Source organism: Nerophis ophidion, linkage group LG10 (assembly GCF_033978795.1).
Source record: "Nerophis ophidion isolate RoL-2023_Sa linkage group LG10, RoL_Noph_v1.0, whole genome shotgun sequence".
In the NCBI taxonomy this organism is placed as follows: domain Eukaryota; kingdom Metazoa; phylum Chordata; class Actinopteri; order Syngnathiformes; family Syngnathidae; genus Nerophis; species Nerophis ophidion.
The window spans coordinates 42,475,970-42,620,148 of NC_084620.1; the positions used below are offsets into that span (position 1 = coordinate 42,475,970).

Consider the following 144,179-nt stretch of genomic DNA (forward strand, 5'->3'; position numbering starts at 1 on the left):
ACCAAGTGATACCGCGAGTCGTCGCCGGTGATTCCTTGCAGGTTGAAAAGGGACTCGATGTGCTGCAACCATGATGCCGGGTCGCTCTGCCAGAACTCCGGAAGCATGCAGGTTGCTGGATTCGCAGGTTGCTGGAGCTGGGGCTCTTCTGAGTGAAACACTGTCAGGGTCACCAATGTGGCAAATGTGAGAAACACAGTGTTGTTTCTTTTAGGTCTTTATTGCAAGACTGCAAACATAAGAATAACACAACACAACACAACATGCACATTTAAAGTGTTTCCCAGAAGAGCAAACCACACCCCTTCTGCTGGGTGTGAGCAAGGTCCTAGTGCCCGCCACAGTATTTCGTTTACTAAAAAAGCATGATTGATAAGTAGCTTGTACATTGTAGGTAAACTATGTAAGTAAATTAGCAAACTAGCTAGTGTTACCATATCTGAGTTATTGTGTAGAAATAAGGATATGTAACTACAAAAGTAATCACTAAACATGATTAAAAAATGATCAGTTAGAATCAAGAATCTTGATAAACATCTTGAACTTTGTTGAAAATGAGATATTAATCATCTCATATGTGCATCAAGGCTGACTTTACACTCAAGACAACTGTTGTATTCATTGGTGTAAATGTTACAATTACAAGGTCAGAACAGGAAGAGAGCAAGCGTAAGCAATTGCTGTGAATTGGAGAAGGGGTAAGATTAAATAAGCTTTGCTTCTTCCTACTCCTTTCAAACCTGTAAAGAGAAATTAACATATTGTATGTAAATATTATATGATTTATCACATTGTACATGTTCAAAATAAATTAAACCATAACTATGTAAGCAAACTATGTAGGTAAACTATGTAGGTAAACTAAATAAACTATGTAACTAAACTATGTATGGGGACGGCGTGGCGCGGTTGGGAGAGTGGCTGTTCCAGCAACCTGAGGGTTCCTGGTTCAATCCCCACCTTCTACCATCCTACTCACGTCCGTTGTGTCCTTGAGCAAGACACTTCACCCTTGCTCCTGATGGGTCCTGGTTAGCGTCTTGTGTGTGAATGGGTGAACGTGGAAATAGTGTCAAAGCGCTTTAAGTTCCTTAAAAAGGTATAAAGGCGCCATACAACTATAACCCATTTACTATGTAGGTAAACTAAGTAAGCTACCTGTATGTAAGTTAATATGTAGGTTAACTATGTAGGTCAATTAAGTAAGTAAACTATGTAAGTAAACTAAGCAAGCTATGTAGGTAAACTAGGTAAGTAAGCTAAGTAGGTAAACAATGTTAGTAAACTAAGTAAGTAAACTATATCGGTAAACTAAGTGAACTTTGTAAGTAAACTATGTAGGTGAACAAAATATGTAAATTAGGTAAGTAAACTATGTAGGTAAACTAAGGGAACAATGTAAGTAACTATGTATGTAAACTATGTAGGTAAAGTAGAAAGTAAACTAGATAAGTAAATTATGTAAGTAAACTTCCTGTTCATGAGAAAGGACGCAAAGTAAAAGGCTCCGCTTTTGCTACCGGAGTTTTTGTTGAGTCTGAAGATTTTGACCACTGAGTTGCGATCACAGCCACAGGAGAGTCACCTGGCATCTTCGACCTGATTTTGGTCAGTTGAGAAGCACTGATACGCTGAAATAAGGCAAGTTGGAAGAACCATTAGGCTCAAGCCATCGGCGCCTTACCGCAGTTCAAAGCGGTTGCCTAGCAACCAAAATCTACGGCGAGTTTACAGCTGTTTTAAAGTGCTTCCAACGTCGCAGAGCGACATAAGTTGACAGACCTCAAACTGATCTGTGAACAACGCAAGGCACAACTTTGTTGAAATAAACAAGTTAAAAGTGCTGCAAGTCGCTAAAGTAACTGTCGTTTAGGACACAAGAGGCATTGACGTCATTGACCTGCCGCGATGCCAAAAGCTAAATGGAAGACTGAAATCCTGAAACGCTTGGTGTCAGCCGACACAGGACACAACTGGGACCAAGATTTGAGACTGGACACAGGACATGATGGGAATCAAGAAGGGGTACTACTAAAAATACTCCATGAAATGAAAGAAGAAATGAAAGAAATAAAAAAAGATCTGAAAAAAGCAATGACAGATCACAATTAAGATGTGAAAAGTCTGCAGCAAAATATAGAAAGTTTGCAAACTCAAATCATCACCAGAAAAAATTAAGTCTCTGATATGTGCCAACAAATTAAGATCTTTCACGAAGATATGCGCCAACAAATGAAGACCATTCTAGAAGACATGATGTGGAATATCACAGATGAAATGGAGCAGGATAAACAAATGAATTATATCATCGTGACAGGGCACCGAATTAAACCAAGCTCCTATGCTAAAGCTGTAAATAATGAAGGTTAACCAGATGAAATGGATCTTGTCTCAGCAGAACAGCAAGTGGTCGACTTCCTGCAATCAAAGGAAATTGAAATCGACATTAATTCCATTGAAACATGCATCCCACTGGAAAAAAACTTCTGCAACAAAGATCACAAAAACCAGGATTTGGAAAACGATATAGATCCAGATACAATTTTTTTTCCCCACATCAGTAACAAATGTTTTTATTACACAGATGAGCAATACAATAGCATCATTAAAAGTGATAACAAATTGTCAATTATTCATTTTAACAGCAGAAGCTTGTATGCAAACTACAACAACATTAAGAACTTTTTGGAACACATCAACAAAGCCCTTCAAAGTGATCGCCGTCACAGAAACATGGATTGATGATAAAAAAAAGGAATAGATTTTGATCTGGAAGGATATGAACTAAACTACATCAACAGAACCAACAAAAATGGAGTAGGAGTAGCTGTGTATGTGATGAAGAACCTGAACTACAAGGTGGTAAAAAACATGTCATTTGCTATAGATAATATCTTACAATGTATTACCATTGAAATATGTCGGGAAAAAAGCAAAAACATAGTCATCAGTTGTATATACCGATCACCTAAGTCAAGTATAGAAACATTTGAAGAATGGATTAAGGCAACTTACATGGACAACGTTAAAAAAAATATTTTCCTTATGCGGCGACTTTAATATTGACTTATGGAACCCTAACAAGCAAAAGTCTATTGATGACTTCATTGATACAATGTACAGCATCAGTTTATATCCTAAAATCACAAAGCCAAGCAGAATCACAGGACACTGTGCCACGCTTATTGATAATATTTATACCAATGATTTTGATAATAACACTACAAGTGGTCTACTTATAACCAACGTTAGTGATCATCTGCCAGTTTTTACAATATATGATGGAAACTGCAAAAAGAACATGGAAGACAAAAGGACATTTCGAAGACTGTGCACAGAGAAGAGGATGATTGCTTTTAAAATTGAGCTACAAAAGCAAGATTGGGACAATGTGTATAATGAAGAAGAGGTTGATGACGCATATGAACATTTCTTAAACAAGTTCATAATACTTTACGACAAACTTTGTCCATGGAGACAGCTCAGTAGTAAGCAGAGAAAGAATAATCAACCATGGATGACAAAAGGATTAAAAAATCCTTGTAAGAAGAAGAATACACTATATAGAAAATTTATAGCACAAAGAACTACAGAGGCAGAAAAAGCTTTAATAATTACTTTGTAAATATCGGACCAAAACTGGAAGAAAGGATTCCAGACCCAGTTTCAATTGAGGACTATAATGATATCATAGAGCAAAATCCCAACTCCATGTTCCTCAGTAATGTGACACAGGAGGAAATAGTAACAATCATGAAAAAATGTAAATCTAAGACTTCAACTGATTGTAATGGAATTGATATGGAAACGATAAAAAAGGTTATTGAAGAGATCTCAGGACCATTAATTTATATCAGTAACCTATCATTTCAAACAGGTACATTTCCAAACAAAATGAAAATAGCTAAAGTTGCACAAATGTATAAGACTGGAGACAAACACCAATTTCCAAATTATAGACCTATTTCTTTACTTCCACAATTTTCTGAAAAACTGTTCAATAACAGATTAGAGAGTTTCATACATAAAAATATAATACTCGTAGAGAACCAATATGGATACAGAGTTAATGTTTCAACTTCAATGGCTTTAATTGAAATTACAGAAGAAATTACCAATGCAATAGATGGTAAAAAATGTGCGGCAGCAGTGTTTATAGATTTAACTAAAGCATTTGACACAATTAATCACAATATTTTAATCAAAAAACTAGAACGATATGGCATCAGAGGGTTAGTCTTAAACTGGATAAGAAGTTATCTAACGAACCTGAAACAATACGTGAAGCTAGGCGAACACACTTCTACTACGCTAAATATATCATGTGGTGTACCTCAGGGATCAATACTAGGACCTAAATTATTCAATCTCTATATAAATGACATTTGTAAAGTCACAAAAGATTTAAAGTTAGTATTATTTGCAGATGATACAACAGCGTTTTGTTCAGGAGAGAACATACAGAAGATAATACAAATAATAACAGAAGAAATTAACAAATTTAAAAAATGGTTTGACAAAAACAGACTATCATTGAATCTCAGTAAAACTAAAATACTGCTCACTAGTGTTACCATATTTGAGTTACTGTGTAGAAATATGGGGAAATAATTACAAAAGTACACTTCATTCACTGACAGTGTTACAAAAAAGAACAGTTAGAATAATACATAATGTTGGATATAGAGAACATACAAATCCTTTATTTATTGAATCAAAGATACTGAAATTCCACGACATGGTGAATGTGCAAACAGCTAAAATTATACACAAAGCAAACTATAACCTGCTACCCAAGAATATACAACAATTCTTCTCAACAAAAGAGGAGAAATATAATCTTAGAGAAAAATGTATTTTAAAACATTTGTATGCACGTACAACACTTAAGACCTTCAGTATATCAGTATGTAGAATTAAACTATGGAATGGATTAAGCAAAGCAATCAAACAATGTACTATTATGATCCACTTCAAGAAACTCTTCAAACTTAAAGTGTTTACAAAGTACGAAAAATAAGAACCATGATAAACATTCTGAATTTATTAATTCTTTCATTCTCAAAATAATCTTACTTATCTCATCGTATGGAATAAAACTTACAGTAAGTAAACTATGTAGGTGAACTAAGAAACTATGTAAGTAACTATAAGTAAATTAAGTAAGTAAACTAGGTATGTATGTAGGTAAACTATGTTAGTAAACTAGATGAGTAAACTATGTAAGTAATCTAAGTAAGTAAACTATGTAGGTGAACTAAGAAACTATGTAAGTAACTATAAGTAAACTTAGTAAGTAAACTAGTTAAGTAAACTATGTAGGTAAACTAGGCAAGTAAAATATGTAAGTAAACAATTTAGGTAAACTACTGGAAGTAAACTAGTTAAGTAAACTATGTAGACACACTAAGTAAACTAGGTACATAAACCATATAGGTAATTGAAGGATGGCATGGCGAAGTTGGTAGAGTGGCTGTGCCAGCAATCTGAGGGTTACTGGTTCAATCCCCACCTTCTACCATCCTAGTCACGTCCGCTGTGTCCTGATGGGTCCTGGTGAGCGCCTTGCATGGCAGCTCCTGCCGTCAGTGTGTGAATGTGTGTGTGAATGGGTGAATGTGGAAATACTGTCAAAGCGCTTTGGGCTCCTTAAAAAGGTGTAGAAAAGCGCTATACAAGTCCAACCATTTACCATCTATGTAAGCAAACTACGGTAAGTAAATTATGTAGGAAAATGTTGTAAGTAAACAAACTATAGACACACTTTGAAAATCCATGTGGCGAGAAGACTGTATTATGCAATCCATTAGGTGATTAATTTGTCACAAAAAACCCCCCAAAATAGTTAAAATCCAATCCAAGAAATCCAATGAGCTTTGTCAACAGAAACACACAGGAATGCAATATTAAAGCAGGGAAGGAAGTTCACAGGATGTACATCTTAATCAAAACAAAATAAAATGCCAACATAGCTGGAAAAGAAGAAAACAAACGCTTGTATGTGACACTACTTACAGGTTGTTAGGGACAGGACACTGGGATGCACAACATCCAATATATCCATAGAACATTGCTTGAATTTAATACAACTAAAATAATTTTATTTGGGCAAACAACAATAATAGATACTCCAACACAAATACAAATAAGGTAAAACAAAACAAATTCTTAGGAGTTATAAGTCATTTAAAAAAAGCTGTAACCCCCACATCAGGTACTGTATGTACAACATAAAGTGTCAATAAATATTTTAATATTGAATAAGGCAAACTATATTTTGAATCAAAAGTCACTCCGTTCTCTGACGTTAGCATGTCAGAGTTACTGTGAAGAGATATGGGGAAATAAATATTATATTACCTTTTGTTCTATAACACTCGGCAGCAGAGTGTTATAGAACACGCGAACAGATCAAATCTTTTAAAAAGGCAAATGTAGGTGCAAACTGAGAACCGATTCGCAGTTGCAAGCCGTTGAATCGGGAGACATTTTTCTTGCACATGCATGTGCTACAATGTTTTCTATGTGAGGGGAAAAATTAAAGAGGTCTCAAAGCACTTTCCCCACATTTTATGTTACAGCCCTGTTCCAAAATCAAATACATTCATTTTTGTCCTGAAAGGTCTGCAGACAAAACCCATTTTATTTTTTCAATTTTTTGCATATTTACCAAAAATAAAAACTATTAAAAATTCACATGTACATTTGTATTCATAGGCTTTACTCAATACTATGTTGATGCAGCCTCAAGTCTTTTTGAATACGATGCCACCAATTGGGTACACCTATCTTTGGGAAGTTCGGCCCATTCCTCTTTGCAACACCTCTCAAGCTCCATCGGGTGGGACGGGAAGCATTGTTTTTCGTCCAGGAAGTCTCTGTACATTCATCTTTCCCTCTATGCTTGCTAGTCTCCCAGTTTCTGCCACTGAAAAACACCCCCAGACCATGATGCTGCCACCACCTTACTTCACTGTAGGGATGGTATTGGCCTGGTGATGAGAGGTGCCTGGTTTCCTCCAAACATGACGCCAGGCATTCACGCCAAAGACTTCAATCTTTGTCTCATCAGACCTGATCATTTTGTTTCTCATGGTCTGAGAGTCTTTCAGGTGCATTTTGGCAAACTTTTACTAAGAAATGCCTTTCGTCTGGCCACTCTACCATACAAGTCTTATTGGTGGATTGCTGCAGAGACGGTTGTCCTTCTGGACGGTTCTCCTCTCTCCACAGTTGTAGAGTTACCATCGGGTTCTCTGTCAACTCCTTGACCAAACTAAGATGGATGCAGCAACGTACAGAGACAACCTGCATGAAAACTGCAAAGAGAAATGGGCCAAACTGCCCAAAGATAGGTGTGCCAGATTTGTGGCATCGTATTCGAAAACAATTGAGGCTTTAATTGCTGCCAAAGGTGCATCAACAAAGTATAGAGCAAAGGCTGTGATGTTTTTTAAATTAAGAAAATTTATACATTTTCACATTGTCATTATGGGGTATTGTCTGTAGAAGTTCAAGGAATACTTCCCGGATGCACATTATGTCACCTTATGGAGTGTTTATTAAGAACTTGCTACAAAAATATAGTAAATATTTCAGACTAATTCAAATACAATAATATTGGTAAAAAAAATATTATTTTGATCCACACCTTATCTCATGACTACTACCTGAGATTATTTCCTTGATAGAAAAAAAAAGTGATAATATTGAAGTTAAGTTGACGTTCCAATGATTGTCATTTCAGATTGTAGGTGCTTTTTTTTTACCCTTTACGTTCTTCTTTTGCTGTGTTTGTTTACATGTTTATTGACTTTCGCTTAATTGGAAAATATATTGATGGAGGAGGTGGTCTGAATAGTAATAATAATAATAAAAGAGGAGTGACGTTATTATTCAGTATTTTATCGGTCATAGTTAATATTGTAAATCCTACAATCTTTATTGAAATGTACATTCTGGGTGTCTGATTCAGTAAAAAATTCCAAATTCCATTCCGCTTTTTGAGGTTGTCTGTCACAACGTTTTTAGCATTTTTTCTGACTATATTGATTGATTGATTGAAACATTTATTAGTAGACTGCACAGTTCAGTACACATTCCGTACAATTGACCACTGTGGAGAGGCGGAGCCGACAAGCCAAAAACGGGCCAGGGCAAACGGTGGTCCTGTCCAAGATGGCGGCCATGAGGCGGAGCATGCAGCAGAGCGGAGAGGCGGGGCACGGCTAGAGCGACACTACAGCCATCAGAGTCGTACACAACACACCTGTACTCAATCCCTGCATCTTCTGCTGCAGCATAAAAGGGGAGAGGGAGGAGCAATCGTGGCAGAAGTGGGAGAAGGAACAACCGGCAACAACGACCACGAGAGCGACGAGATCGACCCTGAGTGAGATGAGCCCCAGCAGCAGACGCAGCCACCGGCCACCGAAAGGTGCGCCGCGACGAGCAGAAAGAGCCGGCGAGATAGAAATTGGCTCGACCGACTGTCAAGACAATAAGTTTATTGAAATAATAAACCCGAGTCAAACCTGCTACGATGCGTCCTGTATCGATTGGCATTGCAACCCACACGAGGACGGCTGGAGACCTGTCACAACCACTAAATGGTAACACCCGAATAAGTTTTTCAACTTGTTTAAGTCTGGGTCCACGTTAACCAATTCATGGTACAAATATATACTATCGGCATAATACAGTCATCTCACAAGTTAATCATCATAGTATATACATTGAATTACTTACATTATTTACAATCGGGGGTTGGATGTGGAGGGGGGTAGGTTTGGTTGATATCAGTACTTCAGTCATCAACAATTGCATCATCTGAGAAATGGACATTGAAACAGTGTAAGTCTGACTTGGTAGGATATGTACAGGAAGTAGTGGACATAGAGAGATCAGAAAAGATAATAATACATTTGATTATTTACATTTGATTATATACAAACCGGGGAGGTGGGATGTGGTGGGGGAAGGGTGCTAGTTTAGGGTTGTAGTTGCCTGGAGGTGTTCTTTTAGTGCGGTTTTAAAGGAGGTTAGAGATGCACTTTCTTTTACAACTGTTGGGAGTGCATTCCATAATGATGTGGCATAGAAGGAGAATGAGTTAAGACCTTTGTTAGATCGGAATCTGGGTTTAACGTGGTTCGTGGAGCTCCCCCTGGTGTTGTGGTTATGGCGGTCATTTACTTTAAGGCAGTGGTTTGACATGTACTTCGGTATCAGGGAGGTGTAGCGGATTTTATAGACTAGGCTCAGTGCAAGTTGTTTTACTCTGTCCTCCACCCTGAGCCAGCCCACTTTGGAGAAGTGGGTTGGAGTGAAGTGTGATCTGGGTTGGAGGTCTAGAAGTAACCTGACTAGCTTGTTCTGGGATGTTTGGGGTCTAGATTTGAGGGTTTTGGAGGTGCTGGGGTACCAGGAGGTGGAAGCGTAATCGAAAAAGGGTTGAAGGAGAGTTAACCGCTAGAATCTTCAAGGTGCTTTTGTTGACCAGAGAGGAGATTCTGTCGAGAAATCTCGTTCTTTGGTTGACCTTTTTGACTTCGGTATCAGGGAGGTGTAGCAGATTTTATAAACTAGGCTCAGTGCAAGTTGTTTTACTCTGTCCTCCACCCTGAGCCAGCCCACTTTGGAGAAGTGGGTAGGAGTGAGGTGAAAGGTGTTCGGTTGTGAGGTTTTGTATTAGGGCAGTGGTTCTCAACCTTTTTTCAGTGATGTACCCCCATGAACATTTTTTTAATTCCAGTACCCCCTAATCAGAGCAAAATTTCGGATTTATTGAATTGTATAACAGTGCAAAATATTGCTCATTTGTCTATTTGTCTATGTGGAAAACATTATATAAAAATAACTAAAAACTTGTTGCAAAATAAACAAGTGATTCAATTATAAATAAAGATTTCTACACATAGAAGTAATCATCAATTTACAGTGCCCTCTTTGGGGGTTGTAATGGATTAGAGAAAAATATATCTGGATTCACCAACTTCATTCTAAACATTTCTTCACAAAAAAATAAAACTTTAACATCAATATTTATGGAACATGTTCACAAAAAATCTAGCTTTCAACACTGAAAATGCAACATTGTTGTATTTTTTTTTCACAGTTTATGAACTTACATTCATATTTTTTTGAAGTATTATTCAATAAATATATTTATAAAGGATTTTTGAATTGGTGCTATTTTTAGAATATTAAAAAAAAATCTCACGTACCCCTTGGCATACCTTCAAGTACCCCCAGGGGTACGCGTACCTCCATTTGAGAACCACTGTATTAGGGTTCCTCAAAAAAGGGACCCAAGCGCACAGACTCTACAGCATGTTTTATTTTTTTACAGGTATATACAGTCGCGATCAAAAGTTGACATACACTTGTAAAGAACATAATGTCATGGCTGTCTTGAGTTTCCAATCATTTCTACAACTCTTATTTTTTTTGTGATAGAGTGATTGGAGCACATACTTGTTGGTCACAAAAAACATTCAGGAAGTTTTTTTTTAATGAATTTATTATGGGTGTACTGAAAATGTGACCAAATCTGCTGGGTCAAAAGTATATATACAGCAATGTTAATATTTGGTTTCACTCCAATATGGCACTTTTGGTAGCCATCCACAAGCTTCTGGCAAGCTTCTGGTTTAATTTTTGACCACTCCTCTTGACAAAATTGGTGCAGTTCAGCTAAATATGTTGGTTTTCTGACATCAATTAATCAATAAAAGTTTACTTATATAGCCCTAAATCACGGGTGTCTCAAAGGGCTGCACAAGCCACAACGACATCCACGGCTCAGATCCCACATCAGATCAAGAAAAAACTCAACCCAATGGGATGACAATGAGAAATCTTAGAGGGGACCGCAGATGTCATCCCATTGTGTTGAGTTTTTTTTGCCCTGATGTGCTCCCCAGTATAGCATAATATTGTGAGAGTCCAGTCCATAGTGGATCTAGTTAATAGTATGAGAGTCCAGTCCATAGTGGGGCCAGATCAGCAGAACAGACACGTCCCCAACTGATGCACAGATGAGTGGTCCACCCTGGGTCCCAACTTTGGACAGCACGCGAGTCATCTGTGGTCACCAAATATTTGCCCCCTCTCCTTCGTGGCAGAGCAGGAAAGCAACATGGACTTGTTTCTTCAGCATTGCCCACACGTTTACAAACCCTATTTCCATATGAGTTGGGAAATTATGTTAGATGTAAATATAAACGGAGTACAATGATTTGCACATCCTTTTCAACTCATATTAAATTGAATGCACTACAGAGACAAGATATTTGATGTCCAAACTCATAAACTTTTTTTTTTTTTTTGCAAAAAATAATTAACTGAGAATTTCATGGCTGCAACACGTGCCAAAATATTTGGGAAAGGGCATGTTCACCACTGTGTTGCACCACCTTTTCTTTTAACAACACTCAATAAACCTTTGAGAACTGAGGAAACTAATTGTTGAAGCTTTGAAAGTGGAATTCTTTCCAATTCTTGTTTTATGTAGAGCTTCAGTCGTTCAACAGTCTGGGGTCTCCGCTGTCGTATTTTACGCTTCATAATGCGCCACACATTTTCGATGGAGACAGGTCTGGACTGCAAGCGGGCCAGGAATGTACCCGCACTCTTTTAAAGTAGTTTCTGGATGTTGTTGATAAATGGCTTTTGCTTTGCATAGTAGAGCTTTAACTTGCGCTTACAGATGTAGCGACGAACTGTTGTAAGTGACAGTAGTTTTCTGAAATGTTCCTGAGCCCATGTGGTGATATCCTTTAGAGATTAATGTCGGTTTTTGATACAGTTCCGTCTGAGGGATCGAAGGTCATGGTCATTCAATGTTGGTTTCCAGCCATGCCGCTTACGGGAGTGATTGCTCCAGATTCTCTGAACCTTTTGATGATATTATGGACCGTAGATGTTGAAATCCCTAAATTTCTTGCAATTGCACTTTGAGAAACGTTGTTCTTAAACTGTTTGACCATTTGTTCACGCAGTTGTGGACAAAGGGGTGTACCTCGCCCCGTCCTTTCTTGTGAAAGACTGAGCATTTTTTGGGAAGCTGTTTTTATACCCAATCATGGCACCCACCTGTTCCCAATTAGCCTGCACACCTGTGGGATGTTCCAAATAAGTGTTCGATAAGCATTCCTAAACTTTATCAGTATTTATTGCCACCTTTCTCAACTTCTATGTCACATGTTGCTGGCATCAAATTCTCAAGTGAATGATTATTCGCAAAAAAAATGTTTATGAGTTTGAACATCAAATATGTTGTGTTTGTAGTGCATTCAATTGAACATGGGTTGAAAAGGATTTGCAAATAATTGTACTTTGTTTATATTTACATTCAACACAATTTCCTAAGGGCTTCACGGTGGAAGAGGGGTTAGTGCATCTGCCTCACAATACGAAGGTCCTGCAGTCCTGGGTTCAAATCCAGGCTCGGGATTTTTCTGTGTGGAGTTTGCATGTTCTCCCCGTGAATGCGTGGGTTCCCTCCGGGTACTCCGGCTTCCTCCCACTTCCAAAGACATGCACCTGGGGATAGGTTGATTGGCAACACTAAATTGGCCCTAGTGTGTGGATGTGAGTGTGAATGTTGTCCGTGAATGTTGGCCCTGTGATGAGATGGCGACTTGTCCAGTGTGTACCCTGCCTTCCGCCCGACTGTAGCTGAGATAGGCGCCAGCGCCCCCCGCGACCCCAAAAGGGAATAAGCGGTAGAAAATGGATGGATGGACAATTTCCTAACTCATATGGAAACAGGGTTTGTAAGTCAGGACTTTGGGAAGGCCATTCTAAAACCTTAATTGTAGCCCAATGTAGACATTCCTTTACCACTTTTGACATGTGTTTGGGTTCATTGTCCTGTTGGAACACCCAAGTGCGCTCAAGACCCAATCTCCAGGTTGATGATTCAAGGTTGTCCTGAAGAATTTGGAGGTAATACTCCTTTTTCATTGTCCCATTTAAAGCACCAGTTCCATTGCCAGCAAAACAGGCCTCACCTTTTCTCCCCCAAACATTTTGCTGGGTATTGTGCCCAAACAGCTCAATTTTTGTTTTATCTGACATCACATGGACAAAGATAAGACCTTCTTGAGGAAAGTTCTGTGGTCAGATGAAACAAAAATTGAGCTGTTTGGCCACATTACCTAGCAAGCCTGCCGTCAAGCATGGTGGTGGTAGTAATATGCTCTGTTGTGCTACCAATGGAACTGGTGCTTCAAATGGGACAATGAAAAAGGAGGATTACCTCCAAATTCTACAGGACAACCTAAAATCATCAGCCCGGAGGTTGGGTTTTGGGCGCAGTCGGGTGTTCCAACAGGACAATGACCCCAATTCCACGTCAAAAGTGGTAAAGAAATGGCTAAATCAGCCTCGAATTAAGGTTTTAGAATGGCCTTACCAAAGTCTTGACTTTTAACCTGTGGACAATGTTGAAGAAACAAGTCTATGTCAGAAAACCAACTAATTTAGCTGAACTACACCAATTTTGTCAAGAGGAGTGGTCAAAAATTCAACCAGAAGCTTGCCAGAAGCTTGTGGATGGCTTCCAAAAGCGCCTTATTGTAGTGAAACTTGCCAAGAGACATGTAACCAAATATTAACATTGCTGTATGTATACTTTTGACCCAGCAGATTTGGTCACATGTTCAGTAGACCCATAATAAATTCATAAAAGAACCAAACTTCATGTTTTTTTTTTTTGTAAAAAAACAAGCATGTGCTCCAATCACTCTATCACAAAAAATTAAGAGTTGTAGAAAGTTTTAGAAATTCAAAGACAGCCATGACATTATGTTCTTTATAAGTGTATGTAAACTTTTGATCGCGACTGTACATACAATTATTTTTATATATATATTTTTTATACACATCTGCCCCCAGGCACATTTTTTCTCTCTCAATGTGGCCCCAAAGTCAAAATAATTGCCCTGCTCTGTCATAGAGTGTGCAGCATTGCTTCGTGATAGAAGGAGCACGCAACGGGAGATTTGGTTAGCCGTGTTAGCAGAAAACAGGATGTGGTTAAACTTTTTTTTCCATTCAGTTTTTAAAAAAAGTGCATTTTTCAATACGTTATCAACAGCTTTCTGTTTTTTCATACATTGATTTCATTGTAAATATTATTTATATGTATATATCTCTGCATATAATAATAGGCTTTCTCTTTATGTAAAATACAGAGGATTCCATGCATTGTATTTTATTCCCCGCCCCTCTTTGTGCTGGTGTGCTTGTGACCTCTTTGCAGCAATCGCATGTTGTGAATACTCCCCTGGGTCCTTGTGGTTTTATGATACTTTTCAAAACTGATCCTGAGAGAAGATTAGGTAAGTTTTTGTTTCTTACTTTTATACATAGTTTTTCATATAATTTGATGATATGCTGTTGTAGTTCACATGTTTTAAAGCCATATAGTGTAAAGTTAGTCTGATTTTGAGGAGGTGATACGCTATTTATTTAGTTGTTTGAGAGCTGCCTTTATCATCGTTTCGACCGGAAGCCAGCAATATCTGCAAATACCACTCACTTCCTGTGCATTTACACAATGTATTTTTACTCTTTAGAATAGTGAAATTAAAAAGTTAAAGATATATCATTATTATAAATGAAAATATCGTGAAAAAAATTGAAATACATATTTTTTTTTTAGAAAACTCTCTTATAAAGTGAATTATATTTATATAGCACTTTTCTCCATTGACTCTAAGTGCTTTACATAGTGAAACCCAATATCTAAGTTACATTTAAACCAGTGTGGCTGGCACTGGGAGCAGGTGGGCAAAGTGTCTAGCCCAAGGAAACAAAGGCAGTGACTAGGATGGCGGAAGCTGGGATTGAACCTGGAACCCTTAAGTTGCTGGCACGGCCACTCTACCAACCGAGCCATACCGCTATAAAAAACTATATAAAGCTACAAACCCCGTTTGTATATGAGTTGGGAAATTGTGCTGGATTTACATATAAACGGAATACAATGATTTGCAAATATTTTTCAACCCATATTCAATTGAATGCACAACAAAGACAAGATATGTGATGTTCAAACTCATAAACTTTATTTTTTTTTCGCAAAAAATAATTAACTTAGAATTTCATGGCTAGTTGTTGGGAAAAGGCATGTTCACCACTGTATTATATCACCTTTTCTTTTAACAACACTCAATAACAAACGTTTGGCAACTGAGGAAACTAATAGTTGAAGCTTTGAAAGTGGAATTCTTTCCCATTCTTGTTTAATGTAGCGCTTCAGTCATTCAACAGTCCGGGGTCTCAGCTGTTGTATTTTACGCTTCATAATGTGCCACACATTTTCAATGGGAGACAGGTCTGGACTGCAGGCGGGCCAGGAAAGTACCCGCACTCTTTTTTTTACGAAGCCACGCTGTTTGTAACACATGCTGAATGTGGCTTGGCATTGTCTTGCTGAAATATAAGACTGCGCTTAGATGGCAGCATATGTTGTTCCAAAACCTGTATGTACCTTTCAGCATTAATGCTGCCTTCACAGATGTGTAAGTTACCCATGCCTTGGGCACTAATGCACCCCCATACCATCACAGATGCTGGCTTTTGAACGTTGCGTCGATAACAGTCTGGATGGTTCGCAAATTTTCTTGTTTAAGTTTTTTTTTTTAACAGATCGTACAAAAATGATATTTAGTTTTACATAAAAAATACTTTTCTGAAAAATTCATAATCTCAGAAGAACAAATTCATATTTTTAGAGCTGTCAAATTTAACCCGATAATGAAATGTTAATATAAAGCACGGTGGAAGAGGGTAAGTGCATGTGCCTCACAATACGAAGGTCCTGAGTAGTCCTGGGTTCGATCCTGCGCTTGGGATCTTTTTGTGTGGAGTTTGCATGTTCTCCCCGTGAATGCGTGGGTTCCCTCCGAATACTCTGGCTTCCTCCCGCCTCCAAAAGACATGCACCTGGGGATAGGTTGATTGGCAACACTAAATTGGCCCTAGTGTGTGAATTTGAGTGTGAATGTTGTCTGTCTATCTGTGTTTGCCCTGCGATGAGGTGGAGACTTGTCCGGGGTGTATGCCACCTTCCTCCTAAATGCAGCTGAGATAGGCTCCAGCACCCCCCCGACCCCAAAAAGGGACAAGCGGTAGAAAAATGGATGGATGGATGACATGTTAACACTATTCTTCTTTCATGGCCCTATTTCTTGACACGTGATTAACACGTGCGAGTAATATGCAACCATCATGGGGAAAACTCACTTGCGCTGCGGCCACAAGCGTCAGTACTGAGCAGAAATGGACAAAGAAAAGGTCCCTAAATCCGCAGGTGGTGTCCACCACAAGCCGAGTCATCACCAGAGTAAGTCAAGTCCCAAACGCCCCCCAGCAGATGTAGAGCCCACAATCAATCAATCAATCAATGATTAGTTGTATAGCCCTAAATAGCTAGTGTCTCAAAGGGCTGCACTAGGATGGCGGAAGCGGCGATCGAACCTGGAACCCTCAAGTTGCTGGCTATACCGCTACATTCTGTTAGCATTTCAGTTCAACGTTAGCATTAGAGCATTCACACGTAATTCATTTAGGAATTGCCTAATCCAGTTCTATTTCATTTTTTATAAGAAAGGAATTAGGGGGAAAAAAATGTATGCCTATTTTTTTAGACAAATTTTCCCAAGTAGTTGTCGGAATCTTGGAGAAATGTATACTTTTACAAGAAATTTAATTTTTCCGGTAAAAAATTGTCAATTGCGAGGACAAAAAAGTTACATTTTTTTGGAAAAAAAAATAACAGGGAAAAGTTTTTAAAGGGGAAAAAAATTTAAATAAACAAAAATAGCAACCTTTGTATTCTTGGTGAAATTTTTTATTTTTTTTTTCCAGAATAAGGACTAACTTTTCTGGGAAAAAAAGTCATGTAATCAGAGTTATGCCTTTTTTTAAGACACATTTTCCCAGATAGTTGTCGGAATCTTGGAGGAATACATACTTTTACAAGATATGACATTTTTCGGGTAAAAAATTGTCAATTGCGAGGACAATTTTTTTTTACATTTTTAGAAAAAAAAGTAATGGGGAAAAGTTGTTTAAGGGAAAAATGTAAAAAAAATAAACAAAAATAGCAACATTTGTATTCTTGGTGAAATTGTTTTAATTTTTTCCAAAATAAAGTGACTTTTCTGAAAAAAAAATAAAAATAAATAAATAAATAAAAAGTCATGTAATCAGAGCAAAGTTGTATTCTTCGAAGAAAGTAATGTAGCTTCCTGAAGAAAATCATTAAAAAAAAAAAGTTACAGTCTTACATAAATACAATTTAAATTACACAAGAATTAGGCAATTTTATGAAAGCCACATTTTTATCTGGAAAAAAGTTGTATTTTTTTGTTCAAAAAAACTCTGACAAAAAGTTTTATGAGTACAAGGTCGGGTTGTACACTATACCGGTATTAGTAAAGTACCGCGATACTAATGAATCATATTCAGTACTATACTGCCTCTAAAACGTACCGGTCCTCGGTACAAGTATATAAAAAATTCATTTTCCACCACTAGTCCTTATAATTTTGACAAAATAATAGAATGATAAATGACACAATATGTTACTGCATATGTCAGCAGCTAAATTAGGAACCTTTGTTTGCTTACTTACTAATAAAAGACAAGTTGTCTTGTATGTTCACTATTTTATTTAAGGATACACTTATAAGAAATATATGTTTTATGTACCCTAAGATTTTTTTGTTAAAATAAAGCCAGTAATGCCATTTTTTGTGGTCCCCTTTATTTAGAAAAGTATCGAAATACATTTTCGGTACCGGTACCTAGGGCTGGGCGATATGGCCTTTTTTCACTATCTCGGTATTTTTAGGCCATATAAAAAATAAGCCAACAATAATAGTAAGCCAATAACAATAATAAGTCAATAATTAAATTTTTCGTGGTCCCATTTATATAGAATAGTATCGAAAAGTATCGAAATACATTTTGGTACCGCCACCGGTACCAAAATATTGGTATCAGGACAACACTAGTACAAGGTAATGCTAAGAAAAAAAAGTTGAAATTTAAGAAAAAAATCTATTGAGTGCCAAGATTTTGGCACTCAATAGATTTATTGCTTTTGCGATTCCTGACTCTAATTAATATTCAGTAGCAAACCTCAAATAACTAGCCATCTCTCCAAAGACTTAGGCAAAAATGTTTCTTGATGTTGTCTTATACTTTCAGGCATGTCTTACTCCACCACCACCATCTTCTTCCTCTTCCTCCTCCTGCTTGTCCTCGTCTTCTTGCTCGTCATGTCCTACAAGAAACTCAACCATGACACGGACGGTAAATACAAGATCCGGCACGTCATCTACAAGAAAGGAGGTATCCGGGACCAGCTGAGAAACACCGTGGCGGTCCTGCAGTCCCGCCTAGGAGTCAGACCGGGTCCTCACAGCGTTAGTTCTGACAAGGACGATCAGGAAATTCAGGTTTTCCCCGCATTTGAAAGACAGGAGGTGGAGGACCGAAGCAAAAACAGCCGTGAAGAAGCAGAGGACAAAGAATCGGTAAAAAGTGTTGGAAAAACTGAATGGTTCGTCAAATTGAATCAGTTCTCCGGGAGTGTTGTCTGTTCTGAAGAGGATGCTAGCCAGATATCTGTATTTTAGCCCTTGAAAATATCATATTCCTCCAAATACTAGATAGAAACATTCGCTTGACAAAATAAATGCCGCACCTGAAATAATGCCTCGGTAACTACATGCACTTCAGAAATGTGGTTTTCATTTGAAATATACAGTATATGCAATTTCTAAAGAATAAAAAAAATGGCACTGCTCAAATGAATGCATGAATAACAGTTTGTTACAAATATTGATAAAAGGGGCTGTTTGCAGTCCATCTTAGATGAGTTCGGGCCCAGGGAGGCCGGCAGCGTTTCTGGGTGTTGTTGATAAATGGCTTTCGCTTTGCATAGTACAGTTTTAGCTTGCACTTAAAGATGTCGCAATGAACTGTAGTTACTGACAGGGTTTTTCTTTAAGTGTTCCTGAGCCCATGTGGTGATATCCTTCACGCGCTGATGTCGCTTTTTGATGCAGTACCGCCTGAGGGGTCGAAGTTCACGGGCATTCAGTGTTGGTTTCTCCAGATTCTCTGAAACTTTTGATGATATTACAGACCATAGATTAGTGATTTCCCTAAATTCCTTTCTATAGCTCGTTGATAAATGTTGTTCTTAAACTTTTTGACAAATTGCTCAAGCATTTGTTTATAAAGTGGTGACCCTTGCCCCATACATGTTTTTGAATGACTGAGCATTTCATGGAAGCTGCTTTCATACCCAATCATTGCACCCACCTGTTCCCAATTAGCTTGTTCACTTGTGGGATGTTCCAAATAAGTGTTTGATGAGCATTCCTCATTTCTATTACTTGTGCCAGCTTTTTGGAAAAATATTGCAGGCATCAAATTCCAAATGAGCTAATATTTGCGAAAAATGACAATGTTTTCCTGTGCGAACGTTAAGTATCTTGTCTTTGCAGTCTATGCAATTGAATATAGGTCGAAAAGGATTTGCAAATCATTGTATTCTGTTTTTATTTACGATTTACACAACGTGCCAACTTCACTGTGGTTGGGTTTTGTAATTGTGCAATGCAAAAAGATCCCTGTACTTTATCAAAAAAAAAGATATGTCGAGAGATCTCCAGATTAACTGTTGGTCGCGTTCCCAGACATGTCAGACAATTTTGTTCTCCAGGCGTAATCTACACAACTAAACAGATGAAAACTTGGAAAAGGATGGAGGTCTACAACTTCTTTGTGTATGGCTGGGTCTAGGAAATTGGTATCAAGACTCTCCTGGATAAATATGCATAGTTTGTGCTCAGGTAAAGTTGTGTTTCATGGTTTAAGTTTGCATATTTTTTCTGTCTTAAGTCCAAAGCTTAACTCTTTGTTTTGCATGTGTAAGGAAGTTATGACAGTTCTAATATTTCACCCCAAGGTGCAATAGCAGGGTGTCAATATTCAAATATAGGCATGGTCGCACCCCGACGTTAACTCATGTCACTTTGGAGGAAGATGCGATCATCTAAAGTGAAGTAATGACAGTTTGATAATGGCGTGGGAAAGATTTTGCAGTCAAGCGTCATGGCTATGAAAAAGTTTCGACCCATCAGGCATTTCTGTTGCCATCAACGTAATTTCTACCAATTATGACCAAGATCTGACCCATTTGGTCAAAGTCCCTAGGAGGAGTTTGTTAAAGTACAACCCCAGGATGGCTGACTTTCTGTTTGTTTTAAGGGATGGGTTTTTGAGACTTTTATGTGCATCCCGTCATGATAGATGTCTCCTGCAATTTTCGTGTCGATACATGAAACTGGTAGGGGGGGCAGAATTTTTTCTCATTTTAAAGGTGGCGCTAGAGAGCCAATTTTGAAATATCGTTTTCAAGACTCCTGAAATATAAAATGTTGCAAAATTTGGGGAGTTTTCGTGGATATAAACTTTTTCAACATACCTGTCACGCTTGCAAAATTAGGGAGTTTTCATGATTATAAAATTTTTCGCCATGCCTGAAACGCTTGCAAAATTTAGGGAGTTTTCGTGAATATAAATGTTTTCGCCATAACTGACCAGTTTGCAAAATTTGGGGGGTTTTCGTGAATATAAACTTTTTCGACATACCTGACACACTTGCAAACTTTGGAGAGTTTTCGTGAATATAAAAATGTTCGCCATACCTGAAACGCTTGCAACATTTGGAGGGTTTTCATGACTATAACATTTCATGACTATAACATTTCTCGCCATACATGACACGCTTGCAAAATTTGGGGAGTTTTCGTGAACATAAAAGTTTCCGCCATAACTGACATGCTTACAAAATTTGGGGAGTTTTTGTGAATATAAATGTTTTTGGCATACAGTACCTGACACACTTGCAAACTTTGGGGCATTTTTGTGATATAAATGTTTTTGCCATACCTGACACGCTTGCAAAATCTGGGGGTTTTTGTGGATATAATAACATTTTTCACTAAACCTGACATACTTGCAAAATTTGGGGAGTTTTTGTGAGTATAAATGTTTTTGCCATAACTGACCAGTTTGCAAAATTTGGGGGGTTTTCGTGAATATAAACTTTTTCGACATACCTGACACACTTGCAAACTTTGGAGAGTTTTCATGAATATAAAAATGTTCGCCATACCTGAAACGCTTGCAACATTTGGAGGGTTTTCATGACTATAACATTTCTCGCCATACATGACACGCTTGCAAAATTTGGGGAGTTTTCGTGAACATAAAAGTTTCCGCCATAACTGACATGCTTACAAAATTTGGGGAGTTTTTGTGAATGTAAATGTTTTTGGCATACAGTACCTGACACACTTGCAAACTTTGGGGCATTTTTGTGATATAAATGTTTTCGCCATACTTGACACGCTTGCAAAATCTGGGATTTTTCGTGGATAGAATAACATTTTTCACTATACCTGACATACTTGCAAAATTTGGGGAGTTTTTGTGAGTAGAAATGTTTTTGCCATAACTGACCAGTTTGCAAAATTTGGGGGGTTTTCGTGAATATAAACTTTTTCAACATACCTGACACGCTTGCAAAATTAGGGAGTTTTCAGGATTATAAAATTTTTCGCCATGCCTGAAACGCTTGCAAAATTTAGGGAGTTTTCGTGAATATATAAGTTTTCGCCATAACTGACCAGTTTGCAAAATTTGGGGGGTTTTCGTGAATATAAACTTTTTCGACATATCTGACACACTTGCAAACTTTGGAGAGTTTTCGTGAATATAAAAATGTTCGCCATACCTGAAACGCTTGCAACATTTGGAGGGTTTTCATGACTATAACATTTCTCGCCATACATGACACGCTTGCAAAATTTGGGGAGTTTTCGTGAACATAAAAGTTTCCGCCATAACTGACATGCTTACAAAATTTGGGGAGTTTTTGTGAATATAAATGTTTTTGGCATACAGTACCTGACACACTTGCAAACTTTGGGGCATTTTTGTGGTATAAATGTTTTCGCCATACCTGACACGCTTGCAAAATCTGGGAGTTTTTGTGGATATAATAACATTTTTCACTATACCTGACATACTTGCAAAATTTGGGGAGTTTTTGTGGGTATAAATGTTTTTGCCATAACTGACCAGTTTGCAAAATTTGGAGGGTTTTCGTGAATATAAACTTTTTCAAAATACCTGACACGCTTGCAAAATTAGGGAGTTTTCATGATAATAAAATTTTTCGCCATGCTTGAAACGCTTGCAAAATTTAGGGAGTTTTTGTGAATATAATTTTTTTTGCCATACCTGAAACGCTCGCAAAATTTAGGGAATTTTCGTGAATATACAATTTTTTGCCATACATGACACGCTTGCTAAACTCTGGGAGTTTTTGTGAATATACATTTTTTTGCCATACCTGACATGCTTGCAAAATTAGGGGGTTTTCATGAGTATAAATTTTTTTGCCATACCTGAAACGCTTGCAAAATTTGGGGAGTTTTCATGAATATACAATTTTTCGCCATGCGTGACACGCTTGCAAAATTTGGGGAATTTTCGTGAATACAACATTTTTTGCCTTACCTGACAAAATGTGGGAAGTTTTTGTGAGTATAAACATTTTCGCCATAACTGAAAGTTTTGCAAAACTTGGGGAGTTTCTTTTCATATAACATTTTTCGCCATACCTCATCCTTGCAAAATTTGGATAATTTTCCTGAATATAACAATTTTTGCTTTACCTGAAATGTTTGCAAAATTTGGAGATTTTGTGCATGTTGAGGGCCCCAAAAAGGCGTCCAAACAGGCGGAGTAATAATAATAATATTATTAATAATAATAGAAATAATAATAATGATAATAATGATAAACAGAGCAATTTCAATTGGGCCCTTGCAGCGACTGCGGTGCTTGCTACGCTGCTCGGCCCCTAAATATTAAGATAATACCAAAATGGGAAAGATCCAAACGTTAAGAGTATATCAAACAAACGTTTAACAAAGTGATCACCACAAACTCATGCATTCGGGTGTGTGCGCCCTAGCCTTTTCTTGTCGTCTTTCGTAAAATCTTGTTGTCTTTCGTCCTTCTTGACAACCTCACGAGGAACTCTGAAGAAACGTTTATCTTTTGCACGATTTAAACGGTTCCAACAGTCTGAATCAACACAAGCTTAGGGCATTTTTCTTCGAGAAAGGCAAAAATGCCGTCCAGAAATGATATGGCGGCAGCATACTTGCCAACCCTCCCGGGACAAATTTTCTCCCGAAATTCTGGCGGAGCTGGAAGCCACGCCCCCTCACCCTGAGTGACGTGTCGACAGCCCGTTTTCACGTCCGCTTTCCCACAATATAAACAGCGTGCCTGCCCAATGACGTTATAACTGTAGAATGATTGAGGGCGAATTCTTGGTTTCTTATGTGGGTTTATTGTTAGGCAGTTTCATTAACGTCCTCCCAGCGCGGTAACAACACACAACAAAAGCAGTCATGTTTTCATCTACCGTAAAGCAGTTTGTCTGCCGTAAACAACAATGTTGTGACACTCTTAAACAGGACAATACTGCCATCTACTGTACATTCATATGTAACAATAATAGTGACAGAGAATAGAACAAGGATAGACAATCCAACCCTTAACTCAACAATGAGTAGATGCGTGTTATGTGTGTGAATATGTGTAAATAAATGAACACTGAAATTCAAGTGTTTCTCTTATATATGTGTGTGTATATATATATATATATATATATATATATATATATATATATATATATATATATATATATATATAATAAAATAAATATATATATATTTATAGCTAGAATTCACTGAAATGAAATACTTGACTTGGTGAATTCTAGCTGTAAATATACTCCTCCCCTCCTAACCACGCCCCCAACCACGCCCCTGCCCCAATCACGTCCCCTCAACCCCCACTTCCAGAAATCAGAGGTCTCAAGGTTGGCAAGTCAAGCCTCGCGCAGTTAATGAGCCTGACGTGACGTCAGGTGAATACAACCTCATGAAAGTGACGTGTCAAAACCTATTTCAGCTTTTTACCACATAATGACGTAACTATAGGCATGTCAAAAATATCTGTTAAATCACAAAAGCGTGTTTGTTCTAGTTTTTGGTTTGAAAAATCTACTTTTCAACAAGTGTCAAACAGCACCTTTAAAAAAAGCTTTATAATTGTTGTATTGACATTGTACTTTCCTCATGTATGCAATGATGAGAAAGCATGGGCTTATGGGGATGTAGCTCAGTGGTAGAGCGCATGCTTTGCATGTATGAGGTCCCGGCTTCAATCCCTGGCATCTCCAATTACTGATGTTATAATGCATTTAATGCAAGCAATAAGTCAAGTTTTCTGAGAGTTTTAAGTCACATACGTTTATGAGAGCATATTTTTGATTGGCTAGAACAAGGAAGGGTTTTGATTGGCTATTTTCGTAGGCAAAAAAACCCCCCAAAAGACCGGAACTACAAACATGGAAGATTTGCCTCCAAGTATGTTAATAACAACATGATTGCAAGATGGATGCAGCACAAGCAACTCTGTGCTTTCTGAAATTATAATAACCACTATTGTTAATACCAATCACCGCCATGTTGAAGGCTTTTGCATTGAGCGACGTTTTTTTTTGTTATTATCATGCCGCCGCCATCATTGCAGGAGGATGTTACTAGCCTCCGCCGTGGTCGTCTGGGAATGGCTGAACGAGCACGGCCGCTGGCGGCCATACAGCCCGGCCGTGTGTCACCACATCGAGGCGGTCATCCGGAGCGACCCTCGGTGTGCTAGTGTGGTCGTCCTCGGCCAAGTGGACTCTCGACTCTCGCCCTACATTATCGATTTGCAGTCCATGCACCAGTTCCGCCAAGACACAGGTAAAAAGACACCGCGGTGTTGTTAATATTGCTCAGCATTTTTTGAAAGGGGCTGTAAAAAACAAATGACGTCGTTTTGTGCAGTCGTTTTCATTGCAAGTCAGTGTCATTACATGCACAGTCACAATAGATGCACACTTAGTGCACTGAACACGCCCCTGTTTGGAATTACTAGTCAGGTTTTGCTCATGCAAAATCTCAATCCTCCCTAAAAACTGTTGTTTTACCTCTTAAAATTTTGCATCAATGGACAGGTTTGTTTGACCTATACAAACCATGATTGTTTCTATAGGCAGCAACCAAAGATGCAAGACAATACACTCCAATTATTTATGAATTATTTTAAATGTATAGATATTAATTTTTTATTTTCATTTTTTTTGCAGGAGAGCTTAAAATGTATTAAATAATAATAGGTTGCATTAAAATATAAAATCGTGTCCAAAATCCGGCCCGCGGCAAGTCCAAAGTTAAAAAAAAAAATTAAAATATAAAAGTTTTTTTTTTTTTACAAATCTGGCCTTTCTAATTTCATTTTCTACCGCTTGTTACACTTGGTGTCTCCTAGCCGCTCAGGCAAATCATATTGTCTATAAAAGCATTTTCCCATCGATAACGTGACGTCATCAGTAAGTGCGCGCTCTTTCAGTCAATTAGTGTGCGAGGAATGAGAATATATATATATATATATATATATATATATATATATATATATATATATATATATATATATATATATTAGGGGTGTGGGAAAAAATCGATTCGAATACGTTGTTGGATTCAGAATCAATTCTCATTTTGAAAAAAATTTATTTTTCTTTTTTCTTTTTCTTTTTTTTTTTTAAATATTTAAAAAAAATAAGTTTTATCAATCCAACAAACCACTACACAGCAATACTATAACAATGCAATCCAATTCCAAAACCAAACCTGACCCAGCAACACTCAGAACTGCAATAAACAGAGCAATTGAGAGGAGACACAAACACGACACAGAACAAACCAAAAGTAGTGAAAAAAAAAGAATATTATCAACAACAGTATCAATATTAGTTGTAATTTCAGCATAGCAGTGATTAAAATTCCCTCATTGAGATTATCATTAGACATTTATAAAAAAAAAAGAACAATCGTGTCACAGTGGCTTACACTTGTATCGCATCTCATAAGCTTGACAACACACTGTCCAATATTTTCACAAAGATAAAATAAGTCATATTTTTGGTTCGTTTAATAGTTACAACAAATTTACATTATCGCAATCAGTTGATAAAACATTGTCCTTTACAATTATAAAAGCGTTTTTTAAAACAAATTTACTACTCTGCTTGCATGTCTGCAGACTGTGGTAGATCCTGCTGAAATCCTATGTGTTGAATGAATACAGAATCATTATGATTTGGAAAAATATCGTTTTTGAATCGAGAATCAAATCGAATGGAATCGATATATTATCGAATCGTGACCCCAAGAATCGATATTGACACCCAAAGATTTGCAGTCTTAATATATATATATATATATATATATATATATATATATATATATCCATCCATCCATCCATCCATTTTCTACCGCTTATTCCCTTTTGGGGTCGCGGGGGGCGCTGGCGCCTATCTCAGCTACAATATATATATATATATATAGTTCCGGTTTAACATCACAGGCACAGCCATTCCAACCATCACAGAGAAGCCAGTCAAGAGCTTGGGCAAGGTTTTTGACAGCTCTCTGAGAGATACCACATCGATCCAGTCGACCTGCACTGAGTTGGATGGCTGGCTGAAATCCGTGGACAAGTCAGGCCTACCTGGAAAGTTCAAAGCCTGGGTCTACCAACATGGCATTCTTCCCAGGATCCTGTGGCTCCTCCTTGTCTATGCAGTCCCCATCTCAACAGTAGAGAGGAGGGTCAGTAGCCACCTCCGGAGATGGCTGGGATTACCAAAGAGCCTGAGCAGCCTCGCACTCTACAGGAACACCAACAAACTGCAACTGCCCTTCAAATCCTTGGAGAAAGAGTTCATGGTAGCAAGAGCCAGAGAAGTGGTTCAGCTCAGGGACTCACGAGATCCGAAGGTGGCTAAAGCAGGGATCCAAGTGAGGACTGGTAGGAAGTGGAGGGCTGAGGATGCAGTTCAAGAGGCAGAGGCAAGGCTGCGTCAAAGAAGCCTGGTGGGAGTGGTCACTCGAGGCAGAGCTGGGCTAGGCTCCTTTCCAATTCCCCAATTGAAAACCAGCGGGAAGGAAGGGCGCTGCCTTGTTCAGGAGGAGGTGAGAGCTGCAGTGGAGGAAATAAGAACTTGCAAGGCAGTGGGATTGAAGCAACAGGGAGCTTGGACAAGATGGGAGAATGCGGTTGAGAGGAAAGTGACCTGGGCCGAGCTGTGGAAAGCCGAGCCTCACCGCATTAAATTCCTCATCCAGGCAGTGTACGATGTGCTTCCAAGCCCATCAAACCTGCACACATGGGGCATAGCAGAGACACCAGCATGCCCATTGTGTTCCAAGCGAGGAACCCTGGAACACATCCTCAGCTGCTGCACCAGGGCACTTGGAGATGGACGGTACCGCTGGAGGCATGACCAAGTCCTTAAGACCTTTGCTGAAACCATCAGCGCAGGACTTGTGTGGGCGAAGCAGTTCCGACCCTCCAAGAAAACCATCGCCTTTGTCAGAGCTGGGGAGCAGCCAACCCCTGCCAGAAGAACTTCTGCGGGCATCCTAACCTCTGCAAGAGACTGGCAGCTGTTGGTGGACCTTGAACATCAGCTGAAGTTCCCCAGCCACATTGCAGTCACCACCCTGCGACCAGACATTGTCCTCGTGTCTGAGTCCACCAAGCAGGTTGTGCTGCTGGAGCTGACCGTCCCATGGGAAGACCGCCTGGAAGAAGCCTTTGAGAGGAAGCTCTCCAAGTACGCGGGACTGGTCAGTGACTGTCAGCAGGCTGGCTGGAGAGTGAGGTGTCTCCCAGTTGAGGTTGGATGCAGGGGTTTTGCAGCCCGCTCCTTGACCAGAGCCTTCAGAACATTGGGCATCGAGGGAGAGAGAAGGAGGAGAGCCATCCGCAGTACCACCGATGCGGCAGAGAGGGCCTCAAGATGGCTGTGACTCAAAAGGGGAGAGCCATGGAGTCATGGTAGCTAACTAGCCATCTAGACACAAGCTGGGGTCTGATCAGCCCCGGCTGGGTCACCTGGAGGAGGGTGTATGATGTTGAAAGACCCGAAACACCCGATGAGTCCAGGCACATCACTGAAGATGTGTCCAGAGGCATCAGTAGATGTATGTACACAGTATATATATATATATATATATATATATATATATATATATATATGTATATATATATATATATATATATATATATATATATATATATATATATATATATATATATATATATATATATATATCCATCCATCCATCCATTTTCTACCGCTTGTTCCCTTTTGGGGTCGCGGGGGGTGTATATATATATATATATATATATGTATATATATATATATATATATATATATGTAGATATATATATATGTATATGTATATGTATATGTGTGTGTGTTTGTATGAATACAGTTCGGCCCACGGCCAAATTGTTTTAAACCAATGGGACCCCTGTTATAATCCATTTTACTTGCCCAGTTGTCCTTGTAGGTGTGCTCCAAATGTGTCCGATGGCGAGAGCACTTCTCGTGCGCAGCCTCTCTTTAGGTCACCCCACAGTAGGACTGCAGCTATCGATCATTTTAGCAATTGAGTAATCAATCGATTAGTTTGTTCAATTAATCGAGTAATTGGATAAAACTGATTTTGTAGGTCAATGCTTAGTTTAGGGGAAACAGTTGGAATAGACAAAACATTTTCTGCTTGACGTAACAATTTATTATAACTTTTTTCCTAATAGATGCACACCATAAACATTGAATTTTCACTTTTAACATCTGTGCATTGATCAAAATAAATATAAAAAATGGAGACTACGCTATACTGTTCGCCACCAGACAGATCGCAGCCCCCCCGAAACTACGTCTACCTATTAAAAGTTCCCGGCGCTCCATGCGATCCTGATTTTATCCATTTTTATTAGTTAAAGTCATTAAAAGATTCATCTAAGCAATGGAATATAAATCAAAGCTTTTTTTCTAATCAAATAAATCTATTAATTGTTGCAGCTCTCCCCCCACAGATTGGATGTTTTGCAGTAATCAGTCCAATATAAAAGTTCAAACTTACTAATGAGAGAGAAAACATAAACCAATCACAATTTGTAATTTTGTAGCTAGACGGACCAAAAAAGAAGATGTTTAATTTCTTCATATTTTCACTCTACTGGTCACTTGTTGCTAGGCAGGCTTTATAATGTTCAGCAATTACAAGAAAGAAGAGCATACAGTAAAACTGTAATTTCACTATAATGTAGGGATGGAATGGGATCAAAATCTCACAATACGATATTATCACAGTATTAAGGCCACAGTACTTCATTATTGTGGTATACTGTATGTCCCAAAGAAGACTTAAACATGCCATAGTGTGTCAAATAAAGTGGCAGTCAAGTTAAGGGTCAACACACTTGCTGTAATTAAACACAAACATGATGCTCGAATGTTCTAGTCATATTCATTGCAATAAACTAGGGCTGCGTGATATGGCCTTTTATTAATATCTCAATATTTCTAGGCCATGTCACAATACACAATATATATCTCGATATTTTGCCTTAGCCTTGAAAGAACACTTGATACATATAATCACAGCAGTATGATGATTATATGTCTACATTAAAACCTTCTTGTTCATATTCATTAATATATGCTTATTTTAAACTTTGATGCAGAGAGGGAAATCACAACTAAGTCAATTGACCAAAAGTGTATTTATTAAACAGTTATTAAGCAGTGGCACAAACAATTATGTCATTTCAAAAACAGTGCAAGATTGTCAGAGACATTGTAAAACAAGCTATTAGTGCATTTTTGTGCGCGATGTCACTAAAATGACATATCAAAACAAAATAAAAGTGCACTTTTTGTACAGAACGCCACTACAAAAGTTTTAAACATATAAAGTGCACTTTTGTGCATTTTGTTACACAAGATATTTAAATAGGTGTCAAATAAAAATGAGCTGCATAATAGAAAATCTCCTTTGCTATGTGGTAGGTTACTGCGGACGTTATTTCCTTCTGTTGTTGACTATTTTTTTCATACAGTGTTGATCTGGAAATAGTTGCATCGGCATTTTGTTGGTGTGGGACCGAACGGAGATGTTGACATGCAGAGTTTCAAGCACTCCTTATTCTCTAGCAGGTGACTTTTCAAATGATGCTACATTAGCAGTGGTGCTACTTTTTGTAGCAACGCTTTTGCCGCATAATTGTTCAACATATTCCCGCTTGAAGCCAAACCACCGCCAGACGATGGATCCCATGCTGTTTTTCTTGGGATTGAATTCTTGCTTCATTTGTTACCAGATTCGCACCTTCTTTCTCTCTTATTACCACCCGCACCCCACCGTTAGCATCACAGCTAGCGTTACCATGTCGCGTGTCGTGTGACGTTGCACACGTGACGTATGTAAGAAGGTGTGCTTGTTTTAAGTCTCTGTGAGAAAGAGACAAGAAAGAGTGGGAAACGCATGCAATGTAATGTCCGCAACTAAAAGCAACTGCGTGAGAACGTATACTCGAGTATCACGATATAGTAATTTTCTATATCGCACAGAGACAAACCCACGATATATCGTGTATATTGTTGTGCTTGTAGCGTGAAAGCAAGACGACTTAGCATTTTGTCCATGAGTTCAGAGGGCTTGCAATCGCCAAGCCCCTGCAACGAAAAAAGGCGGCGAGCTCGCTCTGCGTCGGTAAGTCCAAATGTCTGTAACAGGTGAGCCTTCAACGTGAGGTACTTGTTCCTCTCCGGTGGGTGCGTAAGGACGCTAGCCACTCTGGACGCCGTCGCGCTCCCGAAGGAGGACACGACATAATGGAACTTAATGTCGTCTTCGGTGATACCTCGCAGGGTGAACTGTGACTCGGCCTGGGCAAACCATACAGTCGCGGAAGATTCCCAGAACTCGGGCAGCTTCAGAGAAACTGCATTCGCAGTCATGGTCGAAAAAAAAATCCACTGAATTCGTTCAGTGAAGCGTCGGGGTCACCAGTGTTGTGCTTGTAGCGTGAAAGCAAGACAACTTTGAGTATCGTTGACATACAAAAACGTGTGCGTCCTTTATTCTTTTAGAACAAACCAGACTGAAACTTAAACACTCAAAATGGCGGGAACAACAAACCCCCACGTTTGGGAGAATCTCCTGACGGCCACTTAAAGGGGCCGCACCGAATTACCTGCAACGGAACAACCTTGTCATGTGCCTAATTGAACAGTACAGTGAAACAGAACAACATTGTCATGTGCACAATCGAACAGTACAGTGAATAATAACAATAAGCACTAGGTGTGGCGAATTATGTCCGTAAATCAACCGCTACAATATCGATATATCGCCCAGCCCTACAATAAACAAATATTTTATGTACAGAGAATAGTCTGTCGGTAACTGCTACCCATCGATTTCTGCTGCCCAACGTTATTGAGTGTTCGCGCGAATGCGCACAACCGCAAATATTTCAATTATTTGCCCCCAGCAAAATATTCATCGAAACAGCTGCCGCGTGTGCCTCGTGTACTCGTTAGCAGTGGTCTTAAAGAATATTTAGTTATGTGCATCTTCTGACCAGCAAGCATATAGACCTTTACAGTGTGAGGAAGTTCACATTGACGCAAGCAATGCTAGCTTACATTTTTGTTTTAATCACCGTTTTTATGCCACTGCTAGCTTTTTTCGAGGAAGCAGCGAAATTCGACAGAACCCTAGAACATCCATTGTTTCAAGCATGTATTTAAAAAAATATATACTGTATTTACAGTTTAGGTGTCTTTAAAGTAACAATGTCAACATCCAGTGTAACAAGTGTGAAACAATAATGTACAGTTTAGTGTCTTTCAAATTTTACTTTCTGACAAGCACTGTCCTCTGCAGTGGACATTTTTACATCAGTTTATAAGATGTTGTTTCTCAAAAAAGTTTACAAACAATTAAGGCTGGGCGATATATCGATACACCGCGGGTTTTGTCTCAGTCCGATATTGAAAATGACTATATTGTGATATTCCAGTATACGTTCTCACGCAGTTGCTTTTAGCTGCGGGCATTACACTGCAGGCTCTTCTTCACTCTTTCTTGTCTCTTATTCTCACAGACAGCAAGCGCTCCTTCTTACATATGTCACATACGTATTCGCCCTCGCGGAGCAGAGAGGTAGCGGCATGGGTAACGTTAGCTGTGATGCTAGCGGAGCCGTGCGAGTGGTATTATGAGAGAATCTGGTAACAAATGAAGGAAGAATTAATTCCCAAGAAAACCAGCAGGGGTCCATCGTCTGGCGGTGGTTTGGCTTCAAGTGGGAATATGTCAAACAGACAACCGTAAAATGTCAAGTGTGCGGCAAAAGCATTGCTAGAAAAAGTTGCATTACTGCTAATTTGCAGCATCATTTGAAAAGTCACCCGCTATAGAATGAAGAGTGCTTACTCCGCATGTCAACATCTCCCACACCATCAAAATGGCGAGGCAAACATTTCCAGATCAACACCGAATGAAAAATATAGTCATTAGCAAAAGGAAATTAAGTCCTCAGTAACCTACCACATAGCGATTTGATTTCTTATTATGCAGCTCATTTTTATTCGACAGTTATTGAAATATCTTGTGTGACATCATGCACTAAAGTGCACTTTATTTGTTTTAAACTATTGTTGTGGCGTTCTGTACAAAAAGTGCACTTTAATTTAGTGTTGTTTTGATATGTAATTTTAGTGACATCATGCACATAAGTGCACTAATTGCTTGTTTTAAAATGTCTCTGACAATCTTCCACTTTCTGTTTTGGAAATGACTTGAATGTTTATGCCACTGCTTAATAACTGTTTAATAAATACAGTTTTGGTCAATTGACTTAGTTGTGACTTCCTTCTCTGCATGAAAGTTTAAAATAAGCATATATTAATGTAGATTGAACAAGAGTGTTTTAATGTAGACACATAGAATCATCATACTGCTGTGATTATATGCATCAAGTGTTCATTCAAGGCTAAGGCAAAATATCGAGATATACATCGTCTATTGCGATATTGCCTTAAAATATCGAGATATTAAAAAAAGGCCATATTGCCCAGCCCTAGAAACAATTTAACTTTTAATCATGTAAATACCTGACGGTTTATGAGGGTGTGACTTGTCCAGGGTGTACGCTGCCTTCTGCCCAAGTTCAGATGAGATGGGCTCCCGCCCCCTTCGCGACATCAAGAGAGACAAGCGGTAGAAATTGGATGGATGATTTTAGAATTCATCAAGTAGCTTTCAATTTGCTCTTATTTCCCGTTAATGTCAAAAAAAATAATTCCTTTTATCTAGGAAATGTTCCAAGCCCCCCCACCTTGACGATCCTGTGCTGGGCAGAGTATTCTGAGAGAAGTAGTTCTTTTTCAGACCCGGCTGCCGCTAGAGCACCAGAGGAAAAAAATACACACCAAGTTTTTGTTTGACATAGTCTTGTCCCGATACAAATATTTTGGTACCGGTACCAAAATGTATTTCGATACTTTTCTAAATAAAGGGGACCACAAAAATGGCATTGTTGGCTTTATTTCAACAAAAAATCTTACAGTACATTAAATATATGTTTCTTATTGCAATTGTGTCCTTAAATTAAACAGTAAACTTACAAGTCAATTTGTCTTTTATCAGTAAGTAAGCAAACGAAGGCTCCTAATTTAGCTGCTGACATATGCAGTAACATATCGTGTCATTTTCCATCCTATTATTTTGTCAAAATTACTAAGGACAAGTGGTAAAAAATGAATTATTAATCAACTTGTTCATTTACTTTTAATATCTGGTTATTTTCTGTTTCACCATGTTCTATCTACACTTCTGTTAATATGTAATAATTACTTATTCTTCTGTTGTTTGAATGCTTTACATTAGTTTTGGATGATACCACAATTTTGGGTATCAATCCGATACCAAGTCGTTAGAGGATCATACATTGGTCATATTAAAAGTTTATATGCATAATACAAATTAAATAAAAAAAAAACGATTTTGTGATGCTAAAATATCAATGTAATCATAGTAGTATCGACTAGATACGCTCTTGTACTTGATATCATTAAATAAATAAATTAATAAATGATAAATGGGTTGTACTTGTATAGCGCTTTTCTACCTTCAAGGTACTCAAAGCGCTTTGACACTACTTCCACATTTACCCATACAAACACACATTCACACACTGATGGAGGGAGCTGCCATGCAAGGCGCTAACCAGCACCCATCAGGAGCAAGGGTGAAGTGTCTTGCTCAGGACACAACGGACGTGACGAGGTTGGTACTAGGTGGGGATTGAACCAGGGACCCTCAGGTTACAGTGGATGTTAGGTGTAGATCAACCCATGGCATTTGTTTACATTGTGATGCCGGTGAGCCTGCATGTTTAGCTATTCCTCGTCCTGCAAGGATGATACTTATAAAAAACATACTTTATTTGTCGCCATGGAGACGAGGATTAGTCATTTAGAAGAAGCTAAAACACTGCAGACACTTTTATCATTAGTTTTTAAGCCAAAATGCGTCCATTCTCCCTTTTCTGTCCACACGCTGCATCTGCTTGTAAGTACTCCGTGATTGTGCGCTGCCGAACATGCTCCTCTGCTCGTAAAACCAGCAATGGTGTTGCGGGGGTTGATTTTTAGAGGCGGTATAGTACCGAATATGATTCATTACTATTGCGGTACTATACTAGTACCAGTGTACCGTACAACCCTAGTTTGATACCATCACACGCAACATTTTGAAGACTTCGAAAACCGCAATACCACGGTGTTTACAATATCGTTACATCCTTTATGTTTTCTGTAGGCCAATGTAAATGTGGTATCTGCAAGCCATGCCCACTAGGCAGAGTTAGAAGGGCAGGACTTGTAATATAACTTCTGTTTTTCCTCAGGTACTCTCCGACCGGTACGACGCAGCTTCTATGACCCAACGTCGGCTCCCGGTCAGGGTTGGCTGTGGGAGTGGGAAAACGACGTGGGTAGCTGGACAGCGTACGACACAGAGGTGGGGATCGCGATCCAGGCGGCACGTGACCGCCACCAACCCTGGCTGGACCTGGCGCCGCTGGGTTTCTGCTACCTCATCGACTTCGGAAGCATGACCCAAATCAACGAACAGACGCAACGCTGCAGGCGGATCCAGCGCCGCTCCGATCTGGCATACCCATTAGTATCTGGGCCCCTACCAAAGTCGCACCACCCGTGGGGGTCTGTGCATCAGAGTGGAGGACCAGTGGGGGTGGATGTACCCGGAGGGAGCGTGGGCATCAGGATGGGCAGTGCGGGCACAGGGAACGGGAGCGCCTACCCCAGTGGGGCACTCCCTGCTTCAGCGATCACCTCTTTGGGGCCGCCCTGTGCCTGTCAGCAATGCATGCTTCTCTTGAGTGTTAAAGCGGGTACCGTGTCAAATGCTCAAACTCTAGGCCGGAGACCAGCCCCACAGACTAAACCGCCCAGTCCCAAACTTAGCAGCCATTTACCCTACTCCCTGACCCTCCCACGGTTGCCGTCCCTCTCGCGGTCCCCACACAGGACTTCTATGGTTGGAGCAACAGGTGGCCCCAGTGTAGTGGGTGGTATGGCGGGTGGTAGTGGTCTCGGAAGTCTTGGCATGGGCGGAGGATTTGCTCACTCTTTGTCCCTGTTGGGCTCAGCCACTGCTGCCATGTCCCTTAACTCCTATCGCCCCCCACCCCCGACTTTACCCCCTCCGCCGCTTCCGCCCTTGCCTCCGCCACCCTCCACCACCGCTGCCTCAGGCCAGCCTCTCATCTCCACCTGTACGCCTTCACCTTCCGCCCGCGTCTTAGGGCCATTGTCTTTATCATCCGGCTCCGCCCCTGTGCCACCTCGGTCCAGCTTGGCAGGTTTGAGTCGACCAGCATTACAGCGTATCGCCATGGCACAGTCCCGGGCCCTCATTGCGTCAGGGTGAGTAGACCTTTACCCTCCAGTATGACCCTATCTGTCATTAGCTAGCAAGCTAACAGGTGTTTTGTGACATGTTCATTTACTATTCACGGTGACACCCTGCATCATTCTCCATGAACCATTCTCCATGCTAACTTACAAATGTGTTTCCTTTTTAGTAGTTTGAACTTATTAAGTTTTGACAGTGCAAGATAGATGGAGAGAAAGTTGTCTATTTATGCAATATATATATATATATATTGCATGGTAAATGGGTTATACAGTTGGGCAAAAAAGTATTTAGTCAACCACCGATTGTGCAAGTTCTCCCACTTAAAAGGATGACAGAGGTCTGTAATTTTCATCATAGGTACACTTCAACTGTGAGAAACAGAATGTGAAAAAAAAAATCCAGGAATTCACATTGTAAGAATTTTGAATAATTTATTTGTAAAATATGGTGGAAAATAAGTATTTGGTCAACCATTCAAAGCTCTCACTGATGGAAGGAGGTTTTGGCTCAAAATCTCACGATATCGCCCCATTCATTCTTTCCTTAACACGGATCAATCGTCCTGTCCCTTTAGCAGAAAAACAGCCCCAAAGCATGATGTTTCCACCCCCATGCTTCACAGTGGTTATGGTGTTCTTGGGATGCAACTCAGTAATCTTCTTCCTCCAAACACGAGGAATTGAGTTTATACCAAAAAGTTATATTTTGGTTTCATCTGACCACATGACATTCTCCCATGTGCTCTCTGGCAAACTTCAGACGGGCCTGGACATGCACTGGCTTAAGCATGGGGACACGTCTGGCACTGCAGGATTCGATTCCCTGTCGGCCTAGTGTGTTACTGATGATAACCATTTTTACTTTGGTCCCAGCTCTCTGCAGGTCATTCACCAAGTCCCCCGTGTGGTTCTGGGATTTTTGCTCACTGTTCTCATGATCATTTTGACCCCACGGGATGAGATCTTGCGTGGAGGCCCAGATCGAGGGAGCTTATCAGTGGTCTTGTATGTCTTCCATTTTCTGATAATTGCTCCCACAGTTGATTTTTTCACACCAAGATGCTTGCCTATTGTAGATTCACTCTTCCCAGTCTGGTGCAGGTCTACAATTCTTTTCCTGGTTTCCTTCGACAGCTCTTTGGTGTTGGCCATAGTGGAGTTTGGAGTCTGACTGTTTGAGGCTGTGGACAGGTGTCTTTTATACAGATAACAAGTTCAAACAAGTGCCATTAATACAGGTAATGAGTGGAGGACAGAAGAGCTTGTTAAAGAAGAAGTTACAGGTCTGTGAGAGCCAGAGATCTTCCTTGTTTGAAGTGACCAAATACTTAAAGTATTTTCCACCATAATTTAGAAATAAATTCTTTAAAATTCCTACAATGTGAATTCATGGATTTTTTTTTCCACATTCTGTCCCTCACAGTTGAATTGTACCTATGATGAAAATTACAAACCTCTGTCATCATTTTAAGTGAGAGAACTTGCACAATCGGTGGCTGACTAAATACTCTTTTGCCCCACTGTAATTTTATAGCGCTTTTCTACCTTCAAGGTACTCAAAACGCTTCGACACTATTTCCACATTCATCCATTCACACACACACACTTTTACGCACTGATAGTGGGAGCTGCCATGCAAGGCCCTAACCCAGACCCATCAGGAGCAAGGGTGACCTGTCTTGCTCAAGGACACAACGAACATGACGAAGTTGGTAGAAGGTGGAGATTGAACCAGGAACCCCCATATATATATATATATATATATATATATATATATATATATATGAGTGTTATGTATATTTATATACGATACACAATATACATCTCCATATTTTGCCTTAGCCTTGAATTAACACCTGATGCATGTACAGTAATCACAGCAGTATGATGATTTTATGTGTCTACATTAAAACATTGTTGTTCATACTGCATTGATATATGCTCTATTTAAACTTTCATGCAGAGAGGGAAACCACAATTACGTCAATTTACCAATACTGTAGTTATTAAACAGTTATTAAGCAGTGGCATAAACATTGATGTCATTTCAAAACAGAAAGTGCCAGATTGTCAGAGACATTATTAAAACAAGCTATTAGTGCACTTTTGTGCATGATGTCACTAAGATGATATATCAAAACAACACTAAATTAAAGTGCAGTTTTTGTACGGAACGAATTACAATAGTTTAAAAAAAATAAAGTGCACATTAGTGCATGATGTCACACAAGATATTTCAATAACTGTCAAATAAAAATGAGCTACATAATAGGAAATCAAATGGTTTATGTCCTTCGCTATGTGGTAGGTTCCTGCGGACGTTATCTCCCTCTGTTGTTGACTAATTTTTTCATAGGGTATTGATCTGGAAATGGTTGTTTTGGCATTTTGTGGGTGTGGCACCGGCCGGAAATGTTGACATGCGGAGTTTTAAGCACTCTTCATTCTCTAGCGGGTGACTTTTCAAATGATGCTACAAATTAGCAATGGTGCTACTTTTTGTAGCAACGCTTTTGCTGCATACTTGTTCAACATCTTCCCGCTTGGAGCCAAACTACTGCCAGACGATGGACCCCGTGATGTTTTTCTTGGGAATTGATTCTTCCTTCATTTGTTACCAGATTCGCACCTTTTCTCTCTCGTGTTACCACTCGCACCACTCCGCTAGCATCACAGCTAATGTTACCCATGCTGCTACCTCTGTGCTCCGCAAGGGTGTATACGTATGTGACGTATGTACAAAACCCGTTTCCATATGAGTTGGGTAATTGTGTTAGATGTAAATATAAACGGAATACAATGATTTGCAAATTCTTTTCAACCCATATTCAATTGAATTCACTACAAAGACAAGAAAGTTGATGTTCAAACTCATAAACTTTATTTTTTTTTTGCAAATAATAATTAACTTGGAATTTCATGGCTGCAACACGTGCCAAAGTAGTTGGGAAAGGGCATGTTCACCACTGTGTTGCATCACCTTTTCTTTTAACAACACTCAATAAATGTTTGGGAACTGAGGAGACACATTTTTGAAGCTTTTCAGGGGGAATTTTTTCCCATTCTTGCTTGATGTACAGCTTAAGTTGTTCAACAGTCTGGGGTGTCTGTTGTCGTATGTTAGGCTTAAAAATTTTCAATGGGAGACAGGTTTGGACTACAGGCAGGCCAGTGTAGTACCTGCACTTTTTTTACTACAAATCCACGCTGTTGTAACACGTGGTGTGACATTGTCTTGCTGAAATAAGCAGGGGCGTCCATGATAACGTTGCTTGAATGGCAGCATATGTTTCTCCAAAACCTGTATGTACCTTTCAGCATTAATGGTGCCTTCGCAGATGTGTAAGTTACCCATGCCTTGGGAACTAATGCACCCCCATACCATCACAGATGCTGGCTTTTGAACTTTGCGCCTATAACAATCCAGATGGTTCTTTTCCTCTTTGTTTCCGAGGACACAAATATCCACAGTTTCCAAAAAAAATTTGAAATGTGAACTCGTCAGACCACAGAACACTTTTCCACTTTGCATCAGTCCATCTTAGATGATCTCAGGCCCAGAGAAGCCGGCGGCATTTCTGGATGTTGTTGATAAATGGCTTTCGCTTTGCACAGTAGAGCTTTAACTTGCACTTACAGATGTAGCGACGAACTGTATTTAGTGACAGTGGTTTTTTGAAGTGTTCCTGAGCCCATGTGGTGAAATACTTTAGAGATTGATGTCGGTTTTTGATACAGTGCCGTCTGAGGGATCAAATGTCACCGTCATTCAATGTTGGTTTCCGGCCATGCCGCTTACGTGGCGTGATTTCTCCAGATTCTCTGAACCTTTTGATGATATTATGGACTGTAGATGTTGAAATCCCTAAATTTATTGCAACAGCACTTTGAGAAAAGTTGTTCTTAAACTTTGACTATTTGCTCACACTAGGGATGTCCCGATCCAGGTTTTTCCACTTCCGATCCGATACCGATATTGTTTTTGCACTTCCGATCCGATATCGATACTGGCCGATACTGGCCTATCCGAGCATTTATTAAAGTTTAAAGTTATTTAGCCTACTTAGTTGTCAGATTCATGCTGAAAAGGATTTTAGTAATCTTGATAACAACTAGCCAGCTGAATTTGGTGAGTTTGAATAATACACAATAGTTGGTATTCAAGGATAAACACAAAATATCAAAAATTATACATGACAAACAGATATGGCATCATTAAACAGTAAAAAAGTGAACGTACAGTATAAAGTGCAAATAATGCTGTAAACATTATTAAAAAAAGCAAAACACCCAACCTGAGTGGGATAAAATGTCTATAGCTCAGGATCAATACTTTCTCTTGAACAACAGTAAACTTAAAAAAAAATATCTACACACTCCTTTCAATTGTTTGCCCCAGTCAGGGGTGGCAAACAATTGAAGTCCAAGCATAATGGGGAGATTCTTTCTAACAAAGACAAGCACTTCAAGATGCTCAGGTGTCAGCCTGCTCCTGTGTTCATCTACGATGAGTGCTAAAAAGCCTCTCACTCGCAAGAGTCATTAGAATGTCTTACAACTTTACCACCACGCTTGACTTTATTGTGGCATGTTTTGCACTCCACCTCTTCATCTTTTTCATTTTGTAGGGTAAAATAATCCCACACAGCTGACATTTTTACCGTAATTTTTAATTCACACGGCCGTCTGAACGGTTAGAACACAGACCTGTGGATGATTTGAAGGTGTGCTGGAAAATGCGGAACGGAGTTTAGGGAGCAGCAGAAGAGTGGACTGTATTATTAAAATCGGTGCGTTGGAACACGGACCGGAGTTTTTTTAAAAACTGGATCTGGATTGGCATTTTCCCATGCCTTGCCGATACGCATTTTTTTGGGCAATATCGGCGGCCGAGCCGATCCACATATCGGATCGGGACAACCCTAGCTCACACAGTTGTGGACAAAGGGGTGTACCTCGCCCCATCCTTTTTTGTGAAAGACTGAGCATTTTTTGGGAAGCTGTTTTTATACCCAGTCATGGCACTCACCTGTTCCCAATTAGCCTGCACACCTGTGGGATGTTCCAAATAAGTGTTTGATGAGCATTCCTCAACTTTATCAGTATTTATTGCCACCTTTCCCAACTTCTTTGTCACGTGTTGCTGGCATCAAATTCTAAAGTTAATGATTATTAGCAAAAAAAAAAAAAAGTTTTTCATTTAATATGTTGTCTTTGTAGCGTATTCAACTGAATATGGGTTGAAAATGATTTGAAAATCATTGTATTCCGTTTATATTTACATCTAACACAACATCCCAACTCATATGGAAACGGGGTTTGTAAGAAGGTGCGCTCGTTTTAAGTCTCTGTGAGAAGGAGAGACAAAAAAGAGTGAAAAAAGCCTGTAGTGTAATGCCTGCAGTTAAAAGCAACTGCGTGAGAACGTATACTCGGATATCACAATATAGTCATTTTCTATATCGCACAGAGAAAAACCTGCGATATTTCGAGTATATTCGATATATTGCCCAGCCCTATTTCAAGCCATCTTTGACAATGCATGATCGTAATGTAAAACAATTTTTCATTCTGTTATGGTGGTAAACGGGATGCAGCGCGCTATTATTGTGAAGCCGGAAGTGTGTGATTGAAATGACAAGAGGTTTCTCAACATTTTTTTGACGAAGGTCTCCAATAAAAGTGACTCTAGACTTTCCCTTTACCATAATTTTTTGCTGAGCTTTTATTCCATCTTACTACAGCAGTTAGAGTAACAATCTTCCTTTTCTATTTTTCAATGCACTCAACTGTAACATAAACACAGACGTGAAACTCTCTCTCTTTCTCTACAAGCACGACTTTGCTCCAATTATGTCGTCTCACGGCGATCAAAGATAAAATGGTCTTGGCTTTTTTTTTTTTTTTTTTGCATTTGTTTCTTGGATTTTTGGTCTATACAGTCCAGAAATACCATCAAACGTATGTCAAAAGATTTATTTTCTCCCTCGATTAAGTAACCCACAGAAATTGTATATAAAATTAACTCGGAAAAAAAACATGCGTCAAGCAAATATTGACACCGAGCCACAGACAACTGCACTCCTAAGTGTCCCCAACACAGTGCAGCGACACACAAAAAGTAGACAAAAGACTCATCAAATATCTATCGTTCAATTACTTTTTAATCGGGGTTAAATTTGAGATCAGTCTCTTTTAAATATTTTAGGAAACCACCCCATACTTCCTGAATTTTCACACAACTGTTTATTGTCAGCCTAAATTGATCCATTTTGAGAAAATACAGAACATTTTTAATCCAGCGGGTGTGGCAAGGAGGCGCTTTTGCCTTCCCATTTAACACAATGAGTCTTCTCGCCAACAAAGTAGTGAATGCTACAAATTTATTTTTAGATTTGCTAAGAGTAGACGACTGAGGTGCTAGCCCAAATCGGCCACTTACAGAATTCGGCTCAATCTTTTTGCCAATTACCAAAGACAAAGTATTATAGGGGAATGGCACTTTTTTTATTTTTTTTATTTTGCCTATCGTTCACAATCATTATGGATTATGGATGTTATATTTTTTTAATGCATTTTAAATATTGACTAAATTCGATCAAAAGTCTGCTTACAATTTTGCTTACTATATACCAGTTAGGTTTTATATACATAATGTAGGTATATATGTAATGTAGTAAAGGGCACATTTATAATAACATTTATTTTTATGTATTTTGATCATTTTAAGCGTACGCAGCGCATTAATTTCAAAAACACATCACGATTGCTTTTTTTTCAACTACATCACTGATTATTACTCACTGCAGACTTCATGAGAGCAAACAAACATGATAAAACATAACTTACCATGCAAGGTCTGCTGGCATTCGGATATTCATATATTCCCATTTAGATAAAAAATGACGGATTACATTCTCAGCCATCTTCTATCCAGTTGAGAAGCATGATTTATGATCTACAAAAACAAAACCAGTAAAGTTGGCACCTTGTGTAAATTGTAAATAAAAACAGAATACAATGATTTGCAAATCCTTTTCAACTTATATTCAATGGAATAGACTGCAAAGACAAGATATTTAATGTTCAAAGTGAGAAACTTCTTTTTTTTTTTGCAAATAATCATTAACTTAGAATTTAATGGCAGCAACACATTGCATCAAGTTGGCAAAGGGGCATTTTACCACTGTGCTACATGGCCTTTCCTTTTAACAACACTCAGTAAACATTTGGTAACTGAGGAGACCAATTTTTGAAAATTTTCAGGTGGAATTCTTTCCCATCTTGCTTGGTGTACAGCTTAAGTTGTTTAACAGTCCAGGGTATCTGTTGCTTTATTTTACGCTTTGTTATGCGCCACACGTTTTCAATTGTAAACCGGTCTGGACTACAGGCAGGCCAGTCTAGTACCTGCACTCTTTTACTACAAAGCCACGCTGTTGTAACACGGGGCTTGGCATTGTCTTGCTGTAATGAGCAGGGGCATCTATGAAAAAGACGTTGCTCCTAAACCTGTATGTACCCTTTAGCATTAATGGTGCCTTCACAGATGTGTAAATTACCCATGCCTTGGGCACTAATACACCACCATACCATCACAGAAAGGTTTATAATTGTCCCAATAGGTTGAATTTCCCTCGCCCTGATGTGGGATCTGAGCCGAAGAATGTCTTTGTGGCTTGTGCAGCTCTTTGAGACACTCGTGACTTAGGGCTATATAAGAAAACATTGATTAATTGATTGATGCTGGCTTTTGAACTTTGCGCCTATAACAGTCTGGATGGTTCTTTCCCTCTGGTCCGGAGGACACAATGTCTATAGGTTTCAAAAACAAGTTGAATTGCAGAGACAGAACACTTTTCCACTTTACATCACTCCATCTTAGATGAGCTCGGGCCCAACGAAGCCGGCTGCGTTTGTGGGTGTTGTTGATAAATGGCTTTCACTTTGCATAGTAGAGTTTTAACTTACACTTACAGATGTAGCGACAAACTGTAGTTACTGTCAGTGCTTTTCTGAAGTGATATCCTTTACACACTGATGTCGCCTTTTGATGCAGTACCGCCTGAGATATTAAAGGTCCGTAATATCATCGCTTACGTGCAGTGATTTCTCCAGATTCTCTGAACCTTTTGATTATATTACAGACCGTAGATGGTGAAATCCCTAAATTCCTTGTAATAATAGCTTGTTGAGAAATGTTGTTCTTAAACTGTTTGACAATTTGTTCATGCATTTGTTCACAAAGTGGTGACCATCTCCCCATCTTTCTTTGTGTATGACTGAGCATTTCACGGAAGCTGCTTTTATACACAACCATGGCACCCATCTGTTCCCAATTAGCCTGTTCACCTGTGGGATGTTCCAAATAAGTGTTTTGATGAGCATACCTCAACTTTCTCCGTCTTTTTTGCCACTTGTGCCAGCTTTTTTGAAACATGTTGCATGCATCAAATTCCAAATGAGCTAATATTTGGAAATAAATAACAGTTTTCCAGTTCAAATGTTGGAAATAGATAACAGTTTTCCAGTTCAAATGTTAAGTATCTTGTCTTTGCAGTCTATTAAATTGAATGGAGGTTGAAAAGGATTTGCAAATCACTGTATTCTGTTTTTATTCACAATTTACATAACGAGCCAACTTCACTGGTTTTGGGTTTTGCATATAGTAGCTTAATCCATGAAATAAAACTGTATCCGAATCTCTCCACATTAAAACAAATAATTCCACTCCACTTGATCAAATGCCTTTTCAGCATCCATAGATATAACTTTCTCTTCAGTGTTAAGAGCAGGCACATCATACAATATATTGCAAAGACGTTGAAGATTCAAAAATAAGTGCCTATTCCGAGTGAACCCAGTTTGATCCACATTCATAATAGAAGGAAGTATAGTATTCAGACGTAAAGCCAGCAGTTTGGATATAATTTAAAGTCCACATTTAGTGGACGACAAAGGGAAAATGAAGCTTGGTTGAGTGTTTGCGGGAGCCGGCCAGATACAAGCAATTTATAGTACATGTCCAATAATTGGGGGTCTAGCTTTTTCCAACATGTTTTGAAAAATTTGGGAGGATAGCCATCGAGTCACGGGGATTTTCAGTTTTGTAGTGATAACGCTGCAACATTTAATTCCGCAACAGTAATTGGTCCCTCTAACCCTACCGCGGCGGACTGTTCAACCAAGGGCATCCCCCACATTGACAGCAAATTATCAAGCTCAGGAGTTGAACAATGAGAAGATGAGTAGAGGGACACATAGAAATTCTTGAATACATTATTCATCTCAAAATCTTCTTTAACTATAGCTGAATGGATTGAATCTGCAGAATAGAATGGGATGCTGATATCTGGTGTAGTTGATTAGCTGATAGTTTACAAGCTTTAATGCCGTTTTCATAAAACAGAGATCTTGAACGGAGCATTTATTCAGTAGCACAGTCTGTCATAAGGACATCAAGTTTTGCCTTTAGAGAGAGCCTTCCCCTGTAAGTTTCTGGGTTTTGAGAGGTGGAGTACAAATTGTCTAACAGAGAGAGATATGCGTTGTGTCAAACTAGTAAATTTATAGTTCCTGAGTTTTCTCTTATAATTTGTATAGGATGTTATCTCCCCCCTAATGTATGCCTTCAGCACTTCCTAGAGTACAGAGGTCGACATACTGGAAGTCTTGTTCAAAAGCCCCCCCAAAAAATCAATTTGACGCAAAGTACAAAAAAAGTTCTCAATTAAAAGTAATCCTATTTAGATGTCATGGCGCACCTGGCTGTCAGGTTTTTAAAGAGTAAATCCTTTGAAATTGGAGTATGATCAGAGATAACAATAGCATCATATTTGCATCTGAATATAAATAAAAGTAATTATAAACTAGAAAGTAGTCAATGTGGGTGAAAGTATGATAACCGTTCAGGAAGAAGGAGTATTGCGGGATTTAAAAAAATGCCAGACATCTGAAACAGAGGATTCCTCCATAAAAGACTAAATTACCTTAGCGGCTCTTGAAGGTGAGCAAATTTTTGGGGACGAACAATCAATCTGGGAGTAGAGCCAACAGTTAAAGTCTCCTCCTCGTATTAAACACATTGACAAGTCAGGGTAATTAAAAAAAACAGGGTAATTCAGAAAAAGATGTTTGAAAAAGGTGTCATCGTCACATTAACGAGGGCTACTGGGGTGTTGGAGATCTCGCCCGTGACAATTGGGATCAGAAATACTTATCGAGTGTTGCAACAGATTTTTGTTGAAAAAAAAATAACTCCCTTTGATTTGCCCAAAAAGTAAGTCTGCCCTATTCATCCTGTCCTCAGCCTCATGTGGTCAGAAGGTTTAAGACGAGTCTCCTGAAAGACTACCTGGGCGCCCGTGTGACGAAGATGATTTAATATATGAATTTGTTTTACTGGATTATCAATACCTTTAAAACAGGTAAACCTAATGCCATCACCCGTCAGACGTCGCTGTTAGATTAGGTTGCTAATAGATACAAACATCAAATAAACAGTGTACAAAAATGCAAGTCTGTGGTAAAACAAAACAAAAAGCTTGAGTGATGCAAAGAAAAGAAAAACAAAACAGTGGTCCCCAACCCAAAGCTCTTGCTGAAGCATCTCTCTAAACAGGGCAGAATCCCCCATCCACCCAACAAAAAAAACCCCAACCAGAATCATGCCTGTTCTACACTGACAAACAACACAGTAGGCGCCAATAATGTAACATCTGTCACAGCTGGGTTTTTGCAGATTACTGCGAGGTTTTTTCTCCCAGGATGCAAACGGACTATTCCGGACAAGGCGTGCAGGTAGGAACATATTTACTAATCTTCTCAAAACTTAAAGTACTACACAAAATAGAAAACAAGGCAGAGGCACAACACGCTGATCGCACTTGGAGCTAAATTAACACTTAGCATAAACTATGACAAGGAAAACGTACTAACTGTGGCATGAACAAACAAAAACTTACGTATACAAGGCATGAACACTTGGCATAAACTTGGAATCAGACATGAACCGTGAGGCCGACTCACTGGCAAAGGCAGGCTTAAATAGTGTCTATTGATTAGAGCCAGATGAGCGTCCCAAACACCAGCGGCAGGTGAAAATCGTATGCAACCATGGCAACCAAAAGAAAAAACAGTGCCCAAAAAACAGGAACTTATGGAGTCAAACTAACAGAACATAACGAAAACATGATCCAGACCACGGATCATGACAACATCTAGTTACCAAATAAATTGCACTATGGTATAAGTTAGAATAAGATGAAAAAGGCTGTTTAATTACAGCTTACTAGAAAGAAAGAAAGGCAAGGTATCTCACGCTTCTGGTAGTCCTTTAACTCCAAAATGGTGGTGGCCAGCTAGCATGCATCCTAGATTCAATCTGGGGCAACACCCATTTTAATTTTTTGTCCACAAAGTCCACTTCCTTTGTTGGATCACTAAAACCTGGGCGTCTGTTCGTTGGATAAAGTGATCCGCAACGTTGCCGGAAAGAAAAGTCCAAAGTATTTCACTTCAACGCAGCAAATCAAACCCTCATGCCCATATGGGATAGCCTCACCCTGCCTTTGTAGAAACTGGTTCCGGACTTGAAATAAATACACTTGAACAACCAGCAGCCAAGGAGGTTTGCTATCTTAGCCTAACGCAGAGGGTCCAGTGATCACGGTCCAGCATTGGCTTGACGTCAAATTTCAGCCGTGTGAAGTCAGTTGGACAGGGGCTCTCACAGACCTCAGGGAAGCCCACTACTTGGACATGATTCTACTGATCATTACATTTTTTAGAGACGAGATCCACAGTGGCAGTTATGTTGTTGACGCTAATACGTAATTCGGTCAGCGCATTACCATTAGCAACGAGCTCCAGGCTGATGATGGGACTAGAGATTGATCTCGGATGGTTCTATAACAGCCGCTATCTCTCCACTGACAGCGGATTTAAAATTCTCGAGGACGTCGGCTCACATTTTGTCCATCTTCCGACTTATCTTCTCATAAAAGCCAGGGTTCTCAACTGACTCTTCCATTATATCTGGATCCAAAGACGAAGCAGACTGGCTTGTCGGAATTTCCTCGGCCAGACATCGTGAACTATCAATCGACAAAAAAGGAGCTGCACATGACAGGCCAGTAAAAAGTATGGTAGAGTTGACGGCTGGTGTTTGTAGAAGTGCTATCCATTCATCCATCCTTTCATCTTCTTCCGCTTATCCAAGGTCGGGTCGTGGGACAGCAGCCTAAGCAGGGAAGCCCAGACGTCCCTCTCCCCAGCCACTTCGTCTAGCTCTTCCTGGGGGATCCCGAGGCGTTCCCGGGCCAGCCGGGAGACATAGTCTTCCCAACGTGTCCTGGGTCTCCCCCGTGGCCTCCTACCAGATGGACGTGCCCTAAACTTCTCCCAAGGGAGGCGTTCGGGTGGCATCCTGACCAGATTTTCGAACCACCTCATCTGGCTCCTCTCGATGTGGAGGAGCACCGGCTTTACTTTGAGTTCCTCCCGGATGACAGAACTTCTCACCCTATCTCTAAGGGAGAGCCCCGCCACCCGGCGGAGGAAACTCATTTTGGCTGCTTGTACCCGTGATCTTGTCCTTTTGGTCATGACCCAAAGCTCATGACAATAGGTGAGGATGGGAACATTGATCGACCGGTAAATTGAGAGCTTTGCCTTCCGGCTCAGCTCCTTCTTCACCACAACAGGTCGGTACAACGTCCGCATTGCTGAAGACACCGTACCGATCCGCCTGTCGATCTCACAATCCACTCTTCCCCCACTCGTGAACAAGACGCCTAGGTACTTGAACTCCTCTACTTGGGGCAGGGTCTCCTCCCCAACCCAGAGATGGCACTCCACCCTTTTCCGGGAGAGAACCATGGACTCGGACTTGGAGGTGCTGATTCTCATTCTGGTCCCTTTACACTTGGCTGCGAACCGATCCAGTGAGAGCTGAAGATCCCGGCCAGATGAAGCCATCAGGACCACATCATCTGCAAAAAGCAGAGACATAATCCTGCGGCCACCAAACCGGAACCCCTCAACGCCTTGACTGCGCCTAGAAATTCTGTCCATAAAAGTTATGAACAGAATCGGGGACAAAGGACAGCCTTGGAAATGAGTCTGACTTACTGAGTCCGACTTACTGCCGGCAATGCGGACCAAGCTCTGACACTGATCGTACAGGGAGCGGACCGCCACAATAAGACAGTCTGATACCCCATACTCTCTGAGCACTCCCCACAGGACTTCCCGAGGGACACGGTCGAATGCCTTCTCCAAGTCCACAAAGCACATGTAGACTGGTTGGGCAAACTCCCATGCACCCTCAAGAACCCTGCCAAGAGTATAGAGCTGGTCTACAGTTCCCCGACCAGGACAAAAACCACACTGTTCCTCCTGAATCCGAGGTTCAACTATCCGGCATAACCTTCTCTCCAGTACACCTGAATAAACATTACTGAGAAGACTGAGGAGTGTGATCCCACGATAGTTGGAACACACCCTCCGGTCCCCCTTCTTAAAGAGAGGGACCAATACCCCGGTCTGCCAATCCAGAGGTACCGCCCCCGATGTCCACACAATGCTGCAGAGTCTTGTCAACCAAAACAGCCCCACAGCATCCAAAGCCTTAAAGAACTCCGGGCGGATCTCATCCACCCCCGGGGCCTTGCCACCGAGGAGTTTTTTAACTACCTCAGCAACCTCAGCCCCAGAAATAGGAGAGTCCACCACAGATTCCCCAGGCACTGGTTCCTCATAGGTAGACGTGTTAGTGGGATTGAGGAGGTTCTCAAAGTATTCGTTCCACCTATCCACAACGCAAGCAGTAATCTGGGGCCTGCAGGCGGCCCTCTCAGAAAACTCTACGGCTGCTCAACTTTGGCGCCACGCACGCCCATCAATGTGGCCTTTTCGAGGTCGGTCGCCAAGACTTTCGCGGCAGCGGCGTTACATCCGCCGCTGCCACGTGACTTGTCCTCGGTGGATTCGGGGACACACGACCAGGCAACCCTCCACCATGGCCTCCCTCCGACCTCCCGTCGCTTGTGGACTTTCTTGTTGTGGGGGGGGTTTAAGTATTTTTGTTTTTGGGACATCTGGGATCCGTCATTTTTGGGGGGGATCCTGTTGCGATCCGCTGCTCGGATCGTTTTGTAGTTTTGATTCCTTCCTGTATCACATTTTGTAGTTTGACCTCCTTATTTCCTGTTTGCTTTGTCACCATGGTAGCTTATTAGTTCACCTGCCACTTGCTTTCGACGCACACCTGTTTCTATTTTGATTACTGCCTTATATAAGCCAGCCCTTTCTGATCACTCATCCTCGGACTGTAGTTTGCTTTTACGCAACTGTTGATGACTTACATTTCATGCTACTATTCGCTAGCTCTCGCGCGGCGGTTTATTTTATTCCTAGCTTTCATGCAAGTAGTTTTTGTTTTCCCTTTTTGTGCCTTTGTGCCAAGTTTAGTGTATCTGTTTGTATTCTTAACTTCCATGTTAGCGCTATTTGTTTACCTTTATGTTTAGCTCCAGTGTTTCTGTTTCTAGTCTGTTTTATTATTTTAATAAATACTTATATCTTACCTTACGCTGTGTTTTTGTCCGATGCATCCCCGGAGGAACAAATCCGGCATTGTTATGCCACACAAGCTTAAACACAGTCCACTCTTTACACAAAGACTAAAATAATGTAATTATTGTTTCCGGTTCCGGCACAGTCCAATCTAATTACCTGTCACTGACATTGGTTTGTTTACTAACAAACTAGGCTATGTAAGGGTTACAGCCTTAAGCTTTAGCTTTAGGCGTACGTGACAAGACAAAAAGGGCTTAAACGCGTGCGGGTGACGATTACAAACACAAGCTAGATCACGTTTCTCTTGGATTACGGTTAATCTGCTAAAATTAGAAAAGGCATCCATCTGCAAATGGAAATGGAAAAAGCACAACAGGTAAAGCATTTGAACACATTCTTAGATCTTGAATTCTGATTTTCTTTTAAAAGCAAAAAAAACCACATACTAAACATGTATTTTTCAGTTTGTGGGGAAGGGATACAGGTGGGCCCCTCTTGTCAGCGCTAATCTGTGACCTTTCTAGAGTTGAACTTTTCATCCTAGAAGCCATCTGCCGGATAATGCTGCCTTTACAGTCGCCTACGTGTTTAGCAATGACTTTGCAGCAGTCCAATGTTAATATTCGGGATATGTAGCAGCATATCACGCACTGTCATGACTATGGATTTGTTTTTCTTTACTTGGACTCAGACACAAACAAAACAAGTGATATACAATGTAAAAAATATGTATGTGCAGGAAAGGTTTCGAAGACTTGTAAAGTAACTTTCTCGAAAAATCACAATTATCACAGCACAGACGAATGCAAAACATATACAGTATACAACAAACATCCACATCATAATACATCTGTTTTTGAAAAAGACAGCTGGTGGTAATTTATTTTCTTTTGTATTTTAAGGATATTGCTTAGTTCATATTGGTACAATAGATAAAGGTCACAACAGTGACTTGAGTAAGAAAATTAAGAAAATGGGAAGTAAATGATGTGAAACTATGAATGCATGTACATGTATAAATACAGATACAATATATGTTCACAATACATATTGTCAAAATGTGGTCTTTTAGACAAAGGAGCAGATGAAGATATTTAGTCTTTGAAGACAGTCGAATCTTATCCGTCATAGTACTGCAAAATGCGAAGAAGAAGAATAGTTTTCAAATTTTTGAGTAAAAATAAATGAAATCAACCCATATTTGAGGCACAGCAGCATATATGACTCATGTATTATTACAACTATTATATCTTGAAATGGCTAACTGTGAAGAGAATAATGTATGTATATATATATATATATATATATATGCATATATATATATATATATATATATATATATATATATATATATATATATATATATATATATGTATGTAGGTGTGGGAAAAAAAATCACAAGACTACTTCATCTCTACAGAACTGTTTCATGAGGGGTTCCCTCAATCATCAGGAGATTTTAATCGAAGCATTCACATACAATGGTTTATATAGAGCACAGAGTGGGTGGGTACAGGCAGGCGTAGGGTGTGGTGATTGGCTCATGTGTTACCTAGGAGGTGTTTCCGTCTGTGACGACATGTTGAAATGATTTCACTGCGCTTGTTGAGGGATGATAGACCTGGATGATATATAATAAACAGTTTCTCTTTTAAGCATAGGTTGCATCTTTTATTACCACTGTTGTAAGGTGTGCTGGATGCAAGAATTTGCCATGTTATTGAATATTCAACATTATTGTCTTTGAGGTTCCAAATGTGTTTGCTGAGTTCTGTAGAATTCTGCAAAGTCTGGTTTCTAAAGGAGGCGTTGTGATTATTCCATCTTGTTTTGAACGCTCCTTCGCTTAATCCTACGTACGTGTCGGATGTGTTAATGTCCTTGCGTATTACCTTTGCTTGGTAAACGACTGATGTCTGTAAGCACCTTCCGTTGAGAGGGCAATCAGGTTTCTTGCGACAGTTAAATTCATTATTGGTTTCAGAGTCGTTTAGTCTGGGGGTAGGCAGTCCCTTTGCCTCCTTTAGAAACCAGACTTTGCAGAATTCTACAGAACTCAGCAAACACATTCGGAACCTCAAAGACAATAATGTTGAATATTCAATAATATGGCAAATTCTTGCATCCAGCACACCTTACAACAGTGGTAATAAAAGATGCAACCTATGCTTAAAAGAGAAAATGTTTATTATATATCATCCAGATCTATCATCCCTCAACAAGCGCAGTGAAATCATTTCAACATGTCGTCACAGACGGAAACACCTCCTAGGTAACACATGAGCCAATCACCACACCCTACGCCTGCCTGTACCCACCCACTCTGTGCTCTATATAAACCATTGTATGTGAATGCTTCCATTAAAATCTCCTGATGATTGAGGGAACCCCTCATGAAACAGTTCTGTAGAGATGAAGTAGTCTTGTGATTTTTTTTTTTCCCACACCTACATATTGCGCTCTACCACGGTATCGAGCACTATTCTCTGGATAATCCAATCAAGACATTATATATATATATATATATATATATATATATATATATATATATATATATATATATATATATATATATATATATATATATATATATATATATATATATATATATATTTATATATATATATATATATATATATATAGCGGGCTTCACGGTGGCAGAGGGGTTAGTGCGTCTGCCTCACAATACGAAGGTCCTGCAGTCCTGGGTTCAAATCCAGGCTCGGGATCTTTCTGTGTGGAGTTTGCATGTTCTCCCCGTGAATGCGTGGGTTCCCTCCGGGTACTCCGGCTTCCTCCCACTTCCAAAGACATGCACCTGGGGATAGGTTGATTGGCAACACTAAATTGGCCCTAGTGTGTGAATGTGAGTGTGAATGTTGTCTGTCTATCTGTGTTGGCCCTGCGATGAGGTGGCGACTTGTCCAGGGTGTACCCCGCCTTCCGCCCGATTGTAGCTGAGATAGGCGCCAGCTCCCCCCGCGACCCTGAAAGGGAATAAGCGGTAGAAATGGATGGATGGATGGATGGATATATATATATATATATATATATATATGTGTATATATATGTATATATATATATATATATATGTACATATATATTTATGTATATATGTATGTGTATATATACATCCATCCATCCATTTCCTACCGCTTATTTCCTTTGGGATCACGGGGGGCGCTGGTACCTACCTCAGCTACAATCAGGCGGAAGGCAGGTACACCCTGGACAAGTCGCAACCTCATCGCAGGGCCAACACAGATAGAAAGACAACATTCACACTCACATTCACACACTAGGGCCAATTTAGTGTTGCCAATCAACCTATCCCCAGGTGCATGTCTTTGGAGGTGGGAGGAACCCGAAATACCTGGAGGGAACCCATGCAAACTCCACACAGAAAGATCCCAAGCCCGAGATTGAACCCTGACTACTCAGGACCTTCGTATTGTGAGGCAGACGCACTAACCCCTCCGCCACCGTGAAGCCCATACATATACATAAATATATATAATATTAATTAATTAATGAGTAATAATAAACATTTATGAAATTCCAACCACATATTTTTTTCCACTTTATAACAAGCCGAAAATTTGCTGTTTATTTCAACTATTTCCCTTAAAATACACATTGAGGCTATAAAGTTAGATTAATACATATTTATACATACGGGACTATGTATACTGAATGAATACGTGTTAATTTAGGGATATACTAAACTAACCTATTACTAGGGCTGCCGGTATCGATTATTTTAGCAATCGAGTACGATTAGTTTGTTCGATTAATCAAGTAATCTGACTTTATAGCCTCAATGTGTATTTTAGGAGAAATAGTTGAAATAAACAGCAATTGTTCTGCTTGTTATAACTCTCGTTATTTTTTCCCCATGAATGATTGCACATCATTAACATTGAAATTGCACTTCTGACATTTGTGCTTTGATAAAAATTGGGAAAAAAAACAACGTTGATCAAATCTGATGCATTTTTATTAGTTACGCTCATGAAAGGTGCTCTTTGTTACATTTTTCAAACCGAAAATATAACAAGAACACCTCTAGCTAGTGTATGTTATCATTAGTGGTTTAACAGAACAGATTCGATAACAAAGGTCTATAGTTTCTACAATTAGAAGTTCAACTTTGTAAAATACTTGCGTGGTCCTAATGCAAGGTTGGCTTGGATTGGCTTTCAATTTTTTGTGTCCGTACACATGTGCATTGCCACCAACAGGAGAAATGTTCAGGTACGAAAATATTAAAAAGGGGATATTACGTAGGAAATGTGGACATTATGTGGTTGCAGTGCAGATAAAAAAAAGTCCACAAAATGAAGTAAAAACACAATAAAAAAAGTGAAACATCAAAGGGCATAAAAGACATTTAAAAGGAATAGAGCTGATGTAACCAGCTGACACTTCAGCGGACTCTTTTCTTCATACAGCTACAAAAGTAAAACAGAGCGGAAAACCCCCAAAATAGCTGTAAATATTACATATCGCGCACATACGATTGTGTTATACATAGAAAAACAACAAAGCAAATACATAATTCTAACACCCACATACTGTACACCGTAGTGGCCTCTGCCATGCTCCATGTTATTGTCTGCTTGGGTGAGGGGGTCAGCACAGCCAGAGACAGGAACTAAACCAACAAAGCAACCAAGAAAGCCCGTCAACCCCCAGCCTTAGTCCAGTCCGCACGGATGAGCGCGAAGCCGTCCAGAGAGACCGGAGTTTTTGATACGTGCTCATTGAAGCTTGTGAAGCTTATCCATCCCGACGCTCAACGCCAGCTCCGCAGCCCCCGTCTCTTCGTCAGCATCTCCTCCGGTCTCTCCACACGGTGACAGAGAGCCTGCAGTTGGTCTCCGGTCAATCATGGTCATGGCCAAAAGGCTCCCCGTGGCAAATCCATAAGCTGTTTTCTACTCGAATTAATTGATTTGAGTTACAGCCCAACTTAATACTCAAAACTGTGGAGACAGTCCTTATTTTTCCGCACTTTTCCACCAGTAAGACTGAGACCATCCTGATTTGTCACAACTATTCAAACCTAAAACAGCAAAGATGAAGAAGCATATTTTTCCAAGAGAACGCCACTATTTTGGGCGGCATGGCGTAGTGGTTAGAGGGTTGCAGGTTCACTTCCCACCTATTGACATCCAAATCGCTGCCGTTGTGTCCTTGGGCAGGACACTTCACCCTTGCCCCCGGTGCTGCTCACACTGTTGAATGAATGATGAATGAATGATTGGTGGTGGTCGGAGGGGCCGTAGGCGAAAACTGGCAGCCACGCTTCCGTCTGTCTACCCCAGAGCAGCTGTGGCTACAGATGTAGCTTACCACCACCAGATGTGAATGAATGATGGGTTCCCACTTCTTTGTGAGCGCTTTGAGTATCTAACAATAGAAAAGCGCGATATGAATCTAATCCATTATTATTATTATTATCTTTATTATTTTCTTTTAGTAATAATAATAGTAATGGATTAGCTTTATATAAAACATTTTCCCACATTTTGGGTAAGAATTGTTGAAAATAATCCTGATTTGAGGCACAGTAGAATATTGTTTAGTTTAGTATCCATGTATTACATGTTAAGTTTAAACAACATTTTATTTTATTCTTGAAATTTTGTTTAAAAAAAAAAGCTGTATATCACGTACAATTGTATGCTTAACTAGAGTAAGCTTGCTAGCATGCTAACGTTTGCATGCTAACCGTTAACAAGTGTCACATACCAAGTTATATGACTCTAAGGTGTATGGCCAAACATTGGACGTCAAAAACCTTTTAATTAGGGTTAAAGTAGACAAGTGTGTGAACAAAATGAGACGTTAAGCACTGAGCTCTGTGAAAGTATGGCTGAGCTACAAGAGGAGTAATCTTGCAGGTTTGTGCGTTCTGCTGGAGATATCGGCCATTATAACGGTTGCGTACCTATTCAATGGGCCCATAGCGATTAGTTTCCGGAATAGCGTCACCATGGTAACACGAAATGTTCCGACCTCAAAGTACCCTTGTCGGCATGAACGAGACCTTTCCGACGGTAAGTACAGGTATGTGGGGGTTCGTCTCGTATTAGACGTAAGAGAAACGTGCGGAACTATAAAAAGAAGAAAAATAATAAACTGTGAAGTATGAGCAATAATAATATGATTTGCTTGCAATGCGGCAGGCCCATAATTATTAAAAATTGTTACGGAAAATATAAAAATTAGAAGGTGTCTATGTTCTTGAAAAAATATGTTTTGCCATTTATTATTAATGCTTTTTTCTGCATATATTTTAGGAAAGTACATTATTACATTTAAAATACATTATTTAATTAAAAAATGTGTCAATGAAATATTTTTTTTAAGTAATGCATTTAAATATGAATAATAATTAAAACTAACAATTATACCAATAGCTTTCTCTGTTGTCGATGAAAGGAATTTATTGCACCAATTGTTATAATGATATGATGATAATAATTCAAGAGGATTTGGTCTACTTCTGTATGTCATTGTGTCAACCTTACGGCCGGCTGGCTAATCCCCGAGCCCTACAAGAGTTAAGTCAACAGATGGGAACCAGGTGGATTAGGCCTATAAAAGGTAGAGAGAAAGGCCACCCAGTCACACTGCTGTTAAAACCTGAATCAGGGGAGCCAAACGAGGAATTGCTGGAATATCTAGTTTGCGGCGATGACTGTCATCCGAAGTGGTCGACTGTAAGTACAGCACACATTTATCGACACAAATGTGTAGAGTACATTGTGAAAAACACACATGGACGGTGTATGATTTGCTGTATGTCGGCTTCTTTTGTGCAATGGTTTGGTCTTCCCCAAAATATGCCAAAATTTCTCCAAGTTTGCAGGACACTGTTGTGTTGGAATGTCAGGACAGTGCATCATAAGGAGATGTTTATCAGTGGTGATTCATTGACATATTATTGCTGTTCTTGTCGGAAAAAGGGAAGATAAATGTTCAGGTTAAACTTGCCCACTTGAATACTATGTTTCTATTGTTATATTCTTGAAGAAAAAGTCATGTTGGCACGGGCTATTAAATCAATTAACATTAAGGACAGAATACGCACGATAGATACTTTTGATGCACACATCAGCACACTGCGACGTTACGGCAATTAGTATATTTTATTGCGGTATAAAATCAGTGTCAACCTCACTGTTCCATAATCATAATCAGTGAATTTCATTTTGTTCATCAAATCTGTTAAAAATAAGTAATGTTATCGTAGTATGTTGTTTGCTTAACAATTACCATTTTCTGTTATAAAATCACATGAGTGTGAATGCTTAACTCTTCCATTATTTGCTTATTTGATATAAGGTAATATACCTTTTGTTTTTGATTCCAATACCCCGTAGCGTTTATATAATGTGTCGTTATGATACTTTCCATACAGACTATTTCATCCTGGAATAACACTTTTGGCATTCGCATTATAGAGCAGACCTGGGCAAATTAGTTAAGCTTTTCAATCTGGCCCGCCGGACATTCCCAAACTATTTTTTTAGATCTTTAAGACGGAAACTGTAGCTGCCATTATGATGTGCAGTGATTTTTTTGTAATTACCGTAACTCTTGAATTATTCAAAGTATAATGGTTGGAATCTGCGCTTTTGCATGACACAGTATACTAGTTACTATGGTAATATACATCACAGCAGCTCAGACGAGGCACCAAGCAGTGTGGGATGGGAGCATTTCCACAGTGTTACCAGAGCGACCAGCCTGTAATGCGGGTGTCAGTGTGTGTTGTGTTTTGCTTGATTGTAAAATGTCGACATTCATAAATGTGGGACGTTCATATGTTGTCATATTCATTGTTTTATCGTTCATAGATAATATTGTAAATCCCACATTTTTTATTTTCATGTACGTTCTGGGTGTAACATTCAGTAACAAAAATTTAAATTCCACTATGTTTTTTAAGGCGTTCTGTCATAACGTTTTTAGCATTCAATCAGACATTATTGTGAGGTTTTGTATCAGTGTTCCTAAAAATAAATATACCGACCCCCAGACACATTTTTTTATTTGGCCCCCCAAATCAAAATAATTGCCCAGGCCCGTTATAGACAAACTTCAGTGTCCAGACTTATCTTGTTCTTTCAGTCAGTAAAGATATTTAAAAAATGTAATTAAAACAAACAACATTATGGGGTCTTGAGAATGAGAATTTTCCATATTGGTATTTAGTCAATAAACAGTCAAGGGATGACGAAAACAGTGAAACTTAGAACGATTGAGAACATTCTGAAATCAAGCACATTGTTTATTAAAGACCTTGAGTATCACATTGTGTCTCATCTCACACTGATGGTCTTAGCTGTAATTGTTGTGCCAATATGTCCTTGTGTTGCTGTAAAACAGCAAAGTAAAACGTGTAAAATCAACAAAACATTCCTGTTCTTGCTCAAATCAAACTTCTGCAAACCACATTGTGTCACACCTCTTATTAACGGTCTTAATGAATGGCTTCCACGGGTTCAATTATTTTGTCAGCACCCCCTTATGTTTCGAGCACGTGTTTTGCATCTGAACCTTTCTGTCCATATGCTACAGTAAAGCTCCTCTTACCTCCTGACTTGGGTTGAACGTGACAGATGCAACTGCCACCTGTGCACGTCTCATCCTTATTGGATTAGGTTACTTTAACTCAGCCACGTGCCTGAAACAATTTTTTGTTTTGTAGAGTGCCTACGGTTCCAGTGAAGAATCTCAATGGTTCCAGTCCCGTGCACCCCGCCCTGGCAGGTAAATGTAGTATACCTATATTATCATGTGTTTTATAACAGTATATGAAACAAGTGAGATACAAATTTATTCTGTTTTATAGGTATTACTGGCATCCTAATGAGCGCCGCAGGACTTCCTGTCTGCTTGACCCGCCCCCCCAAGCTGGTGCTTCATCCACCGCCCGTCAGCAAAAGTGAGATCAAACCTGTGCCCGGTTTGGGCCAATGCTGTCGCAAAACAACTAAGAAGCAAGCTCGGAAAGGTAATGATAAAAAATAATGATGTAAGAACATTTAAAAAACAAAACAAAAAAAAGCATTTTTATCATGTCAATGCTAATGTTTTTTTTCCCCTCTAATAATAGGGAGGACCCCTGAGGAGGTGGTGAAGAGGTACCTTCAGAAAGTCCGTAACCCCCCAGAGGAGGTAACAATCCTTCATGCAATTATTAAATATGTATTGATTATAGTTATATAATTTTTCAATTATTCAATATTTAATTATGTATTTATTTATCAATTGTTCTAAGTTTCAGAAAGTATTGGAGCGAATAAAATTGTTCGAATTACATTTTACTTACTTTTTTAGTCAATAAAATTCTAGAAAATGTAATACTTGATATGTTATGCTCTATATATAAAGCTATATTTGTCTTAATTTTGTGTTTTTCCAAAATATTGTGTGTGTGTATATATGTATATGTATGTATGTACATGTGTATATGTGTGTGTGTACAATTAAATAAAGGATTATATTTATATAAATCAATTGAAATTCTAGAAAGCAAAAAAAAAAGTTTAGAAATGTGATTTCTACGTTTCCAAACGTCCATCCATCCATCCATTTCCTACCGCTTATTCCCTTTGGGGTTGCGGGGGGCGCTGGTGCCTATCTCAGCTACAATCGGACGGAAGGCGGGGTACACCCTGGACAAGTCGCCACCTCATTGCAGATATAATCAGTTAAATTGTCATTAATTAATTATATTTGGAAATAGAGACATACAAAATATATGTATATAACAATTTACATACTTATTTAACAATCATTTGATAAATTATATTTTTACGGAAAATATATTTAAAGAAAATTTGATTTTTGGGGGAATTTTCCCTATCATTCACAATCCCTATGTAAGACAATAACATTTTTTTTAAACTTTTTGTTATGCTTTTTAATTTGTACAAGGTGGCTAACAATGAAGCTCATGGGAATACACTATTGCGCCCATAAAGAACTCCAAAAAACATCCAACAAACCGCCAACAATACTCTATTTAGATGACTTGAATATTAACCAAATATTAGTGATGTAGTTATTGAAAGTGCAAGGCCGAGGATCTACTTTTAGCAGTGCCGTGATCATAGAGAGCTAACTAGCTTATACAGCTATTTACATACTGAGCCAGTGAGCTGCTGCATCGCCTCTGAGTTGGTGAAAGTCTAGGTCATAATCATGCCTCTCACTTTTATAGTAGAAGGTTGTGGCCATAAACCGCAAAGTTGTTCAACTTTGGCATCCAACTTAGAACCAGAGATGGCAAGAAAGAGACAAAAAGAGGCTTGTTTGCGTCACCTTTTTTTCCATGCATAATGAATAATTCTTCATCTAATCGGGAAGATAAAAACACCCCATCAGTGAGAGCAGACATTGAACATTAAGAGATTAGTTTATTATGTTTGTAGTTTGTACTGCTTGTTTATCACTTAGCAATACTGCTACTTGCACTCAGCTTTTAAAACCTGTAGATCATCCTCTGAATATTCAGGCTCAAAAATGTAAGGTTCAGAATCATTTGTCCCAAAGTAGTCGTTGTTGGCTCTCGTAAAGTCTGTGGTTATTAGCACTGTTGTTGTTGTTGAAGGAAATAAAGAACGTTGTGATGCATCTTAATATATGACATATACACTGACAAAACGTTGATGGGGGATTTTTTTAGAGCGCTTTTTTGGCTGAATAGTGTGACTTCCACTCGTTCCATTGTTTTCTGACTTTTGCATTTATTTATGTGTTAGAATCCATTAAAAAAAAGAAAAACATATGTCTTCCTGCCTCGCATAAGGATTATGAATGATAGGCAAAATCCCCCAAAAGTGCAGTTCCCCTTTAATATTGCTTATCAGAAAAAATATTTTTAATTTTATTTTCATAATTTTATGTCGACTTCAGGACTGCACAATTTGCATGGAGGTCCTGGCCGGTCCGTCAGGCTACAAAGGTCCTGGGGTGGGCGGCATCTCCAGGGCAGAGTCGGTGGGGCGCTTGGCCCAGTGTGGCCACCAGTACCACCTGCAATGCCTGGTGGCGATGTACAACAATGGCAACAAAGACGGAAGCCTGCAGTGTCCCACCTGTAAGACCATCTACGGCGTCAAGACTGGAAACCAGCCCCCCGGCAAGATGGAGTACCACGTCATACCGCACTCGCTACCCGGACACCCAGACTGCAAAACCATACGAATTATTTACAACATTCCGCCTGGCATTCAGGTACAGTTCCACCTATTTTGCTTGCATTAAAACAAAGCATTATAGTAAAAACATAAAAAACTAACCTCGTATTTGAGCACCACAATGTCTCTGAAATGCAAAATATACACACAAACATAATGTGGACAATTGAGAAAGACACTACCACTTTTGGTGCAGGGCTAATGTAACCCATATTTTGAACTGAAATGTGGACTGGTCCCGAAAAAGGAAGCAGGACTGTATCTTGTATTTTTGTCTTGGGCATTTTTTTTTTTTCTATTGTGTTATCTGTGGTATTTATGTTTTTGTGTCAATACATTTAATGCAGTCGAAACCAAGATAACTAGTTGTCGTCATCTTTCATACCTCAGGCTCCTAGACAAACCATCTTCTGTTACACAATTTACACTCTTAACCCACCTAGCCCATGCTAGCGTTACACTAAGAATGTCTATTACCTTTGAGCAACACTTTCATTGCAACCCACAAGACCATCAGATTGACAACGATCAACATAAGAAAACATAAAATGACAGCTTTACTCTTGTATAAAAATGATGGCAGTGCTGTGGTAGCAGCGTTTAGTAGCCAAGTTAATTAAGTTCTCATAAACATTTGCATATCAGGAATATTGTTCCTAGAATACATTTTACAATCATTACAACAGTAGTTGTCCATCCATCCATCATCTTCCGCTTATCCGAGGTCGGGTCGCGGGGGCAGCAGCCTAAGCAGGGAAGCCCAGACTTCCCTATCTCCAGCCACTTCGTCTAGCTCTTCCCGGGGGATCCCGAGGCGTTCCCAGGCCAGCCGGGAGACATAGTCTTCCCAACGTGTCCTGGGTCTTCCCCGTGGCCTCCTACCAGCTGGACGTGCCCTAAACACATCCCTAGGGAGACGTTCGGGTGGCATCCTGACCAGATGCCCGAACCACTTCATCTGGCTCCTCTCGATGTGGAGGAGCAGCGGCTTTACGTTGAGCTCCTCCCGGATGGCAGAGCTTCTCACCCTATCTCTAAGGGAGAGCCCCGCCACCCGGCGGAGGAAACTCATTTCGGCCGCTTGTACCCGTGATCTTATCCTTTCGGTCATGACCCAAAGCTCATGACCATAGGTGAGGATGGGAACGTAGATCGACCGGTAAATTGAGAGCTTTGCCTTCCGGCTCAGCTCCTTCTTCACCACAACGGATCGATACAAAGTCCGCATTACTGAATACGCCGCACCGATCCGCTTGTCGATCTCACGATCCACTCTTCCCCCACTCGTGAACAAGACTCCTAGGTACTTGAACTCCTCCACTTGGGGCAGGGTCTCCTCCCCAACCCGGAGATGGCACTCCACCCTTTTCCGGGCGAGAACCATGGACTCGGACTTGGAGATGCTGATTCTCATTCCGGTCGCTTCACACTCGGCTGCGAACCGATCCAGTGAGAGCTGAAGATCCCGGCCAGATGAAGCCATCAGGACTACATCATCTGCAAAAAGCAGAGACCTAATCCCGTGGCCACCAAACCGGAACCCCTCAACGCCTTGGCTGCGCCTAGAAATTCTGTCCATAAAAGTTATGAACAGAATCGGTGACAAAGGACAGCCTTGGCGGAGTCCAAACCTCACTGGAAACGTGTCCGACTTACTGCCAGCAATGCGGACCAAGCTCTGACACTGATCATACAGGGAGCGGACTGCCACAATAAGACAGTCCGATACCCCATACTCTCTGAGCACTCCCCACAGGACTTCCCGAGGGACACGGTCGAATGCCTTCTCCAAGTCCACAAAGCACATGTAGACTGGTTGGGCAAACTCCCATGCACCCTCAAGAACCCTGCCGAGAGTATAGAGCTGGTCCACAGTTCCACGACCAGGACGAAAACCACACTGTTCCTCCTGAATCCGAGGTTCGACTATCCGGCGAAGCCTCCTCTCCAGTACACCTGAATAAACCTTACCGGGAAGGCTGAGGAGTGTGATCCCACGATAGTTGGAACACACCCTCCGGTCCCCCTTCTTAAAGAGAGGGACCACCACCCCGGTCTGCCAATCCAGAGGTACCGCCCCCGATGTCCACGCGATGCTGCAGAGTCTTGTCAACCAAGACAGCTCCACAGCATCCAGGGCCTTAAGGAACTCCGGGCGGATCTCATCCACCCCCGGGGCCTTGCCGCCGAGGAGCTTTTTAACTACCTCAGCGACCTCAGCCCCAGAAATAGGAGAGTCCACTACAGATTCCCCAGGCACCGCTTCCTCAAAGAAAGACGTGTTGGTGGGATTGAGGAGTTCTTCGAAGTATTCCCTCCACCGATCCACAACATCCGCAGTCGAAGTCAGCAGAACACCATCCGCACCATACACGGTGTTGATAGTGCACTGCTTCCCCTTCCTGAGGCGCCGTATGGTGGTCCAGAATCGCTTCGAAGCCGTCCGGAAGTCGTTTTCCATGGCTTCCCCGAACTCTTCCCATGTCCGAGTTTTTGCCTCCGCGACCGCCAAAGCTGCACACCGCTTGGCCCGTCGGTACCCGTCCACTGCCTCCGGAGTCCTATGAGCCAAAAGAACCCGATAGGACTCCTTCTTCAGCTTGACGGCATCCCTCACTGCTGGTGTCCACCAACGGGTTCTGGGATTACCGCCTCGACAGGCACCAACAACCTTGCGGCCACAGCTCCAATCAGTCGCCTCGACAATAGAGGTTCGGAACATGGTCCACTCGGACTCAATGTCCCGCACCTTATTTACACAGTAGTTGTGTAAATAACTAAGTCACCAGTGCTAACAGTACAAATTAAAAACTTTGTAAAGGAAATCTTTAAAAACGCATTTTTGTCTCTGATTATGTGTGTTGGATGTAACATTTAACGATTAATTCAATAAGAAAAAAGCTGTGATTTATATTCTGTTGCTCCGATTAATCGTTCAATGAGTGCTACTAAGAGAAAAGTGTGTCGTTATGATACTTTGCATACAGACTATTTCATCTTGGAATAATACTTTCGGCATTCACTTTATTTACCAGATCTGAGCAAATAGCGATGAAATAGCCCCTGTGTGTTTTTTTTTAAGAAAGAAAGGTGAAATAACTGAAAACATGTTTTATATTTTAGATTCTTCAAAATTCTCTGATTACTGCTTTGCACACTCTTAGCATTCTCTCAAAGAGCTTCAAGCACACCTGTGAAGTGAAAACCATTTCAGGTGACTACCTCTCACCACTCACCGAGAGAATGCCAAGAGTGTGCAAGGCAGTAATCAGGGCAAAGGGTGGCTATTTCGAAGAAATTGCACAAAAGCGCTCTGTGAAAACCTACCATCAAGAATCGCTGACTTACATGAAGCTGGAAAGGGTTACACAAGTATCTCTAAAAGCCTTGATGTTCATGTGTATATGGTAAGAAAGATTGTCCACACATGGAAAAGCTGGTGTGGTCGTCCTGTAAAGATGGCCCCAAACCTAGAGTGTCAATTTAAGATTTAAAAAAATCTCTGGCACTTGCTAATACTTTTGTTGACCAATCAACAATAGGGAAAAAATTAAACAAGAATGGTTCATGAGGGGACACCAAGGAGGAAGCCCCCGCTGTCAGAGAAAAACATTGCAGCACGTTTGGAGTTCGCAAAAGAGCACCTAAATCTTCCACAGCACGAGTGGCAAAAAATATTCTGTGGACCAAGTAAACCAAAATTATGTTGTTTGGATAGTAGTGTAGATAAAAAAGGCATAGCAAACCAACATCAAAACTTCATCCCAACTGTGAAATGTGGTGGAGGTGGCATCAAGGTTTGGGGCGTCTTTGCTGTCTGAGGGCCTGGACGGATTGCTGCAATATACGTAAAAAATAATTCCCAATTGTATCAAGATATTTTACAGGAAAACTTAGGACCATATGTCCGCCAACTTAAGGTCAAGAGAGGATCGTTGCAACAGGACAGCGACTCAAAGCATAAAAGTAAATCAACAACAGAATGGCTGAAACAAAAGAAAATACACATTCTGGAGGGGCCCAGTCAGATTCCTGACCTCAATCCGATTGAGATAATGTGGCATGACCTCAAGAAAGCAATTCACACCAGATATCCCAAGAATATTGTTCAACTAAATAAAATAATATTACATTAAAAAAAACACAGGTCATTGTTGTTTGAGCTTTTGAGTTGGGATTGTGGGTTTTCATTCCCTATGGAGTCATGTAAACATGTTTTGACTTTATTGTTTGTACCTCCTAAAACCCCAAAAGCACACTGTGTTTCTTTAACCCTTTAACTGTTCATATCTTTTGGTCCAATTCAGACCAATAAATTATTTGTCAAAATAACTGCATTTTAATACAAATTGCTTCTGCTAGCTCACGATAGTGAAACTTTTGTTTTATCCAGGGTCTGGAACACCCAAACCCAGGCAAACCCTTCACCGCCCGTGGGTTCCCCAGACACTGCTACCTCCCAGACAGCGACAAAGGCCGAAAGGTACTTTCCAAAATGGGAAAAAAAAAAATATTGTGAAATAGTATTTGCTACGTAACATTGCCTTGCTTTGCTTTACTTTGTAGTTTTGATGTTAAAAATAATGATAGTGTTTTAATTATATTGTAATATTGGCTATGATGAGTGAATGTGTGTGAGATTGTTGTCTGTCTGTGTTGGCCCTGCGATGAGGTGGACACTTGTCCAGGGTGGGATGCAGCTGGGATAGGCCCCAGCCCCCCGTGTATCCGATAGGGACAAAGCGGTTGAAAAATGGATGGATGGAACTGAATAAATAAAAGTCAATACAAACACAATTCGATTAATACATCAAAATAATTGCAAATTAATGATTAAATGAAAGAAAAATGTTGTACTTCAAGGTGCTGAGGCTGCTTCTGGTGGCGTGGGACCGTCGTCTCATATTCTCTGTGGGAACGTCCAGCACCACAGGCGAGTCGGACACGGTCATTTGGAACGAGGTGCACCACAAGACCGAGTTTGGCTCCAACCTGACAGGACACGGATACCCGGATCCTGGACACTTGGACAATGTCCTGGAGGAGCTGAAGGCTCAGGGCATCACTGAGGAAGAATGTCTTCCCAGAGAATGAGAGAAAACAGGACTGCATGTGTCTGGAATTCTTGTTTTTTTTCTCTAAAAGTCATTCCGTGATTCCTACTGTGAGACTAGAATGTAAACACATTGGCCGCGATCATGGATAAGCATGGACGTTTGCTGCCTTCCAGTGTCATTTATGGGTAACTACATTAATTTATTTTTTAAATGTGCTGTAAAATCCTTAATCTTACAATATGATGTGCTAATATCGTTTATTATTTTTAATCTATTTGCATTCAACCCAGTACATTTTTACAAACTAATCTGTAATAAATGTAGCTCCCCCCCCATTATTATTATTGTTTTTGCCAATCAGTTTGCCTTCAGTTCCATATGGACTGTTTTTGTAGAGGCATTTCTTTTGTACTGTAAGTATGTGTTATATATGTGGGCACATTTGCATTAAACATTCGTTTTTTATCATTGGTTTTGTTTGTTCTTTTCAGTTTTGACCAATTTCTAACATTTGTTGACTTCCTGTGCTCAGTCTGTAAAGCAAACAATCAAATGCATGAATGAATGAGCAGTATATGTCATGAGGCCTGTCTGGACAGGTCAGACTTTGTATAATATTGACCCTGGAGAATGCTCTGGATGGTTGCTACACCAAGATGCTGCGTGCAGTGTATAACATCAACAAGAGTGTGCACGTAACCAACAGAATCCTCTACAAGGGAATAGCAAGGGTGAGCGAGAAGATTGCTGTAAGGAGAATGAAACTAGCAGGACACTGCCAAAGACATCAGGAGCTGCCAGCCAGCAAATTGGTGCTGTGGGAACCAAAACATGGGCATCGGTCAAGAGGACGTCCCACACTAACATACGTGGACGTACTCAAGAAGGATGCAGGAGTTCAGAGTACCAAGGAACTGGACAAATGTATGGAGAATCGGGATGACAGGAGTCAACGGTGGAAGGCTCGTCATAGGACGACCTAGAGAATAGTGCTATTTTTATTGGTATTTTAACTGCTCAATTTGTAGTGTAATAATGGTAAATTGTCATTTCTGTTAATATTTATGTTAACAATTTTTTTCAATGTAATTGTCAGCATAATTTGATGTAAAAAAAAAAAAAAAGGTCACCAAAGTCAAACACAAAACATTGTTATTAAAACATTTTATTATTAATAGGTTAATCTCCATTTATATAATTTTCCAATTCCAGACTTTTATGGTCAAAAAAGGATTTCAGCTCCATGATTTCCTGTTCACCAAACTTTTGTGTTGAACGTTCATAAGTGTAGATATATGTGCTCCTAAATCCAGGTCTCCCTGTTCAATGATCCTCTGGAACGCAGTAGTGTTGATGTTGTATGTGTATGTTTGTTTTTTAAGATGACTGCTTCATCTTTCGCTTGCAACTTGTTTCCTCCATTATTATCATCAAAACGTTTTTTTAAATATCTGTCCAAATCCTTGATGTCTTTGACGAGAAGTCATTTTGCTCAGGGAGATGTAGATTTTACAGTTGCCGCTCAAAGTTCCCTGAATTTACCACTGCTTCCTCAGCTTGCGTGCTTCCTTCCCTGTCTTTATCAATGTTGCGTTTTATTTTGTTAATAATAGTTATAACAATTTTTAAATAGTAATAGGATTATTTAAATAAAACTAGTTTTTGAATGTCCCATCCATCCATTTTCTACCGCTTATTCCCTTTCGGGGTCGCGGGGGGCTCTGGCGCCTATCTCAGCTACAATCGGGCGGAAGGCGGCGTACACCCTGGACAAGTCGTCACCTCATTGCAGGGCCAACACAGATAGACAGACAACATTCACACTCACATTCACACACTAGGGCCAATTTAGTGTTGCCAATCAACCTATCCCCAGGTGCATGTCTTTGGAAGTGGGAGGAAGCCCACGCATTCACGGGGAGAACATGCAAACTCCACACAGAAAGATCCTCAGCCTGGAATTGAAACGAGGACTGCAGGACCTTCGTGTTGTGAGGCGGACGCACTAACCCCTCTGTTACCGTGAAGCCCAGTTTTTGAATGTATTCATTTTTAATTTAAAAAAACATTTAATACAAATTGTTGAATAAAATAAAAATAAGATGATTGATTTTAAATACAGCATTATAAATCTAAAGTATCTTCTAATTTGGTGGTCTCTAATAACATGACTTCTTCTATTTTTAAACCTGATCTCTGCCTGACTACTATATCTGTGGATTAGTCTGTCTCCTGGATTACGGAGTATGGATTACCTCAACTCTAAAGAATGACCAATATCCAAAGGAAAAGCATGTATTATATGTCCAAAGTTTTTGTTCTGAGGGTCTTTTTTTTGTCAGGAACACTTTTTTTTTTTTTTTTTTAAAGGGAAGACACACACATACCTGCATTTTTTTCATCCAATTAAATAAAGTAGGTTTATCTCAAATGTGAGTTGCAAAAAATAACTACAATTTTTAGAGTGTCCCAACCTAAAACTGTTTTGAGATAAGACCTGTCTCTCAGCTAATTGTTATATTTTAAAGGGGACCTGTTATTCAAAACCAACTTTTTTTACCTATTGCAACATTTTTTTTTGTATTTGGAAACGGCATAAATCCCAGAAATCTGAAATGGAGGCATGGCGGCGATATTTATAAACATACTTGCTTTCTTTCATACTTCCTCCAAACGAGGTGTTTGAAATTTCACCAACTTGTGATGGTCTTTCAATTGGTGACGTCAGTGGATGTCTCTATATATCAGGGGTCGGCAATCCGCGGCTCCGGAGCCGCATGCGGCTCTTTGACCACTCTGATGTGGCTCAGCCGCATACTTGCCGACCGCCTGGAGAAGTCCGGTAGATTTCCAAGTTTCAGTGTCTCTTTCAGAAATCTCCCGGGTTAACATTTTTCGATTTTCACCCAGACTTCAACTTGGTGGACGTGCCGTGATGACAATGCCTCTAATACCCTTTCTACATTTCATCGTGCCAGGATTTTCACCATGCTGTCTGCGTGCCGGCCGGCCGGTCACACTTAGGATGCAACCTCTAACTGAGCGCATACCCTACTGCAAGGCATACTTGGTCAACAGCCATACAGGTCGCACTGAGTGTTGTTACATAAACAACTTTGACACTCTCACTAATATGCGCCACACTGTGAACCCACACGTAACAAGAATGACAAACACATTTCGGGAAAACATCCTCACTATAACACAACATAAACACGACAGAACAAATACCCAGAATCCCATGTATCCCTGACTCTTCCGGGCTACATTATAAACCCCCACACCCCCAACCACTGCCACCTCAACCGACGCACGTGGTTGGGGGTGCGGGGGTTTATAATGTAGCCCGGAAGACTCAGGGATACATGGGATTTTGGGTATTTTTCTGTCGTGTTTATGTTGTGTTATAGGGCGGATGTTCTCCTGAAATGTGTTTGTCATTCTTGTTTGGTGTGGGTTCACAGTGTAGCGCATTTTAGTAAGAGTGCTAAAGTTTTTTAAACGGCCACCTTCAGTGTGACCTGTATTGCTGTTGAATAAGGATGCCTTGCAGTCTCTTACGTGTGTCTGCAATAGCCACGTCTAACAATTCTTTGGGCTGTCGGGGTATTTGTACAAGCTGTAGAGGGCGCTAGCGGTAGTGCCATCATTGTACGCCCTTATTATTGTTCATTGGGTGACCACCAGCAAACTTTCGATAGAATATTTAACTCTGAAATTCGTGAGTCTCCCGGGAAAATTGGGAGGGTTGGCAGGTGTGATGCTGTCAAGCGCCATTCATATAAAACTCCCGGGCCGCACTAACATTACATTTTCATATTAAGGTGTGGGCCGCTTGTCTGATTTCCCTGGTTTATACATAGCACAAAGCAAAAAAAAAACTCTGTATGCAGTATTATTTCATTATACATTTCAAAAGAGTCATGTGGCTCCAATTGTTTTCTTTACTTTGTGAAACGGGTCAAAATGGCTCCTTGAGTGATAAAGGTTGCCGAGCCCTGCCATATATGGTCAAGTTTTACCCGAAGATCTTTGCACGAGTTCACTATTGCAGTCCGATCAGTCAATAGGTTCTCTGACTGGCTCTTACAAGCACATGCATTCTCCACTGTTGCCATTTCTAATACAAAAAGCATAGAGCTCTGACTGATCTGTCAGTAGAATCTACAAGCAAGTCGCTCCGTTGAAACAATTCTTCATATAGTAACCAGTCCATGGTCAACAAATCCTCACAAGGCTAGGCATGAGTCATGAACAGATCCGGCTGCAGAAAAATCTTTAAGGGGGGGCATCACATTTTTTCGAGGGGGCCCCTGCCAAAAATGTATTTCAGCTGCGCTAGTGCACACACTTGTTAAAGCTTTAAAGGCCTACTGAAACCCACAATCACCGACCACACAGTCTGATAGTTTATATATCAATGATGAAATATTAACATTGCAACACATGCCAACACGGCCGGTTTAGTTTACTAAATTACAATTTTAAAAATTTCCCGCGAGGTATCCTGTTAAAAATGTCGCGGAATGATGACGCTTATGAAGACGCATGCGCGTGATGCCACCGATGGTAGCGGACATGTTCTCCCAACAACGATCACGGCTAAAAGTAGTCTGTTTTTATCGCATAATTGCACAGTATTCTGGACATCTGCGTTGCCGAATCTTTTGCAATTTGTTCAACTAATAATGGAGACTACAAAGAAGAAAGATGTTGGTGGAAAGCGGTGTATTGCAGCCGGTTGTAGCAACACAGACACAGCCGGTGTTTCTTGGTTTGTTGTGAAGCTTTAATATGGAACAGAGAGGTCAAGCGAACATGGTTCTCTACCACATGTCAACCGGCAGGTTTCGGTGAGAAAATTGTGGTAATAAGTTGGCTCTTGCCGTAAACATGAGCGGAGCTTGTGTCGTTCTTCCTGCAGCCGTCAAAGAGGCAGCTGTGACTTTCTTGGCTCCTCCATGGCTTCCCTCAGAGACACTGGCGGTCACCACACACCTTCGACTTTCAGGTATTACTATATAATCCCACCAAAACACTTGTAACACAATAAGCAGATAAGGGATTTTACAGAATCATCCTAGTAAATGTGTCTAATAACATCTATATCGCTCCCACTGCCCTCGTCTTTTTTCTTCTTCTTCTAGTCCTTCACTCTCACTATTTTCATCCACGAATCTTTCATCCTCGCTCAAATTAATGGGGAAATTGTTGCTTTCTCTGTCCGAATCGCTCTAGCTGCTGGTGGCCATTATTGTAAGCAATGTGAAGATGTGAGGAGCTCTACAACCAGTGACGTCACGCGCACATCGTCTGCTACTTCCGGTACAGGCAAGGCATTTTTTATTAGCGACCAAAAGTTGCAAACTTTATGGTCTATGTTCTCTACTAAATCCTTTCAGCAAAAATATGGCAAAATATCACGAAATGATCAAGTATGACACATAGAATGGACCTGCTATCCCCGTTTAAATAAGAAAATCTCATTTCAGTGTGCCTCTAATGCAGGCCTATGTGCTTCCACAAATGATTACTACATGCAAGACAAACACTCTATATTTGTACTTATCATAAGGATATGTGTTAAAATTATTTCGGCCCAAAAAATTTGAGTTGTCAATTTGCCGATCCGATGTTGATGTGCTAAAACCTCTATCTTGTTTAGAAGCTACTTAGAATATTAACTGTTATTTGTTCAAGCACATAATAAATAATAGTGTTTGGATGTATTTAATTGAATCAATGTATTCTTGGTTGTCAAAAAGTGATGCAAAGTAATATTTTGATATAGACACATCTCATCTATACATACATTACTAGAATATCCCTAGTAGAAGTAAGGATGTCATGTGAAAATATCAAAATGTTATTTTGAATCATTAAGATGTTTAAGGTTGATTTTAGCTTCTTAAAGGGTACTTCAACACGTATACAGTACTGTAGGTACTTTATTATCATATGTGATATGGGTATAAAACATGTAAACAGTACAGTGGGTACTTAATTATTAAATATATAACTCTTATGGGTATATAGGGTACTTTTAAATGATAAACAGTAGAGTATATACCCTTCATTATCATACATGTCTTGAATGAATACATTCAAACACTTGATTAACATTTTTGACGTGCATGAACAAAGATCAGTTAATATTGCATGTAGCTTAAAAAAAAAAGAGGTTTTAGCACTTTGAAACGGAATCAATAACAATCTATTACCAACTCTGTCAGCTTTTGGACACGATAAAGGCTTAAATAATTTCAAACACATATCCTTATGATAACCAAAACTATAAGTGTTTGTCCTACATATAGTTAGTAATCAGTTGTGGACAGAAAGAGAGCGGTTCATGCTTTCGCAGCATTGCTGCAAGAATCCATTTTTGACACGGAATGAGTTTTTGGGCAAAACTGATAGCATCAAATAATAGATTTGACTTACAGTTGTGTTGATGTCAGAATCGATCACTTGCCTACAGATGAAATATTGTAACTGTACAGGGGGAAGAAGACGACCCGGAAGCAAGGCTCTATTAATGATTAAATAAAATAGGAAATGAGACGTGTAACTAATCCAAAATGTGTATGGTGTGCGAGTGAGTAAATGATTGTTACCGGAAGTTGTTGAAGGTGCGTGTTGAGTGCGAGGCGGAAGTCCAGGAAAGGCAAGGCGAGCTCGGAGGTCCGTGTCCAGGCGATAGGTTGAGATCCAGAAAGGCAGTAAGAAGACCAGAGAGAATCCAGGGAGACGAGACGCATGTAGAATCCGGGGAGCGAAGAGGGACTGCGGGAACTCGACACAGGACAACACACAATGTGCACTGAAGTGAAGAAACATGAAGAGAGAGTACGCATAGAGCTAGACATTTTGGCTTACAGTACGGAACAGGTATACGTTCTGGCCCGGAACGCAGGTTTGCTCTGGCTTAAAAAGCCCAGCATCTCATTATTCACAGGTGTGCAGATTGCTGATTGATAGGACCAGTGCAGCTGCTGCCGGAGGCACGCGCTTGGAGGTGCGCTCAGTGCAGCGCACAGATGAATGCATATTAGATCATTTTAATCATTTTAAACCATATTTAAAAACAATTATAATCTAATTAATTTCATTATGTGAATCAAAACTTAACTATTTATTCATTAAAAACGTTATTTATTGTTTTTATTTGTTTACTCATTTATCTATTTACTTTATCTATTCACTGTTGAGTACAAACAAATATGTTGGAAATTGCCATTGTTCGAAAAGGGGTAGGATTAAATGAGCTCTTATTCTTCCTGCTCCTTTTCGAACATGTATTGAGATACTGTAAAAATGTGATGGATCATATTGTAATGGTAATCATGTTCGGAATACACTAACATCATAACATAACAAAAGCAATCCTGAAATTGAAGGTACCTGTATTTATTCTGTCCAATTGAAAATGCATACAGTACTCCCAGATCTCATTCCAATGTTTTCTTTGCCTGGGTTGCAAATATTTTGCAATACTATTGATTAAAAATATTTCCATTTCCAAACAATGTTGGTTTTGTTTTGCTGATTTAAAAAAAAAATACAAAACTCATACACTGTATTCGTCACTGTTAGTCTTCCAGCGTTTCTTTTGTTGAACAGTCATAGGTAGGTACTTCTGGAAGTTTTGACAAGCATTTACGAAAACAGGTCACAGGTAAATGTTAATACGTTGGTCGTACTCCCACACAAGTCTATTGATTGAATAAGTAAATGGATGACTCAACAAGCAATTCTCTGCAAAAGTAAGCTCAGATCAATAATTATTCACTTCTTTTAAAATAGAAGACAAGTCCAATTGGTCAGAGAGTCTGTGTTTTTCCCCCCCCCAAGAGTGAGGGGGATCCCAAGGAAAGAATAAAAAAATACATGAAGGGGGGCAGTCCAAGACAGAGGAAATGTTGTCCAAAGTATGTGTAGCTAATTATAACTATTATTAAAATGTTAAAATATTCACATATGAGGCTACAGTTCTGCCTTTCTAAATATATTAATTTTTTCAATAATTTTTTAAAGGGGAACTGCACTTTTTTGGAGAATTTTGCCTATGGTTCACATGACGGATGGATTTTTTTTTTATGCATTCTGACATGTAAATAAAAGTAAATTAAAGTCTGCTTACATTGGAGCCAACGGGAGATCCTCTATTCCGGCCATAAAACCCAATAAATAACCCAATAAATAACCATCCGAAAACCGCCAACAGTAGACCATTTACATTTCATGACTTGAATATTCACCAAGTATTAGTGATATTGTTACTATAAGCTCTAATGCAGACAATGGGGCGGCATAGCTCGGTTGGTAGAGTGGCCGTGCCAGCAACTTGAGGGTTGCAGGTTCGATTCACGCTTGTGCCATCCTAGTTACTGCCGTTGTGTCCTTGGGCAAGACACTTTACCCACCTGCTCCCAGTGCCACCCACACTGGTTTAAATGTAACTTAGATATTGGGTGTCACTATGTAAAGCGCTTTGAGTCACTTGAGAAAAGCGCTATATAAATATAATTCACTTCACTTCACTTCACAAACTGTTTATAGCAGTGCTGTAATCCTGAGCTTGTGTGTCAATGTTGACATGATCGACTGATGAGCTGTTTCCTCGTTTCTTTGCTCGTCAAACTCTATAGTAGATCATAAATCATGCCTGTAACCCGGATAGTAGAAGGACGAAGACGTAATCCGACAAGTTGGTAGACTTTGACAGCCAATTTAGACCCGGTAATGGCGAGAACAACACAAAATGACGCTTGGTTCCATCCCCCATTTCTTCGCAAGGGTTATGAATCCTTCATCTAATTGATAGCTAGATAGATAGCTAGATAGATAGATAGCTAGATAGATAGATAGATAGCCAGATAGATAGATAGATAGATAGATAGATAGATAGATAGATAGATAGATAGATAGATAGATAGATAGATAGATAGATAGATAGATAGATAGATAGATAGATAGATAGATAGATAGATAGATAGGTAGATAGATATAGATAGATAATACAGTAGATAGTACTTTATTGATTCCTTCAGGAAAAATTGGGAATATATGAACATCTAGCAGTCGGCATCCTAATGAAAGCAGACATTGTACTGTAGTGGTGTTATGTTTGTTGGCTTTCATAAAGTCTGCAGTAAGTAATCAGTGAAGTAGCGAACGTTGTGTTGCGTTTTTTTAATTAATTGCGCCGCGTAAGCCTAAAATCATTAACATTTGGTAAATATTAAATTTTATTATAAATGTACCTGTTACGAAATGAAAGTGTATGGATGTATCATTAATGGATAGGAGTAGGACGAGGACATAATCCGACAAGTTGGTACACTCAGCCAATTTAGACCCGGTAATGGCGAGAACACAGAAAGACACTTGGTTCTATCGGGCAAAATGTATTCCCCCCTACAAAAACCATCTCGCCGGAAGACATTTGGCGTGACAGCCCCTGTAATGCCTGAAGGACCCCAATGAGGGTGGAAGGACCTTAAAGCAGCCCACACAGCTGCCTGTTTTAAAAGCATTATAATTGGCTGATTGTCATTGGTGAAAAATAACAGTGAGGAAAAAATATTAGCATTCCAGCATGCTAACCTTTCAAGCTATTTTTTCTTCGCTAATTTTGCAGCTGTAACCCTTAAGAGTCATATACCTTGGTATTATCACGCCCTCATTGGGGTCCTTCAGGCATTAGAGGGGCTGTCACGCCAAATGTCTTCCGGGGGGAAGGTTTTTGTAGGGGGGAAGAAATTTGGCGTGACAGTTCCATCCCCCATTTCTTCGCAATGGTTATGAGTCCTTCATCTAATTGGGAATATATGAACATCTAGCAGTCGGCATCCTAATGAAAGCAGATATTGTACAGTCAGTGGTGTTATGTTTTTTGGCTTTCATAAAGTCTGCAGTAAGTAATAATCAGTGAAGTAGCGAACGTTGTGTCGCGTTTTTTTTATTAATGGGCCGCGTAGGCTTAAAATTAATAACATTAGGTAAATATTAAATGTTATTATAAATTTACCTGTTACAAAATAAAAGTGTATGGATGTATCACCATATGGATAGGAGAAAGATGAGGACATAATCTGACAAATTGGTATGCATTGACAGCCAATTTAGACCCGGTAATGGCGAGAACGACACAAAAAGACACTTGGCATGGCAAAAAAGACTGAGAAAGATGAGGAACGCTCATCACTTATTTGGAAAATTCCACAGGTGAACAGACTAATTGAGAACAGGTGAGTGCACTGATTGTGTATAAAAATTGGCTGTATAAATCTAATCCATTATTATCATTATTATTATAAAAGCAGCTATCATGAAAGGCTTAGTTATTCACAAACAAGGATGGGGCGAGGGTCACCACTTTGTGAACTAATGCATGAGTAAATTGTCCTACAGTTTAAGAACAACCTTTCTCAACGAGTTATTGCAAGGAATTTATGGATTTCACCATCTACGGTCCGTAATATCATTAAAGGTTTAGAAAATCTGGAGAAATCACTGCACGTAACACTGAATAACCTTGACCTTGGATCTCTCAGGCGGTACTGCATCAAAAAACACATACGTGTGTAAATGATATCACCACATGGGCTCAGGAACACTTCAGAAAGCCACTGTCAGTAACTACAGTTTGTCACTACATCTGTAAGTCCATCCATTTTATACCGCTTGTCCCTATCTCAGCTGAATTTAGGCGGAAGTCGGGATACACCCTGGACACCTCATCACATGGCCAACACAGACAGACAACATTCACACTCACATTCATACACTACGGCCAATTTATTGTTGCCAATCAATTAAGGGTGTAACGGTACACAAAAATGTTGGTTTGGTACGAACCTCGGTTTAGAGGTCACGGTTCGGTTCACTTTCGGTACAGTAAGAAAACCACACAATTTAAATTTTTTGGTTATTTATTTACCAAATTTGCAAAATCTTCCACCAAAAATATTTTTCTTAGGGGAACATTTGATGTGAAGTAAATTTTTAATTCATAAAAACGTTGATTTTGATTCAATATTATAGAATAGAATATAATTGAATAGAATAGAATAGAATAGAAACTACTTTATTGATCCCTGGGGGAAATTCAGCACCACAGTTCGCTCACAATAGACACGAATAATAGTATATTATATATATATATATATATATATATATATATATATATATATATATATATATATATATATATATATATATATATAATATAAATATATTCTACATATACTACATATACTCTACATATGTTTATATTTTGAGCAATGACAGTTTGAAAGAAAAAAAACTGCTTTGTTTTATTAGTCAACATTGCACCTTTTTTTTAAATTACATTTAACCTTTAAGCTTTTTTATTTCACTTTTGTTATGTTTTTGTTTATTTTAATAGTATTTTTAGAATGTGCCGTGGGCCTTTAAAACATTAGCTGTGGGCTGCAAATGGCCTCCGGGGCACACTTTTGACACAAAAATTAAATCTGATAAATCTATAAATGAAAAGCAGACGCATGCGTTCTCTCTGTCTCTCCCCCTCCCACACGAATGCTACTGCGCGCGCAATTTGCTTTGTTTTTAACCTTCTTAACACTGAATGTACATTAAAAATACACGCAACCATAATTCGAGGTGCCGGACATTTGGGCCATTTTGGGGGGCTCCAGTAAGGAGAGGATGTGTGGTCAGGACCTAGCCCGGTCACTGCTAGCATGTTAGCAGCGACCGGGTTAGGTCATACAGTAGACTGACCATATGTCCTCTTTTCACAGGACATGTCCTGTTTTGCAGAGCTGTGAGGGCGGAGTTTTTTAAATGCCTCAAATGTCCGGCATTTTGAGTATTGTTTACACAACTTGCAGTACGCTACTTAATATGTCCGTGTGGAAACTTGTTCAGTACACCTCCGCACCGACTCGGAAACCCCGTACCAAAACGGTTCGATAAAATACCCGTGCTGTTACACCCCTACAATCAACCTATCACCAGGTGCATGTCTTTGGACGTGGGAGGAAGCCGGAGTACCCGGAAGGAACCCACACAGTCACAGGGAGAACATGCAAACTCCACACAGAAACTCAGGACTACTCAGGACCTTCGTATTGTGAGGCACATACACTAACCCTTGTTACACCGTGGTGCCCTACATCTGTAAGTCCAAGTTAAAACTCTACAATACAAATAGAAAGCCATTCATCAACAACACCCAAAAACACAGCCGGGCCTGAACTCATCTAAGATGGACTGATGCAGGTTTTGGAGCAACATATGTTGTCATCCAAGCAACGTTATCATAGACACCCCTGCTTATTTCAGCAAGACTATACCAAGCCACCAGTTAAAACAGCGTGGCTTCATAGTAAAACAGTGCGGGTACTATAATGGTCTGCCTGTACTGCAGACCTGTCTCCCATTGAAAATGTATAGAGCTTTATAATGCATCAAATACCACAACGGAGACCTCAGACTGTTGAACAACTTAAACTTTACATCAAGCAAGAATGGGAAATAATTCCACTTAAAAAGCTTCAAAAATTGGTCTCCTCAGTTCCCATATGTTAACTGAGTGTTGTTAAAAGGAAAGGCCACAGTAGTAAATATGCCCCTGTGCCAACCTGTTTGCAATGTGTTGCTGCCATTAAATTCTAAGTTAATAATTATTTGCAAAAAAAAAAAAACAAGTTTCTCAGTTCAAACATTATATATCTTTTCTTTGCAGTCTATTCAACTGAATATAAGTTGAAAAGGATTTGTAAATAATTATATTCTGTTTTTATTTACCACTCATACAACATACAAACTTCACTGGTTTTGGGTTTTGTATACGTGATTAGAAATATATAAAACAAGGATCAATGTTTTCAAAACAAAAGATAGTAATAGCAGTATAGGTGGAACATGCAAATGGCAAATTAATTCTAAGATGAAGGGTAAACTTAAGTGAACCCAAGCCAGACAGGTCTGAAAGGCCATACGACAGACATTTTAAAGTCATTAGAGTTTAAAACTACAAATAAATAGTTGAGTATATAGTTCTAGAACATTCTAACATCACTATCAAATGGCAAAACCTATTTATTGACTTATTTTCTTGTTTTAAATCCATTGTTTTGTCGTTACAGTAGCCTGGGCAAAAGGTTTTTTTAAAGAGGGCAGGTTCTGCTGCAAGTGGTCGGTTGTCACGGCAACAAAGCCCTCCCTCCCACGAGGCTCATATTTCAAATGGCAAAAAAAACAGAAGCTCTCACACTGCAGCCTTTCAGTTAAAAGCTTTTTGTAGCGCCAGTGATGGGGGAGGGAAGAGGGAGCCTCGCCTACCCTTTTTCATCCCCTCCCCCTGGTTGTCACGGCGACGATGACATCACCAGCAGCTAAAAGCTTTTAACCGGATTCCCTCCTCCATTTTGAGAGCTCTTTCCAGGGGGGGAGGGAAGAAAGTAGAAACCGTAAAAAGGCTTTTAAAAATGGCGGCGGTAGCCGGCGACGACACTTTCAGCTACTTGATAGCGACGCACGGCGAGAAGCACCGGCGGGCCCCCAACTGGACGGACGGCGAAATGAAAGCACTCCTCTACGTTTGGGAGGAGAACCACAATGAACTGAAGACCAGCAAGAGGAACGCAAAGATTTACGAGAGGATGTCTCAGCGCTTCTTCCAGCTGACCGGAGAGCAGCGTTTTAAGGAGGAGATCAAGATGAAGATTACCAACATGTCCTTCCAGTACAGGTACAATCAACTAAATGACTCTTTGTATTAAAGTTTGGAGTCTCACTCTTTTTTTGTCCTTTTAGTTGCTAAACTCAAGTGGTTCTGAGAAAAGAGGAGGCGGGGAGGGTAACATGTGAAGATACACAGTATGTTGTTTTACTGGATAAAGACATCAGGCAGGGAGGAATGGCAAAGAATCAAGATGAAAATATGTTGCATCATTTCCAACAAGATTTATGTCTGTCTGAGCTCCACGGGGTTTATTATGGTCTGGAAACTTGTAATATTTCAGTTTTTGTTTTTGAATTAATTTGCTAAAAGGTGCTGTGTGTGCACACACACATCAGTAATAAAAAATGGACTTATATAATTTTAACTGGCTGCTGAAATATTTAAAAAAAAGGTGATTTCAAGGGCTTGGTCCAAATTTTTTTAGATTTTTTTGTTGATTGCCGCAAAAAACAAAATATTTGCTCGAAATGCTTTTAACTGGTATTGATATAATTATGTACATGTTGCGATTATTGTTGTTGTTGTTGTTGCTTTTAGCCACAAAAAATATGTTTTGAGCTTTACAGATTTTGTGTTGCTTTCCGCAAAGACTACTAAAATTTTGATATAATAGCTTTTAACTTTATTTATTTGTCAGCTACTCGAGCAAATCATATTGATGATGTGGATGTCCATATTTGCTCTACTGATTTACTTTACATAAGAAAAGTGTGGGATACTTATCTTGTTGCCTCATTTGTATTTGACTTAATTTGCAAAATGTGTGCGCACATACAGGTGTGCATCAGAAAAAAATGGACTTAAATCTGAATGCTGAAATGAAACAAATGGTGATTTCAAGAGGTATGCCCAAATTTGGAGATTTTTTTTTTGTTACTTGCCGCAAAAACTAAAGTTTTGCTCAAAGCTTTTAACTGGTATTGATACACATATGTAAATTTTGTGATTTGTGTTATGTTACAAAACAGATGTTTTAGTTATGTCCACATATTGAGATTTTGTTGCTTTCCGCAAAAAATTCCTAAAATTTTGATATAAAAGCTTTTAACTTATTTTATGATTTGTGTTGTCCAGCTACTCAGGCAAATCATGTTGATGTAGATGTCCATATTCGCTGTACAGATTGACTTTACAAAAGAGAAGTAAGATATACTTCTCTGGTTGCCTAATTTGTATTTCCCTTAATTTTGAATTAATTTGCAAAAAGTGTGTGCACATACAAGTGTACATAAAAATAATACTTAAATAATTTTAACTGACAACGAACAAGCTTATTTACCTTTTTAGACAACAGTGTTAATCTCTATTTTGGTACTATGCAATTACCTGTGGTGATATGAATGACATCTTCTTGTGGAACTTTGTCTTCACCAACCACCAGCGTTGAAGTTTTTTTGTAATAAACTAGGTGTAACTAAGCTACATAGCTTAACTACATTTTCCAGTAGCTTGGCGGTAGCTTAGCTACTTTTTTAACAAAAATGTTCCTGTAGCTTAGCTACTTTAGGACACATGTAGCGAGGTAGCTCATATCGGGGCGGTATAGCTCGGTTGGTAGAGTGGCCGTGCTAGCAACTTGAGGGTTGCAGGTTCAATTCCCGCTTCCGCCATCCTAGTCACTGCCGTTGTGTCCTTGGGCAAGACACTTTACCCACCTGCTCCCAGTGCCACCCACACTGGTTTAGATGTAACTTAGATATTGGGTTTCACTGTGTAAAGAGCTTTGAGCCACTAGAGAAAAGCGCTATATAAATATGATTCACTTCACATCAAAGCTACAAAGAGAGAAAATGGACTGCATATCCAGGCCCCCCAAATATATGGAGAAAATCACATTACATGCATGTATGAGAACATCCATACATAGGGAAAAAATCCATATTGATCGGTTGGTGTTCCTATGTATGGCCAAGGATAGGGCGAAACATTATTTACTTTACCATTTATTAGTACCGGTATACCATTTACCATTACTGGCCAATCAGAGGCAAGAAAAGTCGGGTCATCGAAACTAATAAGCAAAATTATAAGTCACGCCCTCATGTCACATGACAATGAGGGAGTCAGAGACAGAGGGACGCTTCAAGCTGACCACTCAAAAAAAAATAAACATATTTGAAAATGGCAGAGGGACTCTCGTTCCCACAGATTAGATTTTGCCTTTAGTAATAAAGGTGTTGTATGTCTTTAGAGCAATGGTTCCCAAACTTTTGCAGGCTGGCGCCCCCTTGGCTCCCCAGTGAATTCCTAGCCCCCCCACATATGGAAACAAACACCTCTTTCTTGATATTTGGTATGCTGCAATTTGAAAAGAGAAAGGTTAAACACAAATGTGTATTTCACAAATAAAACCCAATTTAGTAAACCAATTTATTTTTTAGCAGTTTTAACTGTTCCAGCAACATAGAATGGTAAATAAACATTCCACTAGTAACCTTCATTGTCTCACACTTAATATTAATGGGATGGAGTCTATGCTGTCGGATCTGACTGGGCCAGAGCGGCGTGTGGTAACCGGACCCTGATGCGTCGTCCACTGACTCGTCCTGCTGCACGTGTTGTGTACAAATCGTCAAACAAACGTTCGAACTTCTGACTTCGACTTCGGACTGCCGCCCCCCTACCGCCCCCTTCTTCCTCACCGCCCCCCCAGATCTTTCCACCGCCTGGGGGCGGTACCGCCCACTTTGGGAACCACTGCTTTAGAGAAACGAATGTCCAAAATGGGTTCACTTAGTTTTTAGTTGTTTACTCTGTAAACCAAAATCATAATTGCTCTCTTAACCTAAGACAAATAAAGGAACACGCATTAAGGTGAGTTGAGTTCATGAAAAGTTTTACTGCACATAACCATTGCTAACATTCCTAAAAACAATTTATTTTTTATTTTTGGTCACGATACAGAAACATACTGTTTTTTTGTTTTTTTAACTGTAGGTAGAGAAAATGAATAACCATTATAGGTGTGGGCCAAATAAAAGGCTAACTACAATAAATACATATAGTAGGGTGTGGGAACCCCTGGAGGTAGTCGTAGGGTGTCCTCAGGTAAATGACAGGATTAACGTGTGGTCATAACAAATAAAGTGATGAATCTTGATCCATTTATGATAACGAGGTAATTTATAATAAAACATTTTTCACATGCTTTAAAGCGTCAACGTTGACAGCCCTAATAAATAATAATATTCTGTATATATATATATATATATATATATATATATATATATGCACAGGGCTTCACGGTGGCAGAGGGGTTAGTGCGTCTGCCTCACAATACGAAGGTCCTGCAGTCCTGGGTTCAAATCCAGGCTCGGGATCTTTCTGTGTGGAGTTTGTATGTTCTCCCCGTGAATGCGTGGGTTCCCTCCGGGTACTCCGGCTTCCTCCCACTTCCAAAAACATGCACCTGGGGATAGGTTGATTGGCAACACTAAATTGGCCCTAGTGTGTGAATGTGAGTGTGAATGTTGTCTGTCTATCTGTGTTGGCCCTGCGATGAGGTGGCGACTTGTCCAGGGTGTACCATGCCTTCCGCCCGATTGTAGCTGAGATAGGCACCAGCGCCCCCCGCGACCCCAAAAGGGAATAAGCGGTAGAAAATGGATGGATGGATATATATGCACATAAGAAATTCTGTGTGTGTGGTCCCGATACCAATAATTTAGTACCGGTACGAAGATGTATATCGATACTATTCCAAATAAAGGGAACTACGAAAAATGTCAATATTGGCTTTATATTAAAACAGAAAATCTTACACTACATTAAACACTCAGAGTCAAAAATATTTTACAAGGTTAAAATATAAATTAAAAAGCATTAAACACATTGGGCTTTTCTTGTTTCACTCAAAGAATAATTGACAATATTCCATATTACATAAAGTCTGCCATACTTATGGATTGGATTAGAATAGAAGAGAAAGTTTTACTAACATTTATATAATTTTTTTTTCATGATTTATGGTTTCCACTCCTGGTCTGTGCCTTAAGAAAAATACAATTATTAAGTACTAAAAACAAAACCTATGGATATACTTATACACATATAAGCAATGTAGTTGGGTAAAACATTTATTAAAGACAAATCACAAATTGTAGGAATTTCTTACATAATTTAAGTCAGTTCGCTTGCATTAGTTCACACTAATTGGGCGGTCTTAACTCAGTTGATATTTGCCATCAAGCCAAATAGCTCTGTGTGCATCTATGTATCACCTTTGCAGAACATGGGAGCTGGTTACTTTTGAAAGTAGTTTGTGTGTTTGAGAAAGACAACGTGTTGGCTGAGTGACGTCAGTTAGTAAGTGGGCGAGTAAAGAGAGAGAGAGGTAGCACGTGCACTGCGCAGTAGAGAGATGAACGGGTCCAGTTGTGGCCTGCAAAACTAATAATCAATAATCAATCAGATTGTCATGTATCAGCAACCTCGAATTCTGACTGGAAAGCTGAAAGGTGTTGCCCCAGACGAAAACATCGACCCTGAAGGTAATGTCTGCCCTATGCTCCTCGACTACAGTCTGCATGGGTTCCAAACAGCAGGAATGGTCTAACATTATTACCTGTCACTCTTTATAACTTCTCGTGCAGATCTGAATGCTTATTATTTAAATGTTAACCTAAGTCTGAAGCAGAGGTAGTTATACTAATCGGCACATTTGGCGAGGTGTGTTTTAAAGCAGCTGTTGTGAGAGTAGAGTATGTGTGTGTGTTCTCCTTTAAGCATAGCAGTATGTGGGGTGAGTTACTTGAGTAAATGAGTGGGCAAGTAAGGAGAGGTAGCTGTAGCATGTGCAGGAATGTTAATAGCATGGCTGTTTTCCGGTTGTGCCGTGTGGAAATTCTAAATGAAGTGACCAAGTTGTAACTAATCGACGGCCACATCACTCCGACCAAAGAGCGTAGCTTTACACTGACCTTGTTTTGTAACCTCCGACAAAACATCTGCCCACCGTCGATGTTTTGTCGGGGGTTACAAAACTAATCGTCGACTCCCGGACCACGTCTGGGAGCCGACAAGCTGGAAAGGTGTAAAACAGCACTTGCAGCACGGCACCTCCCTGTTGAAAGCGTCATCTTTATCGTTTGTTTTGAAGTCCAAATACCTCCATATTGTGCTTCACACACCCTCTTTATTGACAGTAGAATTGTAGTTTTTTTGCCATTCTTCCTCTCCAAGATGTTATTGGCTGTATGTACATATATCTATGTTGTGTTTAGCCACAAAACAGAAGGTTTCGATACTTTTTAGACTCTACCCACGTTCTTTTGTTGAACAGTTAGAGATCTGGTCTTCTGGAGGTTTTCTCAAGGATTTATTCAAACCAGGTCACAGGTTTGTTAGAGCGTTAGTCTCACCCCCGCAGAAGTCTGTTGATTGCGTGTGTCAGCGGGTGCCTTAACTAGCAAGTCCGTACCAGAAGTGAGCCTGGATCAATAATACTTCACTCTTTTTATAGTCAAATAGCCACTGGGTCGGAGGGTTCATGGCTTCCCCAGGGTGGGATGAGCCAAAAGGAAAAAGAAGCTGAAGATGTCCAACCAACATGATTCTTGAGTTTAGCTATTGATTAATGGCAGGAATTTTGTGTCAAAATAATGTGTAAGTAATTAAAATGACAGGATGTGTAGATAACTAAAATAATGTTTATAATATAAAATTGTTCATATCTGCGGCTAGTTCCTTCTTTACCTTTTTGCAGTAATTAAAGGGGAACTGGACTTTTTGGGGAATTTTGCCCATCGTTCACAATCATTATGAGAGACAAGTACACCTTTTTTTGGGGAGATCATAAAGATGGTTAAAAAAAAAACCCTGCCAAAATACAGCTAATAGGAGTCACTGTTGTAGCCTTGAAAAACATCTAAAACAACTTCAAAAACCTCCATCAATGTTTTATATGCACACTGCAAGTATGTATATAATGTAGTAACAGACACCTTTATAGCAATATGTATTATGTACACACTAAGTATATATATGTATATATATATATATATATATATATATATATATATATATATATATATATATATATATATATATATATATATATATATATATATATATATTAGGGTTGTGGGAAAAAATCAATTCGAATACGAATTGAATTGTTTACGTTGTGCGATTCAGAATCGATTCTCATTTTTAAAAAATCGATTTTTTTGATGATTTTTTTCAATTTTTTTTTTTTAATCAATCCAAAAAAACACTACACAGCAATACCATAACAATGGAATCCAATTCCAAAACCAAACCTGACCCAGCAACACTCAGAACTGCAATAAACAGAGCAATTGAGAGGAGACACAAACACGACACAGAACAAACCAAAAGTAGTGAAACAAAAATGAATATTATCAACAACAGTATCAATAATAGTTATAATTTCAGCATAGCAGTGATTACAAATCCCTCATTGACATTATCATTAGACATTTATAAAAATAAAAAAAAAGTGTCACAGTGGCTTACACTTGTATCGCATCTCATAAGCTTGACAACACAATGTGTCCAATATTTTCACAAAGATAAAATAAGTCATATTTTTGGTTCAATTAATAGTTAAAACAAATTTACCTTATTGCAATCAGTTGATAAAACATTGTCCTTTACAATTATAAAAGCTTTTTTTTTTTTAAATCTACTACTCTGCTAGCTTGTCAGTAGACTGGGGTGGATCCTGTTGAAATCCTATGTATTGAATGAATACTGAATCGCTTTGAATCGGAAAAATATCGTTTTTGAATCGAGAATCGAATCGAATCGAAAAAAATCGATATATTATCGAATCGTGACCCCAAGAATCGATATTGAATCGAATCGTGGTACACCCAAAGATTCAGAGCCCTACTATATATATATATATATATATCATTTAACAGACATGTTCATAACAATATGGAATATGTTCAATATTTACCAAATTTGGTCATTTTATGCGTTAGCAGAACTTCTTTCCTTAGCACATTTATTTCCATTTCCTTAGCAGCGCACTTCCGACAACAAATGTGTTTCCCCACTTTCTGAAACACACGCGTGTATGTTTTCTAATCATGTCAGACTTGATAACAAACAACAGTGACTACTATTTTTGGACAAATAAGGATTCACAACCTTATCTTATAACTGCTGGTTATAGAGGTGAGCACGAACAGAGGGTGCAACGTTGGAGCAAACGGAAGCCGAGTGAGTGAGGTCGGCGTGACTTGCGAGTATAAATGTGAATCTTGGAGGCAAGCTATGCGGACATTATTGGGGTGCTTAAACTTAAAAAAACGTCCCCGGCCAGCTTGACCAAACACACAGCTGCCCATCGAGTGATTCACTATTATATTAATCACGATACATGCCGAACATACACTGAATACACAGCCGAGATAGCTGTGTACAAACAAAACGTCTTACCCTAGCTAGCTTACGCCTAATGCCGTAGCATGCCATCCCAAGACGATGTGTTACTACACTAGATAAACAGTTCCTCAATGTTCGCGCATACAAAAACAATGTCGCTACATTTTGGTTATTATACAGGTTACAGAATGTAAATGAAGTATTGTTGGCAGTTTTTAAATGCATTTTTAAAGTGACTCAGAGGCAGAATGGATGGATTCCCATTAGCTGCATTGCTAACCATCAAGAAAGAGCCGATTTATATAAATTAGAATGCAAAAAAAACAGCTTTTGTCTTTTTGTTTCATTGCCTTGCCAGCAACTTAAGGTTCCAGGTACGATCGCCGATTCCGTCATCATAGTCACTGTCATTGTGTCCTTGGGCGAGATACTTTACCCTCCTGCTCCCAGAGCCGCCCACATTGGTTTAAATGGAACTTAGATAATGGGTTTCACTTTGTAAAGCGCTTTGAGTCTCTGGAGAAAAGCGCTATATAAATATAATTTAGTTTACTTCACAATATTCAAACAACTAGACTAGCAGAGCACCAGGACCGCCCCATCCTAAATGCAGAACACACGCGTAAGGCCCTGCGATTTGTGGTGAACCCGTTTTGCGTGAAGAAGTACACGTGAAAGGAGGGGCGCCTCCAAATATAAAATTCTGTTTAGGGCCCCAATTTAGCCCGGGGCGGCAGAGCGCTCTTGTCATATAGAGGATATTTGACCATCAGTAGGCCTTTAATGCAACAATAATTTCTGATGAGTCAATATACTTTATTTACAGTGTATGCAAGACACCGAAAACAGTTTCTTGTCTAAAAGTTGTTGTTCTTTCAACAAAACAGGCGACTTAAATCAACCGTTGGCGAAAGCGGAGAAACACCAGACTGGCCCTACTATAAAGCTATCGAGAAGATCCTAAGCAAGTCCATGGAAAATGGCAGAGGAGTGGAGTTCCAGGCTGGAGCTTTCGCCCAGGCAGCAGACAAACCTTTGACCAAGCCGGAGGACACCGTGCTGGGATACTTACCAGAGTACACGGGCTCCTCGGACGAAATGGAGATAAAGCAAGAGGTGGACTCGCTTAGCTCGGATAGCGAACACACACAAGGCTCCAGGTAAACCACAAGGGACAACAGTTGGAAATACAGTACATGTTTTTTACTGCATAGCGACAATACCCACATGTATTTTTCAGAATTTTTGCTGGCTCAAATAAGTTAAAAAGTTAAAGTACCAATGATTGTCACACACTAGATGTGGTTAAATTATTCTCTGCATTTGACCCATCAACCTTGATCACACCCTGGGAGGTGAGGGTAGCAGTGAGCAGCAGCGGTGGCCGTGCCCGAGAATAATTTTTGTTGATTTAACCCCCAATTCCAACCCTTGACGCTGAGTGCCAAGCAGGGAGGTAATAGGTCCCATTTTTATAGTCTTTGGTATGACTCGGTTTGAACTCACAACCTACCGATCTCATGGCAAACACTCCAACCACAAGGCCACTGAGTAGGTTATTAGGTTATTAATTGAGGCAAAGGTGGTAAAATCCTGACCATGCGCCAGAATTTTAACGCCAAAAAATTGTAGATTTTCCATTTACAATTTACATATGCTTTAAAGAACACCGTAAAATTTATTGTAATTGTTATTAATTTGGTGGGTTCTTTGCTGTAAAATCATAAGTGAAGCAGATGTTTAAGTATTTATTTTTATTTAGACAAAGAATGATTGGAAAGTATTATAATATACTGTAATATTTGTTGAAATAATGGATACTATTTAAAGATTAAAAGGCATGCGATTTCAAGCAGTACATGTAATTTTTCTGTCAAAATGAAAACAATTCATTACATTTAGTGAGAAAATATTAAGTACTTTATTGAGATATATCTCCAGGTGTTTTGCCAGATCTGGCCCCCGGGCCTTGAGTTTGACAATTGTGGCCTAAGCGCTTGCATAAGAGAATGATGAGCTCCTGGCTTGTGTGGAGGGGCCACTTTTGCTTGAGACACTCATAAATGATTTTGAAGCAGCCTTCAAGCGCTCTGTGGACAAAAATGTCCACACGTCACCACAATGAATTATTACATTTTAACTACCTGTTAATTTCTCTGCTTTGTTTCACCTGGACTCTTGAATTTCTTCGCTTTTTAAAGTAGTGGCTAATTTTGCCTGCCATATCTGCAACACTGAAAACAAAAACGTTACTCTGACAAGGAGGAAACTTTTTTTTAAATAAACACGACATGCTTCTAATGCTTTTATTGGGGTAACTCATTTTACTTGATTTTCCGTCATGAAACTCTACCGGAGCCTATGCAAACTTCTAATAAATTATTTAATAAATACTCCAGTATACTTATTCAGAAAAGGTTGGAAACGAAGCTAACACTACTAGCTGTGTTCACTAACCATTGACAAAATGTTCACAGCACAGTCCGGAGTGTTCTGTAGGAGTCCAGTGATTCCTCCGTAGCATGCTCTATATGGCAGAAATCCACTTGTTAGGGCGGTCAACGTTAATAGCGGGAAAAAACAGGATCCGATCTGTTTCTTCTTCGGTAGTTGCTTCAGGTCTTTCTAGTGCACTGCTGTCGATATAGCGCCTCTAAAGTGGCGCAACGCTGCAACTGCAATTAAAATAGGTAGCTGCCGCAGAGGGACATCAATAGCTCAATCAACACAACCGGAGCTTTACGCTGTGTTGAGCGATATCAATGGGGACGGCACAAAATTAACTGGAGGAGGCCGCCATGCGATTTTGAATGCAGGAAAAACCCTGTTTTTGTTTTAGTACTTAGACACAAAACAAAAGTGTTTTAAATAGAAAAGAAACACAACTTTAATTTGGCCTAAAACCTTCCAAATTGCCACAAAATTTAAGTGTATCTAAAATATTGGGAGATACATGTTTTTCACTGGATACCGACAATGCAGCTATAAAGCCAAATACCAGATCCACATTTTGAGTTTTTGTTTTTTTTACCTGCAAAGCAAATGGTCAACATTCAAATATACATGTTTTTTTTTATTTAAGAACGTACAACATAATTTATATCGACTCCACTTGTGAGTACTCTGCTGCACTGGAGACACTGTAGGTTTCTACTTTCAGCAACTCCACGTTCTGTAGCTCTCAGCAGCAAATATGCAAGGCCTTTTTTTACTGGATGATGCAGCAAGCTGCAGGCAATTTCACACAGAGCTTGGACAGGAAGTATGACACAAATATGATAAATACGCTTGATTTTCAGAATAAAACGCTCCATGTTTAATAGGAAAGCACAAACATAAGGGGGACAAAGACAAATACAGGCATGTATTCTCTTCTCCAGGTGGATATTCTGACTGTTTGGTAACAGTAACAGCACGTAACAATTGTCCAGGCAAATGTGTGCGTTTTTGCTGCGAGAACTTGCTGGTGACGTCTGTCTTGCTAAAAGGGTGGCTGCTAAAACAAGGTTTTCAACGCTACTTTTCTCAGCAGGGGACATTTTGAATATGGCCATTCAAAGGCCGCTTACACAGGTTTGATTATACTGTATTTTCCGGACTATAAGGCGCACTTAAAAATATTTATTTTTTCTCAAAACTCGACAGTACTCCTTGTAATAAAGTACTATCTATCTATTTATCTAACATGGTGCGCCTAATGTACGTAATAATTCTGGTGTTGTTTACCGACCTCAAAGCAATTTTATTTGGTACATGGTGTAATGATTAGTGTGATCAGTCACACATAAGATACTGCACTATGATGGCAATATGACTCAAGTAAACAACACCAACTTTATATGTTCCATTGAAAATATAGAACATCACACACGTCTCTCAAAAATCTATCAAAATGTTTCAGTACGACTTTGGTAAGCTATGAAGCCGTGCTACTTGATGGATTGTCTGCGCATTACACACACAAGTATTATTATGGTGTGTGTGTATAAGGCAAGACATATTATCTGCCGTTTTGTTTTGCAATATTAAGCAAAAGCAACTTTTCTTACCTCCTGGTACCTGCTGATCTGTATTTGGGACCTGCATAAATCCTGAACAATTGTGCGCATCCGCTTTTGTAGTCCGTGTCGACACCGTAGTTGATAAGCTTCTTCTTTTTCTTGTTATGTGGGATTCATCTTCCGCTGTTGCCATTTCTAATATAAAGTACTGTAAAGTTCTTACTTATATCTGTCAGTAAACTCGACATGAAAGCGCTAAAACATACCGGTGTAGTGAGTTTACATTATTCACCCACAACTTTAGTCATTAGAGAGTTCCAGTCGGACGTTTTTTTACGACACACATTTCCAGCGGATGAGGGGATGTTGTTCCGTTATTGATTTAATTAAAGTCTGAATGTCATTAAAACAGTTAGCTCCATCTTTTGATACTTCTTCCATTCCCGTCCTACACCGCTAGATCAAAGATGACGGGGAGGAGACGCTGCCGCCCACAAAAAGCGCATCCTGAAACGATTTGAAGATAATCTGTAAAACATAGTCTATGCAATATTTTGACCAAAGAACCACCATTAGATTTTATGTAAACCACAAGGAAGTGTTTTCAATTCAGAAAAAAATAATATGACCCCTTTAATGCGCCCTATATTTTAGTGCGCCTTATTTTAAAAACGATCGAAAATAGACCATTCATCGGCAAGGCCCCTTATAATTCGGTGCGCCCTATCGTGCGGAAAATATGGTACTTACACAGAAAACAAAAGGGTTTTAAATAGAGAAAAAAAACAACTTCAAGTTTGTCCTTAAACTTTCCAGATTAGGCTTTTTATTGCCACGAAATTGAAGTGTATCTAAAAAATTTGGAGATACATGTTTTTTTTTTACTGGACAATGCAGATATAAAGCCGAATACCAGGATCCACATTTCGAGTTTTTGTTGTTTTTACCTGCAAAGCACATCGACCAACATTCAACATACATGTTTTTATTTAAGAAAGTACAAAATAAATTATATCGGCTACACTTGTGAGTACTCTGCTGCGGAGGTTTCTACTTTAGTCATTAGTCAACTTCCAGCATCTCCATGTTCCAGAGCTCTCAGCAGCAAATACTTCTGTGTTCACTGGATGATGCAGCAAAGCCGCAGGCAATTTCACACAGAGCTTGGACAGGAAGTATGACACAAATATTATAAATACACTTGATTGTCAGAATAAAACGCTGTGTGTTTAATAGGAAAGCACAAAAACAGGGGGACAAAGACAAATACAGGCATGCATTCTCTTCTGCAGGTGGATATCCTGCCTGTTTTGTGTTGAATTTATAGCACCTAACAATTGTCCAGGCGAATGTGCGCATTTTTGCTGCGGGAACTTGCTGGCGACGTCAATCTTGCTAAACGGGTGGCTGCTAAAACAAGATTTTTAACACTACTTTTCTCAGCGGGGGACATTTGGATTATGGCCATTTGAAGGCCACTGACACAAGTTTAATTGTATATCAAAATTGAGCAATTTTGAAACCCGCAAACCGTGCCTGTCATTTGGAGGATCTTTGCTTAGCATGTTTTCAGAAGGTACATACAACATACCGCGTGCAATATTTGGTCTGATATCCTGTTCTTTGTTTTCTTTTTATCTCCAGTTCCCGTCCAGTCTCAGCGAGGAGAAACAAACCTAAAAGTTACATGACCATGAAGCGAAAGAAGCTACAGCTAATGCGAGCCATGCTGCAGCAACAAAAACGCTCCAACCAAGCCATCGAGGAGACCTGCAGGGAGGTCCGGCGGGCTTTACACCAACAGAACCTGGTCCAGGTCCAGTGTATGCAGCTACAGGAACGTATGATGAACCTTCTGGAAAAAATGATTCTGCCGTCCTCTTCTTCCATAGCGACCCCGTTGAGGGGCGCCAAAGAGCTAGGAAAGCTATGAAATTAATTTTTCATTGGAGTTTTGCATTTTCTGTAAATATAGTGTCGAAATGTAAAAAAAAATGTAAGTACTTGACGTAAAAACGGTGACGATCGTTTGCATTGCTGCCAAATTAAACCAAATAGTTTGACATGCTTGTGTAACTTGTATTTTTTTCCTTCCTTAAGGAGCTTCATTAGATCACCAATGTATTGATTTTATTTTCGATCTGACTATGTCTCCCGGCTGGCCTGGGAACGCCTCGGGATCCCCCGGGAAGAGCTAGACGAAGTGGCTGGGGAGAGGGAAGTCTGGGTTTCCCTGCTTAGGCTGTTGCCCCCGCGACCCGACCTCGGATAAGCGGAAGATGATGGATGGATGGATGGATCTTTACAATGCATGCACCTGGGGATAGGTTGATTGGCAACACTAAATTGGCCCTAGTGTGTGAATGTGAGTGTGAATGTTGTCTGTCTATCTGTGTTGGCCCTGTGATGAGGTGGCGACTTGTCCAGGGTGTACCCTGCCTTCCGCCCGATTGTAGCTGAGATAGGCGCCAGCGCCCCCCGCGACCCCGAAAGGGAATAAGCGGTAGAAAATGGATGGATGGATGGATACAATGCATTGCATTTTGCAATTTGTTTTCTTCAGTTTTCAGCATTAAGATGCACACATGAAATGAACACTTTTTGCATGGCTTTATAAATTACTTGGTTTGTTTTAAAGCCTTTACATTGTTTTTAAACAAAACACTACTTAAGGGAAAGTAATTTAGCCCTTATTAGGTGGTGTTTTAGTGCTCTTATTTTTGAAAATCCATCCATCCATCCATTTTCTACCGTTTGTCCCTTTTGGGGAAATGTTTTGAAAATTTACTGTCAGTAAATTTATTTATTGCTTTCAAGTACTAATCAATTGCAAGTTTTAGCATTTAGATAATTTAATCGATTAATTTATTGCTTTGTGTTCGGGTAATTCTTTGCCTACAATACACTGTCTTGAGCAACTTTGTTTTTCATTTGTCTTTGGTGTGTTTTTACAAAATTGTAAGTCCACAATTTTCAGCATTAAGAGACTATATCAGGAGACACTGTTTAATTATTTCACAATAAGTGGTGTGTGAAGTTATCCTTATTTTTTACTTGGTTTTCTTTCAAATACATACTAATCTTTGTATTTTTAAGTGATTTGTGTCCCTTAAGAAACATCACATTAAGTAAATTAATTTCAGTTTAGTGTCGGTTCTTGCTATAATTTTCACTTGAAGTTTTGATACACATTACTTTTGAGTAAATTCTTTGTGCAATAAGCTAATGCTACTTTTATTGCTACGATACCGCTAAGTCACAATGACTACTGAGGATATTTTGAAAGACTAAAATGACAGGAATAATGTTTCCATAAAATCATATTGTTTTTAGGTACTATGTTTTTCATCCATCCACCCATTTTCTACCGATTATTCCACTTAATCGCGGGGGGCGCTGGCACCCATCCCAGCCACAATCGGGCGGAGGGTGGGGCACACCATGGACAAGTCGCCAACTCCTCGCAGGGCCTACACAGATAGACAGACAACATTCACACTCACATTCACACACTAGGGCCAATTTAGTGTTGCCAATCAATCTATCCCCAGGTGCATGTCTTTGGAAGTGGGAGGAAGCCGGAGTAACCCGAGGGAACCCACGCAGTCATGGGGAGAACACGCAAACTCCACACAGAAAGATCCCGAGCCCGGGACTGAACCCAGGACTACTCAGGACCTTCGTATTGTGAGGCAGACGCACTAACCCCTGATCCTCCACTGTGCTGTCCCTAATACGGTTTTATTTTCATAAAATTGGAACATTGTCAATTTACTTCTTTTGTGGTATTTATTTACCGTCTTGCAAGAAAAAAAAAAACAGTCAAATGCACCACAAAGTATCGAATGTTAGGAGAATCATTTTGAAGAAAAAAAATATACCATCCTAGAAAAAATAAGTTGTAAATGTTTGACTTTTTAACGTAACGTGAAGACTTTATTCTTGTAAAATTGCAACATTACGACTTTCCATCCATATATCTTCTGCTTATCTGAAATTGGGCCGCGGGGCAGCAGCCTAAGCCACTTCCTTTAGCTCCTCCCAGGGGATCCCGAGGTGTTCCCAGGCCAGCCGGGAGACAGTCCCTCCAATGTGTCTTGGGTCTTCCCCGTGGCCTCCTACCGGTCAGACGTGCCCTAAACAGGCGTCGGCGTGGCATCCTGAACAGATGCTTGAACCAACTCATTTCGGCCGTAACCCAAAGCTCATGACTTCCTTCGCTTAAAATTACTACTTTATTCCTGCAAAATATATTTTGTAATATTACAACTTTATACTCACACAGTTGTGTATTTGTTCATTTAAACTTTATTATTTAAAAAAAATTTTCTTCATTCAATATTCAGATTTTTTTCCCCCCCGTACAACGACAACTTTATGCTCACAACAACGTTATCTTTTTTATGATTCCTGTGCTCGGATGGCACATATGTTGCTCCAAAACCTGTATTTACCCTTCAGCATTAACGGTGGAGGAGGGGTTAGTGCATCTGCCTCCCGATACGAAGGTCCTGAGTAGTCCTGAATTCAATCCCGGGCTCGGGATCTTTCTGTGTGGAGTTTGCATGTTCTCTCCATGACTGCGTGGGTTCCCTCCAGGTACTCCGGCTTCCTCCCACCTCCAAAAACATGCACCTGGGGATAAGTTTATTGGCAACACTCTGGTGTGTGAATGTGAGTGTGAATGTTGTCTGTCCCTCTGTGTTGGCCCTACGATGAGGTGGCGACTTGTCCAGAGTGTACGCGGCCTTCCGCCTGAATGCGGGATACACCCTGAGATAAGCTCCAGCAACCCCAAAAAGTGACAGGCAGTAGAAAATGAATGGATGGGCATTAATGGTGCCTTCATAGATGTGTAAGTTACCCATGCCTTGAGCACTAATACACCCACATACCATCACAGATGCTGGCTTTGGAATTTTGCACCTATAACAGTCCGGATGGTTCTTTTCCTCTTTTTTCTGGAGGACACAACGTCCACAGATTCCAAAAACAATTTGAAATGTGGACTCGTCAGACCACAGAACACTTTTCCACTTTGCAACAGTCCATCTTAGATGAGCTCGGGCCAAGTGAAGCCAGCGGCGTTTCTGGGTGTTGTTGATAAATGGCTCTCGCTTTGCATAGTAGAATTTTAACTCGCACTAGCAGATGTAGTGACGAAATGTTCTTAGCCCATGTGGTGATATCCTTTACACACTAAAGTCTCTTTTTGATGCAGTACCGCCTGAGGGATCGAAAGTCCGTAATATCATCGCCTACTTGCAGTGATTTCTCCAGATTCTCTAAACTTTTGATGATTTTACGGACTGTAAATGGTGTACTCCTTAAATTCCTTGCAATAGCTCGTTGAGAAATGTTCTTAAACTGTTTGACAATTTGCACACGCATTTGTTCACAAAGTGGTGACCCTCGCCCCATTCTTGTTTGTGAATGATTGAGCATTTCATGGAAGCTGCTTTTATACCCAATCATGGCAGCCACCTGTTCCCAATAGCCTGTTCACCTGTGGGATATTACAAATAAGGGTTCCTCATCTCTGTCATTTTTTAAAACATTCTGCAGGCATAAAATTCCAAATTAGCTAATATTTGCAAGTTTTCCAGTTTGAACATTAAATATGTTGTCTTTGCAGTCTATTCAATTGAATATAAGTTGAAAAGGGTTTGCAGATCATTGTATTCTGTTTTTATTTAAGATTAACACAATCTGCCAACTTCACCAGTTTTGGGGTTCGTAATGACATAATTTCTTAGTACAAAACTACATCATTGTAGTAAAATGATAATTTCGTGTCATAATATTGAATCATACGTTATTGTTGCACAATTACAATGCTTTCTTACAGAGGGTCAAATTAGAGAGAATGAAATGGCAGCAATTCATGATTTGATTTTATTCGTCAAACTCAACCATCAAAGTCAATGAGCGGATCCTAACACATGATTGGTTACCCTTACTCAGCACATCCACTTTTCTGTGGAACCCTTCTACCAAAGAAGCAGAGTAGTACTGTTTGGAATCTTTATATGAGAGCAGGCACGTGCACAGACATTTTGGGGTTCAGGTGCTATAGCCACAAAAAAGGGCACCCATCCACAAAATGATTCATCAGATTATCCATCCATCCATTTTTCACTGCTTGTCGTTTTTGCGGTTGCGAGGGGGGGTGCTGGAGCCTATCCCAGCTGCATTTAGGCAAAAGGTAGTGGACATGTCGACCACCTCTTTATTATCATTATGAATATCATAAAAGTCATCACAGGATGTTTTCAATGCATTGCATATTTTAGTTAATGCAACCGTTGAAATCAAATCATTAAATTGAATGAATAATTGCATAACAGCCAAAACCAGACAATCCTGACCATGGCTGTGAATGAGAAATATGAGAGCGCTGGGCTAAAAGAGTCAAAAGTCTGAGCTGTTAACTCAATGTCTGGCCAGACTTAAGGAATCAGGGAGTGAGATTTGCCAACATACACTTCCACGGCCACACCAGCTGGCCTACGTTGCATGTTTTTTTAATCATTTGGTAAAGGAGATAATTTGTTGCTGTTTTGCATGATAATTGAGAGTGACCTACAGATTTTCTGAAAAGCTGACGACACATAATTTATTTTTTTTGCTCTCTTTTGCAATATTGAAGCATAAACGGCATCACAGTACACCAAAATGTGGCTTCTTCACTGCACAATGAATTGATTTATATATTTTTTTAAACTACAGCCTATTGTTAGTCAAAAACATGCATATTTAAGCAAATTGTAAACTTCTGGCCTAAATTAGGCATTTTCAAGCATACAGTACATATAACAAGAAGTACTGTATTGCACAGCAGATCATCATTGAGCAACGTGCAGTATTACCACATGTTAGTGGTTGTGTTTAAGAACAGTGTTTGTGAGTTTTTATTACTGAGCAGGGTCTTATATGTATTAGAGGAGAGTAGCCTACAGTGTATCCAGAGAGTATTCACTTCACTTTTTCCACATGTTGTCATGTTACAGCCTTTTTCCAAAATGAAATTAAAAAAATTTTGTCCTCAAAATTCTACACACTACATTGACAATGTGATTTTTTTTTTTTTTTTTCATTTAGCAAATTAGTAAAAAAATAAATAAAATACATGTATATATGTTTTCACAGCCTATGCTTAATACTTTGTTGATGGATCTTTGGCAGCAATTACAGCCTCAAGTATTTTTGTGCCACAAACTTTGCACACCTATCTTTGGGCAGATTCCTCCTTGCTCAATTCCTTTTTGCAGCACCTTTCACGCTCCATCAGGTTGGATAAAAATCAGTGTTTTTCATCCAGAATGTCTCTGTGCATTGCTGCATTTGTCTTTCCCTCTATCCTGATTAGTCTCCCAGTTCCTGCCACTGAAAAACAGCCCAACAGCATGATGCTGCCACTATCATGCTTCACTGTCGAGATGGTATTGGCGTGGTGATGAACGGTGCCTGGTTTCCCCCAAACATAACGCCTGGCATTCACGCCAAAGAGATCAATCAGTCTCATCAGACCAGATAATTTTGTTTCTCATGGTCTGAGAGTCTTTCAGGTGCATTTTGGAAAACATTTACTGAGAATTGGCTTCCGTCTGGCCACTCTACCATTCAGGCCTGATTGGTGGATTGTTGAATGTTTTAGCTCTGACAGAGTGACCATCGGGTTCATGGTCACCTCCCTGAATAGACTAAGATGGATGCAGCAATGTAGAGAGATAACCTGCATGAAAACCAACACTTCTCATCCAACTTGATGGAGCTTGAGAGGTGCTGTAAAGAGGAATGAGAGAAAGTGCCCAAAGATAGGTGTGTATTCAACAACAATTGAGGCTGTAATATCTGCCAAAGGTGCATCAACAAAGTATTGAAGAAAGGGTCTGAATACTTATGTACAAGGTTTAAAAAAAAATATATATATTTTTTAATTTGCAAAATACATTTAAAAAAATCATGGGATATTTGTCTGCACAATCTTGATGACAAAAATATATTTTTTTGGCCATCGTGGGATAAGGCTGTAACATAATAAAATGGGGGAAAAGTGAAGCGCTAGGAATACTTTCACTGAGTACCTATTAATATTTTTTTGTATTATTGTTATTTATACTGGGTAAAACAAGTGTAAATGTGACTATAGGTGATAATATTTCAATGCCTCTAATAATCTTTAAAACTATATTGAGAAAGTCATGAACAGGTTTTCTTTTTAGGGAATTCCTTCTTTGCTGAAATTTACCGCCGAGCAGGTCGGGGAAAAATTCTCAAGAACTCAAATAAATGCCCTGTGATATTTCAAAACGTACTTGGGGAGGATTAATTACTGAGAAAGTATTGGGGACAAGTGGTAGAAAATGGATGTATGGATGGGTATTTTTAATTTTTAAATGAATAAAAAAGGGCTTTCGCAGCAAAAGGGCATGTGCTTGAGCACTACTTAGGGTCTATTTGTGCATGTGCTTGTCTGAATGTGCGGAAATTATTCTAACAACTTCGCCAAATTCCTCTACTTAAGGTGATGCCCTATACATTGTGTGGGTTACAAATGTAATGTTTTTTTGTTCGTGTATTACTTTTGTAGCTGCATAAATTGTGCTGCTGATGTGCATGGCAGCTGATTGTATCAGCTCTGTGCTCTTTCAATGTATTTTATGTCCTTTGTTTTCTTTGATGTTTCCCTCTTGTTTTCATGTGTTTCTTTACCTTGTTTTTGTGGACTTTTTCTATCTGCAAAGGAAACCACATACTTTCCCCATTGCGGTACTAATACAGTATATCCTATTCTAAATTGTGAAATATTAAATAATAATTAAAATAATTGATTAAATATTGAAATAATTGATCAAATTATTGTTAAATAATTATGTAAATTGTTATATGCATATATTTTGTATGTCTCTATTTCCAAATATAATTAATTAATGACAATTTAAGTGCATATCTGCGATGAGGTGGCGATTTGTCCAAGGTGTACACCGCCTTCCACCCTAATGTAGCTGAAATAGGCACTAGCGCCCCCTGTGACCCCAAAGGGAATAAGCGGTAGAAAATGGATGGATTAAGTGATTATTTAAATATTTATTTATTTAACCCTCCATACATCCCCAATAAAATTGTGATTTTATGCTAGTAAAACACATTATTTTGGGGGTAATCCCCTCTTTATTTTTTTGTGACATTTCCTCTTTTTTTCTTGAAATTACGTATTGGTTTGTTTCGGCGTGATTTGCGCTCTTCAAAATATGCCAACTTGAATCAATTAATTTAGCATTCGTCTTATCAAGTAAAGTTTTTGTAGCATTTCAGCCTCTAAAGTTGGTTTATCCCAAATATTTTCAGCCCTTAAAATAGATTAGTGAATTCAAAAGCTTTGATACAGCAAGAGCTTTGTTATGTTGGTGTCGCCTTTCATTTTATATAATTTCTGTTCACAAGTTTCTAATGCGCGTTTTATTCAAAATACGCCGAATAAAATAATTTTTTTAGCATTCGTCTTATTAATTATTATTATTATTTTTGTTTTATCATTTCAGCCTTTACAGTTGGTTAAGCCAAAAATATTTTCAGCCTTTAAAATAAATTAGTTAATTGAAAAGCTTTAATACATCAAGAGCTTTGTTATGTGGGTGTTACCTTTCATTTTTAGATAATTTCTGTCCAAAAGTTTCTGTTGAGCATTATTTTCGACGGATTGACATGCAGACGTCACGTGATTTTCGGGAGTCAATGATTCATTGAGGAGCCGTTGGAGCACTTTGACCAGGAAATAGTATTTGTTTACACTTTACAGGACATACTTTGTGTACTATTTGAATAACAAAACAAAACATAAGAATAAACAATTTGATAGGCTCAAGAAACAATTAAAAAAACGGCGCAATAGTTGTATTATTTATGTTATGATTTGATTTTTTTTAAAATATAAAAATAAACACTATAAGTAATTCCAGTTCACTGAACGGATCCATCCTTGTATGTTGTGTTATGCTCTTTAAAACGTTTTTTTTATTTTTAAAAAGGCTTTATTAGGTTTGTATTTTACTGCACTTGGGGGGAAAAAGACTTCCGGGTTGTCAGCCAATAAGTTAGCTCTGTTTGTTTTTTGAACGGTGTGGAGTCACGTGACACCGATACGTTACACTGCCATGGTTACAGTGAAAGACGCTTTGTTCAAACCGCACTGTGCGCGAGCTGCGTGTCGGAGCAAAAATTACGGCTTGTTTGGATGTTTTGTTTGGAATAATCTCGACTAATGGCGTCAAAATGTCTATTTTAATGCAGTTACTGTTAAGCGACGTGGGTGTTCGTCTTTTGACGTCTTCGGCACCGGGAAAGGTAAAGTTGAACGTTCGTTATTAACATTAGTTGGTTTCAAGATAGCGAGCTGATAAACTGTCACGTTACCAAGCTAGAAGTACTTTGGGGTAAGTTGTTATGCTGAAGTTATCTTCCCGATGGTTTGAGTGTTGCAAGAAAGAAAAAAAAAAGAAAATTTCAGCTTTTCAGTCAAGCAAAAAGTCTACTTAAAGTGTTATGTGTTTGAGGGGGTGAGGAAGGGGGTAGCCAGCTGGCACTGTGATTTGGGGAGCGTGGGGGTGGGTGGTGTAACATAAAAAGCCTTCTGTGTCTATCCTTGACATAGAATTTCCTCAAGTAAGATGGATATTTGGTTTGTTTTAAATACGTGTATGGGGTTAAATATTTATTTGGGACTGTATATTTTAGTAATTAGTTTATTATTTTTCATTTGGTGTATTATTTAGTTTGGATCTTCTTTGTGACTTTATGAAGGCCCTTGACGCCCTTGTGATTTAGGGCTATATAAACACAATTTGATTTAATATTGTTATTAGGCTCAAGTAGTTTTTCCACAATAGAAAATTGTGAAATAATACATTCCAAGGTCAAACTGTCACATGCAGTGTTTGAAATATTACTCCTGATTTCCACTAGATACATAACGGCAGCGGAATGTTACTGCCATGGCGGCAGGCTCTTTTAATTTTGATTAAAGTCAATGTGTTAGTTTCCAATGCCTGTAGAAAAGCACCACCACCACACCCCAGCTCTTTATATATGCTGGTGGTTCATTTGAACTAAAATCTGCTTGTGTTGGACAGGAAGTCATGCACAAACACAACATAAATTAAGTGGTTTATAGAATAGAATAGAATGCCTTTTATTGTCAGTATACACAGGTATAATGAGATTAAAAGCAACTCCAGTATCAGTGCGACAGTCTACAAAATGTGCAAAACGGGGGAAGAAAAGACAAAGAAAAATATTGCAAAAGGATTTAAGGTGCACAGTCCAGTCCTGAGAACGATTTATGTTCAATGTGTTGTTTACAGGAAATATATATTATACTATATACATATATATACAGAGGTATACAGATTGTGGGTGGAAAGTAAAAATTGCCCACAGAGAGTTGCTAAATGATAAAGTCAGTGCCTATGAGAGTTCACCGTGGTTATGGCTCTAGGGTTATCTGTGATGGCCCTTCGATGAGTTGCCGACTTGTCCTCCCCGAATGCAGCTGAGATAGGCTCAAGCACCCCCGCAACCCTGAAAGGGACAAGCGGTAGAAGATGGAAGGATTTTCAGAATAAAATACTCAGTTTTCAAGGCGGATTGTATTTCACACTACACAAAGTCAACTTGTTAAAGTTTTTTTTAGATAAAGGTCAATCTAGAGGGCTAAAATTAAAGAATCATGTAACAGCATGTCCCAGTCAGCGGTCAATCTAGAGGGCTAAAATTAAAGAATCATGTAACAGGCATGTCCCAGTCAGCTATATGGGGGCAGCAGGGCTTGTGTAAAATCCCAGCTGATATGAGGGCCGGGGAACCAGGAGAGTGGTTAGCGATAGTTGAATAACGTGTCAGTGTGTGTGTGTGTGTGTGCAAATCTCGACATGGATGATGTTCCTGCTGTGTTGTTGTTTGCTCCAAAAAATATAAAGTTGTTGTTCTGCAAAGTAAAACTGTTGTATTTTCCGTAAGTAAAGTCAGTACCGTCACAGACACCCGCCTGTAGATAGGTTTCCGATGACGTCGTCTGATGATGTCCGCTATCTTGTGTGTCAAAACTAAGCGAAGCGTGTATGCAAACAGTTTTAACCAAGCACGTTATTTTTGTGCAAAATGGTTCACACGTGCGTTGTGTGTGCTTGTAGAAATCACGCAAATTCAGGACAAGGAACCACAAACTACTACGATATTCCTAAGGTCATTGTAAAGCAGGGAAAATAAACTGAGCGACTGTCAATAGAAAGGCGCAACCTATGGCCGGCTAGAATCAATCGAGCTAGATTTACTCCCGATCCAGCAAAACAACACTATAAAGTTTGCTCTGATCATTTTGTAACAGGTAAAGTGCTTTGAATTATGTTGTGTTCCTTGTCGATGATAAAGGCTGTTATGCTTATATATATGCTTATATAAGTAGCCAGTAAGATTTTTCTTGTGTAATCTTCACGCTCGCTTCAAAAATTACAAATAATACAGCAAGATGTGAACATATTTCACCAATGCCTGCAGTGCGCGTACAGTGTCCTGATAAAACACAACCGATCTTCTCTGACATGACCTATGGCACCAAACATGGATCAGTTGATCTCGGTGAGTGAGGAACACAAGCAATGAGCACATATGTATATTCCTTTGTAGCCAAATTAAATTCCTGTACCCGTTCACACACAAAGTACAAACCCCGTTTCCATATAATGATACATGATAAATGGGTTGTACTTGTATAGCGCTTTTCTACCTTCAAGGTACTCAAAGCGCTTTTGACACTACTTCCACATTTACCCATTCACACACACATTCACACACTGATGGAGGGAGCTGCCATGCAAGGCGCTAACCAGCACCCATCAGGAGCAAGGGTGAAGTGTCTTGCTCAGGACACAACGGACGTAACGAGGTTGGTACTAGGTGGGGATTGAACCAGGGACTCTCGGGTTGCGCACGGCCACTCATCCACTGCGCAACGCCAAGTTGGGAAATTGTGTTAGATATAAATATAAACGGAATACAATGATTTGCAAATCATTTTCAACCCATATTCAGTTGAATATGCTACAAAGACAACATATTTGATGTTAAAACTGATAAACATTGTTTTGTGTGCAAATAATCATTAACTTTAGAATTTGATGCCAGCAACACGTGACAACAAGGCTGGGAAAGGTGGCAAAAAATACCTATAAAGTTGAGGTATGCTCATCAAACACTTATTTGGAACATCCCACAGGTGTGCAGGCTAATTGGGAACAGGTGGGTGCCATGATTGGGTATAAAAGCAGCTTCCATGAAATCCTAAGTAATTCACAAACAAGGATGGGGCGAGGGTCACCAATTTGTAGGCAAATTGTCGAACAGTTTTAGAACAAGATTTCTCAACGAGCTTTTGCAAGGTATTTAGGGATTTTACCATCTACGGTCCGTAAAATCATCAAAAAGTTCAGAGAATCTGGAGAAATCACTGCACGTAAGCGATGATATTACGGACCATTGATCCCTCAGGCGGTACTGCATCAAAAACCGACATCAATGTGTAAAGGATATCACCACATGGGCTCAGGAACACTTCATAAAACCACTGTCATTAACTACAGTTGGTCGCTACATCTGTAAGTGCAAGTTAAAACTCTACCACGCAAAGCGAAAGCCATTTATCAACAACACCCAGGAACGCCGCCGGCTACGCTGGGCCCATGCTCATTTAAGATGGACTGATGCAAAGTGGAAAAGTGTTCTGTGGTCTGATGAGTCCACATTTCAAATTATATATGGAAACTGTGGACGTGGTGTCCTCCGGAACAAAGAGGAAAATAACCATGCGGATTGTTATAGGCGCAAAGTTCAAAAAGCCAGCATCTGTGATGGTATTGGGGTGTATCAGTGCCCAAGGCATGGGTAACTTACACATCTGTGAAGAAACCATTAATGCTGAATAGTGCATACAGGTTTTGGAGCAACATATGTTGTTATCCAACGAATGTTATCATTGTTATCACCTGCTTATTTCAGCAAAACAATGCCAAGCCACGTGTTACAACAGCGTGGCTTCGTAGTAAAAGAGTGCGGATACTTTCCAGCCCGCCTGCAGTCCAGACATGTCTCCCATCGAAAATGTGTGGCGCATTATGAAGCGTAAAATACGACAACACCCCGGATTGTTGAACAACTTAAAGGCCTACTGAAACCCACGCCTACCCACCATGCACGCAGTCTGATAGTTTATATATCAATGATGAAATATTAACATTGCAACACATGCCAAATTGCAATTTAGTTTATTAAATTGCAATTTTAAATTTCCCGGGAGTTTCGTCTTGAAAACGTCGTGTAATGATGACGAGTACGCAAGACGTCACAGGTTTTTAGGAAGTATGAGCACTACGCACACACACATCTAAATGTCGTCTGCTTTAACGGCATAATTACACAGTATTTTGGACATCTCTGTTGCTGAATCTTTTGCAATTTGTTCAATTAGTATTAGAAAAGTCAAAGTAGCAAGATGGAGTTGGGAAGCTTTAGGCTTTAGCCACACAAACACACGGTGATTCCTTGTTTAAAATTCACGGAGTTGAAACTTTACTATGGATCACAGCGGACATGGATCCCGACCACTTGTCAACCAGCAGGTTTCGGTGAGAAAATTGTGGTTAAAAAGTCGCCACTTACCGGATAACAGCTGAGATTGCGCCTCCCGTACAGCTGCCGTCGACTTCCCCGAGACACTGCGCGTCAACACCCGGCCGTGGACGTACACTTCTGACTATCAGGTACTGTTAAACTCACTAAAACACTAACAACACAATAGAAAAATAAGGGATTTCCCCAAATTATCCTAGTAAATGTCTCTAAAAACATGAATCCGTCTCAATGCAACGCGATTGTAATTGCGTTTTTTTTTTTAAGTATTTTTTTTTTTTTTTCTAGTCCGTCGCTATCAATATCCTCAAACACGAATCTTTCATCCTCGCTCAAATTAGTGGGGAAATTGTCGTTTTCTCGGTCCGCATAGCACTTTTTGTTGGAGGCTCCCATTAAAAACAATGTGAATATGTGAAGAGCCCCCACACGTGTGACGTCATCGTCTGCGACTTCCGGTAGAGGCAGGGCTTTTCTCCAGTTGCGAACTTTATCGTGGATGTTCTCTACTAAATCCTTTCAGCAAAAATATGGCAATATCGCGAAATAATCAAGTATGACACATAGAATGGACCTGCTATCCCCGTTTAAATAAGAAAATCTAATTTCAGTAGGCCTTTAAGCTGTACATCAAGCAAGAATGGTAAAGAATTCCACTTTCAAAGCTTCAACAATTTGTTTCCTCAGTTCCCAAACGTTTAGTGAGTGTTTTTAAAAGAAAATGTGATGTAACACAGTGGCGAACATGCCCTTTCCCAACTACTTTGGCATGTGTTGCAGCCATGAAATTTTAAGTTAATTATTTTTTGCAAAAAAAAAAAGTTTATGAGTTTAAACATCAAATATCTTGTCTTTGTAGTGCATTCAATTGAATATGGGTTGAAAAGGATTTTCAAATCATTGTATTCTGTTTTTATTTACATCTAACACAATTTCCCAACTCATATGGAAACGGGGTTTGTGGTTGTACGCTTCCAGCGACTTATAGCACTTGAGCTGATGCAGAGTACAGGCACTTACGTTGTTGACCAAATAGTTGACAAGGTCCGGGTAACTTATATCAGGGTAAGATTCCAAATCAGTAGTCCACTCATCTTTATCGCCAATATCCTTCCATTTCTTTAAAACCCTGGCTTTGCAAACCCAATCTAACATCTCTCTGTAGGAAACTCTTTCAAATTTGATGTAATTGTCGAAGCAAAAGTGTGAAAAATATTTAGAAAACTGCCGCGGGCGAATAAACAAAGTTATGACACACAAGATGGCGGCTGCCGTGAGGAATACCCATAGTCCTTCGCTAACGGAAACCCATGTATTAATGGACTGCAGAGTTTGAGATGTTAGCGGTGTTGCCATTCAGAAACCGTTAAAGGCAGGATCCAGTTTACTGGCCTCTGCTCCTCTGGAAGGACAAAATAAACTGTGGTTCGCTTTACCTCAACTCCCCCTATCACATGATTATGTGTGAATTCGAGATGTCTGGTAAAAAGTACCCGCTTTTTGGCTGCATGGCACAGCTGCAACAAAAGTCAGTGGAGAATGCCGGAGGGCGGCACCGTTCCGTTACACATCCAGTTGAACTCTGGGTTTCTCCTCTTTACCTTGAGAGCATTGAGCAGTACTGTGTCCATTTACTACTTTCACTGGTGAATGGCTGTTACCCATGCTGGCCTTGCGTATGACCAATCAAATATAGCTGTGGGTGGGACAGTGCTAGAAACAGAGTGACTGCAGAGAGAGTCACTACTATAGTAACCCAGAGTTAAATTGACCTTAAAAAAGGCAGATGGTGATATGCGTCTAAATGTAGAATATCTGCACAAATAATTGTTCAACTCCTAATATTAATCACGCAGCAATCTTAACACACAAATAGATGACACAACGACTACTACCAGGTGTGCTGGATAAATATCCGACCAGTAATTATCAGGCCCAGTAACCTATTAAAAACACTGAAATGAGGCAAAATGAATGTGCTGTAAGTGGGTTAGGGTGATCAAATCAAACACTCCTTTTTTCCTACATGCCTTGCCGTTAACTCCCCTGGATTTTTTTTAAAACAAACAGCGTTGATCGTGTGGAACTTTTTGCATGCTATTTGCGCCTAATGCTCTGCAAACATTCCACAAGGAGGGGAACAAACACTGAGCTTCAACACAGCAAACTTATCAGCCATCAGAAACAACAGCATTGCTAGGAAGGTGTTTTGAAAGCCTACAAAGACTCCTGCCAAAGCGGCTGTCCTGACCAGCTCTGTACCATTGTTGACAATACTGGCTTTTGCAAGAAAAGTTTACTAGCACAGTTTGTTAAATCCACCGTAAATGTAAAAAAAATTAGGGCACTATTAATCACTACAAAACGGAACAAAGTTAAGTACCTGTGCAGTCCGATCATGTTAACAGCGGAGTTTAGCTAGCAGAAGATCCATATGACATGCTTATTGGTGAAGTCTTAATGTATCTGTGGCGTAATGACTAACAGTAGTGAACTCACAGCAGTATAACTATAAAAAAGCTTTCTGTCATGATCCGTGGCCCGGATCATGTTTTGTTATTTTCTGTTAGTTTTGGACTCCCCCAGTTCCTGTTTGTGCACCCTTGAGTTTGTTTTAGTTACCATGGTTACTTATTATTTTCACCTGCTTCTGATTGGTGTTCGGGACGCTCACCTGTTTCCCGACCACTAATCAGAGGCATTATTTAAGCCTGCCTTTGCCGGTCAGTCGGCCTGGCTTCATTGCTTGCTTTTGCTACAGTTATGTGAGTATTCCTTGTGTTCTTGCCTATGCTAAGTGTTAGCCTTAGCTTCAAGTGTGATCGGCACATTTTTCCTCCGGCTTGTTTTCTGTTTTTGGCACTTGTTCGAGTTTTTGAGAATAAATCATGTTCCCACCTGCACGTCCTGTCCGGAGTGGTCCTGTCCGGAGTGGTCTGTTTGTATCCCCCCCCCACACGTGGCACCTTCATTCTCTTACAATATTTCTTGGGATGTCCCGATCAGTCGGCCACTGATCAATATTGTGAAAAAGTATGTGATGACCATTGCCAATTAGTAAATTTTTTTGCCAATCACAAACGAAGATCCTCTTTGGCTGACACAATTAATCACTTCCATTATGGTAAATAAACTGCAATTTTTTGTATCTTAGGTATTATTATTAATTACTATTGTCACTGGAGGACAATGCCGAACATATTTCACACAGAGGAAGAAAATAAGGAACTAATTTAAATACTTCTTTAATATGGTTAATATTAACCGTATTAAAGCAAATGTACTCCCTATAGATACATTGAAAAAATTAATACACATTATTGGTATTGGTATTAGTATCAACCGATCTCATTCATGGATGACCGTATCCAAAATTGGCGGCATAAAACCCTGATTGGAACATCCCTAATTATTTCATGTAATTATTTATTCTAACAATTTCATGTCAGCGTCAACGTCCAGTTGAATACTTTATATCAATCAATCAATCAATGTTTATTTATATAGCCCTAAATCACAAATGTCTCAAAGGACTGTACAAACCATTTCGACTACGACATCCTCGGAAGAACCCACAAAAGGGCAAGGAAAACTCACACCCAGTGGGCAGGGAGAATTCACATTCCTGTATGATTATGTTTTCTAGTGTGTGAATGTGAGTGTGAATGCTGTCTGTCTATCTGTGTTGGCCCTGCGATGATGTGGTGACTTGTCCAGGGTGTACCCTGCCTTCCGCCTGAATGCAGCTGTGATAGGCTCCAGCACCCCCCGCGACCTCGAGAGGGACAAGTGGGAGAAAATGGATGGATATCGATATTTTGATTTACAGACACGTCAACGTATCATGAGCTAGCAGAGCAGCCGCTTATGCTCATTAAGTTTTTAACAGTATTCCGCTCATAGTAACATTACTAGTAGTTGTGACATGTGGAGGACTGGAATGTGTATTACAATTTGTATGTGTTTAATTCAGGATTGCATGATGAATTGACATCGAGGTTTTAATTAGTGCTATAAATTACTGTAAAAGGCAAAAGTTTTTTTCTCCGCCGTCACCGGCATTCGAGTGACAGACATGTTCGCCAATCAGAACTGTTGAGCCTCGTGTAATTTGGCCCCTGGCCAATAAAAAATGTTTAAGGAAACAGCCTGTGTACAGTAATAACGAACACCCCTTGCTCCTTGGAAAAAGTTTTAATGGTGACTTCAGTATTTCCCCCCAAAAATTTCTTAGTTAAGGTGGTGTCTCTCCAGGGGGAAGGGGAAGGGGTCAATAGGTGTGGGGGGCAAGTAGGCCGGCTTAAGTCGCGTAATACGATGTATATCTCGATATTTTTTCCATAAAATAGTAGACTATTCATCCCTGAACACCATGGAGTTCATGTAGGCTTTATGATGCACTTACATTATAATATATCAATCATAGTGATGTTACTAGTAGTTGACTGGGAAGTGTTTATTATCATTTGGAAAAGTCCGCTGCATTATGCTCACCTGCTAACACCTTTCTGCTAACCCGCACGTCTCTCCTCTCTGCCTGTCTCTGCCATGAGCAATGACTCCATGTGCTCTGAATACTCACTGCTGATTGGCTGTTACCGCTCTGAAAACGCACTGCTGATTGGCTGTTACCGCTCTGAAAACACACTGCTGATTGGCTGTTACATGCGCTCTGAATACGCACAGCTGATTGGCTGTTACCGCTCTGCGTGTAACCAATCAGATGGTTGTGTGGGTGGGACAATGCTGGGTGCTGCAGAGAAGCACTGACAGAGGCAGTAGTTTAGCACCAAATGATAATATAAATACATTTAATAAAGTCAAATACAAATAAGGCAACAAGAGAAGTATCCTACACTTCTCTTTTGTATAGTAAATCTGAACAGCCGGTATGGATGTTCAGATTTACTTGCCGATATGGCTACATCAACTATATGATTTGAAAAAAACAACTTTTTTTTTTTTTTAAGACTTTAGTTTAGGCGGTGTTAAGGCCGCCTTAACAACAAAACGCTGCGGGAAACCCTGCAGTAAGCTCGCTACGGAAAGAGGTAACTTAGCTTTAGCGTCAGCAGCCGAATGGCTTTTGAGTTTGTAATGCACAACACAATGAGATAGGACACCAATCTGCACTGCCTGGAAAAACATGAACAATCATATTACAGTAGTATTAGCCCACATTTCATGTTTTGTTTGTACACAGCCAGCTCGACAGTGTAAGTCGTGGTAGGAAAACAATCATGGTGTGCTGCATGTATCATGATCAATATTATAGTGACTCACTCAATGGACAGTTGTCAGTTTGATCCAGCTGGTCGGTGAAGTTTTTAAAAGTTGACTTTGAGTATGCACGCTATATATGTTTGCATAGCTTGACTCCAAGTCCCTCATCAATACCCGCAAGTCACACCAACCTGACTCTCTTGGCTTCCATCTGCGCCAACGTTTCACCCTCTGTTCGTGCTCACTTCTATAAGCAGCAGTTCATCCTCCGTATAGTCAGCTTGAAAAATATAAGGTTGTGAATCCTCATTACAGTCTAAAAATAGTCATCTTTGTTGTTTCGTACAAAGTCTGCTGGGATTAGAACACATAGGTTTGTTGACGAAAGTTGGAACACACATTGGTTGCCGGAAGAGCGCTGCTAAGGAAACAAAAATAAATGTGCTGAGGAAAGACGTTCTGGTAATTCATAAAATGACCAAAATACGGTAAATATTGAACCTATTACATATTTTTATAAACGGGTCTGTTACTACATAATAAATATACTTGTAGTGTGTATACAAAACGTTGATGGAGGTTTTTGAAGGTTGAACGTTGACTTCCACTAGCCGAATTTTGCAAGCATTTTTTAAAATCACTTTTATGATCCTAAAAAGAAAGACTTGTGTTCTTGTCTCTCATAATGATTGTGTTTGACGGGCAAAATTCCCCAAAAAGTGCAGTTCCTTTTTAAGACTTGGATCAGGCTAATTAGGAAAATAACTACTAACCAGATATACTGAGATTTTTTTTTTTACATACAATTATGCTGTGCTAAAATAAATAATCTAAATTAATAATGAATATTTTTCTTAACTAAATGTGAATGAAAATACAGCTTCACAGCATTAGCCATGATGTCTCTATAACTGCTCTATAACTTTAGCTCAAGACTTCTTCTGTTTGTTTGAGATTGCCAAAACTGCCACAAGTTGTATAAAAAGTGTATTACAACTAGGATTGTCCCGATCCGATATTTGGATCAGATCGGCCGCCGATATTTGCCCAAAAATGCGTATCGGCAAGGCAGGGGAAAATGCCGATACAGATCCAGTTTTTAAAAAATTTCCGGTCCGTGTTTAAATAATACATTCCACTCTTCTGCTGCTCCCTAAACTCTGTTCCGCATTTTCCAGAACACCTTCAAAACATCCACAGGTCTGCGTTCTAACAGTTCAGACGGCCGTTTGAATTAAAAGTTACGGTAAAAATGTCAGCTGTGTGGGATTATTTTATTCTACAAAACGAAAAAGATGAAGAGGTGGAGTGCAAAACATGCCACAATAAAGTCAAGCGTGGTAGTAAAGTTTTAAGACAATTTAATGACTCTTGCGAGTGAGAGGCTTTTTAGCACTCATCATGGATGAACACAGGAGCAGGCTGACACCTGAGCATCTTGAAGTGCTCGTCTTTGTTAGAAAGAATCTCCCCATTATGCTTGGACTTCAATTGTTTGCCCCCCCTGACTGGGGCAAACAAGAGGGCCGCAGTTTCAAGAGCCCAAGGTCTCAGGGGTGGGACATCAAAATTTGGATGTTTCGTCAGAAAGTGCCTCCACAGGTTTTATTCCTTTGAGACTGTGTTTATTTAGTGCAAAGTAAACACATCAGCTTTCACACTGCACTGATAATAAATTCATTATTCTGCCCTTGCTACTTGTTTCCAGCATGTGATGCGAGACAGGTAGTTAACAGCATGAAGAAACAAAAGCTGCAGAAGATTTGTTAAGGATTGATGTTCCCTCTTGTATAGCACATTTAAACAACATAAATATTTCCAAAGTGCTGCACAACAATATTAAAAACAATATTCTAATATCATCCTTTGTTCCACAAATAACTGAATAAAAAATTAAACCAATATAAAAACAATATAAAAATAAATTTGATTAAAAACGATTTTAAAGGGTAAAACCAATTAAAACAATAAATAAAAAATCTAAATTTTAAAAACACAGAGGACCACACAACTTAAAATGTCCGACAGAACACAATGTCTCGAGCACTGGCTTGGGCAGAACATTCATCTTTGTTGTCCAGTTGCTGTTAAAGTCAGATTTTCACAATTTATTTAGATTTTTTTCAGTGTCGATTGTGCATTTATTTGAGTAGTCTATTTCTACGCACCCTACTGCTGCTTCATTGTGAAACGTTTGCCTCACTATGGTGGCAGTACTGCATTCATGAACCAACTTAGTTTGAATTATTTCATCAAGCCTATTTAGGTGATGTTTGGTGGGCCAAATCAAAAGCTTTGGCCGGATGTTGCCCGTGGGCTGCTAGTTAAGTAAGCCTGATTTAGTCTTACTATATTACTGTATTTTAATATTGGTCATTATGTTGGTACTTTGAGAGCCAAGTTTTTTCTGAGGAGTTACTTGGCGAAAGAAGTTTAAGAACCAGAAGAAAGTGTGGTAAATATAGAAGTAGTGTTTTAATTTTCCTTGTCTCTTTGTGTTACCTGCAGGATGACGACAATAACACAGTAGTGTTGGAAAAACCAGTAAACGATTTTCTGGCAACAATGAAGATCCAGGGACAACTGGAGGGCGCTAAGCGGCGTCTAGATTTAAGTACAGCCGGCGAGCTGAGAAGCATTGAGATCATCCGTGGTCGAGCGGGCTACGGATTCACTGTTACAGGACAGCAGCCGTGTGTGCTGAGCAGCATCCTAGAGGGAAGCCCTGCGGGTGTGGTGGGACTCAAACAAGGCGATCGCATCATGGTTATCAACGGGGCAGACGTTTCCACTGCTCTACACGAGACTGTGGTGCAGCTAATAGGTAGCTGTGCTGGACCTTTGCAATTGATCGTCCACGCCGATGGACGGGTCATTGGAAACCCTATCCTTAGCGATGACAATTTCGTAACAAGCCCCGAGAAAGGTTTTTTCCAAAACGTTTTCCGTACCGTCTCGCATGATCCGAGCAACTCTGACAAATTACACCGTACTCCAGCTTGTAAGCCGAGACCCCTGTCGGAACCGGCTATGTCGCAGTGGTCCAATCAGTGGAGGGTTGTGAAACGAACAAATGACTTGGACTCAGATTTTACAGAGAAACCCAACCCACACTGGTGCGTTTTAAACATGAATCTAGTGGTGGGCTACCTGAGCTCGACGGAATTGATTCTAAACACAACTGAATCTGAGGACGATTGCCTGAAAGCCATCCGAGAGCGAATACGCCAGTTGGGCACCGAGCAGGACACCCATACCCTGGTGATGATGAGGATCACGTTTGACTGCATTCGACTTTGCGATGACGTTGGCGCTGTTCTGGCTGCCTTTCCCACAGAAAACCTAGTCTTGGGAGCCGTGTGTGCCGAGGACCCTCGTTTTTTTTGTTTGGTCACGACGGCGCACATTTTCAGCGGTAGCGTCCCTCATAATGGTCCCTTAAGGGCCTCCTGCCATGTTTTCTTCATGGATCCAGACCTGGGGAACCATGAGGAGCATATAGGAATCGCGGCACGCTTTGGTTTGAACTGCACTCCTGATCCAGACACCTTTAGTTGCCTGGAGTTCCCCCAGGCCCCACCAGATGTCCTTAAGTTTGTAACCGTCCTCTACAGTGACATGGGAGACGCTGTGAAGAGACTAAGAGCCAAACTGTTCTTGGAGGCTCAGCAGCAAGCCAAAGAAATCGGGAGACAAGGTAGCAGTGGAGACAGCGGGATTAGCGGCATAGGCAGCAACTCACCCCCTGAAGAGAGGGATTTTCCTTCGGTAATCCGAAACCACCTCGGGATCCTCCTCCCGACCTGTCCATGGGACAATCCTGAAGACGACACCCCAACAATCCTCTGCCATAATGGCGACAGAACTCACAACAGCGGCAGCTCCCTTTCAGAGTCGCTACCTGGCCCCGATTCTCTTGCTAACTTGTACGGAGGCCCCCCACCGAGGCTCAAGTTCCAGTTTAAGCCACCACCTCCTCCACCGCCTCTCCCTCTGAGGGGAAGCCAGCGGTGGTTCTCTAAGCCCAAGTGGCACACATCAGATTTAGAACCTTGGGTGACATGCAACAACAACTGGTTATCAAGTGGCACTCAGAACCAGCCAATTTCCACGAACCAGATCCCAAGCAGATACTGCTCGGCCGAGATGCTGATGCAGGCCCCGAAAGAGGAATGGACCAAAAAGTTTCTGGAGCAGAGAGAGAAAGAACGCAAAGATATCAAAAATGTGAGTTGCAATATGCAGAAAAGAAAAATATATAACTAACACTGCCTCGCTAGCAACAAGTTGTGCCTTCCATTTAACTAAACTAAATTTGCTGCAGTTTTTAAAACATTACACTTGAGAATAATTACATAATTTTGTTCGAGACAAAACATAAGAATATTAGGATTGTAATTTTAAGGTTTGAATGTCAAAATTTGCACACTGTGTAACGTATGTTGATGTTACGTACCTTGACATTACATACCTTGATGTTACATGCCTCGAGTCGATGCGTTGAGAAAAGATGGCGGCGCACAACGAAAAATATCCGGCTAGTGCTGTTCCATTTGATTGACCACGGATTAGCCATTTTCTTTGGAAAAGTACATGATCTGCGATTTTGATATATGTGTACCTTTCAAATAGGGTTCACAAAAAACAGGCACTTGTGTGCTCTCAGGCACTTGGGGCGGCATAGCTCGGTTGGTAGAGTGGCCGTGCCAGCAACTTGAGGGTTGCAGGTTCGATTCCCGCTTGTGCCATCCTAGTTACTGCCGTTGTGTCCTCGGGCAAGACACTTTACCCACCTGCTCCCAGTACCACCCACACTGGTTTAAATGTAACTTAGATATTGGGTGTCACTATGTAAAGCGCTTTGAGTCACTTGACAAAAAGCGCTATATAAATATAATTCACTTCACACTTCACTTCACTTCATACCTTGCAGCTTACTCCTTCTGTTGACAGACGGGGCTAGCAGCTAATGCTAACTGTGTTTGTGTGGTGCGGCCCCTTTCATGCTTTTTCCGCATCCATCCATCCATCCATCCATCCATCCATCATCTTCCGCTTATCCGAGGTCGGGTCGCGGGGGCAACAGCCTAAGCAGGGAAACCCAGACTTCCCTCTCCCCAGCCACTTCGTCTAGCTCTTCCTGGGGGATCCCGAGGCGTTCCCAGGCCAGCCGGGAGACATAGTCTTCCCAACGTGTCCTGGGTCTTCCCCGTGGCCTCCTACCGGTTGGACGTGCCCTAAACACCTCCCTAGGGAGGCGTTCGGGTGGCATCCTGACCAGATGCCCGAACCACCTCATCTGGCTCCTCTCGATGTGGAGGAGCAGCGGCTTTACTTTGAGTTCCTCCCGGATGGGATGGCAGAGCTTCTCACCCTATCTCTAAAGGAGAGCCCCGCCACACGGCGGAGGAAATTCATTTCGGCCGCTTGTACCCGTGATCTTATCCTTTCGGTCATGACCCAAAGCTCATGACCATAGGTGAGGATGGGAACGTAGATCGACCGGTAAATTGAGAGCTTTGCCTTCCGGCTCAGCTCCTTCTTCACCACAACGGATCGGTACAACGTCCGCATTACTGAAGACGCCGCACCGATCCGCCTGTCGATCTCACGATCCACTCTTCCCTCACTCGTGAACAAGACTCCTAGGTACTTGAACTCCTCCACTTGGGGCAGGGTCTCCTCCCCAACCCGGAGATGGCACTCCACCCTTTTCCGGGCGAGAACCATGGACTCGGATTTGGAGGTGCTGATTCTCATTCCGGTCGCTTCACACTCGGCTGCGAACCGATCCAGCGAGAGCTGAAGATCCCGGTCAGATGAAGCCATCAGGACCACATCATCTGCAAAAAGCAGAGACCTAATCCTGCGGTTACCAAACCGGAACCCCACAACGCCTTGACTGCGCCTAGAAATTCTGTCCATAAAAATTATGAACAGAATCGGTGACAAAGGACAGCCTTGGCGGAGTCCAACCCTCACTGGAAATGTGTTCGACTTACTGCCGGCAATGCGAACCAAGCTCTGGCACTGATCGTACAGGGAACGGACCGCCACAATAAGACAGTCCGATACCCCATACTCTCTGAGCACTCCCCACAGGACTTCCCGAGGGACACGGTCGAATGCCTTCTCCAAGTCCACAAAGCACATGTAGACTGGTTGGGCAAACTCCCATGCACCCTCAAGAACCCTGCCGAGAGTATAGAGCTGGTCCACAGTTCCACGACCAGGACGAAAACCACACTGTTCCTCCTGAATCCGAGGTTCGACTATCCGACGTAGCCTCCTCTCCAGTACACCTGAATAAACCTTACCGGGAAGGCTGAGGAGTGTGATCCCACGATAGTTGGAACACACCCTCCGGTCCCCCTTCTTAAAGAGAGGAACCACCACCCCGGTCTGCCAATCCAGAGGTACCGCCCCCGATGTCCACGCGATGCTGCAAAGTCTTGTCAACCAAGACAGCCCCACAGCATCCAGAGCCTTAAGGAACTCCGGGCGGATCTCGTCCACCCCTGGGGCCTTGCCACCGAGGAGCTTTTTAACTACCTCAGCGACCTCAGCCCCAGAAATAGGAGAGTCCACCACAGATTCCCCAGGCACTGCTTCCTCATAGGAAGACGTGTTGGTGGGATTGAGGAGGTCTTCGAAGTATTCCTTCCACCTATCCACAACATCCGCAGTCGAGGTCAGCAGAACACCATCCGCACCATACACGGTGTTGATAGTGCACTGCTTCCCCTTCCTGAGGCGGCGGGCGGTGGTCCAGAATCGCTTCGAAGCCGTCCGGAAGTCGTTTTCCATGGCTTCCCCGAACTCTTCCCATGTCCGAGTTTTTGCCTCCACGACCGCTGAAGCTGCACACCGCTTGGCCTGTCGGTACCTGTCCACTGCCTCCGGAGTCCTATGAGCCAAAAGGACCCGATAGGACTCCTTCTTCAGCTTGACGGCATCCCTCACCGCTGGTGTCCACCAAGGGGTTTTAGGATTGCCGCCCCGACAGGCACCAACTACCTTGCGGCCACAGCTCCGATCTGCCGCCTCGACAATAGAGGTGCGGAACATGGTCCACTCGGACTCAATGTCCAGCACCTCCCTCGTGACATGTTCAAAGTTCTTCCGGAGGTGGGAATTGAAACTTTGTCTGACAGGAGACTCTGCCAGACGTTCCCAGCAGACCCTCACAATGCGTTTGGACCTCCCAGGTCTGTCCGGCATCCTCCCCCACCATCGCAGCCAACTCACCACCAGGTGGTGATCGGTAGAAAGCTCCGCCCCTCTCTTCACCCGAGTGTCCAAAACATGAGGCCGGAAATCCGATGACACAACTACAAAGTCGATCATGGAACTGCGGCCTAGGGTATCCTGGTGCCAAGTGCACATATGGACACCCTTATGTTTGAACATGGTGTTTGTTATCGACAAACTGTGACGAGCACAAAAGTCCAATAACAAAACACCACTCGGGTTCAGATCCGGGCGGCCATTCTTCCCAATCACGCCTCTCCAGGTTTCACTGTCGTTGCCAACGTGAGCGTTGAAGTCTCCCAGTAGGACAAGGGAATCACCCGGGGGAGCACTTTCCAGTACTCCCTCGAGTGTTCCCAAAAAGGGTGGGTACTCTGAACTGCTGTTTGGTGCATAAGCACAAACAACAGTCAGGACCCGTCCCCCCACCCGAAGGCGGAGGGAGGCTACCCTTTCGTCCACCGGGTTGAACTCCAACGTACAGGCTTTGAGCCGGGGGGAAACAAGAATTGCCACCCCAGCCCGTCGCCTCTCACTGCCGGCAACGCCAGAGTGGAAGAGGGTCCAATCCCTCTCGAGAGAAGTGGTTCCAGAGCCCTTGCTGTGCGTCGAAGTGAGTCCAACTATATCCAGCCGGAATTTCTCGACTTCGCGCACTAGCTCAGGCTCCTTCCCCCCCAGTGACGTGACGTTCCACGTCCCAAGAGCTAGCTTCTGTAGCCGAGGATCGGACCGCCAAGTGCCCTGCCTTCGGCTGTCGCCCAGCTCACAATGCACCCGACCTCTATGGCCCCTGCTATGGGTGGTGAGCCCATTGGAGGGGTGACCCACGTTGCCTCTTCGGGCTGTGCCCGGCCGGGCCCCATGGGAACAGGCCCGGCCACCAGGCGCTCGCCATCGTGCCCCACCTCCGGGCCTGGCTCCAGAGGGGGGCCCCGGTGACCCGCGTCCGGGCGAGGGAGATCTGGGTCCATGGTTTTTCATCTTCATAAAGGTCTTCGAGCTGCTCTTTGTCTGATCCCTCACCTAGAACCTGTTTGCCTTGGGAGACCCTACCAGGGGGCTTTATGCCCCCGGACAACATAGCTCCTAGGATCATTGGGACACGCAAACTCCTCTACCACGATAAGGTTGCAGCTCAGAGAGGAGGCTTTTTCCGCAAAGAAACTTAATTTCTTACAAGTATTATTATAATGGGGGAACTGGAAAAAGAAGATAAAAATGCGGCGCATTGCACACGAGAGCAACAGGTGACAAGAAAACACTAACACTAAGTTGCTTGAAACAACAGAAGAATTAGTGCTTAGTTAATTTTAACACATCTAGATGGAATCGCATTACAGCTGAAAAAAAGCAGCTATTAAAGGAGGGGATAGTGTTCCATAAATCAGTGTTTTTTTAAATACAAAGGATAGTATCAGTTTATGATCAATACTAATGATTAGATGAATATTTAGTTTTCACAAAATCATGTTTTTTGTGTTTTTTATTAATGTTCACAAATTCAGTTTCTGGACACAGGTGAAATTTGATGATGAAAATGAAAATATTTAAATGAGTAGTAGATGGTAGCTTTGGCTTTTGTTTAGTTATTGTGTAATATTGGGTTGTACTTGTATAGCGCTTTGCTACCTTCAAGGTACTCAAAGCGCTTTGACACTACTTCCACATTTACCCATCCACACACACATTAACACACTGATGGAGGGAGCTGCCATGCAAGGCGCTAACTAGCACCTATCAGGAGCAAGGGTGAAGTGTCTTGCTCAGGACACAACGGACGTGACGAGGTTGGTTCTAAGTGGGGATTGAACCAGGGACCCTCGGGTTGCGCACGGGTACTCTCCCACTGCGCCACGCCGTCACCGTAATATCGACTTTATTTTACCTAAACAACAGGTGCTGCACTTTTTTGGAATACAATGTAACAATTTGGTGCATTATGAAATGAACCCTATTTTCGAAAAACTAAAATAAGAGAAGCAGAAAACATTTAATTTTTGCTATAATGTTGAAAATATAGTAGGATGTTTCATTAGTTAAACATAAATCAAATGTAGCTTTATTGATTATTGTAAAAAATGTGATTGCAAGCAAGAGAAAACAGTAACACTAATGAAATTATATTGGCATGAAAGTGACCATTGCATTGAACTGTTGGAAGTGCAATATAGATTATATTCTGATAGTAGCACTATTCTATTTACGACACTAAGAATAAAATAACAATAATGCACAATTAAAACGAAACGAAACAAAATTATTCCATCAATAACCAATTGCATGTTGTTTAACACGAATGTTTTAATACTGTAGATGTATATTCAAATTAAGTTCCAACTTATCTTTACCTTCTCCCTCAGTTATAGTAATTAGACTTGTAAACATAATACATTTTCTAGTAATTTTTATTTTTATAAAGTTTACATTTATATTCTGTACAGTGTGCACCATGAGACGCAAATGATCCAGTCTTAACATTAGTGACAATTTTAACACAATGTATTTTATTCTTTTGTTATTATTTTAATTTTAAAATGTTTTCTTGTTATTAAATTATAATATGAAAAAGATTGCTAGATATCACAATTATAGTTGATTGTTAATTGAAGAAAGTAAATGTAAGGTATATTGTATTTGTGGTTGGGGTGATTTTGGCAGCGGAGTGATTTATATATTTTCTATGCATTTGATTTTCCTGACAGGTCTCCAGATTTTGGGGTATAGGCATCCTGCGTGCTTCCAAACGGCGCTCTTCCAAACGTCTTAGCCTGGCACGTTCGCTGGACGACCTTAAGGTTGGTAACTTTTTTCCACCTTCAGAACTCCCTGTATTTATATCAGACAAAGAGGCATTTGTCTTTGTTTTTTGTTATTGAGTGATTTCAGCTTGACGAGCTATTTAAAAAAATGGATTGAGTTCATCCGGAAAAAAAGTTAAATAAAAAAGACGAACGATATCAAGCAAAAAAAAGGAAACCATGTACAATCTGGATTCATGTTATTAATGAGCGGCACAAGCGGGGACATTTGCTAAAAAAGGGACAGGACACACTTTAATATAATATTGCCTCATCTCTGTTCCTCTCTTGTGTCAGGTTCCGCACAGACAAAAACGAGACGAAAGTGTTGTCCATCCATCCATCCATTTTCTACCGCTTATTCCCTTTTCGGGGTCGCGGGGGGCGCTGGCGCCTATCTCAGCTACAATCGGGCGGAAGGCAGGGTACACCCTGGACAAGTCGCCATCTCATCGCAGGGCCAACACAGATAGACAGACAACATTCACACTCACATTCACACACTAGGGCCAATTTAGTGTTGCCAATTAACCTATCCCCAGGTGTCAGAAACAAAATCTAATCCTATTTAATTTCGTTTTGTAGATGGGTGGGATAAGTTTTTTAATAGCGTACATATGACAGAGAGTGGAGGTTAGCTACGAAGGAGAGCCAATCAGATGCTTTTCCTTGTTACATGAGGAAGTAGAATTTCTCACAGAAGGCGCCAAAACAACAATTTGTTTATTTAACCTATTCTACATCGTGAATTGTGGATACCTTGGAAAAAGTGATGACACATTTTATTCTTGACACTATATGATGACATCAGTAGACGAGCCATCGATTGGGACATCTATACAACTGTAAGTTAAAGGTATCTATCTGTATTTGCTGCCTCCGGGTCTACCCCACTCAAACAAATCACAATGAAGGGATGCATCCTAACTCAGTTTCACAACACACATGCATACTTGTTTTGCCAGAGGCGTAGCATAAAAATTAGTATAGAAGTTTCTCTGTATAAATTAGTAAAACATGCAAAAACTATGGGGTCCGTCAGTGCACGGTTGATCTTACGATAGTCTGCATGTCGGGGTTTTGCACCGCCGAACCGCTCTGTGAGCAAACATATCTCTATTTGGATTATTAGCTGTACGTCGCGGACAAACGATGGTGGTTGAGGAAAGAAGGGAAGTGTTTTTAATGCTTAACCTTTCGCCACAACTAAATCATTTGTTTAAATGTGCACAGCAACATAGCTTTGCCTTGTAACTTGTTGTGGCGTTTGTTGGTTTGTACGCGGGAATGAAGGGGGAGATGCCTAGGGAATGATGAGGCATGCGGACTTGTTCTGGCGTTAAAATGTGGGTCACTCTATGGGTGAGGAGGGCGCTAATGTAATAATGCATTTATTTTTCCAAATATTTTCGGGAGTTACATGCGGCGGCTTATCAACTGTCACTCACACTGTCACTCTTACTTTGCTCACGAGTCTACACAGTATTTTGGTCACCCCTGGTGGTTGACTGAATGTTGCTGGTAAATTACTTGAATTGATATGCAGCAGAGCCTGCTTTTTAAATGTTAATATCGCCAGCGATCACATTTAATCGTAACGACCAAACTTGTGATCACGAGTAAAATTCGATTAAAAATGTGCAGCCCTACCAGGGAGGGTAGTGGTCTCCCAATTATTCTTTGCATATAGGGGTAGTAGGCATAACAAGGGGTAGGGGGTCTGAATTTAGCCCTTTAGAGCGGGGGGTTTCAGATGCTGACTTGCCCAGGGAGGGCGAGAAAAGTTCCCTAATTTCTGCATAAGTTATATAACATATTACACGTCAGTTTGTTATGTTAGCCTGCTAGCCACACTAGCTAACGTTAGGCTATAATACTGTTGAACAGCTTGTGAATGTGAAAACATTAACGTTACATACCTTCAAAAAATTCACAAGAGACAACAGTTATCGATGGCGGCTTCTTTTGCATGTAGTTATTCGTTTATCCATCAACGGAAGCATGATGAACTATAAAAAAACGATCTTTGTTTTTACGGTGTGACGTAAGTGCAAACATAACTATGTTTACATGCCCAAACGTAAACTATACAGTGACGTAGCAAGTGGTGTCCCAATTCCTAGAAAAGGTACAAGGCTCCACCCCTTGTTTCTTCATTTCCAGTAATGGTAGTGGTTGAGGGCTCGTCGTAGTGAGTACGGTGAACATTTGGATTGGGCCAAACTGTAGTTTGAATAAAAGGTTTTTATGTTATTCAAAGGACTACAGTTTTTTTCAGTTTCTAAAATAATAACTGTTTCAATTTAACAATTAGGCCATCAAGTTTAAGATAAATCTTGTGATGATCGATTAAAAATATAGATAAAGGATAATTTTACATTTATTTTTTTAGTCCCGTGCCCCCCCCCACACCCTGAGGGATCGTCTCCCTAATGTGGTCAGGATTTGTATTACTCAGTGACCTTAAGAGTTATACAGCAGGAGCTTAGTCTTCAGACGGTACACCCAAGTTATACAGGTCTGAAAGTAGAGGCAATCCACTTCTCCATGTTCCTGTTAGACACATAGCTAACAAACTAAATTCAAGAAAGAAAGCAATGTTACTACTGCACAGAAAAAATGGGCTGGAGCACGATGGAGCAGCGTGTATATATGATGCCCCCTTCACATTTCTGACTGCCCCCTCATAAAAGATCTGCCTAGAACCGGCCCTAGTCACAAAAGCCAATGGACTTTGTTGATCCAGAGCCAACTATTATGCACAGTTTGGCCACCCTGCACAGACAAAAACAGTAAAAGAATGATTTGGAATTCGGTGATAAAATGATATTTATTCCTTGCAGCTGTTATGATATAGTTCACCTTACAGTGGTAGTAGTTTTTTTCTGTCACTGCTGGAGACAAACACAAATGCAAGACCTTCATAAGGAAAACTCACCAGACAGTATGTTTTGATGCAACTGGATCAGTTGTAAGAAAACTGATTTGGCCAAATTGTATATTGTTTTCTTGTACCAGGGTGTCCTGACAGGGCATACCAATCTCCCAATGGTGCATATGCTGTCAGAGAAACATGATGTTAATGCCATCGCACTTTGACTGACAGAATGGATTTGTGCAGGTGCACCTGTTCCAAAATAAGCCGCCAGTGTTTTTCTCTGACCGTTATATGTGCTCTGGGTAAGGCATTTACTCATTTGCCAGACTTGAAAACCAAACTAAATGAATACTTTACCATTTTACTTGGTTAACAAGATGCAAAACTACCACACTGTTTGTTCTGGGCTGATATTGTACACTGAATCAAGATGATCTGCACCTGGGACTGCCTGAAGGAAAAAACACATCGGATTAAATATATAATAAAGGTCCTTAGCAGAGATTTTTAAATCAAAATCTGTTGAGTATTCAAAATAACTATTATGTGCTTCCGGAGGTAGGAATTGAAACTCTCTCTGACTGGAGATTCTGCCAGACGTTCCCAGCAGACCCTCACAATGCGCTTGGGCCTGCCAGGTCTGTCCAGCATCCTCCCCCACCATCGCAGCCAACTCACAATGATGATCGGTAGAAAGCTCCGCCCCTCTCTTCACCCGAGTGTCCAAAACATGAGGCCGCACATCCGATTACACAACTACAACGTCGATCGTGGAACTGCGGCCTAGGGTGTCCTGGTGCCAAGTGCACATATGGACACCCTTATGTTTGAACATGGTGTTTGTTATGGACAATCCGTGACGAGCACAAAAGTCCAATAACAAAACACCACTCGGGTTTAGATCTGGGCGGCCATTCTTCCCAATCACATCTCTCCAGGTTTCACTGTCGTTGCCAACATGAGCGTTGAAGTCCCCCAGTAAGACAAGGGAATCACCCGGGGGAGCACTTTCCAGTACTCCCTCGAGTGTACCCAAAAAGGGTGGGTACTCTGAACTGCTGTTTGGTGCGTAAGGCGGAGGGAAGCTACCCTCTCGTCCATTGGGTTGAACTCCAACATGCAGGCTTTGAGCCGGGGGGCAACGAGAATTGCCACCCCAGCCCGTCGCCTCTCACTGCCGGCAACGCCAGAGTGGAAGAGAGTCCAGTCCCACTCGAGAGAACTGGTTCCAGAGCCCGACTATATCCAGCCGGAACTTCTCCACCTCACGCACTAGCTCGGGCTAGGGCTGGGCAATATGACTAAAAAATGTATCACGATATAAGTGTTTCATATCAGTCGATATCGATAATTATTGATAAAAAAACCAAAAAACTATTCTAAATAAAGACCAGGAGAAAAAAGGCTGAATTTAAATACTTTTATTTTAAATATAACCTTTAACCTTTAACCTTTAGAACGAGGTCAGCATTAAGAAAAACAGTCAAATAAATGAAAATACTGGTCGATGTGCAAATATTGACATTAAATAAATGCTTACCCAGACTTCTCAACTATGCTGAGCGGTAGCATGTCCTTCGCTAATTGATACTCCACTGCGTCCGTTATTTCTTTATAACGTTTTGATTTTGTGTCGTATGGCACTGCTGCCGAGTACCTCTCCATGGTGGTCTGTTGTTGCCGCTTCGGTGCTGTTCCACTTGCACCGGCTGATGTTGTGCTGTACTCCAGCGGGTGAGAGCGGCTCAGGTGGTAAAATAAGTTTGTTGTGTTCCAAGACTTGGTCGGGGCGACGACCTTGCAAGGTTTGCAGACAGTATTACTCTGATTCGTATCGGACTTAAAAAATCCAAAATACTGCCAAACCGGTGACGTGACGTTTCCTTTTTTATTTACAATTTCCTCTCGTGCTGCCGCACTCATATTCCCGTTTCGTTGATTAACGTGGACCCCGACTTAAACAAGTTGAAAAACTTATTCGGGTGTTACCATTTAGTGGTCAATTGTACGGAATATGTACTGAACTGTGCAATCTACTAATAAAAGTATCAATCAATCGTTGCTTAATTTTTTTCCTGTTAGCATTTCCCAGAATGCTAAAGCCCTTCCTCTGCCTACACACCCCAGAATGCCGTGCGGTTCCGGCTCTGCGTTTCTTACTATTTTTTTCTAACAGAACTCAGTGAAATTATCGAACGTTCTATCGACCCCATTTTCTATTGATATCGATCACATGTCTATCGCGATATATATTGTTATTGTTTTATCGCCCAGCCCTAGCTCAGGCTCCTTCACCCCCAGTAAGGTGACGTTCCACATCTCAAGAGCTAGCTTATGTAGCCGAAGATCGGACCGCCAAGTGCTTTGCCTCCGCCTGCCGCCCAGCTCACAATGCACCCGACCTCTATGGCCCCTCCTTTGAGTGGTGAGCTCTTTGGAGGGATGACCCACGTTGCCTCTTCGGGCTGTGCCCGGCCGGGCCCCATGGGGAAAGGCCCGGCCACCAGGCACTCGCCATCGTGCCCAAACTCCGGGCCTGGCTCCAGAGTGGGGCCCCAGTGACCCGCGTCCGGGCGAGGGAAATCTGAGTCCATTATGTTGTAGTTCCATAGCAGTCTTTGAGCTGCTCTTTGTCTGATCCCTCACCTAGGACATGTTTGTCTTGGGAGACCCTACCAGGGGGCATTGAAGCCCCCTGACAACATAGCTCCTGGGATCATTGGGACACGCAGACTCCTCTAGCATGATATGGTTGCAGCTCAGAGAGGAAGAACTTTGAACATGTCACGAGGGAGGTGCGGGACATTGAGTCCATATGGACCATGTTCCGCACCTCTATTGTCGAGGCGGGTGATTGGAACTGTGGCCACAAGGTTGTTGGTGCCTGTCGTCGCGGTAATCCCAGAACCCGTTGGTGGACACCAGCAGTGAGGGATGCCGTCAAGCTGAAGAAGGAGCTCTATCGGGTTCTTTTGGCTCATAAGACTCCGGAGGCAGGGGACGGGTACTGACGGGCCAAGCGGTGTGCAGCTTTAGCGGTCGCGAAGGCAAAAACTTGGACATGGGAGGAGTTCAGGGAGGCCATGGAAAACGACTTCTGGACGGCTTCGAAGCGATTCCGGACCACCATCCCCCGCTTCAGGAAGGGGAAGCAGTGCACTGTCAACACCGTGTATGGTGTGGATGGTCTTCTGCTGACTTCGACTGCGGATGTTGTGGATCGGTGGAGGGAATACTTCGAAGACCTCCTCAATCCCACCAACTTGTGTTCCTATGAGGAAGCAGTGCCTGGGGAATCTGTGGTGGGCTCTCCTATTTCTGGGGCTGAGGTTGCTGAGGTAGTTAAAAAGCTCCTCGGCGGCAAAGCCCAAGGGGTGGATGAGATCTGCTCGGAGTTCCTTAAGGCTCTAGATGCTGTGGGGCTCTCTCGGTTGACAAGACTCTGCAGCATCACGTGGACATCGGGGGCGGTATCTCTGGATTGGCAGACCGGGGTGGTGGTTCCTCTCTTTAAGAAGGGGGACCGGAGGGTGTGTTCCAACTATCGTGGGATCACACTCCTCAGCCTTCCCGGTAGGTTTATTCAGGTGTACTGGAGAGGAGGCTACGCCGGATAGTCGAACCTCAGATTCAGGAGGAACAGTGTGGTTTTCGTCCTGGTCGTGGAACTGTAGACCAGCTTTATACTCTCGGCAGGGTTCTTGAGGATGCATGGGAGTTTGCCAAACCAGTCTACATGTGCATTGTGGACTAGATAAAGGCATTCCACCGTGTCCCTCGGGAAGTCCTGTAGGGAGTGCTCAAAGAGTATGGGATATTGGACTGTCTTATTGTGGCAGTCCGCTCCCTGTATGATCAGTGTCAGAGCTTGGTCTGCATTGCCGGCAGTAAGTCGGACACGTTTCCAGTGTGGGTTGGACTCCGCCAAGGCTGTCCTTTGTCACCGATTCTGTTCATAACTTTATGGACAGAATTTGTAGGCGCAGTCAAGGCGTTGAGGGGTTCCGGTTTGGTGGCCGCGGAATCAGGTCTCTGCTTTTTGCAGATCATGTGGTCCTGATTGGTTCGCAGCCGAGTGTGAAGCAACCGGAATGAGAATCAGCACCTCCAAGTCCGAGTGCATGGTTCTCGCCCGGAAAAGGGTGGAGTGCCATCTCCGGGTTGGGCAGGAGACCCTGCACCAAGTGGAGGAGTTCAAGTACCTACGAGTCTTGTTCACGAGTGTGGGAAGAGTGGATCGTGAGATCGACAGGCGGATCGGTGCGGCGTCTTCAATAATGCGGACGTTGTACCGATCCGTTGTGGTGAAGAAGGAGGTGAGCCGGAAGGCAAAGCTCTCAATTTACCGGTCGATCTACGTTCCCATCCTCATTTTATGAGCTTTGGGTCATGACCGAAAGGATAAGATCACGGGTACAAGCGGCCGAAATGAGTTTCCTCCACCGGGAGGCGGGGCTCTCACTTAGAAATAGGTTGAGAAGCTCTGCCATCCGAGAGGAGTTCAAAGTAAAGCCGCTGTTCCTCCAAATCGAGAGGAGCCAGATGAGGTGGTTCGGGCATCTGGTCAAGATGCCACCCAAACGCCTCCCAAAATTTAACTTATACTCCAGTGCGACTTACACATGTTTTTTTCCTTCTTTATTATCCATTTTCGGCAGGTGTGACTTATTCTCAGGAGAGACTTATACTCCGAAAAATACGGTAATTACGACGTGTACAAAGCAATTAGCTACCTGCTGCCACCTACTGATATGGAAGAGTTTTACATTTTTACTCTCCCGAGCTTTAGACAGCACCGACACTCAACAACACTTTATTTGCAGATTATATTTACTGGTTTGCATAAAATATTTTTAACCCAAATAGGTGAAATTACATAAACTCCCACGGCACACCGCACAGTGGTTGGAAAAACACTGCTCTATAGTGCCCGTTATACTCTCTCTCAAAACATCCAGAAGCCACCAACAATAATCCATTTACATGTCGTGACCTGAAAATTACCCAAGTATAAGTGATACTATTATTATAAGCGCCAACATAGACAACCTATTTTAGCAGCGCATTGATAGCAGTGAAGTAATACTATCTTATGCTGCCATTGTTGACACGCTAACCCAACAAGTGCTTCTGCTTTTTCTCAAACTTGCAAAAAATCCATTCTAGATTTTAATTCATGCATCTCTCACCTGCTAGCCGGTTATGGCAAAAAAAGACACTGGTCTTTTTTTTTTTAACCCTTCATGAGGCATGGCATCATGGCACTTGTTGCAAAGTTATTCCAAATAGGAGATATTCATTTCTTATACACTTAGCCCCTCTGCCCATTTTGGTTGCCCATTGCCTCCCATTGTAATACATTGTACGAAAGCCTATTGTGTGCCGTTAACCAGTTCTGTAATCTTCTTGTGCCTTTATGTTGATAGATCAATCTGTGACGTCATTTCCCCTTTAAAGCACGTCTTTGTCAGAATAGCCGGTTTCGATCAATGGTGGCAGCCAACCTTGTGTGCATTGACGACTAAATGTAAGTTTTGTCATATACTGTTACAGCATTTGAACTGAATGTCGTGCCTTGCTACTTCTGCACATATTTGGTGCATTGTATGCTAAGTTTAGATGTTTTTGGGTTAATTGAGAGATAAATAGTCTCGTTGACGACATTCACGCATAGTTTATTTAACGTCATTGCAACTGCGATGGCGTAGTTTGGCCTCCAGATGACAAGGACCACATAATCGCCATTTATGTCTCTGAAGCTTAGAAACTTATATAATATGTATGCACATGCATGCATATTGCTGCATATTGATGAGTGAATAATTGGATTATAATTTTTCCAATTTTCTCTATTTGTTGAGCCCACACAAATACACACATTCACATACACTTTTCAGCAATAAAGATGATTAAAGGATTCTCTGGCCGGAATCTGTCCAACCTGTCCCAACTCTAAAAAAATTTTCCCTTCCTTACACACATATTTTTCAATATACAAAAAAACTGATAGGTTATGATGCTTACACCACAAATACTGATTGGATCTAATAAGCATCCAACCATCCATTTTCTACTGCTTGTTCCTCTTGGGTTGGCGGGGGGTGCTGGAGCTTATCTCAGCTGCATTCGGGCGGAAGGCGTTGTACACCCTGGACAAGTCCCAACCTCATCGCAAGGCCAACACAGACAGACAACCAGGGGCGGCATAGCTCGTTTGGTAGAGCGGCCGTGCCAGCAACTTGAGGGTTGCAGGTTCAATTCCCGCTTCCGCCATCCTAGTCACTGCCGTTGTGTCCTTGGACAAGACACTTTATCCACCTGCTCCCAGTGCCACCCACACTGGTTTAAATGTAACTTAGATATTGGGTTTCACTATGTAAAGCGCTTTGAGTCACTAGAGAAAAGCGCTATATAAATATAATTCACTTCACTTCACAACAGTCACACACAAAGGTCAATTTATTGTTGCCAATCAACCTATCCCCAGGTGCATGTCTTTGGAGGTGGGAGTAAGACGGAGTATCTGGAGGAAACTGAATCTAATAAGCATCTCCCCCTTCAATACAAGGAAACGTAGTTTCTGGTTTAATATCACTTCTCAACCAAAATTTAATGGAAGAGACATCCATCCGTCTGATTTATTCATTAATGTAGTGTTTTTGCATAGTTATTCATTCAAATTGAGAAGTCTGCCAACAAATGACTTAAATGCACTAAACCATGATAGTGGTAGGTCGTTATTGCAACAGAGAGGTGTGCTTTTGAAAACATTTTGCATCAGTCGTCTGTATGTAAACAGGGGAATGGCACCTATATACCACTAGATGGCGACAAATTGTCTGGCTAGTGTAACTTGCAATGCATGGAGTCTTCAATGTTATTTCCATTAAAACAAACGTTCAGTTTCAGCAAAGATATGTGCCGATATACTTTCCATCCATCCATTCATCTTCTACCGCTTGTACCTCTCGGGGTCGCAAACTCTACACAGAATGACCTCTAACCCAGCACCTATTGCCTTTCAAATATTCCACTTTCTAATGAAAAAAGATTGCTTTTTTTTGTTTTTGTTTTTCAAAAAACAAACAAAAGACATTACAAATAATACAATCTTAATATCTATGGATATGCCTGAGGCTGCTGAAAAAATTGAAATGTTTAAAGTTTCATTTGTAAAAATTATAAATGACTTACTTAACTTTTATGATTTTGTCCATTGTTCGGCTAGAGGGGATAGTGTGTGCTTTTGGGGAAAAAAAATGTAATTGATCAAAAAACAATAATGCATCTAAATCAGTGTTAAGGAATATTGTCCTAATTAAAGGCTGCAATTATCTCATCTAAAGTATTCCACTTTGCAACTTTTTTTTTTTTTTTTTTAGAAAATATTGCATTTTGTGTTTTTTCATCATAAAAAATGTTTTGTTTTTTACATTGAGCATAAAACATAAAAAATACAAATATATAAATCTGTATTTGTTGAATAATTTAAATTGTTGAAAATTAAATAAAATAATTACATGACTTACTTTTAACATTTGTCCTTTTTTCATCGCTTAGTCTCCATAAATCAAAAGTGTATGCCCGAAACACTTGTGCATTCAATGACTTATGTCATTATTTTGACAATGTTATAAGTTGCAACGAACACAACAGACACTTCCTTCAACTGATATAAGCCATCGCCACACAGGGTGTGTGACCCAACAGGTCTACGAAAAGAGGGCAAGCCTGCTAAAGGAAATATTTGAAGCTGTCTGTAACATCTAGCACATTACAAATAGATGCACAATGCAACATCTCTGCTATAATACAGAGAACACTGCAAAACATTGCAAGTGTTAATTTGTCAAAACAAGGTTCTTCACCAGATTGCAAACAAAGCACACGGACAGTCACATTCCTTTCTACCTCCATTAGTGTCCTCCAGACTTTTGGCACGTCTTGCTACTGCTGTGGAAGAAGGACTCAACCTTACTGACTCTGCCTCCGGCCAATCAGAGAAGGCACCACATAGGAAATAGTATATGTTCAGGGAGGGTTCCCTACAGTTACAGGCTAGCAGATTTTGTTAGGTGTGACACTGACCAGAGAGGATTTCCCTTGTGTGAATTCCCCTCTAACATAGAACTCCAAGGACAGACCTTCACAGTGAGAGCAGTCATTGCTTTTCAAGCAGGCTTGACCCAGGAGGCTCTTGGACATTATGTGTCCTTCTGCAAAAGAGATGCATGTGTCTGGGCGTTGTATGATGACCTGTGAAGTGGTGTACAAGCAGCATCCAAAAAAAAATTGATCTGCCCACATGCTGTGTTGTACAGAGAGGACATAATACTTTGTTCTCATAATGTGTAGTTATTGAGTTTACTTTTATACCTGATTTTATGTTGCATCATAAATGTTCAATTGGTCCTCGTCAGCAAGCATGCATTTGTAGACTTCTGATGTTCTTTTTGAGAAAGCCAGAGAGCAGGGCATTACAATAGTGTAAACGACAGGCAATAAAATGATGCATCAGCACCTCCGTGTTGGCCTGTAAAAGAAACGGGTGAACTGTGCCTATGTACTTAAGATGATTAATACCTATTTTTGTAATATTTTGTGCCTATGTACTTAAGATGATTAATACCTATTTTTGTAATATTTTAAATATGTGGGCTTCACGGTGGCAGAGGGGTTAGTGCGTCTGCCTCACAATACGAAGTTCCTGCAGTCCTGGGTTCAAATCCAGGCTCGGGATCTTTCTGTGTGGAGTTTGCATGTTCTCCCCGTGAATGCGTGGGTTCCCTCCGGGTACTCCGGCTTCCTCCCACTTCCAAAGACATGCACCTGGGGATAGGTTGATTGGCAACACTAAATTGGCCCTAGTGTGTGAATGTGAGTGTGAATGTTGTCTGTCTATCTGTGTTGGCCCTGCGATGAAGTGGCGACTTGTCCAGGGTGTACTCTGCCTTCCGCCCGATTGTAGCTGAGATAGGCGCCAGCGCCCCCCGCGACCCCGAAAGGGAATAAGCGGTAGAAAATGGATGGATGGATGGATGTGGGATAAAAGTCAACTCAAAGTCAAAAATCACGCCCAGATTTTTCCGTCCATCCATCCAGCCATTTTCTACCGCTTGTCCCTTTCGGGGTCGCGGGGGGTGCTGGAGCCAGTTTAAGCTAGTCATTGTCTTTTTTTCAAAAATTTTACTTAAAAACTAAGTTGGAGACAGGTTGGTAGTTATTAAACGTTTGGTCCAAACTGCTGTTTTTAAAAGCGGTAAGGAAGACCCCTGTCAGAAGAGAGCAGTTTATAATTGTTAAAAGCTGTTCCTCAAATAATCCATAAAAAATTTCTAAAAGTGATTGGATCCAGAGGGCAGGTTGTTGGGTTTACTTGGGAGAAAACTCTACCAAGTGTTCTTGCATCAACCAGAACAAAACTTTCCAGTGTTTCCTCAGGCAAGGACAACAGATCAAGTGAATCAGCACATAAAACTTGTTGTAATTGGAGACCAGATCTGATGTCTTCGATCTTGGTTCTGAAGTGGTCTGCAAAGTCCTCGCAAAGGGCATTTGAGGGTGTTTAAGAGCTTTTAGAATTGTACTTGTTAAAATAGATAATGTGGCGATGAAGAACCAGGGGTTGCTTTTATGGTCTGTGATGAGTTGTGAGTAATGTTGAATTCCTGAAGGCTTGTTTGACTGTGTTATTGAAGTCTTGAGTTGTTGATGTAAAATCTGATAATGTATTGTTGATTTGGATTTCCTCCATCTCCTCTTCGCACTACTGCAATTTCTTTTTAACTGATGTAATTGTTCGTCGTTTCTCCACAGAGGTGTAGGTTTTGTTTTGATTGTGTGTGGAGCTACTGAGTCCAAAGTTGATTTCAGTTTACAGTTAAAATGATCAACAATGATGTCTGATGATTTCACAAGGAGCGTTCTGTAAAATCTCAATAAAATTTGCTGCCACTTCACATGTTAAGCAGCGTTTCCTCACTGTTCTCACTGGGGGCCCCTGCTGGTTAAGACTAGTGATATTAAAAAAAAACACACAATAAAATAGTGGTCAGACACAGCCAGGTCAGCAACAGAGGACAAACCAATGGACAGGCCATGGATTATGTCCAGGTCCAGGGTGTGTCCCCTCTTGTGAGTTGGCTGTGTGACATGCTGCTTAAAATCAAAACAATTTAAAACGTTTAAAAACTCTCTGGATAAAAAAATCAAAGAAGCTGTAAGCCAATATATTCAACTCAAGGCCCGCGGGCCACATCTGGCCCACCAAAGCGCTTTATTTGGCCCGCCGAACATGACCTATATATAGGCTCTTTATTATGCAGTTGCCCTGATACAAGGCAAAGAAAATAAAAAGACAAACACCAGTTACATGTCAAATACATTTATTTTTAGACATGACCCAAAAAAGACTTGCTGAATGAACATATTTTTTGTTAGATAGGTTGATAATCTATCAATGTTTATTTATATAGCCTTAAATCACAAGTGTCTCAAGGGGCTGCACAAGCCACAACGACATCCGCAGTACAGAGCCCACATAAGGGCAAGGAAAAACTCACCGCAGTGGGACATCGATGGGAATGACTATGAGAAACCTTGGAGAGGACCGCATATGTGGGCAACCCCCAAACCCCCCACATGGATATCACCACATGGGTTCAGGAACACTTCAGAAAACCACTGTCACTAACTACAGTTTGTCGCTACATCTGTAAGTGCAAATTAAAGCTCTGCTATGCAAAGCGAAAGCCATTTATCAACAACACCCAGGAACGCCGCCGGCTTCGCTGGGCCCAAGCTCATTTAAGATGGACTGATGCAAAGTGGAAAAGTGTTCTGTGTTCTGACGAGTCCACATTTCAAATTGTTTTTGGAAATATTCGACATTGTGTCATCTGGACCAAAGGGGAAGCGAACCATCCAGACTGCTATCGACGCAAAGTTGAAAAGCCAGCATCTGTGATGGTATGGGGGTGCATTACTGCCCAAAGCATTGGTAACTTATACATCTGTGAAGGCACCATTAATGCTTTAAGGCAGTGGTCCCCAACCTTTTTGTATCTGCGGACCGGTCAACGCTTAATAATTTGTCCCGCGGCCCAGGGGGTGTCCTTTTTTTTCTTTTTTCTTTTTTTCTTTTTTGTCATGAAAAAGGGATGTTTTTGTCATGAAAAAGGGAGTTTTTTTGTGGTTGGTGCACTATTTGTAAGTGTATATTGTGTTTTTTATGTTGATTTAATAAAAAAAACAAAAACAAAAAAAAAACATTTTTTATTTTTATAAAAAATTATTCTGCGGCCCGGTGGTTGGGGACCACTGCTTTAAGGTACATACAGGTTTTGGAACAACATATGCTGCCATCTAAGCGCCGTCTTTTTCATGGACGCCCCTGCTTATTTCAGCAAGACAATGCCAAGCCACATTCAGCACGTGTTATAACAGCATGCCTTCGTAAAAATAGTGTAGGTACTTTCCTGGCCCGCCTACAGTCCAGACCCGTCTCCCATCGAAAATGTGTGGCGCATTATGGAGCGTAAAATACGACAGCGGAGAACCCGGACTGTTGAACGACTGAAGCTCTACATAAAGCAAGAATAGGAAAGAATTCCACTTTTAAAGCTTCAACAACTCGTTTCCTCAGTTTCCAAACGTTTATTGAGTGTTGTTAAAAGAAATGGTGAAGTAACACAGTGGTGAACATGCCCTTTCCCAACTACTTTGGCACCTTTTGCAGCCATGAAATTCTAAGTTAATTATAGGTTGATTGGCAACACAAAATTGGTCCTAGTGTGTGGATGTGAGTGTGAATGTTGTCTGTCTATCTGTGTTGGCCCTGCGATGAGGTGGCGACTTGTCCAGGGTGTACCCCGCCTTCCACCCGATTGTAGCTGAGATAGGCGCCAGCGCCCCCCGTGACCCCAAAAAGGGAATGAGCGGTAGAAAATGGATGGATATTATTTGAAAAAAAAAAAAAAAGTTTATTTGTTTGAACATCAATTATCTTGTCTTTGAATATGGGTTGAAAAGGATTTGCAAATCATTGTTTTCCGTTTATATTTACATCTAACACAATTTCCCAACTCCTATGGAAACGGGGTTTGTAACATAATAGAGTCCATAACATCAATGATAAATGATATTCATAATATTCATACATAAAATGTATGAATAGAAAAGAGACAAAGTCTTGGCTTGAGTTCAATCAACAAAAAGTCATTCTTATCTGGTAGAAGCGGTTACCTCTAGGTCACATTGTTGAAACCCAGTAATTACAAATATAAAAAAGGGACAGGCGGTAGACATCCATCCATCCATTTTGTACCGCTTGTCCCTTATGGGGTTACGGGGGGTGCTTGAGCCTATCTCAGCTGCATTCAGACAATGGATGGATAATAATGTAAATATGTATGGCCTTATCCAACCACAACATATCAGACAACATATCATCACATTATTAAAATATGTATCATAAATCAAAGCTGAAACAAAAAAAAAATCCATGTCTCGTCGTTGTTTTCACAGTACTTCAAGTCTCGGTCGACTCTTTTTAAGGCAAAAGGAAACTTTGACCCCATAATATGATATGCAATAAATGGCTCATGATACTTTCCTCGTCTACAACCACAGTTAGTAGGTTCCACATAAATAAGCCTTAAATCTATTAAGTGGGCACAAAACAAGAATAAACATTTAATATTTGAATAAAAAAAAAATCAGCATTTCACTTTTATGAAATCTAACAAATACTAGACTGAATAATACAACACATTCCCCACAACAAAAATCGTATGTCATTTAGTTCAGTTCAATTCAGTTTATTTCAAACATGCATACAATACAATGTTATGCATCACGCAGTTCCAGTCGTTTAATTACAGCACGTTCGAAAAGGAGTAGGAAGAAGCATAGCTTATTTAATCCTAGCCCTTTTCATAACGTAACAATTTTATCCATTTACCTTGTTCTCTGTAACAGAACAGTGGACAGATAAATAAATGTACCATAGTAAACATACAACTATTAAATACATAAATAATCTTTGTCTCAATAAAAAAGGGGGGAAAAAGGGTTCAAGATGTTCATCATAGTTCTTGATCTGTGAACTTTGTGAACACTTGTAGTTTGAACAGTCTCTTAAACTTAATCATATTGGTGCTTTGTTTGATTTCTTCTGGTTAATCTGTTCCAAAATTTTATCCCGCATACTGATAAACTAAAAGTTTTAAGTGTTGTACACGCATACAGGTATTTTAAATTTGATTTCCTTCAAGGTTTTATTTCTCCTCTTTTGTTGAAAATAATTGCTGTACATTCTTGGGTAGCAGGTTATAGTTTGCTTTTTATATCATTTTAGCTGTTTGCAAATACACTAAATCGTTGAATTTCAATAATTGTGATTTAATCAATAAAGGGTTTGAATGTTTTCTATATCCAACATTATGCATTATTCTAATTGATCTCTTTTTAACACAGTTAGTGAATGAAGTGCACTTTTGTAGTTATTGTCCCATATTTCGACACAATAACTCAGATATGGTAACATGAGCGAGCAGTAAAGAATATGAAGTGATTTTTTGTCTAGAACATGTTTTTCTTCATTCATTATTGATATGTTTCTTGGTATTTTATGTTGTATATTTTTTTCATGATATTTCCAATTCATTTTATCATCTACTATAACACCTACTCCTCTCTGAGCTGCTACCTTACCGTGGTAGAGGAGTTTGCGTGTCCCAATGATCCTAGGAGCTATGTTGTCTGGGGGCTTTCATGCCCCCTGGTAGGGTCTCCCAAGACAAACAGGTCCTAGGTGAGTGATCAGACAAAGAGCAGCTCAAAGACTTCTATGGAATTACAACAAAATGAACTCAGATTTCCCTCGCCCGGACGCGGGTCACCGGGGCCCCGCTCTGGAGCCAGGCCCGGAGTTGGGGCACGATGGCGAGCGCCTGGTGGCCGGGCCTGTCCCCATGGGGCCCGGCCGGGCGCAGCCCGAAGAGGCAACGTGGGTCATCCCTCCAATGGGCTCACCACTCATAGGAGGGGCCATAGAGGTCGGGAGCATTGTGAGCTGGGCGGCAGCCGAAGGCAGGGCACTTGGCGGTCCGATCTTCGGCTACAGAAGCTAGTTCTTGGGACGTGGAACGTCACCTCACTGGGGGGGAAGGAGCCTGAGCTAGTCCGCGAGGTAGAGAAGTTCCGGCTGGATATAGTCGGACTCACCTCGACGCACAGCAAGGGCTCTGGAACCAGTTCTCTCAAGAGGGACTGGACCCTCTTCCACTCTGGCGTTGCCGGCAGTGAGAGGCGACGGGCTGGGGTGGCAATTCTCGTTGCCCCCCGGCTCAAAGCCTGCACGTTTGAGTTCAACCCAGTGGACGAGAGGGTAGCTTCCCTTCGCCTTCGGGTGGGGGGACGGGTCCTGACTGTTGTTTGTGCTTACGCACCAAACAGCAGTTCAGAATACCCACCCTTTTTGGGTACACTCAAGGGAGTACTGGAAAGTGCTCCCCCGGGTGATTCCCTTGTCCTACTGGGGGACTTCAACGCTCATGTTGGCAACGACAGTGAAACCTGGAGAGGCGTGATTGGGAAGAATGGTCGCCCGGATCTAAACCCGAGTGGTGTTTTGTTATTGGACTTTTGTGCTCGTCACGGATTGTCCATAACAAACACCATGTTCAAACATAAGGGTGTCCATATGTGCACTTGGCACCAGGACACCCTAGGCCGCAGTTCCACGATCGACGTTGTAGTTGTGTAATCGGATTTGCGGCCTCATGTTTTGGACACTCAGGTGAAGAGAGGGGCGGAGCTTTCTACCGATCACCACCTGGTGGTGAGTTGGCTGCGATGGTGGGGGAGGATGCCGGACAGACCTGGCAGGCCCAAACGCATTGTGAGGGTCTGCTGGGAACGTCTGGCAGAGTCTCCTGTCAGAGAGAGTTTCAATTCACACCTCCGGGAGAACTTTGAACATGTCACGAGGGAGGTGCGGGACATTGAGTCCGAGTGGACCATGTTCCGAACCTCTATTGTCGAGGCGGCTGATTGGAGCTGTAGCCGCAAGGTTGTTGGTGCCTGTCGTGGCGGTAATCCCAGAACCCGTTGGTGGACACCAGCAGTGAGGGATGCCGTCAAGCTGAAGAAGGAGTCCTATTGGGTTCTTTTGGCTCATAGGACTCCGGAGGCAGTGGACGGGTACCGACGGACCAAGCGGTGTGCAGCTTTAACGGTCGCGGAGGCAAAAACTCGGACATGGGAAGAGTTCGGGGAAGCTATGGAAAACGACTTCCGGACGGCTTCGAATCAATTCTGGACCACCATACGCTGCCTCAGGACGGGGAAGCAGTGCACTATCAACACCATCTATGGTGCGGATGGTGTTCTGCTGACTTCGACTGCGGATGTTGTGGATCGGTGGAGGGAATACTTCGAAGACCTCCTCAATCCCACCAACACGTCTTCCTTTGAGGAAGCGGTGCCTGGGGAATCTGTGGTGGACTCTCCTATTTCTGGGGCTGAGGTCGCTGAGGTAGTTAAAAAGCTCCTCGGCGGCTAGGCCCCGGGGGTGGATGAGATCCGCCCGGAGTTCCTTAAGGCTCTGGATGCTGTGGGGCTGTCTTGGTTGACAAGACTCTGCAGCATCGCATGGACATCGGGGGCGGCATAGCTCGGTTGGTAGAGCGGCCGTGCCAGCAACTTGAGAGTTGCAGGTTCGATTCCCGCTTCCGCCATCCCAGTTACTGCCGTTGTGTCCTTGGGCAAGACACTTTACCCACCTGCTCCCAGTGCCACCCACACTGGTTTAAATGTAACTTAGATATTGGGTTTCACTGTGTAAAGCGCTTTGAGTCACTAGAGAAAAGCGCTATATAAATATAATTCACTTCACACTACCTCTGGATTGGCAGACCGGGGTGGTGGTCCCTCTCTTTAAGAAGGGGGACCGGAGGGTGTGTTCCAACTATCGTGGGATCACACTCTTCAGCCTTCCCGGTAAGGTTTATTCAGGTGTACTGGAGAGGAGGCTTCGCCGGATAGTCGAACCTCGGATTCAGGAGGAACAGTGTGGTTTTCGTCCTGGTCGTGGAACTGTGGACCAGTTCTATACTCTCGGCAGGGTTTTTGAGGGTGCATGGGAGTTTGTCCAACCAGTGCTTTGTGGACTTTGAGAAGGCATTCGACCGTGTCCCTCGGGAAGTCCTATGGGGAGTGCTCAGAGAGTATGGGGTACCGGACTGTCTTATTGTGGCAGTCCGCTCCCTGTATGAGCAGTGTCAGAGCTTGGTCCGCATTGCTGGCAGTAAGTCGGACACGTTTCCAGAGAGGGTTGGACTCCGCCAAGGCTGTCCTTTGTCACCGATTCTGTTCATAACTTTTATGGACAGAATTTCTAGGCGCAGCCAAGGCGTTGAGGGGATCCGGTTTGGTGGCCACGGGATTAGGTCTCTGCTTTTTGCAGATGATGTAGTCCTGATGGCTTCATCTGGCCGGGATCTTCAGCTCTCACTGGATCGGTTCGCAGCCGAGTGTGAAGCGACCGGAATGAGAATCAGCACCTCCAAGTCCGAGTCCATGGTTCTCGCCCGGAAAAGGGTGGAGTGCCATCTCCGGGTTGGGGAGGAGACCCTGCCCCAAGTGGAGGAGTTCAAGTACCTAGGAGTCTTGTTCACGAGTGGGGGAAGAGTGGATCGTGAGATCGACAGGTGGATCGGTGCGGCGTCTTCAGTAATGCGGACGTTGTATCGATCCGTTGTGGTGAAGAAGGAGCTGAGCCGGAAGGCAAAGCTCTCAATTTACCGGTCGATCTACGTTCCCATCCTCACCTATGGTCATGAGCTTTGGGTCATGACCGAAAGGATAAGATCACGGGTACAAGCGGCCGAAATGAGTTTCCTCCGCCGGGTGGCGGGGCTCTCCCTTAGAGATAGGGTGAGAAGCTCTGCCATCCGGGAGGAGCTCAACGTAAAGCCGCTGCTCCTCCACATCGAGAGGAGCCAGATGAGGTGGTTCGGGCATCTGGTCAGGATGCCACCCGAACCCCTCCCTAGGGATGTGTTTAGGGCACGTCCAGCTGGTAGGAGGCCACGGGGAAGACCCAGGACACGTTGGGATGACTATGTCTCCCGGCTGGCCTGGGAACGCCTCGGGATCCCCCGGGAAGAGCTAGACGAAGTGGCTGGAGATAGAGAAGTCTGGGCTTCCCTGCTTAGGCTGCTGCCCCCGCGACCCGACCTCGGATAAGCGGAAGATGATGGATGGATGGATGGATGGATATAACACCTAAAAATGTGTTTTCTTTTACCTTTTCAATATTTTCCCCGTCTATTTGTATTTGTGTTTGACTTTCTTTTCTACTGTTACCATATAGCATTATTTTAGTCTTACCAGTGTAATACATAAAATACCTTAAGAAGAATGATGACAGCCGACAGTAGATAGTTTTTGCAATAGACCGATTGTTGATAGACCACCTCCTCACCTTCTTTAACGGGGAACTGCACTGTATTTTGGAATTTTGCCTATCGTTCAAAATCCTTTTGAAAAAACATGACGACGGAGGGATTATTTTCTATATGCATTCGAAATACTAAATAAATTTGATCAAAAATCTGCTTACAATAGAGCCTATAGAGCCCCTCAAACAAAATATCCATCCAAATACCTCCATTGTGTTAATATATATATATATATATATATATATATATATATATATATATATATATATATATATATATATATATATATACTTATGATGTAAGTATATATGTATTGTAGAAACAAGCACATTTATAATAACTATATTAAAACAGTGATCCAAAAAGAGTACGCCAAAATCATCACACATTTATTCAGTTCTATAGCACTGTAATGGACTGAATCAACAGTCATTTGGTACAGGAGTTATCCAAGTTTTATTGTGTTACAATTTCACCATTGTTGTCCTGTAATCCTTTCGGCGCTGTTCAATTGTATCAAGACCAGGTGTTTATTTACCATCAAAATGGCAACTCCTCAACAGAAAGCGTTTTGTGTGCTTAAATTTGCGAAAACAAATGCCTTTGTAACGGTGCAGCGTGCTTTTAGAAAGGAATCTGGCATTAATCCACCCCATCGTGAGAGCATTTGACGGTGGGTTAAACAGTTTAAAGCGACTGGCTGCTTGTGTAAAGGAAAGAATCTTGGAAGACCTCGATGACATGAAAGATCAAATACCAGCAGTATTGAACACAGTGCATCGCGACATCCTGGTGCGCATTTGGGAGGAATTTTCATATCCTCACAACGAAACAGAGTGTTAGTCGGGGGAGAACAAGCGCTTTTCGTTTTGATCTCTCCAGTTCCATATCCTAAATGGCTATCAAAGTGTCCCAACTTTTTGGATTATATATTCAGCCATCTACTTTTCAGGTGAGAGGCACAATATATGATCTACAATAAATTTCCAGGGAGCAGGTAAACAAGGAAGCAGCTGTCGATGATGTAAACATTGGCACACAGGAAATCCCAACGCCGCTATAAATAGTTAATCTGCGTTAGCACTTATAATAACAATGTCACTAATACTTTAATATTCAAGTCACAAAATGTAAATGGAGTATTGTTGGTACTTTTTGAATGGTTGTTGGATTTTATGGGTGGAATAGTGGCGCTCCCATTGGCTCCACTTTATTTAATATTTAGAATCCATTAAAAAAAAAAAATGCATCCAATGTTTTTCATAATGATTGTGGACGATAAGCAAAATTCCCCAAAAAGTACAGTTCTTAACAACATATTAAACGCTACAATACTTACAGGTGTTGCAGTTTTTTTTATGTGATTTTGCTATCGAGGAAAATAATACATTTTTGAACGTTTGCTGGTCAATATTTATTGTCACGTGTCACATTGCCCTGCATCAAAGAATCAATGTATTTGGACATCCTTGATTTTTGCTAGGTACTCCAACTTTCTCTCACATTTCGAAAAAATCAATGTTAAGTAGAGACTTTAATTTAGGTCTACTCAACTTGCGGACCTGGAACGACACCACACTGGCCCCCGAGTTTAGTTCAAAACATTAGAACACTTATATAGAAAATATCTTTCACAGGGATGTATATCATTAGAATTTTATCAATACCAATATCGATTTTCCTGATCGATACCGATATTCAATGGTACTCTTATCGGTACTATATGTAATTTGTGTGAATAATGATGTGAAAGAATTACTTTTTTATTAGCATTATTTTTTTTAGCACAAGAGGTTGTACACCTCCACAACATCATGTAACGTCTCACTACAGGGAAGTCTTGCTTGTTAAGTCTTATACAAGTCAAATGTTTGCTAATGTAGTTGTT

The 144,179-nt window shown here is 40.7% G+C and overlaps 3 protein-coding genes and 1 non-coding gene across 6 annotated transcripts in view; all 4 read left to right on the forward strand.

Annotated features, from left to right (window-relative positions):
• Window positions 1-24,289: 24,289 nt before the first annotated feature.
• trnaa-ugc (transfer RNA alanine (anticodon UGC)) lies at window positions 24,290-24,361 on the forward strand. Its single transcript has one exon. It is a non-coding gene; the product is annotated as a tRNA-Ala (tRNA).
• A 147-nt stretch (window positions 24,362-24,508) lies between these two features.
• Window positions 24,509-67,364, forward strand: dtx4a (deltex 4, E3 ubiquitin ligase a). The gene is made up of 8 exons (XM_061913835.1): window positions 24,509-24,929; window positions 35,008-36,049; window positions 59,343-59,404; window positions 59,487-59,648; window positions 59,751-59,812; window positions 61,556-61,876; window positions 66,233-66,322; window positions 66,703-67,364. The coding sequence occupies exons 1-8, from the start codon at window positions 24,719-24,721 to the stop codon at window positions 66,931-66,933; spliced, it is 2,181 nt and encodes a 726-aa protein (XP_061769819.1). The 5' UTR covers window positions 24,509-24,718; the 3' UTR covers window positions 66,934-67,364.
• Window positions 67,365-80,143: 12,779 nt separating this feature from the next.
• On the forward strand, window positions 80,144-94,054 carry msantd1 (Myb/SANT-like DNA-binding domain containing 1). Its single transcript, XM_061913836.1, has 3 exons — window positions 80,144-80,640; window positions 88,878-89,150; window positions 93,636-94,054. The coding sequence occupies exons 1-3, from the start codon at window positions 80,378-80,380 to the stop codon at window positions 93,922-93,924; spliced, it is 825 nt and encodes a 274-aa protein (XP_061769820.1). The 5' UTR covers window positions 80,144-80,377; the 3' UTR covers window positions 93,925-94,054.
• An 8,085-nt stretch (window positions 94,055-102,139) lies between these two features.
• Window positions 102,140-144,179, forward strand: part of LOC133560849 (regulator of G-protein signaling 12-like) — a 183,759-nt gene continuing 141,719 nt past the window's right edge. Inside the window, exons 1-3 of one of the 3 annotated variants that reach the window (XM_061913838.1) lie at window positions 102,140-102,338; window positions 114,405-116,123; window positions 121,853-121,945. In XM_061913838.1, coding sequence (XP_061769822.1) covers window positions 102,267-102,338; window positions 114,405-116,123; window positions 121,853-121,945 — 1,884 coding nt within the window. In that variant the 5' untranslated portion in view covers window positions 102,140-102,266. The remainder of the gene's footprint in view (window positions 102,339-114,404; window positions 116,124-121,852; window positions 121,946-144,179) is intronic. The other 2 variants (XM_061913839.1, XM_061913837.1) reach the window with 2 other exon arrangements.

Bases quoted from the DNA above. Each gene is read 5' to 3' on its own strand.
- dtx4a (XM_061913835.1), top strand. From the start codon at position 24,719: ATGTTACTAGCCTCCGCCGTGGTCGTCTGGGAATGGCTGAACGAGCAC. The intron at 36,050-59,342 runs GTGAGTAGACCT...TTTGTTTTGTAG, and splicing joins CGGGCCCTCATTGCGTCAGG to AGTGCCTACGGTTCCAGTGA. The intron at 59,649-59,750 runs GTAATGATAAAA...CTCTAATAATAG, and splicing joins TAAGAAGCAAGCTCGGAAAG to GGAGGACCCCTGAGGAGGTG.
- msantd1 (XM_061913836.1), top strand. From the start codon at position 80,378: ATGGCGGCGGTAGCCGGCGACGACACTTTCAGCTACTTGATAGCGACG. The intron at 80,641-88,877 runs GTACAATCAACT...TCAACAAAACAG, and splicing joins AACATGTCCTTCCAGTACAG to GCGACTTAAATCAACCGTTG. The intron at 89,151-93,635 runs GTAAACCACAAG...TTTTATCTCCAG, and splicing joins GAACACACACAAGGCTCCAG to TTCCCGTCCAGTCTCAGCGA.